At 42.0% G+C, this 114,346-nt stretch overlaps 3 protein-coding genes across 8 annotated transcripts; 2 read left to right on the top strand and 1 right to left on the bottom strand.

Moving 5' to 3' along the window:
• The first annotated feature begins 589 nt into the window (after positions 1 to 589).
• LOC115372394 (uncharacterized) lies at positions 590 to 87,905 on the top strand. 5 transcript variants are annotated; one of them, XM_030070271.1, is made up of 6 exons: positions 590 to 785; positions 966 to 1,088; positions 83,347 to 83,621; positions 85,989 to 86,255; positions 86,668 to 86,820; positions 86,928 to 87,905. In XM_030070271.1, the coding sequence occupies exons 3-6, from the start codon at positions 83,366 to 83,368 to the stop codon at positions 87,092 to 87,094; spliced, it is 843 nt and encodes a 280-aa protein (XP_029926131.1). In that variant the 5' UTR covers positions 590 to 785; positions 966 to 1,088; positions 83,347 to 83,365; the 3' UTR covers positions 87,095 to 87,905. The 5 variants fall into 5 exon arrangements, with proteins under 5 accessions (XP_029926131.1, XP_029926122.1, XP_029926139.1 ...); XM_030070262.1 differs by having other exon boundaries at positions 954 to 1,088; XM_030070279.1 differs by lacking the exons at positions 590 to 785; positions 966 to 1,088 and adding an exon at positions 59,633 to 59,746.
• Positions 87,906 to 89,299: 1,394 nt separating this feature from the next.
• On the top strand, positions 89,300 to 106,011 carry gart (phosphoribosylglycinamide formyltransferase). 2 transcript variants are annotated; one of them, XM_030070240.1, is made up of 23 exons: positions 89,300 to 89,438; positions 89,605 to 89,663; positions 91,834 to 91,987; positions 93,199 to 93,294; positions 93,420 to 93,594; positions 94,437 to 94,548; positions 96,990 to 97,058; positions 97,167 to 97,292; positions 97,853 to 97,940; positions 98,394 to 98,479; positions 98,621 to 98,789; positions 99,647 to 99,878; positions 100,341 to 100,435; positions 100,829 to 100,938; positions 101,026 to 101,224; positions 102,019 to 102,270; positions 102,985 to 103,137; positions 103,617 to 103,820; positions 103,924 to 104,079; positions 104,517 to 104,647; positions 104,761 to 104,902; positions 105,048 to 105,163; positions 105,357 to 106,011. In XM_030070240.1, exons 3-23 carry the CDS (start codon positions 91,843 to 91,845, stop codon positions 105,552 to 105,554), a joined length of 3,054 nt encoding a protein of 1,017 aa, XP_029926100.1. In that variant the 5' UTR covers positions 89,300 to 89,438; positions 89,605 to 89,663; positions 91,834 to 91,842; the 3' UTR covers positions 105,555 to 106,011. The 2 variants fall into 2 exon arrangements, with proteins under 2 accessions (XP_029926100.1, XP_029926091.1); XM_030070231.1 differs by having other exon boundaries at positions 89,605 to 89,669; positions 91,838 to 91,987.
• hemk2 (HemK methyltransferase 2, ETF1 glutamine and histone H4 lysine) lies at positions 105,189 to 107,875 on the bottom strand. Its single transcript, XM_030070302.1, has 7 exons — positions 107,515 to 107,875; positions 107,334 to 107,420; positions 106,983 to 107,073; positions 106,812 to 106,895; positions 106,555 to 106,696; positions 106,094 to 106,233; positions 105,189 to 105,550 (listed from the first exon to the last, which is right to left on the bottom strand). Exons 1-6 carry the CDS (start codon positions 107,649 to 107,651, stop codon positions 106,121 to 106,123), a joined length of 654 nt encoding a protein of 217 aa, XP_029926162.1. The 5' UTR covers positions 107,652 to 107,875; the 3' UTR covers positions 105,189 to 105,550; positions 106,094 to 106,120.
• Between the last annotated feature and the right edge of the window lie 6,471 nt (positions 107,876 to 114,346).

Raw genomic sequence — 114,346 nt, 5'->3', positions numbered from 1 at the left:
ACTTAGCATTTCTATGAAAGCCATTACATGCTCAAGTCTTCATTCATTTGGAACCGCAGCTGAAAGTGCCATAACATGACTTCTGCTGCATTCAGGTCTGTCAAACTCAATATAACCCCATTCTCCAGAGGGAAGTGGAGCTACCCGGCAGAGATTTTTTTTCCTCTAAAACATGCAGAGTTATGTATTATATATTCAGGAAGAGGTCATGTCACCCACTCAAGGTTTTTAAATTGGCTTTTGGAGAAGCTTGTACAAGAAACATTGTGCTCTAACAACAAGGAGCAGGGGAGCACCCATAAATTGTTCAGAAATACAAAGCAGCTGTGCTATGTTCCCCATTAAAAATAACTACACATCGGGCCAGACGCAGCAATCATTCTCTTAAATTTCTCCTATGTTTTCTCTTAGTTTTCTGTTAAGAGAAAAAAAATAAGAGAAGTCACGTCCAGGTGCACCAAATGCTGTTAACCATCCAGAGCTACTCTCACCCAGGTGTGCTGAATGATTAAACCCACCTGTTCACACACTGGACGTGGGTGTCTGAGTATTTGTTATTAGTGTAAAGCAACGCCCCCCTGAAGGCTGCGTAGGGCGCACTGCTGTGCCCCGTGCAAAATACTCTGGCACATGCCCAACAATTGTGCCTTGTTTGGTGGAGTTTCTACCAAACAAGGCTGCAGGAGGAAAAAGAAGAAGTCCAGCGGCTGAAATCAGAGCTGATTGTGATTGTGTGTTTTGGGAGTGCTGAGCCGAGTCGGAGTTCCCCTTTTCAGTCAATAAAGGTATGAACCGAACTGAACCAAGTTAAACAAAAAAAAAAAAAAAAAAAAAAGGAAAAAAAAGAAAGAATGAAAATGTCATTTTCCAGTGTCGGTGCTGGCATTACAGGAGAGACAAAAAGCCACAATGGCAAAAAAAAAACTGTGATGTTGTTAATGTTGTCTGGGCAGGGGGACGTGCAGTTGCTGAAATAAAAAGCAGATCAGCAAAACTCACTGGCCGAGCAGAGCACGCCATGGTGACGACTGCAGCAGGACAGGACAGTTTCTGAAGCCCCAAAACCAGCATAGTTGCAACCACCAGAGGTACTGGATATAAATTAATTCATGGAAAGAGCATATTTTTAATAACCATTGTAGACTTTAGGCTTTTTAGATATTTGTTTAATGCAGTTTTTCATGCTCTACAGTTTTAAAATGTGTTTCTGTACATGTTGGACAACTGATTTGCGGACAACAGTAAGACTGCTCTGGACCACTCGTAAAATCTTCTCTCACCTAAGAAAAAAAATCAAACATAAGAAAAGTTAAATCCCAGAAATCAGCGGGTGTAACAAAATAAGAAAAAATAGAGGGTATGAACAAAACTAAGAGGGAATTTGTTTATATATTGCTACCTGCATCTGGCCCATTAAGCTATAAAGTACTCTTCAAGCTGTCTCCTTCTTTGTCCTGGGTGAGCTTTGGAGGGAACTGAGGCACGATTGTACTTGACAAATGAGAGCTTTATGGCTGTTTGCACTGTGGGCTTAGTGTTCAAGGACACAGAGGATTCTCCATGGGAATAGGCCTGAATTACCTCAGTTTGTTACTCTCTCAAAGAGATGCAGCGCCTTTCAAAAAGGGAGAGCACACGAGGTCCGTCATGCTCAGGTGAGAACACCCTTTTGATATTCAATACAGTGGCAGATAAACACGCCGCCACAGGACAATGCAAGTCACTTCATTTCTGTGTGTGGTGATTCGGGACCGTTTCATTGTGAGCTATCATCAAACGCTTGGAGCTGAAGGGAACTTATAATTATGAATCTGTGCATGCACACTACAACTGAGCTGCAAAATGTCTTTGTTTCTGCTGGATGAAAGCACACATCCAAGTGCAGCAGATAAAGCCGTTTCAGTATTTCATTTGCGCACGGCGTTTTCTGTCCTCGGAATTAGATCACGCTCAGCTGATTTTATCCCAGCAAATACCCAATAAACTAATAAAGATAATTAGTTCATTGTAATAGCATTGCTCATTATTTGTATTGTTTTACACTTGAAAGCCTCTGTAATTAGGGTGCTTAAAGCAAACAATGCAATAGGTGAATTTCACTTTGAGCGATCTGGGCTGTCAGTGACCTCTGCTGCTTGCAGGTTTTGGTCAGTTATTTCAGGTAAGTGTTCAAAACTGGGGTTATGTAACTTTCAAAATAATGGTCTCATTGTCCAGCGTACTCAAATACCCTCTCAGGCATACAGGATTTCTTTCACTTAAGCCTGATCTACAGAGATTTTTTACCATCCCATTTTGACAATTATAGATACCTAACTCAACCTCAGCTGTAAATACAAGTATTTCTCTACAGGAGTTTGTTTTCTTCAGTGTGTTATATCATATAATTTACCTATTTTGTGTACCTACATTCCCTAAATCTGCCTTATCTAGTCAGTGATTTGCTTCCCAAAATGCCAGCCCACAAAGGAGGGACATGACCTTGCTTTCAGACAAAGGTGAGAGGTTGCTCGTATAAGTGGGGGTGTGTCTATGATCATGGCGGCGCTGTTTATTCAAAATACAGCATGCCTTCGAGGCTGCATTGCATTCTGGTCTATTGGGGCTGCTGTCGGTGGAGAAACTGGTGTCTCTGCCTATTCTACGACGGATCCTGTATGATTCTTGAATGTTGGTGCAAGATGGTAAGTTGAGAAAGAGGGACTGACACAAAAGATGTTTACCGCCTGATGTCTGAGGCGGCTAAAACATTTTCTGCGATCAAACCTCATTACACAACAGTTAAGAGTGCGGCGCCTATTGTATCAGCGGGATGAAAATGAAATCCAAGGGAAGCAGTTCACAGTCAGCTCTCAGACATCGGGATATTTTAAGGCTGGTGTATCAAGGACGGGGAGGACAAGGACTAGGTGTAGGGCAACTGTTATGGGGTAAGGCAACTTCATCAGCAAAAAGAAAGATGGTTTTGGAGCAAATACATCAGCAGGAGGAAGCAGGAAGAGGCACTAAGGTCATCTATCAGGAGAACACGGGGAGAGGATAAATTCTCAAAGTTTGGAGAGGAAGAAACTTGGAGGGCGAGAGGGAGTCGTGGTGTGTGGAGGCAAACCAAAACACTAATTAAAGGGGCAATCGATGATGTGCCGTCATCCCCCCAAAATCTCAGTCAGCGGGTGGGTGAGGACCTTTCCCGTCTCATTTGTTCATAGTTTAGAGTTTTCTTTATTTAAAAATGATCATGCACAATTCAAAATCTGCATTGCCCGGACAAAACAGGCAGTCATTATAATGCAGACAGTTAATAAAATATAAAGCAAGTCAATATACCAATTAGTAAAGTATGAGCATATACCAATCAATAACAAATGCAATTAATGGTAATGGCATGATTGCATTAATTATCTTAAGCCATCTTGTTGAATTAGAAAACACTTAAAGTTGTAGACAGTCCTATGTTTGGTTGTGGAGGTCAATTTAACAATCGCTTTAATAAAAGGGAAAAAAGGAAGCTGATTGGCCAGAGTCTGTCTTTCTGAATGATACCACAATGTCGCCTCTCACTGTGGCTCTGGACTCCCCGGCGTTGTCTCTGGAAAGAAAGAGAAAGCTTTTAGAAGCAAAAAGTGCCGGGCCGATTATACTTGAACACATAATTAACATAGAGACAAGTATCCAAAAAAGCATCAGTCAGCTGAGTATATTCCTTTTAAAATGGGGCAATGATAGTAATTCCTTTTCTATCTGGTACTTCCAGACTTTGTTTACATTGAATATATAGGCGTTTGGGGATTGTTACACCCCCCTGAGACCAAGCTGTAATTCCGCATGAGAAATGAGGAGCAAATCAGAGAAGCTAGATTATTCAAACAAAGTCCCACATTTCTGCAGACAGTTTTAACTTGGTTTTTGAAGGACAAGTCAAAGTCGGCCACAACATCAAGGTATTAAAAGTACTTTACGGCCTTCATCACCTCTTAATAACAGTGGCATCTGCATACATATGAATATTAATATCTTAGCACACCCGAGGCAGTCCATTTATACAGACATTGAATCTTTCATTCAAAAGAAAAGAATAAGAAATCACCTATGCCGAGAACATCGTGGCTCATGGTGTGAAAGAGAAACTGCATGAACCACACTACCTTTGGCACTAGTAACAAGTAACAATCGGCAAATTCAGTCGGTTTAGCTACTTGTAGACATAATTTGTCAGGATCAAAGGTCAGAAATAACCATGTTGGTACAGTTGGTGTGTTTTGTTAGGGGAGAGAGTTCAGGAGTGGAGATTTTCTGGGGCATTTGAAAGGAAAATGTTGTGGTGCACTGAACTGGCAGCAAAGGAGGACAGGTTGAAGCTGGCAACACAGACGTACGCCCCCTGGATGTTGGATGCTGAGAGGTGGATCCCAAAGTTCCAAAAAAAAAAACACTCCTGTCCTCTCCTACCTGCTACTTTCCTCCATGACACAGAAACTGATGTTGCCACCCTTACAGTGGCTGCTCTTTTCTAACTTGTAATGTTGTTCATTCATATAATCAGCTCCAGGTTAATGGGCACATATTTTTTGCCGGGCGTGCAGGTCACTTCATCAATGGGGCACGTTCATTTTTGATGATGGAGTAGAAATAGCCTGTGCCATATGGCCTCCACTTTCCCTCTCTCCCCCTCCACTCCAGTCCTCCCCCAACTTCCTCCGTGTTACTTCCTGTTAGGAGAGGTGTGGCTGGAGCGGGAGTGAAAAATTGTTGAGCTCCACCTCGGTTGAACTTGGCACTAGTGGACAGAGTTTAAAGCAGGTGGTGCACTTTCTATTTGGAGCCACAATGGCAGCCAGTGAGCCAGTGGCTCAAGAAAAGAAGGAATTATCCTGAGGTCACAAAAGTACAACTGTAGGTGCCCTGGAGAGCCGCTGTGAACTGTTTGCTTGAATGAAGAATACATGCTGCTGCCTTTTTTGTCAGCGATGTATTCAAAGGTACGTTCACGTTGTCTGGGGCTGATGTGGTTGCTTGTTAGTTCCTGGTAACACTGAATAATGGCGGTGTCACCGGCATTGTTGCAGTACAGTAGCTGTTCATTAGTAGCATCTTTTGTGGGATATTGATTGTTGTGTTGGCTTGTTAGTGTGTGCTTGTAAGTGCTTGCTGTTATCATGGTTTCTCTGATTTCTTTGTAGCACAGTTGCTCCGGTTGTTAGGATCTTGGTTGCGGGCATTTTTGTTCTTTAGATTGTTTATATGTCGATTTTATGATACAGTTCATGTTTGAACTAGCGATCCCTTTAGCCTTTTGTTAAGTGTAGATAGTGCTGTGATGCCAGAAATAGCTCCTGAACCCTCTCTGTTGGTGCCAAATTCAGTGAAGCATCTTGGATGGGAGTCGCCCATTTGATAACCCAAGTTGCAGACCCACACGCTCACACTCTAGCGGGTGGCATTCAGATTAGGCGGCTCATGAACGCCGCTGTCTGCAAATTTATGTACTCTGGATTTATGACAACACAGTGTAATGTCCTCTATAATTAACAATGTAGGTTAGTACATCACTCTTTTGACATCTGAATTTGGCCTCTGTATGAATGCTTATCTAGGATTATGGCAGAACAGATTGCAGCAATCAAATTCATTGGTTTGGTAGAAGGAGCTGCACTGGAACTATTTTGACATAACGTCACATTGTCTGCATTTTGTCATTTATACACAAAAATAGGAAAAATACAAGACACATTGCCCTGATCTGTTTTCATTAATGCAGAAGTGTTTTAGGGGCAATTTGTTCTTTAAAATACATGCAACATAGCAAAAGAAAGTGGTTAAAAAAACAGCAACCTGCAAATAATCACAAATGATAAAGGCGAGATGCAGTAAGTCAACTATATAAACACAGTGGCCACTTTATTAGGCCTACCTGTACACTATGGTCCAATTCAAATGTTCTGTCGTAAAGTTTCCTTTTCTGCTGCCTATAATGCTCAGGTTTTCTTTTTGTTCCTAAAAAGTAAGATTTATAGCAGAGCTTTTGCATTGAGCTTTGTTAGACTGTACAGGTGGACCTGATAAAGTGGCCACTGAATGTATATTCATATTAGTCCATTTTGACTCTAAGAGAAACAATGTTAAGTGCATTAAGTGCAATGTCAAATCATTTTAAGATCAAAGGTCAACACCAGATGAGTACTGTAAGTACTCCAACATAAGGCTAAACACATATTACACATAATAACATGAAACTCCACTGAGAATATGGAAACAATGTAAAGGTCAAACCTGTATAGTCCCCAGCAGGTGGATCTGCTTCAGCCCTGTTCTCCTAAAAAATATGTTCTCATACAGCTAAACTGCACTCAATAATATTTCAAGGGAAACATATTTTTGTTGTGGCTTATGTTTGTTTGTGGCCATGTCATAAATACGTTTATATTAGGCACCTGGTACAATAAGCAACAAAGTCCATGTTAAGACGGAGGCGGGGTGGTCAGTCAACATGACTTTCACTCAGTGTCCCAAGTTCAGTTCCTGTGTCAAGCGAGAACAGTGTTGATTTTTAGTAAAGGTTACATTATGTTATGTTGCAACGTTTCCTAATCTTACCCAAGTAAGGTTAGGAAGGCTAATGAAACTGGCTAAAATGCCACCCAACAGGATATCCAAGATATGTTGATTGGAAACGTCCTTAACAAATGGAATCCGCACCAAAATACGTTTCCCTCTTAATATGACTGAGAATGCCGTTTAGTTGCACGGGCACATATTTTTTAGGAGACAGGGCTGATCTGCTGACAGTGCCAATGTGTCTTGAAACATCTTAGATGGTATTCTGAAACTCAGAAAAGCAGTGTTATCTTACAGTGCTGGTGACTTCAGGCTATGATCATAACTGAAAGTAATTTAAAATACCATTCAGGTTTTCTGAAACACCCAACAGGCTTGTTAAAGCTTGTTTTTGTGTTTGCAAGTTGAGTTAGAAAAATCAATATGGGCCGAGGGTGTATACAGAATATGAGACTAGGGCAGCTCCACAGCAAGGCAGTTTTGGTAGTCAATGCACAGAATTACAACACAGGATCAGGAAAGTGGCGAATTGCATGCTGATGGACACAGGCTTAAGACATTAGTTGTTTAGCCACTCATGCAAAAAAAAAGCCATAAACCGGGGTTCAACTGACTTTAGAGAAGCTTTTACATCAGAAAGGTCTGATCAATATACACTTTATTGCATTCAGTGGAAAATAACTGAAAAAAATCATTTATTATCCCCTAGTATTGTGACCCATACCATTTTAAAGCTTTAATCAGAAAGCTAATTGCAATAATCTATGGGTGAGCTACACCAACATTAGAATTTGATGTAAGATTAGTGATAATCCAAGTTTAGTAAAACTGTGTTTAAGATTAGCAAGCCTGGATTTAAGTTTAATGTTAATTTAAGCTATATTTAAATGATCTAAATCAAGTTCACAGTGATACAAAAGAGAGACACAAACATGGGACAAAAACTGGCAATATAACAAGAAACAGTTTTCAAGGCTGTTAAATTTTAATCTAACAAATAGTTTATTGTTTGAGCTCCTAGATGAACATTATTGTTGAACCTCTCCACTGCGCTGGCCCAATATTTAGGCTTGTAAACCAACAGCTTTGCCCAAAGTTGTCCTGGATCAGCAGATAAAAAATCAAATCTGTCTTTTGAGAAAAATCTCACGGTGGACTTGAGGGAACATTTTCAGTCCAGTTTGAAGGACAAGGAAGCAGACGGCACATCATCAGGAGGAAAGTGCAGTGTTTCAGCTGGTGGAGGGCAGAGGAGGGAGGATCCCACCACACACACACACACACACAAAATGACAACACAATATGATCATTAAACCCAACCGGGCTGGTGTCTGCCACTTTGCTCCCTCATTTCATTTCCATTCACTTGACAAACAAGCTTGAAAGTTAAACCACATAAGTTTCAAGCAGTTTTAAAGTTGACCTATATTGCAATTTTGGAGTTACAGGATTAAAGTTCTACATTTAAAATAAAAAAACAAACAAACTGAGATTTAAAAGAACATTTGAAATGAATCTTGCTTGGTTTTAAACTAGTTTTTATAGTTTGGGAGCAACAGCGTTTACTGATGAAACCACAATTTAATCCAATTTAAAAGCCAATCTTTGTCGGTGCAACCACTTTATATGAAAAACACAAAACGATTCCCCATAATGTCCCCGGTTTTCCCGTGTTGTCACATATCGGTAGCCAAGTCTCTCCCTCATATTCAGACCTAATGCAGCCACCGGTCCAGTTAACTCAGAGCAAGGCTTTAACAAACTACCAGGGACTGTCGGGTTGTAAAAGCAGAGCTGCTGCAGGGCATTTAAATCAGCAGCCTCTCGCATATAAGGCGAGTCCTCCATCCAATTGTGTACATTTACATTTTACATTTTATAATTTAGCTGATGGTGCTACCCGGGGTGACAATGAGTGAAAAGGGCTGCGGTGTTTCAACTGAAGAACCCTCCCACGCAGCTGATAATGAGGCTTCATCACGCGCTTCCAGTTATGATACAATCTCCCACCATCCATCCTGCCAATCGCACACACACTGACCACGTAAAGCAACAGTGAAACATATGTTACAGTGCCCTTTTAAAGCCTATATAGATGATTACCATTTGCAGGAAGCGGCATGTATAACTGAACAGAGCCAAAGGATACATTTCTCACCCAATAATTGAGTGCATGGCGGGCTAAATGTCAAACTATTTGCAAGCCATTCATGAGCTGTGGTATTCTTCTCTATTAGCCCAATGTGCCAGAGTTACTCCTCTCGGCTTTGTGCAAATTCATATTGGATTTTTATTAAAACTCAAACCAACAGTAATAGATGTGCCTCAGGGGTAGCTTTAAAAATCAATTTGCTAAACAGCACAAAATTACCCCCATAATTGTCTCCTTGGACCACATTACCCATCGAAGGTGATTCTCATTCGACTGTGAGTAAACTTTGCCTTATCGACCAAGACATTCCCTCACTTTTGACTCCAGAGCCATGTGTTCCCTCATTACTGTAACAACCCAAACAGACAAACGGGGATCCTGTGTGTGTGTGTGTGTGTGCGCGCGCGCCGCTGACAGGAAACTCAAAACACAGATCCTGCATGTCAAACGGCCCTCCGGCGATTCCTCCCGCTAATGAAGTGAAATATTCTGGCATCTGAATCCAAAATAGAGCTGTATATTTGGACACATGAATATGAATACAATCAGCTAGACTTGGCTCATTAATGAGGCAGGGAGAGCAACCAGCAGACAGGATTAATTAATTACAGAGTGACATTTATGGATAATAACCTTCTGGTGGATATCGAGGCTAATGAATATGCATAAGACTATCATAAAGGAAGCATCCAGCCTGGGTGAAATATCTAAATTCAGATCCATGATGGGCTAGCTGCCGTGTTGTCGGAATCGGCTGCATGTTTTGGTTTCCGAGTGTGTGATGTTTTAAATGATTTCCATCTGATGAGACGTACCTGCCTCCGCCGTGGAGTGCACTGCTAAAACCCTGACTGCTAGGGCGAGAGGAATACCTCACCGACAAAAACAGGGATTCTCTTATTATTCTGTATTATTATTCTTAAGACCGTCTTCATCATCCAACAAAATTCAAAAGTTCCTAAAAGTCAATAACTGCAGTAAAATGGTTTTATGGTTTTATGGGCTGCATTTTCCACAGTAATACATTCCAGAAGGGCAGGGTGGGCTTTAGTTCCCCTTCTAGAGAAACAATATTGTCTCGACTCGGGTAAAACCAACCGGCTGTGCAGCAAAGTGAAAATATCCTGTTATATCCTGTTATTCTTACTGGTGCTGCGACGAGATGCGGGGTAATGTTTTCATCGCTGACCTAGCTCTCTTGCTAAAAACTCCCACTTTGGAAGCTTGCAGCAGTGGAGCTGATATGAGGATGTTCACTATTGGCTCCCTAATGCCCGCTGAAGCTCCAGGCTGGTGGAGGTGTTTGTTGAGCCTATCGGGGACAACATAGGTGTCCTGCAGATTTTTAGTTTCAGCTCTACTCTTTCACACCTGATCCATTTAAGGGCTTCATGCTGATTGGTTGAAACAGATCCACCTAATCAGGGTGTGCATGAAGGTGTGTTAATCGGGTCAGGTGTGCTAGAGGAGAGCAGGAACAAAAACTAGCAGCACAGGAGGGGCTTTAGGACTGGGTTGGCACTGCAATGGACCACCTAAAACACATTTTGTCACCCACCATGAAGCTGAAGAAGAAGAAGAGTCTGTCGTCTGAGCTGCAGCCACACAGCTGGTGCGGTCTGTGATGCAGGTAGCAGTTTCCATCACAGCTGAAATATCTGACACTCATTAACAGTAACACGCTGAAGTGGATAGAAAAAGCACAAAAAAAGGAAAAAAAATGCTAAAGTAACTGATTGATTTCAGCAGCCTGCAGCAGGTGATGATGAGGACAATGATGAAGAGATGGCAGAGAGGAGTGAGCAGGTGCTGTGTCATGCTTACACGCTGTGTGCTGGGAACTCGGGAAATGAACTAAGGAACAAAATGTTTAACCTGGTTAACCTTGACCATTTCCAAGGTTTGACTCGTCAGGCTCAGTGCATAAACGTTAAGAGAAAATTAATTTAAAGGTAACCTAAATTTCTGTTTAAAAAAAAAAAAAAAAAGTTAATCAACTTCAAATGTAAATTGGTAAAATAAATATAAATGTGATCATTTTCCTCTTTATTACTCATTAGTTCTTTTTCACAAGATCGCATTTATGGCATATAATATTTGATCGCCTGCCCAGCAGCAAAAAGGATTTGTTGAATATTTGCTCTATAATCTAAAAAAACAGGTGAACATGGCTGTGAGTGTGAACACGAGAGGAGACGGATGGAGGAGGAGGAGGAGGAGGAGGAGGGAGCAGCACGCAGCCAATCAGAGGTACGTGCACTGGTGAATGTTGTTGTGTGACTGTGAAGTAAATTAAGGCACGATACATTATTCATATGATCAGGCTGGGATAGTTCATTCAACTTGGTTATTGCTGCTATTACAAGGATTAGAACAGCATGATGCATAACACAGCACATATGTATTTGTCTATGTCAAGGTTGGACTATATATCATGAATTTTATGAACAGTATTTGATTCTCTCTTCAGACTGTCTGTTTTATCCATTTTTAAACAACAGATGAGCCTGAGTTAGACGAAAATTTTCAGGAAGTCTTTGCAGGGATTATAATTTAATTTAATTAAAAAAAAAAAAAAAACTCATAATAAAAGCATGCTATCTGGTCAGATTAGCTGTCAAATTAATATAAATGTGTCAAAACAATACAAAATTAACAGACTTTGTTTTTTCTTTAATGATTCTTTGATCAACGAACATGTTGTGCCAGTTCAAATTTGGTGTATCAAATTAGGGCTGCTTGACGGCAATTTCCCGGGCTGCTTTTTGTCAGCAGTCCTCACTATCAAACATCAATCAAACGGGGGCGGGAGAAAAGAAAACCTCTGTGTTCTGATTGGATCGCTCCACTCTTACATGTATTGCATTGAAAGGACTTCAGATTCTCAGGTTCATTTGCTTTCTACACCCAGTGATACCAGGAAAACACTTTACTGAGAACACATTTTAGCATACTCTCTAAGCTAAACCCGTGTGTATGTATCAGCTTCGGCGTTTTTGAACACACTGTTGTTTATGCACATCAAGAAAAAGTCGTAAAATGATGCTGCCAAGCATTATTCTGAAGACGCTTGATGGAAAGAGCTACACTCAATTTAAGTGCGTTTAATCAATTTCACAAGATTAAAGGGTTCCTAGAAAAGGGCATTAAGTGCGGCACAGTTCAATGTATGGATCACAGAGTAACTCTTCCACTAATGCATTTCTGTCGATGTACCGCTCATAATAAACCATTCATGGGGAAGCAAGCCCTTGTCAGTGCAGCACACACGAGATGGAAGCATGGCACTGTATGTGGGTTAAGAGCAAGCCACTGTGGTTTTATAGAAAGAGATTTTTTTATGGCAATTTTCTTAACTCACTTCCTTGGCCAAGCATCCATTTGATTACCCATCAGTCACTGCCTCTTTATTTTTATTTAAGTTATTTAATTATTTATTTATTCATTTATTTGCGGTTTTGCACTGTAGGTCAAACTAATTAAATAGTCATAATCAAGAGGATTTTTATGAGTGTGTTTAAAAAAAAAAACAACTCAAGCATTCTTACGAGATGCCTATATTACAGTTATGACCATTCTGAAGGTCAGCTTAATTAATGTGCAGAGCTAATCACTGCAGGATCTCTTGCTGCGAGTCTCCCATTGTGACTGAACATGGGACAGAAAGCTGAACTGTTTCAGTTTTAGTGTCCATACCAATGACCTTCTGTAAATGATGATTGATACTGCTCCCCTTATCTCATTGTCTCCCTCCTCGGCCGAATCAATCACCTACAAGAAACGCTATGAGAAATGTTCATTGCTCTTTGAGTCAGTTAGAGGTTAAGCAGAGGAATATGCATCAAACTGTCCAAAAGCCAAAACATATTTCTTTTATTCCTGTGATGAAACTTGGTAGGTGCTGGAAAAGATTTGACAGTATATCCATGTCACTTAGCTGATAGTTGTCTGACAGTGCTCACTGGGCCAGAGCATTGTATATTTTTTATTATATAAAAAATGCTTATGTGTCTATATATATAAATATGCACTGAGGTAGAGGGAGAGAGACTGCACTTGAGTTTATTGCAAGCTCACAAATAAACCGCTCATGATGCAAAAGTCAAATAACTGATGGCATCACTGCTGGCATCCTGAGTAGCACTTCCTCAAAGCTTCATAAAGTTTGACAGTGGGGGAAAAAATTCTTCTGTGCAGCTGGCTGGAATGTGCAGGCACTTAGGCAAAATAACAAAAACACAACTAATTGCACATGTATATATGAACGTCAAGCACCTAGGAAAGGAGCAGGGCCAGGCTTTGCCGTCAGCGCAGCTCCATTTCTTCCTGTTAAGCTGTCACACAAATCCTGAGCTGTGCGTTGAAGGACACCGGCCTTTTTCTTCAACAAGAGAAAAGCCTCCAGTCCTCTGGGCGATGATGGAGCTCTAAATCTACTTTCTGCGGCACTCTTGAACTTCACATAAAGGGTTCAGTGATGTTTGGACATGCTGGTGCAGGAGGATGCGAGAGGCGTTCCACAAAATCGAAGTCTCCATACCAGCACTCTTGAATTTGCTTCGTAGTGTGGACGGGGGCACTATCACCGCCGAATGGCGAACATAAACATCTCGAGGGAACAGCGTTTGCATCCGAGCGTTTGGACCTGTTAAGTGGCCTTCTCATACCATGACAGATACACCTGTACGTTTTGAGAGCAACATACATCGAGCACCAAAGTGATTTGGAGCCTCTGGTTCCATTGCCTTGCCTGAAGAATGAGAAAACACCTTCAAAATGACTGCATCAAACTCAGTCAATGAAGCCGATGCTGACTGCTTTGCTGAAAGTTTTCATTTGTTGACATGGTAACGAACACGTTTTAAGCTGCAATGAAAAAGCTCCCAAAATCACTTTCTAGTTTACAGATTACAGCAGTTGATAATGACAATTACATCTCGGCATGTGGTCCAAGTCCTCGTTTGGTAGCAAATATATATATTGGAATATAAAAAAGCCCATTACGCTTGTCATCTGTCTAATGTTACAGTTTAACATGCCAGCCAGGAAACCCACACATCATTCCTTTCTCTGTGCAGATGCATTGCAATGTAAAAGTTCACACTGAAGATATTATCCTGCTCTTATCTTCTCAGTTTAACATATTTTAACGACAGTATTATTGGCAAATGGGAAGCAGGAATCCTATTCATCTTTTTCTACAGACAAACTAACTAAATAAGAATGAATGAAACCAATGCGCCCTGGAAGCCTTGATTGCCTTGGTGCTCTCGAGATAAAGATTGTTTTCCTTTTTTGTCCTCCTTTTTCAAAACGTAAAACCATGAGCATGTAGATAAAAAGCATCACAGACCACTCTTCAGACAATATCAGATTCCATCGCTTCTAGTTTGTGCTGGAGTCACATCACATCGTATCGATTAAATGATCAATCAGTCGATTAAAAAAATAATTGACCGAGTAAACAATGAAAATAACTGGTAGATGCAGTGCTACTGTTGCAACAAGCCTGTTCAGTGTAGGTCAGTCCATGTTGGCCAGGTATGATTTTGTAATTTCTGCTCTCTTTACCGATGCGGTTTAGAATGTGCTGTCATATTTGCATTAAATAATTTAGCATTTTCTTTTTTTCGTGTGTGTGTGATGGAACTGCAGTTTGGGCACCGAGCGTTTGGCCTCTTTGCGGCTCAGTTAGCTGCCTCACGTTGCTTTGAAAACTGACACATAAAAGTAGCGACTGTCAGTGCCCCTTGTAAAGCGGTTACATACTGTTGGCATTCAACTTAATACGACTGCGCTGTGTAGCTGCTCTGGTAATTGTGATGTAGTTACTTCAAAGTTAAAGTCCTTTTTCATCTGCTGTTTCCATTATTGTGCTCATCCCCTCGCCCGCTGCCGCTGGATTTACATGCACATAGGCAGAGGACCTGCCCACTGTGGGAGTGTGGGAGTTATTGGCTTTAGGAGGCAGTTGAGGGTATAGAAAAGAGCAAGGTGTTTTCTTTTTATGCCCGTTGGTTTTCCTTTCATGCCTAGGAAAAAAAAAGTACAAAGCAAAAGCACAGACTCTTACATGTTTTTCTCTTACATTTTCATACAAGCGTGCTCTCATTCACAAATCGTGCCCACATGCTGGACCCGGACCTGTTATTGCTATTAGTGCAATCCTTTTATCCCATTACCATAACAATTTCACAAAAGATATCTAATTATACAGTCTGCATCTGAATATTAAGCCGTGCAGCCACGAGATTTATTACAAATCATTAACATATCTGTTCATTTCGGGGTCTGTCACTCAGAGGAGCGAGCCACTTCATTGGTTTGCGCCGCATATCGGTGCATTCGGGTGTCCATCGGCCACAGCCAACCTGTCCCCTGCAAGAGGGATGAAGCCTGTCACCTTTTAGCGTGCGCCGAAGGTGAAATGACATTTAAGCGGCGTGCCAAATGAGAGTGCAGACTCCACTCATGCGCTGCTGTCAGGAGTGATCACCGTTATTTCAGCCGCCTGTCCAAAGAGGGGCTGCGATGGCTCACCCCGCTGCAGCATTAAGGTGGTCGACATAGGAGGCCTGCTTTTGTCCCCGTTCACCAAATCTGATTAGGGGGGCTGTAATCGCGGGCCCTGCGGGAGAAGGCACTATAGTGTATGAGTAGAGGACAGAGCGCACACACCAGCCATCTCTTTGTCTCAGTTACTCTCTCTCTCCCTCCCCATCCCTTCCCTTCCTGCTCTCTCGCTGAAACAACATGAAAGTATATTATAGAGTATTGCGCTGTCACCTTGGGATGTGATGGGAAATAGAATGGACTACTCAACAGACCGCTAAATTAACTTAGTTTCATTTTGTAACCCACACAGGCAGATAGGTACACACATACACACACACACACACGCGCACACGCTAGTTAATATTTTATATGGATTCAGCTTTAAATTGAGATGTCCACCATTTGAGAAAGTGACAGATACGCTTTCAGAATGACTGTTGATGCTCTGGTTTGCGTGACATAAATAGAAACGGCATATGTCTCCAGATACACATGAATCATCCAAGTGCAGCTAACTCACCAGCGATACTGCCAGGCTCCCTTTATGCCGCGCAGGATTACAAACTTACTTATTCTTGCCATTTTACAGTTCATTGGCAGGCGAGACAGCTAAATATGAAAGAATCACCATAGCTGACTTCCTGACAGGCGAAGAAAAGTGCACAATACTGTAAATGTTTAGATTTGATTTGGATCGCTTAGATAGGAATCTACAAGCGGACAAACTGATTGTATTTTTTTTTTCTTGAGCAGCCTCATATCGTATAGTGTTCAGATCAGTGCTACTTGTATTATCTCCGGTCATGAATATGTACTATATGAGCTTATTGCTTAGTATAAATAACTTCCTATATGTTTCCATTGTTAGGGCCTTTTCTCAGCTTCATCTTTACACATTAACTCAATTCAATAACATGCAAATGAAGAGCGTTTGAAACAGATCGATGATAATTTTTTAGATTTGGAGAATTTAAGAAGTTGCATAGCAGCTTGTTATACAATGACAACAATGCACAAGGCTATTGAAATCATGTAAACATGCCATCCCCCTTAAATGATGCAAGCACCTCTTGCAGAGTGCATTTCATGTCATGAAATGATGTAGGAGTTAGCAACTTTCAAAGTTCCACATTTTCTCTTTTAGTTAGAGCACTTCCATCAAGGCAATTACTGTAATTTTTCTAAGTGCAAGAAAATGAAGCCAAATCTATCATCCCCCCCAATTTTTGTCAAAAATGTCAAGTCGTTATGTCCGACGTCTCATGTTTGACAGACAGGTGGACAGGCGCAGCGGAAGCTTGAGAAGGGCTACCCAAGCCCAGATGATGCCAAAGATGCAAAGTGCCCACCGATGACTGACAGTTAAGGCTCTGGAAAGTGATCACATGGCTCCGAGACCAAAGGAGCCAAAACATTTGAACTGAACCGGCTCCCATTTGATGAGAATATTACAGAGGAACAGCTGTGCGTGCCCTTTTGAGTGGCTGTAATGTATGTGGGGAACATCTGCCGTGCTGGTGTTTGAAACAGGCCTTGAGCGCATGCCTTCCCAGGCACGCGGCAGTGATGCTAAGTCTGATATAAAGTTGTGGTATGACCTGCAGACTTAGTGGGACTCATTGGTGTGATATTGATTGAACCCAAAGGATGATTTTGGACAGTTGTACCTCCTTGATTATGAAAATGCTCACATGCATCTGCCCTGTTAAAGAGCAGAGAGCGGAGAGAGAAGATCAGAGCGCTCTAATGGTGAAAAGTAGAGTGCTTTGTCTTTGCTGGCCGGTGATGTCGCCGCCCATGGTGTACAACATCTGGTGACATCACCTGTCACCAAACACCAGGCACCCTGCTTCCTGTTCATCAAGAGAAATACAGTGTGCAGATTCGACTTTCTTTGTTGTACCTGGTGGTCTTGCACCTGTGAAGTTTGTTTTTGCATATGCGTACAATACACGTAGCCTCTCTCCCAGAGCAAATTTGAAAAAGAAAAATGCTTGTGTATCCTCTTTGCTGTTCGCATTAGCCGTTTCAATCCAATTTTTTGCATATTTTAAGTGCATTTGTGAAAATTCGGCAAAAGAAAATGCAAATCGCCGCACGTTTCCATCAACTGCGGATTGTTTTGAAAGTGTGTGTGACTGTAGGCTGTTATGTAATCACAGGTCTAGCAAGCAGACGGCTCGTGAGCTGGAGGGATTTGATGCCTCTTTGCTTTTGAGGAGTAGCTCTCACTCAGTTGTATGGCTTCATCAAAACTGCAACCACACGCGACATGTTCTCGTCTGCCGGCATGTTTGCAGAGATACGTGCCAGAAGTCCCTGTTGTATCACGTTTCTTTGGATAAAAAACAATTCGAAAATACAAATTCACATAAAACTAGATGAATGGAAATAAAACTAATGGTTACAAAACAAAAAATTTGCCCCATATGTGGAAAAAATCCGAACCAGACCACTTTCTGCCTCAGTATGAATTCTCCTCGATCTTCTCACTTCCACTCCCTCGGTCTCTCACTCCATCTTCCTGCCTGTTTTCTCGCTCTGTCCACTTCCTGTCCTCTCACACCCTCTGCCTCTCCCTCTCTCCTCTCAGCGCGGGGCCGCCCCTGGGGCTTGGACCTTCATCTTCACTTTCATCACGGGGAACATTTTTCAAGCTTCAGTTCCTCTTCCTATAAATAATCTAAACCAGTTTAGCTGACATGTTCCATCATGCCATCTGTCCGTCCCGGCCTCTGTCTTGGGTTATCATGTTGACTTGGCCAAGCCTTCCTTCCTTCTGCCATCCAGTTAGCAGACTATGCAGATGTTAGTATCCAGAAATCTTTAAAATAATTAATCTTATTCTCTTTGTGCTGAGTGAAAGGACTGATCGTTGACACCCGGTGTGGACAGAAACCCGTTCGATCAGCATTGGCTCAGATCTCCTGATAAAGGAAACGATTTGAAACACCCTGTTATCCATTTTTCAGCTCTAATCACATCACTTTCCAGCTGATTCTTTTCCCCTGGCACGTTGTCTATCCACAGTTCATGTTTTGGATTTACATATTTCGGATACATATAGAGCTGTCGTCCTGAATTTGCAACGCTGAACCAGAGCTCCCCTTAAAGGAATGATCTTCGCTGCCGTTTCTCTAGGGCTCCCATCCTGCATCTCCACGTCCTCTGCCTTCCATCTTGAAAATTTCTCTGATTGATTTAAGGCTTTGGATGGGAAAGTTTGGCACCGACTCTCAGATCCCCCGAAGATCTATCTTGGATTAGGCTGAGTATTAACTGCTTGGCGAATGATCTTTTGCACTAATACCTGGTTGTATATTAAACTTTTTCTTAATTCAGGAGTTGATCATGTTACCCTAGGTTTAGGTTTTGCTCACTGGCTTCATTTGCAGCACAAATTAATTACCAAATCATATTCATCATTCTGTGTGGACGTGGTGTACCCTATAATTTACCTTAAACTCCCACCATAACAGCCATTGCCTTTGCTTTTCTTTCTTCCCCCGCTGAGCTTCTTACGACTGAAGGACCCTGCGGACTTGTTTTATCTTTGCTCCACATCTCTCACTCTCTCATATCCTCACTTTGTGCATGCAAGTGATCACACACACACACGCTCACGTACGCTCTTTTATCTGTTGTGCCCTTTGTTGCTGTGTAAAGCACCTCGTGACAAAAATCCCTCTGTATCTGAACTGACTTCACATCAAGGCTGTAACTGTTTTACAAAGCAGTGCAGCATGCACATAATACTGAGGGATTATAATCCTAACAGCAACAATTTTACACCCACACAACTTTATCAGCGCTGACAGCGCCACAAGGACAGGTACGCATCTCAAGACAGACTTTAGAACATTTTTGCATTGAAGATTATAAACAATTCTTACTTCTAAATACCACATTTTTTAAAATCAAGTCTGATCGGGGCACCTTTTTATAAATAACCCTCCTGGAGCATCTGTGTTACAGAATCAACATAAAGCATCTGTCTCAGTTGGCTGCAGGCCAGGCCGGGCTGAGGCGAGGCTGCCTGAGCTTCCCTCCCTTTCTTGTAGTCCAGCGGCGTCCTGTCGGTGACGGCGCCCTCTCCGGCTCATTTCCCCCTCGATCCCCCGACCAAGCTGCCTCTCAGGCCCCTCGGTAAGCAGCAGCCTGCCAAGCCACCCTGGGGTCACAGACGGTCACGGCTAATGTGACAGAGCCAGCTGCTCATCATTGCCCAACCAGCCACTCACCAGCTGTGATTGGATGTAAGGGGTCGCCCAGCTTGGCCCACACAGACCCTCGGGTGGATCAGCCAGTGCAGACATGTCCTCTACACAGATAAGTGAGCTGAACTGTGTTCCTAACTTTGAAGCTGCCGCTTACTCAAACTACTGATTGGGACTTGATTTTATTATAAGGGTATACAGCGAAGTTGATCCGTGTGATCCTTCTCTGTCACATGAAAGTAGATCAGAGGCGAGATGAGATATGATAAGCAGGGGAAACTGAAAGGAAAGGTCAGCGCTTCACCAGCAGAAGGAAAAAAAGATAAAATGAAAGAACGATAAAATCAAAGTGTGCAGTGGTCCAAAAGACCTGACAAGGCTGCTCTGCTTCCACACTCTTAGCCTATTATTCATTATTATTTGGATTTTTTTTTTTTTTTTTTTTTTTTTTAAATATTCTTCCTCCTCTGCAACCGGAGTATGCGCCCCGACCTACTTGACCTTTTTCAGCATTTAATTACCACACAGGATTTTATGTCTACATTTCGCTTTTCTCTCTGTTAATGTTCTCTTCATTTTTGAAGTGTGGAGCAGTTTCTGTTTTAATATCCATGTGATTTTATTTTATTTTCAAAATTAATACAAGATCCTCCTTTGGCAAATAAACAAATTATAGTTTAGGGAAAAGAGCGTAGCAGTTTCATACCGTATTTGTGCTTTCACACTGCAAAATTTCCAGTTTTAATTAGCGTTTAGTGACAATTAAAGTGTTGATTGGAGAGTTGTTTGTCCACTCGTAGAGCTGATAGGGCAATCGGGTGGCTGTTCAAAACTATAAAAGTGTTAAAGTAACTCTGACTGGTGTGGACCTAAATTAACACTTGCAAATCATTGATTCCCACCCTCTCAATTTTTAAAAATTAATTTAGTTATTTAGGTTCTTTGCACAATGCCAAGTTGGTAATGTTCATTGCTGAAAATTTCATTGCACTGCGATTTTAATTAGGAGCTCTAATACACAGAATAACGATGAAAGCAGTGAAAACTCTCCCCCACTAAACCCGCACAAATGCGACAAAAAGAAACCGTGTAATTTAAAAAGGGTGAAATGCACCCCTAGCACTGCCAAGCCAATAGTGTCATGGTGCGCCTTCGCTATTTGCATGTATTTAAATTGGGCAATATGCATACATTTGGCGCAAAATTGGTTCCTTTCTTTGCAAATGAGCCTCATTGCAAAAACAGTCCAATTCGCCAAGACCAGCATTAACAGCCACACACAGTTAAATGAGTTGGTGGTAACTGAAGCGCATTTACAAGGGGAGGCACGCCCAGACTTTCCAACGATCATGGCAGCAACATTTTTAGCCAGGTGAAGGCATCGTCGGAGATTCTCAAGAGCAGATATTTCAAATGAGAATATCTCTTTTTGACTTAACTGAGACTGGAAGTATTGGCAGATACAGGTTGCCAGGTTGGACAACTTTCGCTATACATGATGACATCAAGGATGACGTGGAGCCTACCTCCGGTGCACAAGGGCAACATTTATACTTTGTTGCATGGGCGTGTTTGCACTGCAATATCATAACCACTATGTATTATGTGAATTCATATGGTGGTATCAGCAGCCGCAATCCATTCTTTGTGAAATCGCACCTAAGTGACCATAAAATGCATTGTTCCCTGTCAGGCTTGCACTCTAACATGTTTCTTATTCAGTAACATGTCATTTCTGAAATGCTATACTCCCAGCATCATTGTTAGTTCAAAATACAGTAATACTGACATTTAGTGTAATAGCAGCTTTCACATAGCATGTATCATTCACTCACATTTCTGGCTTGCTTTTTTTTGCTGTCGGTGTCCTTGTGCCGCCGCCTACCACGCTGCACTAATTGAATCAACAAAGTTTCCTCTTCATCAGTGTATTTGCGACAGTGTACACCGTGGAGAAAGGAACAGCAGGAGAATGCATATTGTGCGCTATTCAGATGAGTCACATGTACAGAAGCATATGCAAGACGCTTCAGCACAAACATCACGTTCACTTCTGTCCTCATGTTGTGTGAGTCAGACATCAGCAGCGTGTGAACCATGTGAATCATATGAGATGCTAGATAAAAACTCCAGTTTGTCCTCTGTGAAAGTGGCGAGAGTTAGAAATTGTATTTGTAAAGATTCCCTTTGGGCGCTGACAATCAATACGGAAGACAATACTAAGACAAACAGCCCCAGCTGCCTAGGATGCCACTCTCAAAACAATCAACCACAACAAAAGCAAGAGAAAGCCCCCCTTCACCAGCACTAATTGTTAATAAGAGGGTTTGGCATAATTGATTTTTCTTTCATTCAGTTCCCAATTTGCTCCTGTTGCGATGGTGTTTGCATCCCACGGGTCTAATCCAATCTAATGTTTCTGTTTCAAACCGCAAATGCTTTTGCAACAAACAACCCTTAGGAGGATGCCAAGCTCTAACTTGCTTGTGAACCTTAGCAAACCAGATGTATTTCATATGGAAATGACAGCATGCCTCTGAGGCTTTGGTGATGGCAGAAATGGAAATGTCTCCGGTGAAGTCAGTGAACTCCAGTTATCTTCAGCGCCTGGATTCCTCTGTCATTCTCAAAATGCAACACTTGGTAATTTGGTTCCCAACATCACATTTAAGCCTTCTACAGGTAGTTAATTAATACAAATGAGATTGGGGGTTCGTTAGTTATTGGTTATCAGGCACTTTGGGTTGTTGCTACACAGATTAGAGATAATTTGCTGGGGATAGTGCTCAAAAGGTCATAATATGCAAAAGAAAATCTGCCTCTCATTTCAATTTTTTCATCTTAAAAAGTAACCAAACACCAGATGTCAGGCTTTACACAGATTTGGGTTCAGTGCAAAGTTAGTTTTTAATGGGCTGCAGCATAAACTGAAGTTGGACGGCAATTAGCACTCAAATACACAGAGGTCCATTGCAGGCTGAACGGTGTGCTTTGGAATAATTTGGAACAAGTGAACATTTATGATCCAGTTATGTAAAGGATAATCCACAACATCATTAAAAACTTTTTTTTCTTTTTATTGTTGGTAACTTGCCAACAATAACAACAACAAAACAGGGAGAGATGATTAGTTTAGGGGAGCAGTATACTCTGAAAAATAAGTTACTCAACTTGGGCCACGCCGTTGTCTGCATGTGGCAAAATGGATTAAATACAGCACATCTACAGTAAGCTAGCTCAGTATTGGAATTGTATGCAAGTGTTAATAGACCTTTATTTTACAGTGGCAGGGTAAATACAGGTACTAATGATATTAATTAAGCTTCTGCTCCATTTAACAGAGCCTGTGTTGTGGTGTTGTGCCTGTTGGTTCACTGGAAGGGGAAAAGCCATTGGTCTGAAGGTCCAATGTTCCAAAACCCCAATAGTCTGAAAAATGTCCCATTGGTCCACAAGCCCATTAATCTGACCGCCTGTGATCCCGAAAACAAACACCCATTATTCCGAAACCCCAGTAGTCCGAAAAATAGCCACTCCATAAATGTGTTTCAAATTAGGCAGGGCTTTCCTCAGGTTAAGGTTAGGGTAAACAGGGGCGGATGCATTTCTCGGCAGGCATGCAAAACATGACACTAAACTCTAACAGCTCCAGAGTGTGTATTTTCAGAGCAATTGTCATTTGTTTTCGGTATAACGGACCGTCGGGCTAATGGGCTTTTGGCCCAATGGGACATTTTTCGGACTACTGGGATTATGGCAAAATGGGCCATCGGGCCAGTGGCATTGCACCCATTGGAAAGGCTCTGCTACACTTACATGGTACAGAACCTTAATTAATGTCATTAGTAACATGTGTTTACCCGCTATTTCGTGTCAAAACAGCTGCTGTGAAAATGGTCTATTGCTGGAAAATAATCACAACAGGTTTGGAGCAATCAGAATTGTAAAAATGGCTGAGGTCCAGTTAGTTATCAAGTAAACACTGACATTTCAGTTTGTTGCTATGCTTACCTAGTGGGAACCTTTGTGGCCACCTTATGACTTAAGAATAGTGATTATTTGAGCCGGATTACATGTGCGTCACACGATTTGAGCATGAACCCTCTAGCCAGTCAAAAACGAGGATTCATCCCGACTCCATAAAAGGATTAAACTGTCAGCCATGTTGAGAATGAAGACATCTCCAAGAAGCAAAACTTCCACAAAGCACAAATCTTTAACGTGTTGTGTGGGTCAAAGAGTTCCACAGACATTACATACTAACTTCATTAGCCTTAGATGAAAGGGTCCACGTCCTCTGAAATTTATGACGATTTACTCCACACCAAATTTGAAACTGCTCATCTTCAAATGAGATATAAAGCGGTTAATGTTAATTAGACGAGCGGCTCACTAGATTCACTAGTTCACAAGTTCTGTTTTTTTGTCTTTGATTTTGATAAAAGCGCATATGTCTTCTTATTTTATGCTCTCTCCTTCTGTGGGGGGAAAAAAACGACGCAAGCAGGCAGGCAGAGATGGTTTTCCTAAGGGGCTGAGTATAACGGGGAACCAGATGCTTTCTTAAATCTGTGTTGAATTGTGCTTGAATTCTTTGATAGTGCAACGGAAGATAAGGCCGTGCAACTTATCTAGAAGCTGCCACACATAAACAAGCACAGCTATACATATGCATTGATAAGCAACCCGGTCTTCAGTGCTATCTAAACTGCTTAGGTTTATCTCAGTATCACATGAGTGGGTTCCTTTAAGAATCTATCTGATACTGGATATTTTGCTCATATGACTTCAGAAGGTGAATGTTATTTTCCCCTCATAGTCCCTGTTTCTCACATCTACCATCTATTAATTAAGCTTTACATCATAAGGCACATGTTGTGTGTGTGTGTGTGTGTGTGTGTGAGAGAGAGAGGGAGAGACAGGAAAAGCGGGAGAGAGAATGAGATTTAGTTTGATGCGATGTGGGTGTATATGAAAGTACGCCAACACACACTTTTCTCTTCCCTGCAGGAGGTCATTGCCGGGCAGAGTGATTTTCTCTCTGTTGAGCTTCTCTGTCGATTAAGGTTAAGAGGTTGGGAGAAACCACTTAATTCATGTTGCCTGCTGGAAACCGAGTACCATGGTTAAGAGCAGATTGGAGCATCGAATGAGGCTTGAAAATGCCGTATTAACCCATAGATAGGTTTGACTTGTGAGGCCATCTGTGCTGCACCTGGATAGCCCAGATCATTTAGCAAATTATCCATCTGAATCGTGCTCTGTAATTTCGCTGAACAATAATTACTATTTCAATTATAATACTAAGCAGATAATTCAATTGGATCCATGCACTGAATCCGGTGAGTGTTTAAACTGCTGTAGCGCTTTTGATCCGTTCAGCAGTGATAATGTGATGTGATTTTATTTATCTGCATGAGAAAATCAGATCAGAGTGCAGCTTTAGCTACAGAATAGCAGTCCATAGCTGGTAGGGATCAGCAGGATATTTGCATGGTGCTCTGCCTACTCACTATTGAACCCTCTGGGTGAAGGTGAAGAGGCGAGTGGGCATGTGGCAGAGATACAGAGAAGCCTGCACTTAAAAAGGCAACCACAGATGAGCTTATCATTAGTTTTGTGTGCATGCCCAATCCACAATAATGCTTTTCATGTGTGTATGCGAAGCTCACTTTTGTTTTCTTTTCCAGCGAGACAAGCAAAGTGTTGCCTGAGTGACAGTGATTGAGTTGAAAGGCAGGCAGTCATGGCCCTGGTTATGGAGTCCTGGTTATTTCCTTTTTAAAGGTTGCATTGAAAGTTGCCAAACAAAGTTGGCCTGATCCAAAGTGCCAGCCCAGATGTGAAGCCTTTGCTTTCTCTGTATCCCAAAATCCATTTTGCACAGTCATTTTGGAAAGCTACAGCGGCGGCACATGAAAGGGAAAATGAAGGCTACTTACAAATATAATACAAATGTCAGCGCACATATGAAATAAATGCAAAACTAAACAATGAAACTGTACGCTGATGCCATAATTTTTAGCCAAAGCTGACAAGCAAAGCTAAAACTTAAACAAAGTAGAGAGGTTGCAGCTGTTTTTTTTTTTTTTTTTTTTAATTCCAAATGTACTTTTGTTGTGTAGGACTACTTATCGACTAACAAGGCACAGCTGCTTCAGTCTCATAGGTCCATACTGGGGAGAAATCCCTGTGATATGGGAAATTTCAGCCACCCTGATTAGCAACCTTTAAATATAGGAGGTAGTCAGCAGTCTCTCAGGAGGGGGACACTGACTTGGGACACAGCTTATTCAATCTGTCCTGTTTTGGCAAGTAAACTTAAAAGACCCACCCGTCCTCTGTCTTAGGCTTTTCTTTGTAATGGACTTGTTCCTCTCAAATGGATGGGAGACTCAAGAACCTCAAACACCTTATTGTCATCTTAGGCGTAATAACAAAGATTCAGAATGTCCCACAGCACAAACTGACCACAAAATGGAGTGACTGCAGAGGTTTGATTTTTTTGTTTTTTTTTATCACCACCAATGACTCAGCAACATTTCTGGATTTCAAAGGTCACGTTCTGGCTTGTTCTGTTAGTTTTGGTACCATCCTGAACTCAGTCACCGCCAAGAAAGAAAAGCCTTTTAAATAAAGCCTTTGGCTGCCCTGCAAGGTCAGCGGACAAAGGTGTTTGCCTTGAACGCTGGGCTCCAATCTGCCTCCCAAATTTTGTAATGCGTCATCTCTTTTCATAATCCATATTTGCTTCCCCCCCCCAATCCGCTCCACAGTATCTAAAGCCACAGAAAAGCTATATAAATAACATTTTTAAAAAGTCATTTGTTTCTCCATTTTGGCAAAAATGAGTAAGTGCAGTCTGCATGCAGTGATGAAATTTTTAGTACTGCTCCACCGAGCACAGGGGAACACAAAATGTTTGCAATAATGAATGTATTTTGGGCAAATCAAAGACAGGTCAAAGTGCAACTGATTTCTCTTTTAAGGCAAGCACAGATTCAAATTAATGAGTAACCAAAACAAAAGGTGCAGAATCCACCCCCGTTCCTGCCTCTAAAGATAAAAGACAAACATTAAACAGATGTATTTTCAGGTGCTGTTCTCCAGGGAGCTTGTTACTCAGTCTCACCCTATAAGATGGAGGTCAACAACCAGTTTTGGAAAACAGAGCACCCCGTGGCGAGCTCATTTTGCCAGAGCTCATATCACGATTCCCTCTCTCCCCGCTTGCCTTTCTCTACCAGCCACTTCTAATAAACAAAAAAAAAGAGAAAAGTCTCACTGGATGAAAGCGCAACCCGTTACCAGTCAGTTCCCAAGTCTTTGCTTAGTAATTTGCATTTAATTAGATGATTAATTCATAGGATTCAACCAAAAAGCACATAATTAACTGAAGAAAAACTGACACACAGTCTGATTCATTTATCACAGGGAACTATTGAGGCAAAGTGAGACAGTCAGTGTATAAATGAGTAAGACTTTCTTTGAGTCCAGAACAACCCATGGGAGATCTCCTGTTTTTCATTGTACAAGACACCTTGATATCCGAGTGCGTACATTATCCAGACAGGGTGCCAGTCTGGTGTAGAGCCTTACTGCTGAACCACTTATTGCTGCTGACTGCCAAGAGGGAAGGCCTAAAAGTAGCTACACGGCCTTTTGATTTGATTCGGTCATGGATCAAGGCATTAACGCCAAAACCTGCCTTTGCGTTGCACGTTTTATTCGATTGTGGACCAAAAGCTCAACTAACTTCCTCAAACTTCTATTATGGAGCACTCCAAATATGACATTTTTCTGTCAAGCCAAATGCCGTCCTCAGATACTCTTACCCTCTTACATATCTGTGATGTCAAATGCAGTTCGATGACTTTTGACAAGTATAAGCCTCAGCTGGCTTACACTTGTCAAAAGGTGGAGAGAGTGATCGCCATAGTGGAGCTCAACACTTGAGAATAGTTGAGAGTTGCACCTCTCACTTAAAACATAGCCTGGCTTGTGGATGTATTGCTTTATGACCCACTGTTGTTGAAGAAACTGTGATCTTGGATTCTTCTGTGGTGAATTTCCTCGTGTCATTGTTGTTTATCACATTCCCAAACCTGACATGTGCACTGGCAAAAAAAATCTGCCAATGGGATGAGATAATCTCACTTGTTTCCAACGCTAATCAGCTTGTTTCCAGAATTTTCTTGAATCAAGCGTCATTTTCTTGATCCTAATGGGCCGATCTGTGTTAGGTTGCCTTGTGTCAAAAAATCTCTGAAACAAGGGAAACTGCATTGGAAATGCTGGCAGATTTTTTTCATGATTTTAAAACCAAGTGTGAGGCTAAATAACTTTTTTCAGATAGATATTTTGTGCAGTGTGATATTTTTAGTTGTATTTTCCTATTAAATTCCACTGCAGCAGCACTGGAAATACTTCAACTTGACAGCATGTCAGCTATGCCTGGCCCATTGTCCATGGAAACAAAAAAGTACACAACCAAACAACAAAATGGCCCCGAAAATACAAGGAACATTGCCAGTAGTGGACCTTTGTTTTTTGGTTTTACCTTATCAACTAAGTTTCTGTTTGGGCATGACTTTCTCTTTTCTGCACAAGTATGGAGGCCCATCATGCCACGATAAAGCCATAATTGAAACAACTACGGGCAAACAGGGGATTCTTCAAAGGTGTGTTGGACGCACAAAAGAAACGCCCTTACGCTGCCTCCCCCAACAGCTTGGAGTTCTCCATTCTCTCCACAGGTAGCACCACTAATCACGGCCCCCTCAAAGACCTGGCCTTGCTCACAGACAAACACACACTGGGGCTTCACTTTCAAAGACTTTCCCTCCTCTTTCCCTCCTCTTTCAAAGGGCTTGCTTGTGTTACCAACAGTGTGCAGCCTGTGTTTGTTACCGCTCCTCGGGCACTGGGCACGTCCACTCTCCCGTCTCTCCCATCAAACACCTTTAACTGCCGGAAACATTGGCACTCTTTGTATGTGATTTTTAAAGCGGGTGCATTTCCTTTGCCTCCCATTGTTTGCGATAATGGGAACGGAATGGATTGGATAGGCCCTCTGTGGCAGTCATCTTTGTAGTTTTTCTGCATCCAGCTCAGGTCTCATTACTATCCCAAGACCGTATCACTGTAGTGGCACTAAACTTGGACTGTCTGAGCATTCATTAAGATGAAATTCAAATGTTCTTTCAGAAATTGTCAGAGCAGATGGTTTCCATTCCAGGCCTGGGGATACGGAACAGACGACGGTGTTTATCTCCTTTGCTAACTGATTTGCCGAATGTAAATCATGTGAAGTTTGTTTGCTTTTTTCCCAGCCACATTCATTTTGCATGTTTCGTCCTCCAGTGACGCCCCGGGAAGCTCTGGGAATTTGACTCTCGCCTCCCCACCTAACTTCATTGCACCTCGTTTGAGGAATGAAAAGCAGTTGCTATGGCAACTCAGTGGATGGTGACACTTTGGCCGAAGTCAGTTTAACCTTGAGTAGCCTCTCTAAAGATCAGGGAAGACCGAAGGAGATGAGGAGCCGAGCGATCACATTCTCATAAACGGTGTATTCTTTTCGCTCGTGTGGGCCACACTTACACAGGATGATTCAATCGATAAATCTTTCCAAATGAAATTGCTTCTCAGAAACTTTTGCCCCACTGAAACAAAACAACAACTATTGACAATACTAAATTCAGTGCCTTTGAAGGTTGTTGTTTTTTTTTCTGAGACATACTCAGGGGAGCAACTGTGAAAAAACAAGAGTGTTTTTACTTGCTCAAGATGGAAATGTAATGCCACCAGAGACCAAATTAAGAGTATTGCCTCTCATTGGTGCAGCAGACCTACAACCGTGGCATTATCAACATAATGAATGTGTAACTTCTTTAATCTTTTTGTTTTTGTGAATAATAACAACTTGACAATAAAGTCAACAGTATTTATTCTCAATATGTCAGCCTTACTCTTACAATGTCTGAACGTTAATCAATAAAAATTAGGAAACATTCATAGCCGTTTCAGTCATTAGGAGTAAGTGTGGTCGTGTCACACATTTCAACACAGACACTCCATTTTCTCGGAGTGTGTATCGGTTTGCAAATGAGCCAATTAAACAACATGAAACACACGATGCTGTTGTACAAACAAATCCAGCCAAAGCCTTCCCTATTGCAGTCTATTCACTTCTCATTATGACTCAGTGGGGATTTTTGTGGCTTGGAAGCGCTGCTCCATTTCACAGTGCAGAGCAACGCCTGTGTATCTTTGCTCATGTCTAAAGGCAGCTGAGCCTCCTTTCCTGGGAGCAAGGAGATGGAATTACACCGTGATTTTTTTTTTTTTTTCTTTCTCTCCCTCCCTTTTCTGTTGCATTGGTGGTGATCTGGGGTGAGAGTGAGACCCAAGCCACGGCTTAGCCTTTCTGTGTTCTATTAGAGAAAATAGACGATCCTATTACATCGCTGGTAATCTCTCCAGGGCCAGACGGGATGCGGGGGATATCCCATCCACCCCTTGGCCTCCCATGGCCAGTAGCAGAAGCATTGCCCAGTGACCTTCTGGAGTCCATTTCCCAAAAGCAGATCCTCTCCAGTAATCATTTCCTTGAGCTGTGGTGCACTGTGCACAACGCACAGCAAATATGATAAGAAACGCTGACACTCGGAGTTCATGTGATGCGCTATGAATAAAAGATTGCAGACGGGCTCTGTTGTGATTTGACACATAAATAGAACATGATGCTGTGAACTGTGGGCAGTGATAGTCTCATTGTTAATTTGCCTACTCGGAGAGTTTCACGTCTTAATTCTCTCTGGTGGATAAAGCCAAAATAGCATATTTGAAACATGAAGGCGGGCCAAGTGATTCCCCAGATCATCCTCCTTACCGTACCAGATGGCATGCTAAATTGCATATGAAACAGAAAAATTGAATGTGATGTTAATGATATCAAATTTGGCAGCTTCAGGACACGAGTTGAGCTATAGGATTTGATCAGGCTTAAATTAAAAATGCTCTATGTCGGATGTGGTAATTAATATCATGCTGTGGCGAAAAAATAGCTGCGATGACACTGAAGTGCAAGCAGGATAACAAAGATCCCTTTTTATAATCACAACCTCTAATAATGTACGCTGCGCTTTGATTTGATTCATTTTGGAAGATCTCGCGCTCTGTTTCAGGAAACATCCTTTCTTGTTGACAACTTTATTGTCCTCACCAAGAGGAAAACTGTCTTTAGCGCACATGGCATTGCCACAAAGTACAACAAACCACAAAGTAGGCAGAAGCATGCAAAGAAAAACAAAATAGTCTTAAAAAAAAAACACACATCAGTGCATTACTTAAAATTTAAAATCATAATTAGATGATGGATGGATGCACTAGATAATCAATGGTATTAGTTTTAAACATTGTTTCTTAAAGGGGAAATGGGCCTTGCTTATGCAGCTTCAACTTTCTGAGGCACTTGTAAATAATAGAAGATGCTTTGGACTCATGATTTAATAACTGGTGTCTTAATAATTCTGGTCACGTGTGATAATTGTTTACCAAACCTGGAAGAACAGTTGGTAATTACAATAAGCTCTTCAGTTTGCATTTCTTATCATTGCTTATTGCTTAAGTAATTCCTAATCGCCTTATTAGACGAAACCGGACTTTATTTATAATTGATAGCACATTTTGTACACCTAAATTCAATGCAAAGTGAATTACAATTTAACAAAATAGAACAGAGACAGTTAAAGGTGCACTACGCAAAAATTGAAAGCTGATTGAAATGAGGACTGTTTAGACCCAGATGACTAAAAATCATCATCTCTTGTAATCTGGGAAAACATTTTTATTCAAAATGCAAATCATACCTGAAATTGTCAACACTCATACACACCCATACACACACATGGACACACATGCACTAATTGAACACCAATCAGCTTTAGCACTAAAATAGACTTCTTCTGCAATTCATAGGACTTGATTCAACTGTATATATTTTTCTCTGAAACCTTGGTATTTTTGTGTTCAGTGACACTGAGCGTATTTACTGTACTGGATACTGAACTTAAAACAGATGTACAAAATACTAAAGCCAGCAATGTTTTGTATTAAGTGCATCAGTGTGTTGTCGCTGCTTTGAAAGAGTAATTCAAAATGCTGCATGTGTGTATCGTTTTGTTGTGAATATGCCATTTGGTCAAAGGATTTTTACGTTTTGATTGCAGTGAGATGTTTGTCTCCAGCTGTTGTGTGTTGTGTTATTTGGCTTGTGTGTACAGTTTGGAGACAATGAGCCAAATTCTGCAAGAAGTGTGTAAGCAGTCTACTTCACCTTACTGGACAAATGACTTTCTGCCTAAACGGCTCAACACTCTTGCCGTAGAGCATATTTCAGTATAGAAACAAACCTGAAACACATAACCAGATAAACAACATCAAAGAATTAAAAATAATAATAATAAAAATCAGGCTGTCAGACCCCGCTAGTTCATTTCCTTTAGATTTCTCCCATAATTAATATTGCTTGTATTCCACGAGCGTCTCTCTTTCTTCCATGTGGGGGCTGGACTGTGCGCCTTGTCTTTCAACTCGCTCTGTAATTATACTGTGTGTGTGTGTGTGTGTGTGTGTGTGTGTGTGTGTGTGTGTGTGTGTGTGTGTGCGTGTGTGCGTGCGTGCATGTCAGGGCACAATATTGAGCAACCCAATTTTAAAACCCCAAATCAGCATAGTATTCAGACTGAATGCTGCAGATGGCCAGAGCCTCGCAGTGCAATTGAGATTTTGAATCCCTGCATTTAAACCGAACCCATAATTTTCGTCTGTCATGACCAAATGGACACGCTAACGATCCTTTCAGCGCAAAACACACGGGCGCGCGGGGGCACAATTGTCCGATGGCGTGGTCGTCTTTTATTTGTTTTAGTTGGGTTTGTCGCTCGAACTGCCAGAAAAGAAAAGTGTGGCTTGTCCTGCCGCGTAATCTCTGATGTCACGCCAATGTGTGGAAGGACTCCGTGGGGAATCAATTAGAAAAGCTGGAGAGGAAGACTTTGATGCTAAGTAGGATGATGTTCTCGGAATATGAGAACGTCTCCTGGCTCAGAAACGGTAGCGCGGCGTGGATATGAAAGCTGCAGCCATAAGCCCACAAATCTACTGACTGTCGGCGGAGCGTCATCGTCACATTGGGCCGTACGACATCACAGAATTTAGTCTTTCTGGCGTCTGGTGTTCTGGCGAGGCTCCTCCGCGTTTTGAAATGTTAATCGAATGATCAGAGAACATGGCTGTGTTTTGAATCAATCGTTAGATCGGGTGCCATATCTTCTGCGTTCGTTTCTGTTCATCTACAGCACGGCACCTGCTAATCCACACTGCAAAAACACCCGCAGTAACAAGTAATGTCATTCAATATTGAGTCTTCAAAACGTAACTTTCCTAAAACAAGTGGAAAATCTGTCAGTGGGATGAAATAAAACGACTGGCTTCAAAAATTTTCTTGACTCTCCCGGAAAAAGTCCTGAAACAACTGAAACTGGATTGGAAACAAAGTTTTTTTTAGAATATTGGCCTTTAATAAACTAAATAACTTGTGCGGGTGGATATTTTTTGCAATGGAATCCCTTCTTCTCTTTGAACTCAGTCCCACTTGCTCTTGTAAAATACAAATTTAGTTCTGCAAACACTACCTATCCCAATTCTGCAATGAGAAGAAATGACAGTGGCTGACAACACGCACTGTGAAATTGATAGCGACGGAAAACCTAACCAGCATCCAATAGTTTGGCCTCTCTCATGTAAGTCATATTATTAGCCAGTTCAATGGACTGGTTAATGACATAGTGGTCTATTACACTCATGTCTGTAAACAGAGGCACATGTTGCCAGTGCCAGGAATCTGCCCATCACACGTCTCCCTTTGTGGCTGGAGCCTCCTTAAAGAGCAGCGCGCTTGTTTCCAGATTGGAAGGAAATTTAAAAAAAAAAAAAAAAAATCTTGGATCACTTCCATCATGTACCCACAAATGTTTTATACCTTGTACCTGCACTGTGAAACATGTGTTTGCATTCCAAGTTTCTGGGGGAAAAAAAAAAAACAAAAAAAAAACTGAAGTAAACCAAAAAGGTTTTCTGTCACCAGGATGTTCCAATACTGAGTCTAAACTGAGTACTGGTATTGGAGATTTTACCCAAAACTAATATCTGCCCTCATTAACATGTCAGAAATTAAATGTCTTGATTTTTTTTCTGTATTTCTGGCACACAGAAGCCTCTATTTCCAAGTGACCAGTGACCACAAAATACTAATCCAAGCCACATTGTTCACAAAGTAATGGACCAGACTGACACTCCATGTTGGCAGATAATTAAAGTTTTGTACTGTGTGTCAGTATCTGTGCATCTCTAACTGGTATATGAACAACATGGGCCTGCATACAAATATACATGCTCTGCTCCTACAGAAGGTATAGACGTGTGAAATTCTAAACGCAGACCATTAGGATGAGACTGATAATGATTTGCATATTTATTGTGCTGATTAATGGCTTTTTATTGCATATTGAATATCATACCTGCACTTAAATTTTCCTAAATTTTCACTGTTTTTTCATTTAATTATTCAGTAATGATCGGCTATATCCCAGAGTTTCCACTAGCACTGGATTCATGCAGTGGAGAGTTTTAGTCACAGCCATTATGCATATTGGTTTGGACAAAATGATGCACATTCCAGAAAGAAAGAAAAAAAAAAAAAACCTTGAATCTCTGTGAGAAAATAAATAGTAAAGTAGCTTGTGCATTCTTTGAAGCACTTAAACAAGTCGCATTCTATAGCTCCTGTTGCTTTGAATGCACATCAACACACAGCCAATGAAATAACAGTTTAACAGGTTTTTTTTTTTTCATCCTACCACCTTTCTGCCACTGGTTCAGTTCATTTTGAACACCAAAGTTTGCTGAGCAGGCGGTGTTTGGTGCCAATTCTCGAACATGTACGACTACCCAGGCCGCTTGTTTCCACCCTCAAATACAACCGACAGAAACGAATTGTAATAAAACCCAAAAGACTGTTTCCTGACCGAGTTAACATTTGAACATTCGAACTCGTGTCTGCTAAATGAAAGTCGTGTTGATTGGCCCCTCCGCCACCCAACCTACCTCACTTAACTTTCCAATGTAACTATATGTCTTAATACGCTGCTGTGCAAATCATCTATGGGGTAACAAGGGAGTCAGGCCATATTAAACAAATGCTCCTTTATTTCCTCTTGCAGGAAATAAAGGAGTCAGTTGTGAGGAAGGTGGCAGAACATATTATCAATACTAATCACCTTAAACCAAGGAAATGCTAGAATATGAAATAATTTTTCAAAGTAATGCATCCAGTCAATCAGCGTCATAACAAGATGTTGAGGGAAGCAGCAGAGAGAAGCCGCAGCAACAAAACCTCAAACTCAGACAGGACACTGCAGCACTTGTGGCTCCCCTGTCGCCTTTGTTATCATATATTTTGTATATGCAGCTGTCAGTCCTGTGTCTGATGAAAATCTTCCATCAAATTAGAATGACAAAAGCGGAGACACAATAACGCAATCAGTCCTGCCGCAAGCATGGCCTTGTGCACGTAAGTGGTGACACAGCCTGACATTGGATGGTGTGAAATGGGGAGTAAGTCATGAATACAGAGGCAAACGGCAGCAAAACAGTATGCAACACTGCCATCTAAAGTGTCGGTGCAGTGCGCAATAAAAATATGCATGACTGGCTCATCAGTCTGTGCAGTTTTTAGCTTGAGTTATATCGGAAAAAAGGCTTTGATATACATTCCACGAGGCTAACTTTAAAAATACAGCTCATACATTAAAAGTTAATGGCCGTTGTATATTAAACAATTTTTAATTTTGATCAATTTTAAGGCTTTAATAAAAATATAATGATGTATTTGGTGTTTCTTGCAGGTAATAAGGTCGCCGGTCAAATCATCCCAATGCCTGCCAAGTTATCAGATTATTTGTCATGTGGCTTAATTTGTTTTTGAGGTTAGACAATGACAAAAACACGATTAGAAATTGGGTTCAGGCAGGTTCAGGCTATCTGGGTTTTTCAGTGAAACGCCAAGATAGAGTTTCTAAAGAGGCATTTGGTGACACTGATCACCTGAGCAGCTATAATGCCATGAGCTAAAAGGGCCAGATAACCCTTATGAAGGTCAGTCATACAGCCGTGTTTCCTCTATATGTCGGCTATTCAGACGCCGCTCGCATAGCTCCCCTCAATAGCTTACAGTGATCGTAGTCGGCATTTAAGTCCACTTGAATGCTTCCATCCTCTCAATAAAAACATAATACACTCATCTCTTTCTCTTATCCAATCTGTGCACAGAAAAAAAAAATACCTGGAGCAGAAAAAATGCCAAAGTGGTGAGAGACGACTTATTGCACTGAGAAACAAAAATTAGAGCCTGCAAATGTGATTTTTAAACCTTCGCAGTTTGTATTCAACTCATCTAATTTAGCTGTGTGATTAGTTTTGGTGGTAATATGGACCAAATTTCTTAAACTAACACGCACTAATGATATGATTCTCAAAGTGCCTCTTCACTTTCAGCAGCCTTACGCCGTTTTACCAGGAATTCTTAGGGGCAAAGGCTCGAGCACAGATTCTTGTTGATAGAGAAGCGCAACGTGTGGTTCAAAGTGGGAAATTTAATTACCGAACACCAACATCAGCAATTTGGTATGAACCAAGTAATTTAATCTGGAAATATTAGTACTGGTTGAGTGCTTTCTTATCTTTTTATGGAACCACAAATTTTGGAAATGGAAACTGTCTTGCTTAACAAATTATTTGATATTTCAAAGTTGATCAATTTCATGTTACACATGTAATGTTTTTGATTGGATTACATATTAATCTTGAGGAGAGGTCAGGAATGCAAATATATTGCATTATCTGCCTTGAAAAGATGTGCACATGCTGCTATGCAAATCTTACCAGAAATGAGTTTTTAAAAGCAGATTTTCAAAAATGTCTCCCCGGGGGAGCCTCGTGCCCCCGGAGGCCCCTAGCATTTCTGTGTAAATGCCTTTTTAAAGATGATTTTCACGGCATTTCTGCTTTATTAGACAGTTCAAAAAAGACAGAAAAGGGAGTCAACAAAGGTTCCAGGCTGATTTCAAACCCAGGAAGTTGCTTTTGCGGCGACATGAACGTGCTTTAGCCAGCCGAGCCCGGGCCAGGCCAGAGGCTGACCTTTTAGAGAAATTTGCCTCAGTCACTTTGAGAGCCTGAGCACGTCTCTGGGTCAGTGTTACTCTGAGAAACTCTTCATCTTAACAAGCCATTTAGTCTCATACTGAGTCTTAAAATCTACTTGTTCTTCAAACAAGTGGAAAAATCTGCCAGTGGGATGAGATAATCCCACTTGTTTCTGATGTATTTGCACTTTTTCTGGCAAGTATAAAGATATTTAAAAAAAAAAAAAAAAAAAAAAAAAAAGGGCAGATCAGCCCTCCAGTATCATGACAATGACACCTGATGCAAGAAAATTGTGGAAACATGTTAATTAGTATTGGAATCACAAGTAAAGTAAGATTTTACCACTGAACATGAGACTCTAACTTTGTAAGGTGCATATTTTTTGCAGTGCAGATGCACATCTCTTTAAAGTCAGACAGTAATATCTACATGCAATGCGCCATAAACCTGTCAAATTAAAAAACTGTCATTCATAAAACGTCTAAAGTCCAACTTAACAGTTCATCTCTTTCTGCTGCTCTCCAATTACAGTATGTTTTAGTGCAGTTTGCTTGCCATTTACAGTGTGAGGGGCCATTTTAAAAATTGCATCCACCACAATGGAGGTGCTATATCACCTTTGGCTCATTTTTAATCCCGGGCGACTGAAACATCTGTCAGAATGACTGAACGTCGATAGAGCGCTACTGACAGGGAGAGAGGAAGTGGATGGAAAGGGGAGAGATGCAGATCGAGCCAGGAGTGATGACTCGCAGACAACAAGACTCTCTCAGTCAGATATGATGAGTATCACTCAGCAGCGAGCTCATGCGCTGTTTGGGTGAGATATGACTGGGCTCCAGCAGCAACGTAATATAATACATAAATACAGTACGTCTATAAGCCGTTTGTTGGATGCTTTTATTAAAGCACCTTATAAAAGCACGGATGCATGCATTTCTAGTACGGCTGGCCCCAATAAACCTTTAACCCTGCTACTGATCGTGCCATTGTCTATCCACTGATGTACACCAAAGGTATGTGGCACCAACAGATGGTCTGCTGGGAAATGTGCACTGCAGAGCAACAGTCGCCCGTGGTGTGTTTGAGGACAGCTGTACAACAGACGCTCAGGAAACTCTGCCTTTTTCCATCTTGAACAGACAAGGTTATCAGATATTCATGGTGGCTAATTAAACAAGTTCAGCCGCCGTTGAGTCCCACAGCTCCGTCTCGCCGATGATGACACACAGACCCAATTAATTATACAGTTACGTTAGGCTAACGCTAAAGGAGAAGTCCCCCTTACACGGCACACGGTTCGATTTCATCAGTCTGTTAGGAGGAATTGTTTCGATATAGTTTGGTTTACCCACTTTCCTCCAACCTGCTTCATCTACTTCTATTCATTTGGTGATTTCTTACATCTCCCAGAATTGCTTTGAAAACACCGACAGAACAAGCACGCAGTGGGCGCGTCCCAGGGGTTGGAAGTAACTAATAACATAAGACTTTTTGAGCATTTTTAAAAGTTAGTCGTTTTATTTTATCTTAAATATATTTTGGCCAAAGTATTTTACTGCATTAAAAAAAACTCCTCTACAGGGTACAAATTCTACATACTCTCTGTAAGCATCAGAAATTAACCCTTCATAAACTGACAGATTGTGCGGCGTTTCTCTGTAAAAGGTCAGTGAGCAAAGATTAGAAGAGTAATTTTTTGATATTTCCAACATTCCCCTGTAAAAGAATCTAGTCCTTTGAGAGGTTCATTGGTCAACACTGCGTCTAACAAAGTTATTGTTATTGTCTAAAAAGAACATTTCAAATGAAGTACGTTTTGCTTTTACTTGAGCAGATTTTTACTTCTAAGTAAAATATCATCACAGTAAGAACACTTTCTCTTTGCATCACTGGTGGGCTGTTAGTGTAGGTGGAGTGGGTGATAATGAAAGTGTAGTAAGAGCAAGAGGGCGGGTATTTCCAGTAAACAAAACGACAGAGCAGCGGTTCTTTATGGAAATACACCAGTGGCGTCATATGTTCTACATTTTGCTGATGAGAAAAAAGTACCAGCGAATATTAAAGTGGGCCCAGAAATGCCAGGTGCACTGACATTAGCTGATTTTATTAATGTAAGCTACTATATATGGTGTTGGTCAAGTTTGAGTTTATGTATCCAATCAAAATTTCAAATGAAAACCTGCCCAAACCTGACTGACTAACAAAATAGTGTTGGTGTTTTTGCCAAGGTAGACACATTTGAAATTGAGGAGATATGAAGCTCCTCTCCACTTGGGCACAAACTGCACCGTCAGCTTTGTCTCCACTTAATGCCCATGTGCTCGGCTCTGGCACATCTGACTCTCCCTTCTTTATAGTCTCCCTGGGCCAAAGCGGCCACTGTAAATGTCATCAAAGCAATTTTGTTTTAAGTTCGGAAACCCAAAAAAAAAGTTATCGAGTGGAATCTAAAACGCTAAAGTTCAGTTTTTACAGACAGTGCCAGAAACACTCTCCTTCACCGTCACTCCTCTCGCCTGCAAAAACACTTGGTAATAATAACAGCTGATGCACACTGGTTCATAATAATATAAGGGTCCTTAATTAGTGATCAGAGGGTTATCAGCAGTTTCTTACACTCAGCAGTCTGTTGATAAAAAGCCACCAGGTCTTTAGCAGTTCACCTCTAATTATACTTTTCATTATGATAAATGGCGTACTCATTTTAAATGGGATTCTGCAGTTGATTATTTTTCTTTAGTTATGCCACCAAGCCCCGAGTGCAAAGTTTAGTTTAGGTTATAGATTTTCATTCAAGCAAATCATAAAAGCGTTTTCCACAAAGAAGAGAAAAAAAAAATCATGTCCAACACTGGAAAAAAAATAACATCAAAACTCAGCAGAGAAGAAAATTATTTTGTCTTGTTCAGTTCGTGATCATAAACCATTAAAGGTTACTACTTTTTGGAATAAAGTGGGGTAAAAAAAAAAAAATAGCACAAAAAAACTGTAAAATATGTTTACATCTCTAATATAAAAAAGGCTTTCTAGCAATAATTTATGTCTAAAAAAATAAACATGGAAAGCTGGTCGCCTGTTTTGTAGTATAATATCTGTCATAATGTTTTATATTTCAGTTTTTTAAAGGCTGCATGCATGAGATAAATCAGATTTTCACGGAGTTTCCAGGCAGACTTAGGCGCGGTTTGGATGCATCTACAGAAAGCGGTGCTTTTGGAGGTCCTCGCATTGTGCTTAAGCCACATGTTAAAGTCTCCTGGGTGTCAGCGTTCGCCGAGCCTTATTAGCAACCCAAACGGTGTCCTCGCCGGCCCATGCAGCTCATAAAAGTTGCTTGAACCCCAGTAAAGGTGAGAGGAAATGCTCCCCGGTTGCGTGAGTGGCTGCCTTGGATTGCCACCTGCATACATCTCTGTCTTCTTTTGCTTAATTAAGATACAGATGTCTGCTAATGAGAGCGGACGCCGGTAATGAATGATGCTAAATCCAGTGGGTCACAGTTGGCAGTGCCACATGTGCTGCTTCTGATCAGACTGGCCCATGTCTGTCCTCCTCTTAAATTATACTGAAATTATACAGAGCAGTGGCTGTTTTTTTTTTTTTCTTTTTTTTTTTTTAGCCCTATACCTCTTTTGTTTGTTTTTGTTTCATATTCTTTCCTTTCATGGCTCTTTCTTTCATGCAGCTATAAACGGCAGATACTTTGGCTCACAATGAATTAGCCCCTCCCCTGTCTACTGCCTACAGTGTGGGAAAAAAAAAAACTGTAACAGGCCAGGGGTTTCTGGCAGTTTGAGGGTTTAAATTGCAGCAATTTGCTATATTCAGAGTTGAGGAGTTTAGCAGCATCTGAATTCATGAGCTGAATTTTCTTTTTTTTTTTTTTTTTTTTTTGTAACCAAAAATCCCCATCCCACCCAACCACAGCAGACTAGCCTCATTTGACAAGATTGAAAAACTCATTCCGCCTTTCACAGACAACATTGGCATTAAATGACATTTCCCTTCAGAGCAAAGCAGTTTTTTTTTTTTCCACGGCAATAGTTGCCGGATTTCTACCGTAACATTTTTCTGGAAGAAGGTAAAGTTGATGTAAGTATTACTGTAAATTGCCTGTAAATATACGTGTGAATGCACACAGCCAGGAGCCGAGCGGAGTGTAAGGTGGATGAATGAGGAATGCATTTTATAGCAGCAGAGAGTGGGGATTTGAGCCTGTGTTTGCACACGCTCTGCACCCCCCCACCACTTCCACACAAAGCCAGTGTGAGATGGCATCACGATTTACGCCCAGGCCTGTGAAGCACGCACTCAACTCCCACTATGGCGGAAAGTTCTGACTAATCCAAGACCTTCATAAAGCATGTGTTGGGCCTTAGCGACACATCTGTCATTGTGACGTCCGCTAGTCTGGACTGGCGGTTTCTAATCCATCTGTGCTCTGCAGAGACAGTACGCTGCCAACTGGATCTTTGCTAAGCCTTTGGAGAAGCCGATTGAACTGCAGCTCCTGCCAACTTGCTGAAAGTTTTATTTATATCTCACCGTTTATTTGACCATCTTTTTTTTTTTTTTTTTTTCAAACACTTGCCCGGTTAAGTGAGAATGTTGACGAATGTTTTCTCTGATGAATCAGATGCCTGTGCTATTTGCTTTGATGTTGCCGGGCGATCAGCGCTCCGTGGAGAGAGGGTAACTTTAATCCCAAGCACCAAAGGCAGAATAAGGCCTATGACTTTGATCTCCCTCATGCAAAAACCCAGTAATTTTCCACTGCAATGCCACTGCGGTGGTAATATTGGATTAAAAAATCCCCCTTTTCTTCTGCTGTCCACTCATGTATGGCCTAAGGTGTGGATGAGGTCTGTCAGGGACGCTTCGCCACACTGCACAATAGCGATAGAGAAGGCGAGAGAGAAAGAGAGAGAGAGAGAAAGAGAGAGGTAAACAGTTTTGCCATATCTCCTTCGGTGCCACGGTGAGGCAAATCAGCACGGCAAAGCGACATTTCCATGAGGTTGAAAGAGCTCCTATGGGCACGGTTTGATGATGGAGAACCTATTGGTGATATTGCATCTCTTTGAGGCTCCACCATGTTTACATGTGTTCATGGATTAAACATTGTAATAGCAATTGAGATGTGAGGATGCGCTCGGGGCGGCGAGATGAACTCCGCTCGTTTTCTAAAGGGCAGCGGCCGCCATTCGCCCGAGCCATCTGAGGTCAGCGAGCTCGTTCGCAGCCTCTCGCATCGGAGAAAGAGCACAGACAATCCCAGGTAAGGCAGAGGGCCAGTGTGCTGTGAAGTTCAGCAAATGAGTCATTACCAGAAATTAACAGCCGTGGTGATGGGCCATCTAAAAGCAGATGATGGTTCGGTAATGGGTTTCCAACAAGTCGACGTATTGTCATAACCCCTGTCATTACAAAAAATATATTTCCTGCACCGCTCCGTCACTTAACTGGCCTTCCAGTCACTTTACAAGACAAAAGACACAGTTTTGCTGCACTTTACTGGTTACAAAGCGCGGGTGCAAACTCCAGGATGGAGGAACAGCAGCGACAGACGGAGAGCAAACGTCTCGTCTTGAGGTCGATTTGGTTTTCAGAAAGCTGCTAGCAGACAAAAAGCGTGGCGGATATTAAAAAGTAAGGCGTACTATAGCCTTTTTTTTTTTTTCATTGAGTCCAAAGTGATTTATTTGTTCCTAAGACTGATATAAAACTGTCAAAACATGACATGATAGCTGATGAACATTAATGAATATTCATGATTGCTGTCATTAACTGTCATTTGGTCAAATGAGACCTTAATGAGACGACGCACAAATGGGTTAGAAAGAGTGCACTCAAGTTAAAGGGCTGTTACTTTGTGGATAATTTGGAGTATTCCAGTAAAAATATACCTTGGTAAAACTAAAAGGTAGCTCTGTTAAAATGTACTCGGTTAACATGAGTGAGTTACATTTTAGAAACAGTAACTTTGTTTGATGTGATCACTGTGGGTGAACACTGATGAATATTTATGACTGTTGTCATTTAGTGTTATAATGGCAGTCAGTCAATTATGTCACTTTCCCTGCAAAGCTGACCGAATAATGTCACTATGAGACATAACTGACCAAATGACACTTCATGACAACACTCATAAATATTCATCAGAGGCGGAAATAGTACAAGAAATCACAAACTATTACTGCTATTTGCTGATATTTTACTCAGGTAGAAGTACTTGTTTAAAAATCTACATAAATTAAAAAGTAACTTATTGTAAATGTATCAAAATGTTACTTTTTAGAAACAATGAATTCCGTTCGATGTGATCTTTTCCATGTGATTCTAAAAGGATTTCTAAGAGGGGAAAGTTCAAATTACATTCTGCTGATTAGATTTGCAAAATTTGGAAATTACAAAAGAGCACAACATCAAAATAAACCATTCCCTTTTCCTAACCGTAACCATCAGGTCATCCAACTTGAACAACCGGAGAGTAAAACCTGTTTTCTCCTCTTTATATTGTTGGCAAGCAGGATAATCATCTCTATAGCTGTGTGTTAAATGATTTTAAGTCAGTTCTTTGTGGTTCTCTGCCTCCACGACTTGCCTTAAAGCCAATTTACGCACATCTACTTGTTGACCATCCCTTACTTGACGATGAGAATAGATGATAGCAGCCCTCCGACCCATGAGAAGGTGCACCTGAGGGAGTTATTACCACTGATAATGTCCATTCAGTGGTGTGATAACAGTCCAACAACTTCAAACACCGTGCCACCTTGATACACTCACAAATTCTCTTTCAGCAGTGTTAGATCTGCATTAGTGTATATTAGGTGTGGCTACTTTTGAACATGGAACATCCCCCGCTGTTACGTTTTTTTTTTTTTTTTTTTACATATGACTTCAAAGACACACGACCTTCCTCACCGTTCCACTTATCACTTCAGTGCGGCTTCTCGTGCTTTTATGCCAGGACTTGTGAAGTGACAGGTTGGGGGTGACAAAAATCAGACATTGCTCGGATCAGATCTTCAAACTTAGATATGTAAGATGTCACACTCGCATAGCATTCGAAGTTCTACATCGTGTAGGTGCAATCCATCTGCATAGTCCAGGCAAGTGATGTAAAAAGACGAGAGGAAAAAAATACAGCCATGGAAAAGGCAAACTGGCTAACTGTTTTCAGGTTAAGTGTGGGCATTTTTTTGCGATCTCGTTAACTCCAATCTTTAAAAATGAATTTCAACGATCACGTTGAAATGTCAAGTGCAACCACAGCCAAGGGTTTGACGGAATCTCACATCAGATCGCTTTGCTCCATCAGTCCTCTTCAGAGCTCCACACAGAAAATGACAGATATTGAGGGTGAGAGAAGAAGAGACTGAGAGGCTTAACCTCCGGCACGGTGGAGGTTACAGAGGGCTTAGCAATCTGTACTCAGCATGAGTGGCTTTCCTTGTTTAGGGCTGAATGAGAGATTGTGGAGGTCAGAGCAATGTGAGCTTGAGGGAGAAGAAAAAGGAGTTTGAAGAGATGGAGAGAAAGGGAGGAAATTGGAGTGGCAGAGATGCAGGGGAGGAGGTGGGAGAGATGCGAAACGGAGGGCAGCAGAGGCACAGAGGTCATATTTCATCACTGTATGGACAGCGGAGGAGGGGCGAGGCGTCCGGAGGCCACAGGAGAGCATCGCTGCCGGGCTCGAGAAGGATTGTCAACCCTTGCTTTGCGAGGCCGCTGTGGCTTGTTGACCTGTTGACAAAGAACACAAGAGCGAGGCCTCGTCAAACAAACAGATGAGTCTCCTCATACCTGCATGAGGAGGCCCCGGGAATCCCCAGACACCTTCAGAGTGTGTGTTGGTGCGCATTTGTTTGTGTGTGTGTGTGTGTGTTGCTTCTTGATCAGGACAGCATTTAGAGCAGAGGTTCTCTACGGGTGGGTCGTGACCCAAAAGTGGACCACAGGTCGATTCTGAGTGGATCGTGTGGCTCCTCTTCATCATTAACACATCATAAAAAGTTTGTTGTTGCTGTTTGAATTATTGTGCAGCATGTAAGCAAGACTACACTGCAAAAAATCCTCATCTTAACAAGTTTAGTCTGTAATGAGATGCAATAATCCCTCTTTTCTCCGATGTTAATCAACTTGTTTCCAGAATTTTCTTGATACAAGTGTCGTTTTCTTGATCCCAGTGGGCTGATCTGCCTGATTCTGCCTTGTTTCAACATTTTCCCTAGAAAACGTCCTGAAACAAGTGAACATACACTGGAAATTATCTAATCCCACTGGCAGATTTTTTTCACTTGTTTTAAGAAATAATATTTGTGACTAAATGACTTGTTGAGAGTTCTTTTTTTTTTTTTTGCAGTGTAGGTAGAGCCACAGCAAGGCCAAACACAATTGTGTGACACCGGCTATACTGAACTTAATTTTTTTCTTATATTAATGAGAACACAGTGAACCATGGCCAGTCTGTAGCTAAAGAAATCATCTCCTCTTTGTCTCCTTTTCAACGAAGCAACAAAATATTTTATTGTCCTGGAGCTGATAGTTTAAGGCCTATTACGATATTACTGCTGCCTGAGAAAAAAAAAAAAACGCCTGAATTAACCTCTTGTTGCTATGCCATCGCTTTTATTTCATTAGGTTTTAAGCCTCCATTGCACCGTCTTGTTTATTTTGTGTTTTAATAGTGCATGAAGGCAGTCTGGATAGCACTTTTCATTTTGCGAGAATAAAACTGAACGGCACTTTAGTTAGCTTATGTGTGAATCGCAGCTTAATGACTGAGGACAAATGGAGACCCTGAAGCTGGAGCAGCTGAGAGCCACCGATGCAGAACAATGTGAATCAGAATGTGTTCATGATGTTTCTGTGGTCATAGCTCATTATTTATAAGAAGACACAAATGTCGTTTAGTGCTAAAGGAGTGTGAATGGTGATCTACCAGTCGCAAGAATATTTGCAGTTAAGGTTTTTTCAACAACTTGATCAGACATTCAGCGACGGTCTTTGGTCAAATTGTTGGTTTTCAACATAAATATCAGAAAACATCACTTTATTCGAGTGATATGGACTAACCATCATAATATTATATTTTCTGTGTATGAGGTTCTTTTACATTTTTTATTTCTTTTGTCATTGCACCTGTGTTGTAGCACTGTATTTTGTAACCTTGTAACTCTGGTTTTGAAAGGTACAATAGAAATAACCTCATTATTAGTATTAATATGAATATGGATCATTTTTATATAAGCTTACATACACATTGTCAATCACCTAGACAATCACCACTACAACCTCACTTTTTCCTTTGATTCATTATTCATTTACCTTAATTTCTGTATTTTGCTTCAATCCATTTTTCCTCCATTTCTTTTAGCCTCATTGAGGTTTTTTTGTTTTGTTTTGGGTTTTTTTTTTTTTTTGTTTGTTTTTTGTATATTCAGTTGAGCTGCATGTCGCTTTGTCATCTTGATTTTCTTCTTTGTTTCGAGGTGAAAAGCTTTCATAAGCCCCACAGGGTTTTAATCTTTCCTGCACCATCTGTTAGCTTTCGCTTTCGCTCTGTCAGTGTTTCATCGCTGCAGATAAACTCTGGATTACCATCACCGTGACACCAACTTAATGCACCTTAATTCCTAAATCGGTAGTATTAGAAACCAGCAGAATTCAACTTTAGCAATTAGACTTTATTCTGCTAATTTATGCACAAATGAAAATGATGTTTTTGGACCGCACACAACTGCTACCAAACGTTCTCAGAAGTCTTCTCTTTTTTCTGTGGACGCTCAATTTAAAGACTCAGAGATAGATCAGGCCTGCACAGACAGGCTCTGAATTTATAGCCGCCTGATTGTGTAGCAGCCAATTTCTCTGTTGTCCGGCGGTCCTGAGTGTTTCTGATCCCCTCCAACGGCGTATCTGCCCCCATCCATCAAAGCGGGTGGTTTGGTCCAGATCTGGCTCTCAAGATGGATGAATTCACTTTGCCGGGTCCCTTGTGAGATATGGTATGGTCCAAACCACATGAAGGAACCAGATGGATGAGCTGCACATGCACACACACACACACACACATACATACATATACACGCACTTTCTCCCCAGCCCCCTCATGTGATACATCTGTATGAATCACCCGCCCTCTGGAAAAAAAAAAAAAAAAAAAAAGATAAAAACAAAGAGCACAAACAGCAGCGAGTGTTTTGAGCAGGCCGCGTCTTGATGTTCCGACTCGGCTGCCAGTCTTCTTCTTCGGTGGAGCCCGGATTGGCAAGGACGAGAGGCAATTTGTTGGGGAGCAGCAGGTGGTTGGGTTAATTGCCCACGGTGGTGGTTGGAGAGAAAATGTCTTGCTGAGTGTGGAGTGCCTTGTGCACTGGCGGCGCTCGAGTCCGGATAAAGAACAGCAGTAAGCATATTGTCATCCCCCCACCTCGCCACCCTAATCAGTACTGCTATGCACTCCCATTGTTCAAGTGAACTGGCTCACTTCCCGGAGGAATGCTCACACTCTCTCTCTCTCTCTCTTTCTCATTCGCTCTCCCGCCCTTTATCTTTCCCTCTCGATACCACCCACCACCCCCATTCTCCTCTTTCCATTTCGCTTTCATCTAGAAATTCTCTTCCTTTTCCCTCTCTCTTGCTAATGCTGCTCAATCTCTCATCCTCCCCCGTCTTTCGGCATTGAACTCCCATTTCTCTGGATCAGTCGCCCCCCATCTCCCTCTCTGCTTGTTGCCTCTCTCCCCCCACACCTCATCCTCTCCCTCAACCCACCTCTCTCACGTTCCCCTTTGTGTCGACCCCATATCCCCACCACCACCACCACTTTCTCACCCTATCTTTTCCCGTCCTCTCCATCTTCCCAGAGGAGAGGGATATTGATGTAAACACACAGAGCGCTGAGTGGTTCTCGGGCCGCTCCGAGCGATCCGCAGGCCTCCCCGCATTGTCCAAGCGGCTGCAGGAAAGGCGTTGATTTCCAATAGGCTTACCGCACCAGTCCTCCCAGTGGCACGTCCATATAAGATGGCGAGGGGCTCGATAAGATAACAGCGGAGCGTGGCCCGATCGGGCAGGCCCGGCTGTGGTGGTCTCACCGTGACGGAGGATCAAAGGGCGCCAGGTGCCGAGCGAGACGCGGAGCTCTAAATAATCATCTGAGAGCACGCCGTAAAAAATACAGAGGAGAAGCGGAACAAAAAGGATGGTTACCGGGAGCGGAACAAATGCGCCACTAACACATTAATTTCACTTGATCGGACGCTAAACAAACTGTCAGGCTGTCAGTTCGTTCCTGTTCAGCTGGGCTTTTTCACGCTGATTTCTTTTATTCTCTGTCCTTTACTGCATTTTGTTGCTGATCACTTTCATCAAGGCCATTACTCTGCTGAATTACAGTCAGTTTTATAGATATATAGGGTTAGATTTTATTGTGTTTTCTCTTTCTCTTTCATGTTCTATTTTTGTTTAACTATAAAGCACATTGTATTGTTTGATTGTGCATAATATAAATAATACGGTTATTAAGAATTTGGTCAGGCCAAGGTTAATGTCAGTCCACTCTTTGGCAGATCTCAGTGTGCTGCACAGACGACTCGGGTACATGTGTCTGAAGTGTTCTGAGTGCAGATTTAGAAAAGCCCTGATAACAAATGAAGTAATGAATATGTAACGATCGCCTCGCTTGTAGTTTCCTCCTCTGTCCTCGCCTCTTCGCAGCTCTATCCATCAGTGTTTTCCAAACAGGGCCATCTCCACTGCAGCCACAAAATAGCAGTCGGTTAATGCACGGCGATTGATCCACAGTAAATTGATTTCTAACTCTGCAGCTAATGTGCACATCGTGTCATATTTGTCATTTGGCAGAGCACAGACCAGCCGCTTTGTGAAACAGATCCTAAAGTGAAACTGAAAATTTTCAACTTTCTTTTAAACAGTAGCTTGATACTTAACTAATGTTGCCTGGATTAGATGTGAAAAAAGAACATTGCTCCTATTTAATGCCTTACTACTACTCAGTGTTTATAACTTGTTTCTAATATATATTTTTCTACTTTATTGTACTGTATGTTATTTTTATTTTTGCTGCATGCAGTTATGCAACACTGCATAATTTGAAAGAATCACACAAGAAGTAATTTATGTGTTTTGGAATTCATGTGCATAAATTTGACTTGATCTTTTGTCCATAAATATTATATTGAGTAGGATATTTGTCCAATGCATACAATATAGCACAGGATTAGATGGGTCTGTGAAACTGGATTTGCATTGAAATGGTGGTCAGAAACGCTGTTAGTGTTATTATAACGTACGCATAATTTTCCACTGCTTCCACGGCCGTTTTGAAATTGCTCGTGTTGTTGACACAAGTGGGGTGGGGTGGGTTAGGTGTAAGGGTTAGGTTTGTCACCCACCCCAGAATTCCTATTGCCGGCCCTGTGCACGCTCTTTTTACATCCTAATCATGTGAAAAGTTTGTCTAACAGTTCCTTTCGGCTGGAGTAAAACAGTGTGGAGTTCAGTGACAGCTCTAGTGTGACTGGAGTTGTTGCTCATTTTCTTTTGCTCATTACTGTGGATTGTTTTTCAGTGTTTTTATCACATTATGAGATATTGGAAACACATTTCTCTCACTTTTCATACACGGCGTACATTATTTACAGTCCATTTAAGGCACTGTGCTCATTTCCCAAAACTTGGTGAGACCAAGCTAATATTTTTGACTACATTTTCTTATGTGCATCTGTGTGTGTGGGTGTGTGTTTGCAAATTACCAACAGGTTGCTGCATTCACCTCTTAACTATGTCTTTGAAGGATACTTTTTTATCAAGGGGCGATGTTGTGCCACCTTCTGTCCTCACTGTCGTTCCTGGCTGGGAGTGTAATTCACGGCGTGTCTGCACAGTGACATTTCTTTTCACTGTAGATGGGGTCTGGGTTGGTACTGATGTCGCTGATGTTGTTTTTACACCTTCTACTTTATCTCTGCGTTTCTCTCCACAACCTTTCTCTTCAAAGTGCCATAAAAGGCCTCCGTCATGCCTGATGATCAAAGAGCAACAACCAAGGCACTGGGTCTCTGTTGAGCCGCCGTCGTTTTCGCTGCTTTAGACAACAGAGACCTTCAAAACTCCTGGCCGGTCTTGATGAACATGGAACAGCTTCACACAGTCGACTTGAGAAAGCCTTTAGTCTTGTTTTTTTTTTGATACAAACAATGTTTGAGTCGATGTAATTGATCCTGTAATAAAGACCGCAATCATTCAAGATCACGGAGTGCACTAATACTCTGTGGACCTTTGCGGATTTTCTGCAAGATGTAATATTAACCACACACACACACACACACACACACATACACACAAAAAGAAAAAACACGGCTTTCACATGTCCCGATAGTCAGCTTGTCTTTCAGCAAACAAAACTGGAGAAAGAAATGGAGGAAAATGTAAATGTGTGAGGACGACTTAACATAGACTATGTCAGCGTGTTAGTAAAATTTACAGTGGACTTAACGTTGATCTGGAGCTGCGTTGGAAACACAGCGGAGTCTGTTTTCAGCTGATAGCCGCTGAGTGTGGTGACAAAAACCAGAATTTGTATGCAATAATCATTAATTGCAGAAGATTAGAGGCCTGTTTGGGTTTGAGAAATTAGCTTATTGTAATAATGAAATGCTGTAACTCCGTTCTCAAACAGCAGCTTGTTTGGCGTGACTACATTCTGGTTTTAATTTCACTTTGTGGAGGAGCTGCCGTGCAGAGAGCGACATTAGTTTTATTCTTTAAAATTTTATTACCTGGGTGTATTTTTGTTCATGGGAAATGCAAACACAGTTACTGCTTTCCAGATCGGCGTCAGTTAATGTGATTTTTTTTTTTTTTTTCTGATGATGATGGAGGTAATTACCCTGAAGTCCTGAGTTGATTATGCTGGGCCCTAGTGATTGCGACGGAGATGTTATGCTCATGGTTACCTGTCATCTGATGGGGTGAGTGGGTTTGTGTGAGCGCAGAGTAGCAAAAGTTACAACTTGTGATTTGTTTAGTTCCCCAAAACACTGCACACCCACCTGTACTGCTCTTTTTATGTTTTTTGCAGCCTGGAAAAAGCTGAACTCGATGTCCATCCCCTTGTCAAATTCAGCCACGTACAGCACACCAGCCAAATAACAGCCTTTCACTTCCTATTTTTTAGGTAGAGTTGTTTGCGAACTCTGGAAACTTGACACAGGAAACTGTATCTTGTCTTTAGGTCTTGACCTTTTGGTGCACACCTCGACGCCTCAATACTACAAGTTGTAGTTTGAAAACTGCCCGCAGTTAACCTCAACAAGCAAGTTTTTTGGCATTACAAGCCAGCGGGATGTAGCAGAGCAAAAAATGTTAGTGTCAAGATGCAACTACTACCTGCACCTCACGGTAGTTTTTTCTGGAGACACTGGCAATGATTGGAACATTACCTCGAAAACTGTGAAAAACATTACAATATACAGGATCTTATCTAATCATCCATGCTAATGATCTAAAACATAAACAATATTTCATTAGATACATTGTTATCTGGTTAATTTGCTAGCAAGCCACCAGCTGATGGTCTATACACAACAACATTGAGCAGATGTATTAGTGATGAAATGATTGGTTCCAAGAAAAAATTACCACCGAAATTAACATCTGTTCACATCTGCACAGAGAACATGCATCATAGCGACACTCACCACTATACGTAAACCCATTCACAAGCAGACCAGTCCTGTGGTGATCAGTCCAACAAGGTGAAATGGATTTCTGCATTCAAGTCAAACCGAAAGCTGATAGTTTTGACAAGCTTGTTTGTGAAGGTCCCTTAACAAACAAGGAATCGATATGACTCGTCTTGATGTGACAGTTTTTGGGTGTACCAGTGAAGCGGGAGGTTGTGAAAACGCTGCTCTCTTGCCTTGGTCCCCACGCTCCCCGTGTTGTTTGACTGACATTCTCTTGACCCCTTTGGAAAATAATGTGTGTTGCAATATCTCAGTTCACCGTTCACATGGCAAGAAGAAGTGCAATCTAGAACACAGCATAATGACACTGTCCTTTTGATTACAGAATTTGAGCTTCCCACCCTGCCCTCGCATCATATGGAACGGAAGGTAGAGGCATCCATGGATAAAGTGTAATTCATCTGCAGTTGTTCACATCGTATAATGAGCAATCTCAGTTTATGGGGTATTTCCTAATTTCATTGTCCTACTTGTTCTAATGCAAATGCATGTCGGCGAAGGTGAGCTCAACTTCCTTGTTCAATTTTCACTGAACAAGTTGGATAATGGAACAAGCTGATTCTTCACACGCCGTGTTGCATTGCACGTCTTCATGCAGTGAAACTGTAACACAGGCAAAGTGTTAACAGCATTTAGGCAGCATCGACTATCGAAGAACAAGCTCACGTGTCACCGTACATTTGCATTAGCACAGGTATGACAGTGAAATTAGGAAACACCCCGTAATCTGGTGTTCATGATACAGGGGCAACAGCAGATGAATTATACTTCCATATACACTCCTGATCAAACTTTTAAGACCAGTTGAGAAATTGCAAGAATTTTGCACTGTTGGATCTTAAGAAGGTTCTAAGTAGAGCTTCAAAATGCAAAAAGAAGAAATGGGAGTGAGACAAAAAAAAAAAAAAAAAAATTGAGGAGGTCATGACAGTGTGGATACCTGACAGAAAATGACACTGAATCCGCATTTTTGTGAAGATTTGGGCTTTTAAAGGCTGTGGTCTTAAACTTTTGATCAGCTGATGAACAGCCTATTTCAGTTTAATGGGTGTTTGCAAAAAAATGCTTACTCATTTTTTTTTTTTTTTTTTTTTTTGTCTCACTCCCATTTCTTCTTTTTGCATTTTGAAGCTCTACTTAGAACCTTCTTAAGATCCAACAGTGCAAAACGTAAATTCTTGCAATTTTTCAACTGGTGTACTTCCAGTGCATGAACTGTGGAGGTGAGAAAGATGAAGATCAGTGCAACTTGGAAGTGTTCACCTCAGTTGGACAGTTCTTCATGTCTATATTGAAAGGTAACACTGTTAAACGGTTAATTTAACAAAAAATAGCTTCAGTTTAATGACACGCAGAGTTTGTGCTTAAATAAAGCATGCATGATTAAACTAACATTAAATAATTATTTACCTTTTATAATGGGGTGAACTGAGATTCAAATGCTATTTCAAAGTGATTCCATGTTCCATAGCTCCTTGTTGGACATATCAAAGCTTTCAGAAAAATATGAGATTCCTGTTTGTGAGGGACTGATGTTGACGTGAGCGCTGTGTAAAGGTTGTTAGACTGAACCTCCAATGACGTGTGCACATGGTGACTTGAGTTTCCAGCATGTGAAGCAATATCGTGAACGTATGTGCTCATGTTGAACATATTCCAGGTCATATTTGAATGTCAGTTAGTGACTTTTATATCATCACACTACAAATGGAATCAAATAGAAATGCCGACATCATGTAAGTGGAGAAGCACGGAGTCTTGACATTCGGGTAATTATGATTTAGTCGTCAGGCCGATTTGGTAACTCTGTAATGTAATTCATAGCTTGCCATGTCAGTCAGTGAGGCTGTCAGTAGTCACTGTCAGTGTCAAAGAGGATGTGGATTTTTGCAGCGGTGAACATGTATCGTCCATACAGCCAGCACCCAGACTGACGGAGACGCATCAGAAAGGGATTGTGTAGCCCTGACGGGGACATAGAGGATAGAGACATGCTTGAAAGGTTGAGGTATTGAATTTTACTTCCTGACAGCTGAGTGACCTTTCAGCTCTCAAGGGGGACGAGACAGAGATGGATTTCGCAGTCATCCGCCCTGCTCTCCGCTGCTCCTCCCACAGGGTTAAGAATTAATGCTCCTCTCTACCTCTCTGCTGAGCAAGGAGACTCGAGCCGAACTGCATCACCAGGCACCCGAGTGTAGTGTGGCAACTCACGACGAAAACAGCCCTGCCAGGCGTCGGCGCCGGGATGCGAGAGCAGACACAGGGATTATTCTCGTGTCAACTCGAGCAATTAAAGGAAAACAATTTGAAATACCGCAACATAATAGCAAGTCATCCTGTTCATTTGCATGGCAACAATGGCTAAGGAGGGGAGCTTGGCGCACCATTGAACCCAGTAACATCAGGGCAGTTCGAGAGAGAGGGCGGATCACCCACACACCAAATTGTACCCTGTTCTCACCAGTGCCCTGTTTCCCTCTTCACACCTCAGAAGAACTGTTATTCATAAATATATGCAGTATGACTGAGCCAGGTCCCATGCTAATGTGCAGAATACCAATGAGAATCGTCTTCACTCTCAGGCTGTGAGGCAATTCTATTCTTGTTGGCGCCGCTGGCAGGAATTTACAATCTCCCATCCCCTCTCTGGCTGTGAGGTGAAAGTTACAAATCACAGTTTCATCTGACGGCCTCTCTAACTCTCCACAGCATCACTCAGTGTCTTCAGACGCTACAAGATAAGAATACACCTCAGTGGGCTGACTTGTTTTATCTTGAATGCGATGCATCTCTCTTTAAACCCAGAGAGCCGGCTCTGTGTGTTTTTCACCACTGAAGTTTGCCGACTCCTGCCTCCGCTAGTCTTTGCTCACTTTGCTTGTAGGGCTTGGAGCTGCCGAGGCGGTGTAGTCACGTACAGCTAGTCCTCCCGGCAAAGTGACCAAATGCTGGCAATGATGGAGTAGAAATGACAGCAAGTGATTTCATTCTCCATCTATCTGCCAGTGCGTCGCCCGTAGCAGCCAGTGGTGTGGCACCTGTCTATGCTCCATTACTCCAGCCAGCCAATGAGCCGTCTGCATGTAAAAGTCTCATTGATTCGTCTGCAGTCATGCTTTGCGAAAATATACAGAGCCTGGCACAGTTAAGTACTGATACATCAAGAGGTGGCTCATTGGACAAAGACAAAATCCAGCTACCGGAACACCGGAAAAGAGTCTCCAGTCTTTTTTTTTTTTTTTTTTCATTGGCTTAATGTGTATCAGCAGGTGGGGTTCTCTTCATTGCTTCTCTCATGCAGGGAGGTCAGAGGTCAGGCTGCTTCAACAAGATGGGTACTTGGGAAAACGCAAGGTTGAACCCAAATCCTCAAATTAAAAGGGTCAAAGTCACCTCTCACAGCACCTCACTACTGACAGTGTTCATGCTATTCACCATGAATTTTTTACTATATCGAAACATTTTCCTGAAAATGCTTCTATAATATATAACTTATTTATTTGAAAATGAATTCACACTTTATCTATGGTCGTTTTCACAAGATGAGTGTTTTGTTAATATTCAACTTACTATCAACTCAAACCCTGTTGCCATCAGTAGCGGATCCCAGTCGTCCACTGAGTTGAATATTTACTTTGGACATGTTGATATGAAGTTCAACATTGATAGTTTCAGTTGTGAAACTCGGCTCATACAAAGTTGACACTAAGTTGAAGACTAACACTGGACAGCCCAAATAACATTACTCGCTTTCCTCAAGTCGCACCGTTTGTGTTACCGTGCATGTAACTTATCATTTTGATTTTTATTGCCTTGGACTGTGCCACTATCAATGGATTCCCTGTGGTGTTTGCCACCTGCGTTGACACACTTGTGCAATTTGTGACACCAAGTGGAAGATATTGGAGCCCGCAAAAAAAAAATGTCCTCCTTGTAATTACTAGTAGGAAGCTGACGTGAGTGCTTTTTCCCAGTTGGCAGCCTGTATTTGTGGTAAATCTGACTTGACGTGACCGCAGCATAACTCTTTAGCATTGCTCTGTCTGCCTGTTAGTATTGGAAAGTGATTAATTCTTACATTTTTGCGGTGTGTTGTCAGCAGGGATACCTACATCTGTTAAAGCTGACACGTCTAGCATCATGACAGGTTCACATAAATACAAGATAGATGTATAGAAATGGTATACTGACAGAAACACATGGCTTAGATGGGAATTTACACTTACTTGACTAGTGTACGCCCCAGTAGCCTGCAGCATTTTTTTTTTCACACTTTACCCCATCACTCCATCTGAATCTACACCCTTAATCTCTGTGTGGCAATGTCAATCCAAGCGTGAAATAATGAGAATGCCAGTATACCAGGAATGTGACAGCTGGAGGCAGGGCATATTCACACTATCACTGGTGTGTCGTAGAACACCACCTCAAAACTGCTGTCATGCCCTCAAAATAACCTGGCAACCCCTCAGCGACCTGTTCCTCCTCACAGCTTTGACAGCCACTTTGCCAGAGCCATGAAACGCGTCCGATGAAAGGTTAAAAAGAGAGGGCATTGAGATTGACAGATCGTCTCCGCGTAAGGGAGCGAGGAGGAAGTGAGAATGTTCCGGTTTCTCATCTTGAGTGCATTTTGCAGCGGCCACTGGCCTGGAGGGGACGCGACGAGGGCCCCCGATTCCCACAGGTTCACCGATTCAAAGCCACTACCCTGTCGTTCTTCTCTCGCTCGCTCATTCTCAATCTCTGCCTTTGCTGCGTCTACCTCTGGTTCACAGCCCAGAGATGTCATTTCACTTCATTTCACCTTGACACTACCTTCCTCTCCACTTCCAGTACACACGAGCCTGACTTTAGTCAACAGCATGTGATTTTATGGTCGATTACACACTAGTTGTGCTGTTTAGGAAGATTAGAAGCAGCCTTTTTACTCGTATATAGGAATGGATGCATGATGTATTTAACAGATTTTTATATTCATGCTATTTGCACAGGACACCACTTCCACAGCACCTGCATTGCATGTGAAAAGTAAATTCAGTTCAGAGGGAAATGTGTCTCATTTACAAGGAAGCGTCCTATCACCTTGGAACACCTAGTTAGGACTGTTTCCCTATTATTTTGTCCAAAATGTTACATGAAATGAAGCCGCCTGGCTAGGAGGCATCATGTGACAAGCACAGAATACAACGCAGCATGGCGCTGCTGTTTCCATGGTAACCTAATTAAGTCTGACAAGCAACAGGTGAAGCCGAGCAAGAGACTAAAAGGCACTGCAAAATGATATTGGACATAGAGATGCATGCTGTAGATTTATCTCTAAGTATAATCACAGGTATTTCCATGTGTTTCATTTCATGTATTTATTCATTAAAATTTACCATTCATTCACTGTGAAGGAGCCACTTGATGTTCCTCAAATCAAGGAACTAGGATGTGCCTCCTACTGTAATAAGGTCATATTTCTTTAAAAATGCCTCCTAACCAGGAAACGTTTTATAGTGAGAAAGACCCATTAGGGGCAAATATAATCAGCATAATCAACATTATCTACCCATTATGTGGCATTCCATTTGAGAGTGATTAATTTTTTTTTTTTTTCCAAATAATGATAATACTCATAAAACCATAGTTATTTCCAACCCCATGATTTGATTGGCTGGCACTTGGACCATATTTCTGTAACTGTGTCACTCCGCCTTGCTCACCTTCTACACCTGTAACTGAGCTAATACGAAGTGGCAGCCGAGCTAAAGCATCTGATGCACAGTAAGAGCTGTGCGGGCGATTTTTTCTTTTGTTGAATCATTTTCTCAGCAGCTTATCATAAAAAAAAAATCAGTGATGAATTAATAATGAAACAGTGGTGTAATCTCAATAATACACAAGAGGGAGCGCTACGCTTTGCGATATTGGCACGCAGCACACCATTACTTAATTATGGCACTTATCTAAAAGCAATTTACAAAGTGCTATGCAAAAAGGCATAAAATAAGGAATATTAACCACACAAGATTAAAACAGGGGTAAAATCAAAATAAGACTTCACGTTTGAATAAAAGAGGTAATTTAAAGTATGATATTGAATGAGATAGCCTAACAACTGAATGTGCTAAAGCATCACAGAACCATAAAGTGAGTCTTTAAAATGGTCACTAGACTAGATTATCAGATTATTTCCAACTATCAGCACCAACTGTAGCAAAAAAAAAAAAAAAAAAAAAAAATCACCAGTTACTTTACTTACTCCGTTTGATTATATAATTTTTTGCAGTGTAGTTTTCCAGACTGTGGCCAGCTTTAGGCAAGGCTAATGGATGTTTCTTTTTTTTTTCATAAATGGATACAAAAATACAACTCCAAAGCAAGCACAACAACAAAAAAGTCAAGGATATTACATAAGTGCACTCAAGGTAATTTTAAAATAGTACTCAGGTGTGTGGTGGCTGAGACACAAACATGCGGTTAATGTAAAAACTCTTGATTTCATTTTTCCTGACCATTGTCTCACATGACGAATGATGCTGTCTTATTTTCTTGAACCCTCCTTTGTGACAAGGTTTTCTTTTTTCCTCCCAAGCCCTGAAACATCCATAATTACATTTCCCCATCTGTCTCCTCACACAATTCCCCATATATCACCATCACAACAATTCCATTAACTTCCCCTGCGTTAAATAATAATAATAAAAAAAAAAGTGGTGCTGCATTCATAAACAGATAGAGAGATGGTGCCTTTCAGTTGCCTGGATAAAAATGATGAGGTTAATCCCACAAAGCTATTTGTTTGGAAATGTTTAGAGAGAGATATTATCATGGAAAGGAATCCGAGAGCCGCATTTCAACCTCTCCTCCTTTCTTCTTCTTCGTTTTTGTGTCTTTGCCTTCAGCACGAGGAAAGATGGCCAAGTGTAAAGCAACAACCATATGAGAAGTAATTACCACCAGCTTAAAGCAATGGGAGCTGATTGAATAATAGTCATTAATGACCAAATTGTTTCAGAAACTAATGTGAATCGCTTGACAGAATTGGGGTCTGCAAGCATGCAGACAAACACACACTCTCTCTTAATAGCAACACACTCATGATGCTGCACACATGCAAATGAATGCACACACATGCAAACACATCCTATTGTTGTTACTCTTGGGAAGGCACATCCATTTCCATTCATTACCTATCCCTCATCTTACTATTTAAAGCTGAGCCAGGCCAGATTTTATGTAAAAATACACTCATCTTATCAGCCTAAATCACAAAATGGGGCTGTAATAGAGAAGAATATCCAGCCTCCACTGATTGGGGCCATATGGTGGCTTCCTATTTACCCAAATGAGATTCTGGTGTCGGGCATTGATGCTTCCCTGTCTACAGGAGGTGACAAATTGAAACTTTAGAGTGAAACGCAAACTGTCTTGTAAACAGCGGTGAGTGAGCGCTCGGAAAGCTCTCTTGTGTATAAGGCATCCTCGTCCATCTGGGCTGATAAACGTACATGTTGAGCTAAACATCAGACAGCTACCTCGATCTTGCTGCCATTTTGGAGCTGCAGAGTTTCTCAGCACTGCTTTAATTCTCATCTCGTACTAAATATCCTTCATTCACCGTGTCCACTGGGACTATTGGAATCTGATTAGCTGGAATCTGATTGTTAAAACTTCATATCAGGACACCTCGAAGTTACTGTGCAGTTTCAGAGGTAAGCCCAGGGAGCAGAGGAGCTGGCTCTGTCAAGTCTACATCATGTATTATTTCTTACTTAATTATCCCGTTATCCAATAAGAATGTGTATACACTGCTTCGTATTCCTTACATACCTTGAAGTGGTGCAGTGATGAGGTCCACAGGAATAATTGGGGCTAAAGTGCCTTACTCAAGGGTACTTCAGCAGTTGTTATTGCGGACATTAAAAATCAGTCATCACTGCACTCGCACTCAACAAAAACAGTCATCAGTAGAGGATTGCTGTATTCCCGCTGGACCAAAAATGTTTTCAGCCTTCTGGCCTTCATCAGCGCCATCACAGTCACTGATGAAGGCCAGCGTTTTGTCTGCAGTGGGAATAAAGGGAGCACATTATGCATTCAGTTTCCAGACGCAGACTTGCCGCGCCAGCCCAGGGATTTGAACTGACAACCGCCCTGTCCCAGAGGTTGAAAAGTATCCCAGCACGACTTTACTTGACTGACAAGGGGCACGGCATTGACAGGTAACACTGGGTACAAAGAAACTCAAGCAACACCTGCAATACTGAGAACAAAGATTTCAGACTCTAGGGTGTTTTATGTGTTTATATGTGCTTTCACATTAATTGTCTCACAGCCATCCAGTCTGAAGCATCTTTAATCTTCTGATTACTGCTGCCCTAGAATCCTAAAATAAACCCTAATAACTGTAACCCTGGAGATGAACCATTTCCTAAATAAAACACTGGGAAACAACTTTTATAGGTGTTCATAAGACTGTAAAAACACAGGTTAAAAATGTACAATACACCCAAAGAGACACACTGAGGCGCACAAAGACGGGGTTGGAGACAGATAGTTGGCTTAATATACTGTGGTTTGGACGAGGAGGGGTGGGGCACAAATTGGAGACGGATGTACAGTCTGAGCCAAAATCAATAATAAAGACTTTCATTTCCAAACAAGATGAGGCGCCTGGAGTTGATGTATAGATGTGGGGTTGATGTACGGATCTGGCTGCTGCACGTCCATCAGAGAGACGGGAAACCTAAACTGCCACCAGCAGATATGACAAATGGCTGACAAAGCCTATCTTGCATTAATTTTATATTGGTAATCAGATCAGAGTCAAGGGAGACGGCAGAGTAAACAAAAGCGCTTCAGGAGACTAATTCAACTTGCTCTGTAATGCCGAGTGTCTGTGACTGTCATTCAGGCCAACAACCACGGGGTTTATTTAGCTTTGCTAGATTATAATGGCATTCTTATGACGGGCTATGCACACAGAGGCTCTTCACACTTATTTGTCATAAGCGTCAGCTGCAGTGACTAACGAGGCATTTACACGGCGAGAAAACAGAGCAACAATTCACTGGAAGTCCATTTATTTCCAACAGAGCCGAGCAATCAGGGAAACTCAGCCAGTGTGTGGACAGTCCACAAGCGTCTTGGCCAAGAAACGCTGGCCACAGCTGAGTCCGTTGTCAACAACCAAGTAGATGTCTGTGCTTCTTTGTTTCTCTACCAATGCGATGTTGTTTCATGAGCAACAATTCTGCCTGGCAGGTGCAGAAGTTGCTTACAGCCATTCAAAGCATCACAGTTTGATGCCACTTTTACATGCATAAACATCTCTAATACAATGGGAGAGCAGTTACTTCCACTGTCACGGGTCAATTTTGAAGTATCTTTTTATTAATTTTCTGCTTATTTTGAATTAATTCCAACAAATTAGTGTCTGCTTGCCAGCTATTTACTCATCAGAAGGATGAAATACAAAACTAAAGCAACAAAACATGCATGATTTTTTTTTTTAAGAATGTGCCACTTCATACCTGTATGAGACATTATATAGAGGCGTTCAGAGCCTCCAGCACCATCAGTCAGATCAGCCGGTGTTGAAATCGTCCAGAAATGCAGTAACTAGGCTAGCTTCACTTTCAACTTAGGTCCATGGGACTTGTGAAGTTAGGCTATTTACTGCATTTCTGGAGAATTTCAACACCATCAAAAGCCATTTGAAGAACACCAAAAATGAGCATCTGAGCATATACCAAAACTACACTTACAACACAACTCATTAGCCCTACCCTACATGTAAGCCCATTACTCATAGTTAGATGAAGGGAACTTGTTCACATATTTTCTGTAAGATGCACAATGTGTTCTCTAAGATGTTTTGTTTTGTTGCTAGATGAGGTGTAGTTTGTAGCATGTAGAAAGACAGAGAGAGAGAGAGAAAGCAGAGTTAGGGGAAATTTCCTGACTCGCAGCCTCCCACCTGGAAGATTTCCAGTCTTTCCTCCTCCTCTCTCATCCCCCCATGAGTCTCTGATTCTAGCTCCACACTGTTTCCGCAGGTTACTATAAACCGCAACTATGTTTAAACACCAACTCACTTGACCACAGAGCGTAGACAGTGGAGGACTGGGAGCACTGGGTGAGCGGAGCTGCACTGGCATGCTCACTCACCCCCACACAACTGCAGCAGACACTTTAAAAAAAAGTTGTTGATCCCCTGTTATCCATACAGTTAGATAGCTCTGATTTAATTTTTTGAATATGAAATAATTTCCAAGGTCTGGACCTCAGTGTCCTCATAACTGGCTACGACCATGTTCCCTCAGTTTTATGTTCCCTCAGCTCCATGTTCCCTTAGTTTGATGTTCCCTCAGTTTGATGTTCCCTCAGTTTTATGTTCCCTCAGCTCCATGTTCCCTCAGTTCCATGTTCCCTTAGTTTGATGTTCCCTCAGTTTTATGTTCCCTCAGCTCCGTGTTCCCTTAGTTTGATGTTCCCTCAGTTTTATGTTCCCTCAGCTCCATGTTCCCTTAGTTTGATGTTCCCTCAGTTTTATGTTCCCCCAGCTCCATGTTCCCTTAGTTTGATGTTCCCTCAGTTCCATGTTCCCTTAGTTTGATGTTCCCTCGGTTTTATGTTCCCTCAGCTCCATGTTCCCTTAGTTTGATGTTCCCTCAGCTCCATGTTCCCTCAGTTTTATGTTCCCTCAGCTCCAAGTTCCCTCAGTATTCTGTTCCTTCTGCCTTCTGTTCCCTAAGCTCATTCTAAATGGTCTAAACAAACCCAAACCCTGCACCCCGACCCAAACACAGGATTGAGGGTATACATAGGGCCTAATTTAGATGGAATGCCATTTCTTAGGGCCTGAGAGAACATTGGGCTTCAGATTAAGAGTGTTTCAAGTTTGGACAGAATCCTGTGCTTCCAACAAATCTTCAATAGTCGCATAACAGCAGATGCAGTCATTACTGGCACTCTGTGATGTAAAGTGACTCATCGTGCTGAATCATGACCATCATACGACAGATCACACACTGCGCTCTGTGAGTGTTTGGACAGCAACACACTGTTTGCTGTTATGCTTTCATACTTGCTTATTTCCCTGAATATGAAATGACACTGTGACAATGAGGTCAGCATGTAGACTGTCAGTTTGACGGTATCCTTACTGTTGGTGGAAGACTAATTAAAGAACTAAAGCCTGTTTTTTGTGGCGAACTCATTTCAGGCTTCTAAATGTAGTTGGAAAAATTAATAAAGTCATTTGCTGCATGCAGTGGCAAATTAATATACAATATAATGACCTCCCTGCAACCCCTAAACTACACATGGCGCCATTAACAGCTTATTTTCAGACACTTGCCATTTTGTACATTTAATGATAATTAGGTAGTGGGAATGCAATCTGTGAGCAAACATGCATTCCCACATTATCAAACGGAACAACCTGCATTAGGATTTTATAATTTAATTTTCTCATGTCTAGTTATTGTCGGTATGTTTATACTTTTTTGTTCTACTGTTGATCTATTTTCATTCTCCTGTTCTTCTTTGCATTGATCTTAGCATGCCATGGTTTCAAATCAAGGTGCAGTGTTCATTTATTTATCCATGTAAACAGTCTTGATGAGTGTACGGTGTCTGCATATTTAGTGCAGATGTATTTATATCCTCATCAGAATGTCAACATTTAAATAGCACTGAGCTCAGTAACAGCAACTGCAGTGTAGTTTTTATGTGTTTCATAAGCAGTTTAATATTCAGTGACATTTTTCAGTTTACTGAGGTAACAATATACTGAAGACCCACTTTGTATTTTATTAGTATTTCGACCATTTCATTGCACCAGGGCTGTAGTCAACCAAAGAAAATCTTGGTTGACTGAAATTTGACCTACTCTTGAACCACTCGATTTGTCGATGAAAAAAAAACAAGATGTCTGCGTGCTATAACGTGCACCGTGGCCAATTTATGCTTCATTCAAGATAACTTGCAATCGGAAAAAACAAGCTACAATTTTTTGAAAATTCATTGAACAACGTCAAACTCGGAAATTACAGATCAGAAATTGAGGTGTCATTTCAGAGCTCGGATTGATCTGACTTGACATCAGTGACACCATCAAACATCACGGCCTTCATTGTTAATGTTAAGAATGTATTTGTCGATGTTTTAATGTATAATTTGATGTGTACTTATGCAGTCTGTGCAATACGTATATATATTTCAGTCCGATTATAACAGCTATTTTACCGTCTCTCTTTTTACGAGGTTTTTTACAAGCTGGGACTAATGCAGATTTTTAACATTACCGACCTGCAGCATGAATGCAGTGATGCTGGAAGTTGGAAATCTCTGTGTTGGAGTTTGTTTAAGTACAGCAGCAGTGACAGGCAGACCATGCAGTTTCACATGGGAAGGCACACCACTGTGTTTACTAATGAAAAGGATGAGGAAGGATAAAACCCCTCAGGTTCATGCCCAGACTAACAACCCATAGAATTTATGTATCATTTATATATGCCTGTCTTGAATCTGATGTTTTGATGTCAAATGAACTGAAATGCTCTCATATTTTGGATGATCATGGGGTGAAAGAGTTATTTTCTTTCAGTTATTTTCTTTTGAGGCCTGACATCATTCTTCACCACATTGTAGCGAGGTGGGGCGCCCTCCCCTTTGAAACTGCACAGTCTGCCTTTAATCCAGAGTAAGTAATAGACTGCTCATCTGGTAGTCTAAATGAATTATAAATGAACATAAAAAGAAAGTTGTAGCGTATTGAATCATTTTTAACCTAATTAGTTTATGCTGACATGATGGTCAATGGCTTCGGTGACGCTCCCCTCGCTCAGGTCGTAAGTCATTGTCACTGTCTGCAGAGCAACTTTAGAAACTTTTAAAGCCCAATTTAATGCATGTATGTATGTATAATTTTTCAAAGTATAATACATAAGAATGAAAACTAGGAGAAGAACAGAAATATTATTAACCAAAGAGCTGGTTAGTTATCTTTCCTCAGCAACCAGTGTCATCAGTGTTCATCAGTGTCCAACAATATTTTTCTCTTCTTCTTCTTTCAAATTGATAACTCTTGAATAACAGTTAACAAATAAAATTGGGCTGGTGTTATTTTATGTATTATTTAATAGGTGATCAGGATCCTCTGTGTTTCAGTGTTACTAAATGATGGACTTGATGATTTAATTTTCAAAGGGGATACATTGCTTTATAGGAAATGGACTTGTCAAATGTGAATTTTTCGGTTGGTTTTCCCCTTTAAGAGAAGCTCATCTTTCTTTGACGCAAGGAGTGTGATAAAAATCCAAAGGTAGAAATTACAACGACCGTGCGGTGAGGTGGGGGTGGAGATGGGGGGGGGGGGGGGGGGGGGGGGTGATGGAAAAGTGATTAAACTGTGACTATTAAGTAGTTTCTTTTTATTATCCACTGCACTCAGAGTGAAATGGGGGCCCCTCTCAGCCCTGTGCAGTGTGAAGGAGATGTTCCACTGTTTGAGCTAAATTGAATGATCGTCCCATTTGCTAGCTGTTTGCATTTGGTAATCCGCTCTTGACGAAAACACGCTGAGCAGAACAAAAGCATGAGGACTAAAAGCATATGAGGGTTCTGTGTGTGTCTGTGTGTGTGCGCAACCCTCTCCCAGCCCTCTCCCACCCCCCAGATACTTGATATGCTCATATATAGACAGTGTATCACTTCCCTGATGCTCCCTATCACGTTAAGCCTCTCATCCCCATTCAAACCCAACACCCTCTTGCTCCCTTCCCATTTCAATCTGCACTCACTGTAATAGAGTTCACTATCACCCTCTCCCAATGGGGGAATTCATTGGACTTTGCCTCCCATCCAATCTCTTTAGCTGTATGTTTTCATACTGTCCCCGGGTGTGAGTCATGGGTCAACAATGAAGCTGTGAGCGCACGCCCCCCCCACCCCCACTCCCCTCACCGTTCGCTCCATCTCTGTCGGCGCACCGAGACCCCGGTGCCTCACAGAGCGTGGGCTGCCCCGTGTAGAATCGCCGGAGCGCTGCGGTGTCAACAACCTCTCCATGCTTTGTGCAGGGGTGAATGACTTGGGGCGCCCCGGCTGAGATGTCTATTACCTCCCACTGCACTGTGGAGCTCTGCCCGTGCGTTTCCTCCAGCGATAACGATGACGTCGCTGCAAACAAAAAAACAGAAAACACCTCAAATGCGTATATCTTCACACAGAGATAAAAAAATGAGTCTTAGGTTTATTAGGCTTGTTAGGTTTCTTTTTTAATTGGTGACATATTTAGCACTACCCGCTCAGTGCTGTGATCTTTCTGCGCTGCACTCTGTGGAGGTCACCTGTCAATCAAACGGTGTGTCTAGCACCGTGGCATCTTCCTCCTGCAGCAAACACAGCAAAGCATGTGGCAGTGGACCCAATAACAGTTGCAAGCTAATATTAGCGGCACCGTGTGTGACATTAGTTTGTTAAGATTTGACACTGTCACTTATTCCCAACTGTGAACATTTTGGTAAGACTTGAAGGTCTGCATTGAGAAACAAAGTAGAAAATTAGTTCAAGTTTGCTATTTTGACAGTAAAATCCAGTTTCACATGAGCTGCACAAACACCAGTCTTCAACCATTTTTTTTTTCAGTATCTATTCACTTTGAGCTTTTGGAAACAGAAACAGAAAATATCTCCACTAATACAGCGAGTTCCTGCCATTTTTCCATTATCACCACTAAAAACGCATCTTAAAACCACGTGCATTGAACCCTCCGGCTTGCCGTACTCGTCTGCTTTATCTGTTGTGCGGCTTTCCAGTCTGTCGATAGCTATGATGTATTTGTGTCAGGAAGCAGGCAAAGAGGCCGCTATCTTCTTATTGTATGTTTGTGTCTTCTACTATCACCAGTCACAGTAATGAGACACATCAAGCTGCAGATGTGTGCACCACAGTTTTATCCCAGCAGTTTCAAGCAGAGCTGAAAATGGCTCTGAAGCTGACAAATAACTAAAACAGGCCCATATTCTTACCCCTAACCTTATCCTGAGCGAACCCACACCTAAACTTTAATGTTAATCTTTAATGTTCACTTTGTACAGAAATAAGTTTCTCTTTGAAGTTGCTGGCCAGGCTCACATTAACCAGCCTGCAGCTCTGTGATGGTCATGCCAACTATCCACTTTTTTTCTATTTATTCCAAGAAAACCACCGTTACTTCTGCTGGAAATGTAAAACATCACTTCCTGTACGACAAAGGATTTTTTTTCCCAACAAAGATCTCTCTGACATCAGGTCGGTAGAGGAGCAAATGTAAAAAGTTTGAAAATAGTCTTTAAAAACTGTACATGCGTTTTAAAAAGGTGTTGCATGCCAGTTTTAGGGTAAGTTTCAAAGGAGTATTACTTGACTGAAATTTGTGCGTCATTTCTCAAGGACAGTCAGAACCATTTCTGATCCCCTGTGATTGGTGCAACCCACCAATCACAGATTGTCAGCTTGTACCAATCCTCGCTTTCTAATCATGCAAAAGTGATTGGAGGCTTTCCAAAGGGCGTGTCGGCACAAACGCAACAAACCAGGCTGATTGAAGAGATTTATTGTTGTTTCAGGTGCACAGCTGAACTAAACCAAAGGCCATGCCATGGTGTGGGAATTAAAACCCATACGCCGAAGGCCCTTTTGCCAGTGTAAGGGAAATGAGTTGGTCTGTTAAATGTGTAAAACCGACAAATCCATCAGTTTAAATCTGTTCCCTCTCTGACACTGTCCTCATTAAGCACTTTGATCAAAAATCTCTTATCATTATAAGGACATCTGAGTCTCTTCCTTACTCTTCCCTTTGAAGAGTCGATCAGGCTTAGTTTTGCTGGCAGCCTGTTCTTGTCCAACAAAAGCTCTCCATGAAGGATTCCCACAGGTCACGGAATCTCTGGAAAGTCATGGAATTTCTGGAAAGTCATGGAATTTCTGCAAAGTCTATTCCAGATGAGGAGAATCAGGGAATTTTCATTAAATTCTTGGATTCAGTCATGGCATAGGACAGCCACAATCAATCAATCATTAATGTAGTATTCATCAGGCAAAATATTCATTTTCCATTGTGCTGATGTTATTTTCAATTTCCCCCTGCAGAATAAAACAGAATAATAACCTTAAAAATACGACCTCTCAATTTGAGATGTGAAAATTTTGCTTAAAGAGAAAAAACTCATACATTGATATAGGTCATGGATATTTAGCGTTATGAAAAGTCATGGAAAAGTCAATGGATTTTGTATTCGACATGAAGTGGGAACCCTGTCCATACTGTGGAAGTGTATGTTTTAAAATCTTAACCATGTGTGTGTATACAGCAAATTTATTTAACAAGCCAAAAAGAAGAGGTGCACCACATTTAGGTTCTAGTTTTTGAAGCATAAGTCACATAAATATCTTAAAAGAATTAATGCCTGGCCTGAAATTTTCTCATTTCTTGTAGTTATGTGCAGTGGAGTTCATCAGTTCAAACAAATGATAAGGCACCGAGTTTCACAGAGAATAATGAAAAAAAAAAATCAGTTTCATTCTAAATTAAGATAAAAAACCTTTCATGAAAGTTGAACTCATTTTGGGAAGGCGGAAAAAAACATGAAACTCATTAGCTATTTAAGAACTTTGCCTTCCATATGCCAACATTTTTAAAGATTGAATCATGTATTTTGTGGTGGTTAAGGAATTAATTTCAAGCAACTTTTTTTTTTCTAGAGAGTGGCGCATTGTGTGTTTGGAATAAAATCCTTCAAATATCCGCCTCAATGTTTCCTCCCTTCAGTGCTCGTGGAGAATAAGCCTCATTGTTCTCTGTCTCAGGAAGCCTTTTGCACGTAGAAAGCACAGTGCAGTCTCTTGGCAACCAGCACATTATTCTATTCTATTAGAGGCTTCAGGATTAATAATTATGGTGTTTAATCTGAGGCATGGCTAGTGTCCAGCCCGGTTCCCACTGCGCCATTGTGCTGCAATACATTTACTTCTCCTATTCGCTGGGCCCCTGGGTGCTGCGGAGCGGGAGAAGGAGCGGCCGGGTCTCCGACGTCGCGTCCTTTTATATAATGTCAACAACTGGAAAAGCTATGAGGAGAGACGAGGTTGCTGCTGAGACTCCAAATAAAACAATTTACGCACAACTGGAGACCTGTGCTCGAAATCCTCCTGAGCTGGGAGCTAATTAAAAATGTGACCTCGCACAAAGGGGGATCATAAACAATTTTTATCCCCTTCGCTCGGCTCCGTCGCCGTTTCTCTCTGTCTATCAGCCTGTCTCTCTCTCCCTCCCTCTCTCTCTCCCTAACACAAGTGTCTGCAAGTGTCTCAGGGGATACGGACTCAGAAAAATGAATTACTGATTTCATTCAGTCAACTTGGCTAAGTAGCTTACAGTAGCACGAGCTAAACACTCTTTAGACCGTGGCTCAAGGGTTTCACACTCTCCTTCTGTTAATGCTCGGCACAAGGCTGCATCTCCTTCACCGCCGATTTGTGCATCACAATTTAACATGTCACACCCTCCGAATTTAGGGTGCCACCCTCTCACCAAATGTATGATCTCTCTTGTGTGCATCTTGCACGGCCGCTTTCAAATCTACTGGCATTTGCGCATGCGTTTCCATCACCTCTAAGTGCTAAATGCCTCTGATCAAACTAGTTGAAAATCATATTGTGGCACATTTGCATTCCTAAGGGTTGGGTCTCTAAAGTTATTTTTCACTGTAGTTCCCTCGCTCAGAAAATGAATTAATCACCATGCCAGCCAAATGAAAGTGGGTCATTTGGTACGGTGTCAACCAATAGCTTTAGGAGAAGCATCGGAATTTGTCTCCCCACATTACGCAGACAGGGAGGGATCACACTTTGAAAAGGAAACTGACTTCTGATGAATAATTGGATCAGACAAGTAGATGACGCTGTATTCTGGTGTCTGCAACCCTGATTTGACACGTCTAACGGAGCCCGGTGTTCACACGCACATGTGTTGTGCAAGATCAGCGTTTGCTGACGCCATAACGCCTTGTTGAATGGGAATCCTGAAGATCTGTGAAATCAACAAATAAAAGAATAATAATACACGGATGGAAGCCAAGGATTAGGTAACCCACCACAGGTATCAAGCCGATTTATGTAATAGTGTTAAGTGAGAACACTGCGAAAGGAACCCAGCAAAAAAATATCCAAACAAGTCATTTAGTCTCATATTCAGTGTTCAAATCTGGTCTTTCTTCAAACAAATGAAAAACATCTGCAATCAGGGTGAGATAATCAAAATCTGCCTTGTCTCAACATGGGAAAAGCCCTCTAAAAGTGAAACTGCATTGGAAACAAGTGGGATTATTTCATTCCACTGGAAGATTTTTTTTTTACACTAAATTACTTGTCAAGTAGATTTTTTTTCTATTGCTACAGTGTTATTCACTGTTTTTTGATCTAAGACACCAGTCGTCTTATTCAGAGTGGCGCTGAAAAGCAGGAAGCGGTTCAGTGTCTTGCTCAAGGACATTTCGAGACGATAAATGACTTTTGATGGATGCACATTGATTGTTGGCTGAGATAGAACTTGTGACCTTTCCAATAATGAAAGGTCTCTCTTACCCCAGTAGGCCATCCTTCCCTCTCCATTTCTATTTCATAGACAGACACCAAGGTCATGTGTGTCTGTTACATTTACAGTAGATGCACATGCCAAATGGAGGTTATCATTTAGAAACTGATTCTGGCAATGATCTGTGCTCAAACTTTGACAGGAGGGATGCCAAAAGTTAAAGATGCAGTTATTATGTAATATTTACTGCCCCATAGCACAAGATGACCATAATGTACACACACTGAAATTTGCGGACATTTTCTCCCATGGAGCGTCCTGGTGGCTCACATACTCACTCGCTCCCTGGCCCATAATCCTCAAGGGCTGGGTTTTTCACTCACTCGCCCATCTTTCCTGTCACTCCCCACTCTCAACTACCAAATAAAGCACATTTACAACTGCTGAGTGATGGAGGCTTTTGCAGCTCAGGATATTTCAGCGACAAAGGCTAAACACCACTCTTACTGTCAGGCAGCTGGATTCCTTCACTGCAAAAATCTCCACCTTAACAAGTCGATCAGTCTCATAATCAGCGTTAAAATCAAGGTTTTCTTCACACAAGTGAATAAATCTGCCGGTGGGATGAGATAATCCCACTTGTTCCCAGTCCCTAATAAACTTGTTTCCAGATTTTTCTTAAGTCAAGTGTCATTTTCTTGATCCTCGCGGGCTGATCGGCCTGATTCTGCTTTTTTAATTCAGCCGAAACAAGTGAAACTGAATTGGAAATAAATGGGATTATCTCATGGCTCGTTATGTTGGATTTTTCTTTACAGCACGGTGAAATATCATAGATTCTGTCAGATCTCTTTTCTAATTGGCTATCTTATTTGTCCTTATTGTGAAAATGTGACTTTATTGTTTTGTTGCACTTCCTTTGTAGTTAATGATTAAAATATAAAGTGTAGATTATTGCTGGTCTTTCTACATACAGTGAAACACCAGGGGTTTTGAATTGGCTGTAGGAGGGTATTCCAGCTGAAACCCCCTCCACCTGTCCCTGCATGGCGGTAATGAGAAGCCTAGTGAGTAAAAAGGCAGGCAACAGAGGCGAGAGGCAGCGGAGCAATCTTCCGCCGAGCCAAAGATCTCAGCTGCACCCCGAGAGGCTTCGCTCTTCTGACGCTTATTAATCCCGAGAATGAAACGAGGTTAACAGCGCTGAGTGGTTCAGAAACAGCCATCAGCAGGCTGGTTGTGATTTTGATCTGCGGATAGAAGACACCCTTGAGTTCTTGAAACACTGAGAGGCAAAAACAAATGAAGAGTTTGGCTTCACAAAATGAGATATCCACCTTTTGGGGGGGGGGAAAAACGAACATACTCTTATACGATGACTGACAGCGGCAGATTAAAACAAATTTATGGTGCTTTTTAAAGGATAGTGGGAAACCAGACTTCTGCTGAGAAAACACTTTTACAGCCTGGATCTTCTGATTTTAAGAGATATTAAATGACAAATTGGGCTTTTTTCCCTCCTGAAAGTCGATGTGTTGATGTACAGCATTTTGAAAAGGTGCAAACCTACAGTGCTGTGTTTTTCGTACAGTAATTATTTGCATTATATCTATTTATTGACTCATTTGTGTTTGTTTGATTTGGAGCGCAATAGCAGAATAAGCCTTAATTTCTAGATCTTCAGCATTGCAGGTGATAATTGCAAAGGAAGCCAAAGATCATGTCTGTCGCTCCAAATTGATCACACAAGACAAAAAAAGAAAGATAAATGAAATCAGCATGAGGAAAAACAAGTGTGAGAGAGAAATTAAATCAGAGCTGACGAAAGAAAGGTGGAAGTCAGAAGAACCTGGAACCCACCTGCTGTTGCTAAAGTTTAACACTTAACTCCAACACTGAACTTTAGTTTATAATTGCATATATTTGACACATGAAAGGAGGTGTTTTCATGGCATTCCAGTGAAATACTGTGTTAATTTATCAAGCAAGAAGTTCAAAATGCAAATTGGCATGGCAATTATCTATTCTGATTGAAAATAACACCTTAGGAGTACTATTTTGAAAATGGGCTTCCTGTTTTATGCAGTGGCACCCCCTCACATTACCCCCTCCATGTGCTCCTCATCCTCCTCTTTGTAATTGTGCTGTTACAGGCTTTTAATCCAATCTACTTGTCATGGTCTAAGTCAGATCCCTGTGTATAAAATTCATCTCCAAAGTGTCAAAGTATGTTTCATGCTTTATTTTTATGTTTTTAATGTGTTTTGTTTGGCTGGTTTATGTTTCTTAATGCATAATATTAAATAGGATATTGTTCAGCCAGGCGTGCCACTGCCGCTGCACAAATTATTGCTTTAAGAATTTGCATATTATCAAGCTTTGATTTTTATCTCTGAGAAAGGAAATGAAGCCCCTATAATGTCATGATTTATATGTACTGTATCACTTCGAGGATTAATCTGATTGTGGGGATTACTTTAGAGTGGAAATCCACAAAAATGTGCATTTGCTGAAAAAGTAGCTCTGTCTTTGGTGCAAAGCGGTCATCACTGTGCTGCGCCTGGTGTTGTGGCATCTTTTTCCCAGGATTTAGCGTTGAGAACGTTTGAGTTCCTGTAGGTGGCGCTCTCCTCCCATGATGGCAACCGCTACTCATTTGACTACCCAGCTCTGACAGACCTGTGGAGTATGGTCGACATTTTTTCAGTTTAAGTTTCTTTTTATTTCGAGTTCCAGCAACGTGCATTCATGTATAACTGTACATTTTTATTTTTCCTCAGCAAAATAATATAAAATATCTGGTTATTATCTGGTTGTTTTTGATTCTGTGGGATGAAACTGTTAGTCATTTGAAAGGACTGAGGCTCGGCTTGCAGATACAAAAGTTATGCCAGAAAAAAGGAATGACGCAGTTCATATTTGTGTATTAATCATGCACAGGACATGTGTTGATCCACAGAAAGACCATGGCACTTTGGGTCAAAAGCATTCAATAAATATAGGCCCTGTCTGGCCCTCAGATTGGTTGTAATTTTTTTTTTAATGGCCCTTCAGTGATTGGGTTTGACACCTCTAATTTGCAGGGGTCAGAAGAATAGGAATAGAAATAGAATAGAGCCTTTATTGTTATTGTATTGCAAAACAATGCATGTATTACACAAAAACACAGTACAACATAGCCTTACACAACACAAGTCCTAATATGATTATTGCACAATGTGAAATTTACAAGAAAGATAATATATAATTTTTTGATGGTGAAGGTAACTGCGTACATAAGCGAGCCCATAGACATTAATGGTGAACAGCAATGGCCACTTTTTTTTTTTTTTTTTTTTAAAAGCTGCTTCAAAACTGATCAAAATCCATCTCCATCTCAGTTAATCTACAGATGAATAAGAAAGCAATCATCAAAAGCAACTCCATTCATCTTGTCCATGCACTGGACTGGAAACTAGATGGAATCCATTATTTGGGCATAAAATTTGCATCAGCCCTTACAGGCCTATTATCTGTAGCCCAAACACACTGCTGCTGCTGCTGCTGCTGCCTCAAACTCCAGATGCATCACTTCCTTCACACCAGAGGATTTTTCTGACCCGCTTGCAGGTGTTTAGGTTGAATCATTAATGTGTAATATCAATTAGCATTATAAAGCAGCAAAATATACATTATTGATCTGAAAATGTAGTGGATTATTATTTTAAAATTGGCCTTTCTTTCAGGAGAGCTTCAAGAATTGCAGTAAAAAAAAACAAAAAAAAAACACTGGAGCTGTGGATGGAAGTTATTAAACATTAATTATGGATCCTGCCATCTACATGAACATAGAGGTAGTTCAGCAGTCCGGAATAGAATATGTTTCATGCTGGAAAATGTTCAAGGGCCACTCAGAAGTCTTTCATGGGCTGCAAGTGGCCCTGAGCGGGACTTTGAGTACCACTGATCTATCATGTGTCAGGCAGACCATCTGAGCACGTAATTAACTGGAGGAGCTGGCTCCTCTAGTCGCTGTGATGGCAAGGCTACAAAACTTTTCTTGTATGCATGTTGGCACAGTGATAAGGAATGCGTTATTGAAGGTGTGATATGGCCTTTCCCACAGAGGATGGACGTAGCCTCCACTTAAATCAGAATCACACATAACAAATGCAGGGCAGCGCGTTGCTGGTGCTGCAAGCGAGATTGCTTACACTCCCTTCAGTGTCTGAGCTCATCCAGGAACACATAAGTGAAATAGGGGTCATCACACATCCCTGTAGACACACACAGTCCCCTCTGAGTGTGTGTGGGAGAGTGAGCCTGTGTGTGTGTGTGTGTGTAATGAGAGGGAGAGAGAATGGAAATGTGAGGCAACAAATATCTGAGCAAATGTCTGTTCAGATATTCTTTTGGAAATCCCACTGTCCTCTCCAACTCGTAGACATGGTTCAACTTTGTCTTTGCATAAAATAGTGCAGCATCGATGAGCCAGATCGACCGCTACTATGGGGAAGATGCCAGCTAAAGCCCCCGTAATATATTGATAATGTATTCTGTCGGTGGTTGCAATCCTGAACAAAATACTGCATCATATTTCTTGAAATGATTGAAGGATGTGTGCATAAAGTTGACTCAGAGCTATAAAGCTCAGCTTCACCAGCGCAAGCAACAGAATTTGGATCTTGGCGATTGTCCGTTTCATGAGGCAAGGCATCATGGGACTTGTAGTTTTTTTAGCTCCAAACAGTTTTATGTGCACAATCTTGTACCTTTGATGTTTTTTTTTTTTTTTTTTTTTTTTTTTTTTCAATGAACCTTGTTTTCTTATTCATTTGTACTGAGGATTCAGTCAGGTTTCATGTCCATCCAGGGGCTGGAAAGGGCTCAAGTGGGTTGTCACAGCCCATTTGTGACACTGAAACTGGGGAAATGAATGGGATTTTCAATTCTGAGGCTGGCTGCCCAAAATGACCCTGCCCACTTCACACCTCTATAGACCTTATAAAGTGATGTTAGCATCTGTCATTTTACAGAAATGCCTATTGAGAAAGGCCATTTATAATGAATATAGTCCCACCTAATATATGTATAATGTATCATCCTTTTTGATTATTTCCTTTGTATCTTGTTTTTAGCTTTTTGTAACATCTCTATATTGATATTGATATTTATATATGTGCTCCAGTCTTCTATGAATGAGTGTATTTACAGTAATGGGCTACATTTACCCATCTGAATACTGAGCACCCTATCTCCATTGAGCTGACTGTCCTAAGTGACCACTGACCCACTGAGTGAAACGCAGGAGACTCTATTCACATTTGAATTTTGTTTGATAATTTCACTATTGATAATTGAAGTGTTCCAAAAAATCTCTCTATTTGTGAACTCTAACGGTTGGCACGCATGTGGATATGTCAGGATTTAAGGTCAAGGTCAAGTTCAAATTCATTTTTATTATCCCTGACAGGCAATTTGTTGCACAGCCAGCTGTAAATACACACAGCAGTCTGCTCTAAATGATTTGCCCAAAAAAACATAGAGTTAAATGGATCTAATATTAATCAAAAGGCCAAAAGCAGCGGGGACGATGCGTCACTTTACGAGGTCTGTGGCGCACGTGGCTTTTCTGCAGCGTCCCTCGTAGCACTTGATGAAAGGTGCTGCCCAGCTGCTGCTCAGAGACATCGCAGCACGAGTATATGTTACCTGGATGATCCTTCAGGGCTTCCATATCGCCGCAGAGACATATGAGAGCTCAAGTTTCTGCCCGATTGGCTGAGAGGAACATTTCCCCCGAGTCCCGCGATTAGTTTTGCCGCCTTCCCCCCACCCGTGAGCTGTGATTCTCCCCTGCAGCTGTTTGTCATGCCTGCGTAAAGTATTGCCCTCGAGTTGGCGTGCCGCTGTACCGAAATGCATCACACAGAGAGTTTGTCAGTTCAGAAAATATGGGCATATGCGGCGCTTTATGCGTTGGCCCGCTGACACCTGAAGCCAACGCTGCCTGCCCACACCTAACAATGCCAGCCCCTTCCAAAACAGGTTGTATCATTTGCATAGAAATTGGTTCTAGATCTGGAGATGGGCCCCTCCAAACACAGAAACGCTCCCTCTCTCTCTCTCTCTCTCCCTCGCTCGCTCTCTCCCTCTGACTGACACACACACATTCGCGCAGACACAAATAAACACCACGTCGTATATTGAGTCTGTTCCTTTAAGGCACAATCACTTCGGAACAATAAGCACTCCTCAAGGAAGTCAGAGGGAGGACATGATGAGAAATAGATCTAAGATGATGCTTCATGTTTACCAAAGAGCGGGTGGCAGCGAGAGAGGATTTAACACGCAGAAATTCTCTATACTGCATTCTCTTTCAAGATATCTGCAATTTACATGCCTTTGGTCCTCCAAATTCCATTCCCGGTTGTTTCATATTCATGTGTTGATTATATAAGAGAGTCCTTGGAGTTAACCGCGCATTAGCAGCAAATATCCTTGTTATTTTGGCTTTATTAGGGAGTAAGCCGTGGAGAAAGTGACAGGACAGGAGGGAGAGAGAGCGGGAAGGAGATGTCTGAGATGATGCCAAGTTGCTTGTGCAGGGTTTTTAATGTTTGAGTGTTTGCGCGGCCCCCTGGCTCGGCATACAGCGCAGAATTTTTCATCACAACCTTCTATCACTGCCCCTATGTGAAGTTCTCATTACCAAAGCCTCGCATCCAAGACGGATAAAACAGGAGACGGGTGTATCAACGTCCATAAACCTCTTTTTGAAGCGGCCATGAACTTTTACCGCCTCCTCCTATACAGTGGAAGGATGCCTGGGGGAGCCGGGGTAGGGAGAGAGCTGGTAAATGTCAGAGGTTGACAGCTAAATTGGCACTGCGGACCCAGCAGCAGGGGTCTGGAGAAACGTAGCGGAGAAAATGGCATTCTGATGTGGAGACACTCAGCTGTGGTGACAGATACCACAGCGGGCATCATGAGTTAATGCCAGGCTGCCTGGTGCAGGTGTGTGAGGCGGCCGTGAACCGAGCAGAGCACCTTTCAGTCACATCTGCCGGATCAACGCGTGAGGGCGTGACTGTGATGTCAGCTCGGCCGTGTCAGAGTTGAGGCGGGGTGCAAGTTAACAGATGGAAAGTTTTCCTCTCGCCGCTTGAATGTCATATGCGTGATTGGGGATGTCAGTGCGATTATTTTAGGCTGCCATCAGAGAAGCACTCGTCACCTTTACCTTGTGATGTATGGGCTGGGAGCCGAAATTGTCCCAGTGTCAGAGAAATTTGACAAATGCCTCCTAGAGAGGAAAATCAGCCAGCTCAAGCAACTTTATGGGACATTATCTGTCAAGGACAGTTTGTTTTTGCGGTTAGGTGATGATATATAGTGTATCATAGGAAGCTGGGGGGGTTGCTTGTTTCACCATCAGACAAACAGCAAGGTGGAGGCTGCATCTGATCCTGGCTGGACGTGATAATGGGCAATAAAGCATTTTTGCAACATTACACACAAACCGCTGAACAACAGCCTCATATCGGCTGCGGCAGGCGTTCATAAATACTGATTTAATACCCATCTCACTTTTCATTAGGTTTTCATGTCACAGTTGTGTCATTTGTGGCGTAAAAAGTGGAACAATGGGTAAATTTATTGAGAGGAATTTTCAAATAAATTTCCTCTTGGCAATTCCCATTTTTCACTGAGGAGCACATCTTGGCTTTTTGAATTCCCACATGGAAATCTAATATATGAACATACAGTAGGCTATGCCAGATGTAAAATGTATTTCATATGAGTATTTAATGGAAATCCCCTATATATACATACATTTTCATAGAGGTTGGCACACTATTATGCTGTTTTGTTGTATTGTATTTGTGGAGGTCCCATGCGACTGTACAAATTTTATCTGTTTGGTTTTGAGCGTCACACTCTGAATCCGTTTTGCGATGAAGTAAAATCACAACAAGTGAAGGTTTTTGAGCTTCATCTGAAACAACACCAAACTAAATCTTTGTGGATAGCAAACTGAGTGGTTGAGTGTTTCCTGGAGGATTTTGAGAGCGATGAAATGCTCTTGTAAACACACACTGCAAAATTACCCTCAACTTCTTGCACTTGCATGTTAACTAGAAAAGCATTAAATGTGTAGGGCAATATTTTAGTTTATATTTACATGTCACTGAATAGAGACTGTACTTGCTGATGCACTGCTAAAATGTTTTGTCCACTCAATCTCAGCAACACAGCAAAATGGATTGCTTAAAATATGTATGTATATATCTAGAGATATAGATATATAATAAAAGAAAAGCCTTGTATTTGCCCTTTGTAGAAGAACAAATCCCCTCTGAGCAATTTTCACCCAATAGCACAGAGCTTTGATATGATTTTATTCAAACCACTGAAAAAAATTATTCATTTGGCAATTAAGTCTGAGTTATGTCTGATCCAAATTCGTCTCCCTCTATATTCTTATTTATGTAACGTCAACCCTGAGCAGAGCCCCTACCACTGCCACTAAAAAGGCTCCTAGAGCATAAAGTCTGCATTATGTGTGTGACAAAAGGCCAGTATTCTGTCCTCCCGCGGACCAAATGTTCTGCTTTATTAAATTGCTAATTATTTGCGTGCATGCCTTTTGTAATCCCGAGAACTTTTTAATTGTAGAACACAGGGGGTGCATGCTGTACAAAGTTTTAATGGGCTATTTAAAGGTAAGTTAAAGGCGAGAAATGCATAACAGTAAATTGGAATGAACGGTGGACGGTGAGTGCAGATCACAAAGGCCTCACAGCTTTGCACAGTGCCCTTAAATTTTACGGCGTATGCAGCAAAGTCCGCCGTGGATGGAGTTCATAATGGGGAGTTTGGTTCAGGGGAATTGCATGGCTAAAATGGATGGATGGCTTCCAGCATGCCGGAGCAAGTCATCTCCAGTTCCTCTGCAAACGAGCCAGGATGTTAACACTATTGACATTACCGACGTAGGCGGGAAGGGGACAGCCGAGTGTGCGCTCAAGTCCCTCAGGCGGTATTCAGCGTTTGTCTCCGTGACCCAGAACCACCCACTGACAAAAGTGCTACCTCATTTCAATACTAATGCGCCGTTATGGGCATTTTTAAAGCGGTGCTCCTATTTATTATGAATCAGCTTACCTGAGAGGCAGCGGCTAATCCTGTAGATCCCTGCAGAGCTGCTGTGCACCAAGAGGTCATGGCAGTGGAGTTTAAATAGACTCCGCTTCCCTTATTATTCTATGGGAATAACCTCGGCCTCCACCACTGACAGATTCTCTGTTTTCTGCTTTTCTTAATTTCTCCACATGTGTGGTAAGGGGGGACTTAGGCGAGGATCAAGCGCTTAACCGAGCCACTGTTTGTTTCTGACTAACAAGGTCCTTCTCATGATTGTTGTTTCTCCGTCTCCTCGCCAGTACCAGCATCCCAGAGTAAGCCGATTCTGAACCTCCACGCTCCTCATTCCCTCTCGCCTCAGATTTCACAAACCCATTAAGTCGTAGGCGAAATCAGCGGCGAATGCTTTCTGAATATTCAAAACAATAAGTGAGCATTTGATTTACCTTAAAGGAAACAATTCATCCAGAATAGCAGCCTCGGTGCTGTCCAGATGTGCGATTTGGTGAAGTCTGCAGTCTGTCTTACTGCCCCCCTGTAAACCGAGGCTGGATGGGTATTCATTTGTGGAGCTCAAACTGTCAAAAACTTTACATTTGAAAAACTCTTTCCAAAATTACAGTGCACATACCCGCCATTATCCATAAGTTTCGTTGGGAACTATTTCCAAAAGTGAAAAATTACTGACAAACTGTTCGGATCCGCCTCAGCTTAATGTGTGTTGGGGGCAGATAGATGCACTTGGCAGATATCTGGGAACTTTGCCAAATCACACAGAAAATATCTGGACAGATAGCTTGCACCAATGGTAAGTTAGAGAATATGTATATTTCTGTATTTTGGGTGAATTGTTCCTTTGAACTTGCATGTAAAGTTTAAAGAGTCTGCCAAAATGATTCAAGCACACAGGAATTTGAGTAACCCTTCATATTGATTCATATCCCGATGCAGAATAATGTTTTCCTGCATATCTGTCATCAAGTACACCTAAAAGCCAATCCCAATCATCTTTCCAGTGAGAATAATTCACCATGAGACTCAGCTTCTTGTCTGCAAACGGGAGAAAGGTGACGGTGATGACGAGGACTTTCTGAAAGACGGCCAGCAAGTGAAGGGTTCATGTCCGCCGCCGAGAGACAGCCTCTTCCTGTCTCTCTGTGTTTCATCACAGAGGGGAAGGTTTTGCTCAGCTGCCTCATCTCCTCGCTTGACATGCTTCGTATCGAACTTTGGATCACACTCAGAGAGCTAAGTCTGTTTTAATCACACTCCCCCCCTCCAGCTCTTCAGAGGCCATCACTGTAACTTTTGGAAAAGCCATGTAGCCAGGAGGACGCGGGGCTGAGGCGCATACTAACCAGGCCCCAAGTTCAAGATTACAGCATCACCGCTCTCATTGTGATATGATACATGTCGTTTCCTGAAACTACTATGAAAACTAGGTGTTAACCCCTCAAACTCTCTTACATTTCTGCTTAAGCTTCAAAGTTAGAAAAAAGATATCTTTCTATATTGTATGACAATTTCACATCCATATTCTGAATATACTGGTTTCAATGCCTCACTGAAGCCACATCACATTTATATTGAGTTAAATGTTCAAACAAGAGATGCCACTGTTTTATGGCTGCAGGGTTATATCAAATAGAAAGTATCTGCATGTTTTTTGTATCATTTTATACACGTTTCCATGTGATTCAATAGGACATGTTTGGTATCTTTGGAAACCTTGGGACCGCCACAAGAATGTAAAATAAAATTCCGTGTGTTTGAATAAAACTCAGCCTTGCAGCTTGCATTTGGAATAATGACACCACCAACGGGACCGGCAGGGTTGACGTTGTCATGAACTGATGAAAACTGATCTAAAATTATTTGGCCTGCTCGTATAACCAACTATACGAGTAAAATATTCAAGAAATCTTTTACTTTTATGTCTTTTACTGTGCATATGCAGGCTAAAACCATGAATAAATGTTAATTTGAGAACTGCGAACCCTTTTTTACTAAATGCAAACCAAACCACTAGGTGGCGCTGTCCTGTTTAGCTCCTGCTCCATTTGCTCCAGTTTATGGCTAAATCAAATGGTCTGAATTAAGTCTGCTGATGAATTTCATTTTTACAACACGACACGAAGTCGTTGAAACATTAATGTAATTTTTTAAAAAGCGTCTCTTATTTATTCTTGTATTATTGCAAAGGTAGACCAAATACCGACTTTAAATTTCTTTCATTATCCCTTTAAAAATGACCACTTCTGCCAAACGTACAGTGTCAACCAAGTAGAACTAGACTAAAATTTCAATAAACATGCCAAGTTTCATTTTAAAAATACCTAAATACAGGCCTTTGGAGACGCAGACAGAGTTCAGACTCAGTAGCAGCGACGCTCTCGGTGCATCTCAGTGTTACTCCTCCATTGTGTGCAACACTGGTACCTGTGTGCACGACACACACAGAGGGAGGAGGCTGTCAGCGACAGACTGCACGCTTCAGGCTATTTCACCATACATCAACCATACTGACACTGCATATCTATTGATGCACAGCTGCTGTACCGTGCTGCTGCCCCCCCAGCCACAGTCAAATGTAGCAACACTGACATCTCTTGGCTTGGTGGAATACCATCACACACAGAAAACTGCTGGCTGTGTCTTGGATCAGTCACTCTGCATGAAAAGTGCCAGCTAAAGTGCATTAAGTGCCAAAACCCTAAATGTATAGATTTGGTGTATGATCAGACTTTTTAATACGAAGGCCGACCTCCATAATAATCAGTCCTGCACATTACACTGGTACTTAGTCTCAGATTCTCAGCTGCTCTGCATTTTAAGTTGTGTGCTGTGCTGTTTAATTAGTGGTTAATCTTGTTTAGCCTTGAGCGCACACATGAATTCAGATAATCAGGGGTGGCAGCGCCGAAAGGGAGAGAGGATACCACTTGCTTTCAGCTTCGTTGCACTTTAGGGGTGGTTTGGACTTTATTAGTGAACATTCACAGCTGTCTTTAGCCAGAAACAAGTGAACAGCGTTTACTTTGACCCAAACCTCTGACCACTCTGATATATCATATCCCTGGTTATACTTTAAACCTGTGAGGAACCATATATCATACAGTATATATTTGTGTCTCAGAAGAGATTTGGTCATTCATTGTATTGTCCTTAGAAAAAACTCATTATGTACTGTAATATAGACAATGGATGGACTCTTAAATTGTCTGCTTCCCTTTTTCATACATTTTTAAAATATTATTTAACCTGTATTTGGGTGTGTTCACACGTAGCACGACAACCCTTCACGTGTGCAAGGGCAATAAGGTTTTTAGTCATGTCATGCCGCATTAGTGGATCTTCTCTGTAATAAAGGCAGCCAGCCGGTAGGGGCGCTAGTCGCTGCTTTCCCTCTCTGCTCGGCTGGTAAATCAAACGCCGAAGAAATCGCCGCCTGTAAACAGCGCATGCGCAGAGCTGATTGCTGGAGTGTGCTGCTGTTTGTTTCTGTCTGTCAACTTTGGGGAGCTGTCAGGCAGTGGTGAGAGCTATAAGTCTGTTTTAACAATAAGTACTCGTGGTATTCTTTGTATTTAGTGCTTTAATCAACCCTTAACACCGAGGACTTAAGATACTGAGGCTGAAAATGGCTAGCAGTGGTGTTTCTGAGCTGTAGTAACAGTAGCTGTGGCTCTTCTCACTGTTTCCTCTCAGCTATAATTATTTAAAGACTACGGTTTAAGTTATTCACTTAAAACCTAACATTCAGTCTCTCCTCTGGCAATAGCTGCCAAAGTGTGTGTACCATGTGTATACAGAGCAGGTTAATCCTGTATACTGTGTTTCCGTTGCTTTGCTGTGATGCACAAGTTTAATGGGAACAGTCACTTTTCTATCAAAATTTCCATTTTTACCTGAAAAAACAGTTAAAAGGATGATGTGATGTCTGCTGGGGTCTGTGCCAAGCAAACATGTTTCTTATGTATGGAGAATATAATATGTATAGCACCACAGTTACATTTATAATGCTGTTTTGTCACACATTTTTATCAACCTAGTGATTTGTATCCTGCTCTTGGCCATACTGCGGTTTCACTTATGTTTTGGTTCGTTGTTCAGCCCCAGGTGACGATGTCAGATGGAAGCTGCAGGGGCCGATGCTGATGCAGATGTGGGGCCAGGAGCCGGGGCCATGCTGTGGTCCATCCAGGAGGCACTGGATAGGCAGACCCTGCAGATCGGAGCGTCTGCCTGCGGGGCCACGGCGGTGGTGGACGTGCTGAAGGCCCTCGGTCAACCTGTGGCCCCGGAGGAGGCCGACCACTGTGTCCAGACGCGCCTGAGGAGGAATGAGTCCCCGCTGCCGGACTACCTGCTCTCCCGGAGCGAGGCAGGTAAGTGTCTGCACCCAGGGCCACAGCCTGAACCGAGACTGAGGCATGTTAGGCCTCAGATACACATCCTCCTGTCGTGTTGAACAGGTTGAATTAATGCATTTGATGTAGCCCTAAGTTTCCCTCATGCAATTAAACTGCAGTATGAAGCAGGCGAGGTGTTGTGGGTGGGGCTAAGGGGCACTTGTACAACTGGCCCATCCTAGATGACTGGGAGGACATATTTTCTTACCTTTTATTTTTTATTTAGTATATAAATAAATATTATATCATATTAATCACTTAAATTGAGGAGTGATGGTTTAAATCTGTAATTCTGGAAACATAATTGCAGACTGCAGTCTTAATTGGCAGAAAATATTAATCAACTTCAACTGGTTTTGGCACTATTTTGCAGTGTCCTGATTGGTGGAAAAAGTTGTCCCCATGCTTGCATGAAGACATGGCACAGATAAATTGGCTTGTGCAAAATCATATACACACAGTGAAATTGGATATTAAGGGCACTTAGTATGAAATAGTAAAGATACAATAATAATGTCATGGTAAGTCCCTCTTTCATGTTATTCTTCGCCACTTTTCCATCAGCCTACAGCCACAAAGTGTTTACACATGGTGAGAGGTATGAGTGGAGGTACGCACGTTCTCACCACACCTTCTTTTTTATAAATACCAGTCTCTGTGTAGAGAATGAAGTCTGCATGTTTTTGTGCATACACATCGTTGATGCATCCGGCCCCAGCAGGTTGTGTGGCTGCTCAACAGTTTTTTTTAGTGTTGCTTCAATATAGGAAGGAAAAAATGCCAGGTACTGTAAATAGCTGAATGCATTTTCAGAATTCTTTAATATTCTGCAGGCCGGATGGGAAGTTTTGGGGTCACTGGTCTACACAAACCACAGCAAACAGTGTCATCATCAATCAGACACAGTAGTCGCTTTCCACAGCAGGATATCAGTCATTTCTATTTTAGCGAGCCTACCAGTTGGAAACCATCAAAGGAAGGCAAACAGTATTAACTTGTGCAATTAAAAGGCCCAGCCAAAATTGAAATCCTGGCGCCATGCCTGGTACGAAGAAATTTATGAAACTTATGAAACGTGAATGTTAAAGCGGTCGATGTGCAGGAAAAATGAGTGAAACCCAGGAATCATCACAGAAAGAGCGATAGGGAGGGAAGGGGGGATTATCGAGGAAAAATACAAAGGAGGAGGCATCAGTGTCCAAAATGAGCTTTTTGGCTCATGTGATAAGAGCTCAGAAATTAAAACAATGTTGTCCCACTTTTTACTGGCATAAATAATTGGCTTACCATTTTACCCGTTCTCGTTAATAATTTGTGTTTCTTGCTCACATATTCAGTGATGATCAAGCTTGCAGTTGCTCGGCAGCCCTCGCCAATTTTGCATAGTGCAACAGAATTCAAACAGGCAGCCAATCAGGAGCCTGATACAGAGCCTGTATTTTACCTGTATTGGATTTGCTCACTGTCAGAGTGTGTATGGTGGCCAGGAGGGACAAAGTATGAGAGCAGGCAAAGTGCAAAGACTGTATATGACTGAGGTATTCAAATGCTTTGGACTCCAGAAATGCAGCAGGTGACTCGAAGTTTTTCATCCACCGAACACAAATTTTACACGCATTTGGTGCTCGGCAGGTTCCACCCATTGTATCCACCCACGCTAAAAGTGTGTCTATTCATCCTACTGCAGTGTACTTTAGATAACAGCATCCTTCAAGTGGCATCATTATGTACAAAGACTGTGTGTGGTGTGACGCTGCACACAAAGGTGCTCCTGCAGGAAACTGAGATAATGAAACCACATAAATGACGGTTTTGTGTAAGTGCATATTTCAGCTCAGTTGCACCGGCAGCAATATTTCAGATGTCAGGGATGCTAGCAGGGAGACTATAACTTTCCCTCCGCATGAGTCTCTGTAAAGTCTTGAACCCAAAAGTGCAGCGCCTGCCAGCATGACAGCTGGCTGCACTGCCAAGCAAGCAAATTCAAAAGTACCCTCTTGAATTAGACAAAAGAGTTTGATGTCTCTCAGAGGAGGGAACTTAATTGACTTTCTCAGCTCTGTTACACATTTCACATTTACATTTGAGGCTTTTAGCTCTCACTCTTATCCAGCGCATGCAGAGCCGAGTGCAACAGTTGAACAAACTTAAATCCAGCAGTCTCAAACACTACAAGGAACCAGCAGGCGGAAGTGTCAAAGCCACATTTCTCTGACTACAGATCGAATAAACACCATGCTGCTGAATTCCTAGATCCCACACTGATTATATGATTGTGTGTCAAAAAAAAGAAAAGACATGAAATAGGAGCCAGAGGAGCTAAGTGGTGTATTTTCCTTCCAGGTGCAACTCACGCTCAGCTCATCGCAGGAGCAGAGCTGGCCAGTGAGGGGAAGGTGGCGGGGCGTTTCTTCCACCTCCACCCTCGCAGGCGGATCAAACTGGTGCCCTGGCTGGCTGGCTGGATCCGCAAGGGCGCCGTGCCCGTCGCCACCATGAACATGCAGCTGGCGGTGCCCGAGGGAGAGGAGGTGCCGGACGCCTGGCACCACCAGCTAATATTCGGGGTGGCGCCCAATGCTGTTTTTATGACCAACCCTTTAGATGTAGGTGAGTTGGGCCTGGGGAATAATTCAGCGGCAGTGTGGAATCGTACTGCGATGAAATAATAATGTAGAGTTGTTGTGATGCACGATTATGTCATCTGAATTAATGATGAATACTAAAATATTTAAGATCTCACACAGACGGAGACATGAATCAGTGATTTTTTTTTATTAGAGTTTTATCATACAATATATCATTTAGCATGTGATTTTGTGGGATTTCTGTGGGATTCTTTCTCCTTTGACTTTCTGTTGATTGTGTTTGAGTTTCTGTAGGTGGCCACTCTTTTCTTTGGCTTCTCAGCCATGCTGGCTGCCACCAGCAAAATATCACATATTACAGTTTAATGTATTAAAAAACTCAATTTTTTTATACATGTGTATTGTTTCTGTTGATTTTCCTGTGCTTTTCTCAGAGAGTGAGGGAGACGTGCACCAGCGGCTCTGCAGTGAATCAGTGCTGCTGATTCGCCGTGAGGACGTCCTGCAGAGGCTGACACCTGACTGCTGTCTGTCCAGCCTGGCAGAGGGAGAGGCCGGTCCACGCTGGAAGGCCCTGGATGTTGAGGGTATAAAAGTATCTATCTGTTTATCAATCTGTCTATCGATTGATTGATGAGATAGATCAAACATTTCTCTCATATACCAACATAGACATGTTTTTCCTCATGACCAGGTCAGGTGAGGCAGATGGCCCTGGAGGAGGAGCAGCAGCAGGATCAGCCCAAGCTGGCACACATCGTGATCCCTGCAGCGTACAGTTCAGGCGTCACACTCTTCGCCTTACGAGACTCAGACTTGGGACGGGAGCTCCTCAGCGCTCCTGAGCTCCCTCTGTTGTGACTCGAGCTCCAAGACTTATTCATTGCGATAAGACGATCTCAGTCATCAGGCAGCACTGATAATGAGATGCTTTATTGATTTTTAGCAGTTACAGAGACCGTTCTACTGGATCTGTTGTCTCAGCAAGCATCCGCCCTGCTGAAGTGTCTTTGAGCAAGACACCGAACTCCTGGCTCCAGTGCTGCTACTCTGCAGCTGACCTCTGACCTCCCTGGAAGTGCAAGCAAAAAGAGCGCAAAGATCGACAAAGTACCATGATATCATATCGCTGTACATACTGTAACTGTCTCACATTGAAGACAGATGAACCACCTCAACACTCACACTGTGAATACACACGAATGTCTCTGCTATTTAAATGTCATTTCCTGTAAGCAGTCATGGCTTGGAAATGGAAATTTCTGTTCAATTCACTTTGTCAGTTTTATGCACATGCACTGGTATTATCAAATCATGTTGCAAGGCATAACTGAGGCCCTTGATGTGTGTTCACATTGTCTCTGAAGTGATTACATTTTCATGTTCCTCAGGTCTGAAATACACATTTGTGCAAGTGAAATAAACATGGGGCATATAAAACATGCCTTAAAGTAAACTTAAAACCCAACGGAGAAAATCACTTCTCTATATGCATGCAGTAGCTTTATATTCTAGTCTCAGGTGTTGGATGAACACCCTTCCAAATGTAGAGAGAAAGCAGCAGCAGCACCTTTTTGCTCCGTTGCACCCCTCGCCGTCAGCGCCTGGATTCAGAGCTTCATTTGTAGGCTGCTCCACCACCCGCAAACAACTGAAAAAAAAAAAAAAATAGCAGAAACTCACGGCAACATCACGTCTTGACAAATCAATAATTTGCCAGAGGACCTTTATTTGTCAAGGCAACACAGCAGTCCAAAAAGCAGAGTTGATGTAACATTATACTAAGACTGATGCGTGGTGTTTGTTGCCATGCTGTATTGACTTGATTTAATCTCAGTCAGTCATTTGAATAAAGTACTCGATTCAAAGACCATATGATAATGATAAGAACAGTACAACAGTTCATGTGTTCTGCTAGGATTGCATTTTGCCTGGAGATCGACACCACCAGGGGCCTCCGGGAGCCTCTGGTTTGCATGCAGATCAATTTGCAAATTGTAAATTTACTCTCCCAGACATATTTGTGTATTTTCTCAGCCATTTTCAGGCGTTGTACACTGCTTAAGTTTAATATCTAATGCCCAACCGGGCTGATGGAGTGGACACAGGTGTCTGCTGGAAAGGGCAGACCCACAGTGTGTAGAATCATTTGCACAGTCTTGCTTCGATCAATTAAGAAATATCTAGAAAAATTACATCATTTCTTTTCACTGCTTACTTGGGAAAAAATAACATGTTTTTATCTCATATCCCACTGACAGCTGTAATGTCCCGGCAAGCTTTATGACATCTGCAACTCGCTGCAGCCAGGCTTTAAAAAACAAATCATAAGAGTCCCATTTTAGCCACTTAACACCAGCGTCCACTTTAAATTTAGTATTGACTTTAAGTTCCTATTGATTGTAGTCAAAGCGAAGAATGGCCTGGCCCCAGCTTATATTTCAGAGCTGTTATCTCCTCATGTGCAGAGGCTCTTTAGATCAGCAGACAAAATAATTTTGCCTGTTCCAAAGGCTGAACTGAAGACTGAAGGTAATCAAGCCACTGCAGCCAGGGAACAATTTCCTGAAGAAACACCTTCATTTTCGCCCTGTCTGCTTTTAAGAGCCGGCTAAAGACTCACTTTTATAGACTTGCACTCACCTATACTTTGTTTTGTGTTATGACCATTTTGTTTCATTTTACATCCAAATGAGACATGATGTCTTCTGTCCATATCTGCACATTATTTTACCCTGTTTATATATAGGCCATTTCCTTTTATTATTTTAACTGCTAAGTGAGGAAGAAATGTATAAGGTGCAGGGTTGAATGGTATTAAGCTTCTGGGGGTATATTTGCACAATGCACCATGAAAATATCGTTGGAAAAACGACAAACAAACGACAAGTAGAGTAATTTATTGGCTCAAAACACCCTGGTTAAATGATTTTTATTTTTTTATTTATTTATTTATTTTTTTCAAATGGAATGGAAATGGTGTTTAGGTTCAAGCTTTACCTCGTAGTACGTGATATACAAAATAATACACATTAAAAAGTACTAATTGTCTTCTTCGGCGTGAAACAGGAGGAAACGCGCAATCAAACCTCGGCGCAGGGTGACCAATAAACTACAACTCCCATGATGCTCTGGTTTGCTACACGCGCCGAGGAAGTTGAAGCATCTACATACTAGCCAAAAGTAGTTTGTGCAAGAGGAAAAGGTAAGAATAAACGTAGGTTACAGTACAATAACATCATACAGGGACATATTTGTGTCTTGTTGGTGTTGCGTAGCTCTTGTTAGCGCTGTTTCAGACTCGGTTTATCCTGTTGAGGTGAGTTATTGGATCCACGTGGTTTGAGCTGATAGCAGCTTTGCATCCGCAGGCAGGACAGCTCCCATCTGACCGCCACACCGAGCTCTGGCTGCTTCCAGCTTCACACACACACAGGTGAGTCCCACACGAACACACCTCCTGAATGCCTTCCACCTCGGCTCTGAACTCTTAAAATCACTTTGAACACTGTTTCGGTCCTCTGCTAACGTGGCTAAGTTTAAAAACTTTAAAAACTGAGATGTGCTCTGGGGAAAGCATCAGGAGAGCCCCTCAGGTTGAATTAACCTCAAACTCGCTGGTTTAACTTCAAGTATGTGAGAAGAGATCCGTTTTATACTTATACTTAATACTGATAATGCTGTTTTTATATAGAGAGGATGCAGGAAGTGATTCGACAAAATGCATGCTGCGTGGTGGATGAATACACTAAACGCCTCATTAAACTGCAGCATTAATTTATTATTTCTATCCATGTGCCGCCACATGGTTGACACGTGAAGTCACTGAATTAACTTATTTTCAGGTCCATATGAAAGTCATTTTTAAGATTGTTTTGTATATAAATCTGTGATGCTTTGGGGAATGGGATGAGGCAAAAATACCACAATGTACATTAAACGCATTTTAAAGTCAATCTGGACTACAACAGGCATAAAATGGCCTAAAGCAATGTTATATTGATTTGTCTTATAGGAAAATGTTGTAAAACCTGTGAATTGTTTGAACTGGGGTCCTGACATGTGACTCACATGAGTTGAGTGATTCCAATCAAAGCCAGTGAGGAAACTAATTGCAGAACACGCGCACTGTGCAACACTCGTCCCTTTGTATCTTTCAGTGGAGATATGCACAGTGAACCTCTGGTAATCTGTTTAGTTGTGAAATCTTCAGTTTTGCAGCAGTGGGTCTTCAGGTCACTGCAGGAGGTTACGGCTGGACCTCTGACCCCGGTTTGTTTGAGCTGCTGGGGCTTCAGTGCGGTCCCGACTCCTATCAGGATCGGATAGCAGAGTCCTGGCTAAAAAGATTTGTGCTCAAGGAGCTGTTAAGATTGGAGTAAAGTCTTTGGTCATTGTTGGTTAGACTGCAGTGCTGAGAATATTAGTCAGTTAATCATTTCATGGATCAACAGAAAATAAATGTATAATCATCCTGTAAACAGTAATAATATTGTTTTAGTCAGTAAAAATGCCACACATGTGCTTCCATTTTGCATTTCCAGTTTCACCCAGATGTTGAGATTGCCTACTTTGCTCCATACATATCATTGTAAATTAATAATTTGTCTGTGATATAATTTTGTTTTATTTTATTCTGTCTTATGTTATTTATTTATTAATTTGGGCTGCTGGTCAGATTAGAGTCAAAAGACATCACTGGGCTCTTCTGATTTCCTGTAAGAATTTTTCATTATTTTTTTACGCTTCACTGACTAGATGACTAATTTATTAATAAAAAAAAATATTAATTGGTTGCAGCTTTATGGAACAATTTCAAGTGAAATTGGCTTAGCAAGTTTTTTTGAGTCTCTGATGTCTTACCGAGACAGTCTTATTTCAAATGCATTTCAAGGTTTGTGTGTAATTTTTGTAATTTGTGCATTAAAAACACCTTACAGTGTTATTTTAAAAAACAAAAAACAAAAAAAAAAACAGGAAGTTTTTTGCCATAGATGCCTCAGTATGTCTGCTAATATCAGCAAAAGCCAGCTTTTATATTTGGGCTTCTCATGAGTAGTACAAGAGCTTTATTTCGCCATTGTAAATAAATGGAAGTGTTAAGAAAACTCAAAGAAAACACAGCTTTGCTTCAGGGATGAAATCTCGACCGGGTCATTGTCTTTGGGAGGCGAAATAAAGCGCAGCAAGCCAGATTGCAGAGACAATTGCCCTGCCAGGCCGAGGCTGTGGCAGGTAGTTTATATCAACCTGATAATGGCTTTGTTGTTCCATGCAAATGAGAGCCTGTTTTTAGGTGCCGGTGATTTGGCCATGCCCGGTGACCAAGCCAATTAATTGCTGACCAGTGTTTTTGTTCCACTTGATTGCCACCTTGTTAGTGCGGTGTTACAAAATAATTGAAGACCCCCGGCCTCAGAAAAGGTCAACAGTTCTTCACAAGCAAGCAAATTCCTTTTGTCATAGGTCAACTTTTACATGCAATTAAATGGCTACTTTATGAATGGGTAAAGGCAGATGAAAGCATTGCCTATTAAGTCTGTGTAATGGCCACGGAGCTCTGAACGGGATTGGCTGTCTAATCGGCCTATCACTTGACTACAGTTGCCATGGCGGAGCGGGTGCTGGTGATCGGCAGTGGTGGGCGGGAACACGCGCTGGCCTGGAAGCTGGCCCAGTCACCGCAAATACAGCAGGTCCTGGTGGCGCCGGGTAATGCAGGCACGGCAAACTGCGGCAAGATCAGCAACTCTGGTAAATGCACACAGACAAATACACACCCAGTAAGGCTCTTCTGTACATTTGAGTTTGAGTAAAACCAAAATCACATGAAGAAGAAGTTGTGTGAATTGTTCAAACTGCCTTTATTTCAAAACTTACTCCCTGGACTTACTCATTATAATCAGGTTTTTTTTTTTTTTTTTGTCAGGCCCTATAATATCTTTAAAATGGCTTTAATTCAGTTATACAAATATTAATTTATTAGGTCTTATTTCAACATTTACATTTTTTGTTAAAATTACTCAAACGTGAGATAGAGCATTTATAATATCACAAACCCCAAAATCACCCTATCGTAATCGTTGCACTTATGTTTCAGAATATGTGTGTAAATCTTAACTTTGCACTGGACCAAATATATAGTTCTTCCTTTTATATTGACCTGAAAAGCGTATCTGAATAAGAAAACAATGATTTGGCCAAAAATCAGTCTTGTGTGTTTTTTAATTGTTGTTAAAACGTCCTAAAAAATCTGACCTTTCATCACCTCCCTTCTATTGTCATGACCTTGAATAATTGGTAATACTGAAAAAGAAGTTTGTGACAGTTTATTTTCTCAGAGTCTAAAGAAATGTTGATGACAACGTTCATGTTGCCTGCAGCAGCAGTTCTCAACCTGAGGTCCTTGAGGGGGTTTCCAGGGGGTCCCAAGAAAAACAGGGAACATTTTAATTTCACTGTTTGGTTCACTGACTAGAGGTTAGCCCACTGAGAGAGTGTATAAGAATGACTGCTCTATTCATAGGTTTCACACTCTTCACTGCTAATCTGCCAGCCTACAGTATAGACAGTGATGGAACATCTAAATCTTATAAGATGTTGATCATAGCCTGATGTGTATCAATTTGGGGGTCCTTGACACCAAAAAAGTTGAGATCCACCGGCCTAGAGGATGAAGTGTGTTAATTTTGGTGACCTCATGACCTTCTGTCTAGCGCCACAAGCTGGTGAAATATAATCTCGCACATTAATGTCTCAAAAACTATTTTAACTTTGCCATGAAATTTGGTTTCAGCATTAATCTTGGCTAGATGATGATACATGTCTACTCTGGTGACCTCATGACCTTCCCTCTAGTGTCACCAGCAAGCCCAGCGGGGCGTCTGCATTAGAAATGATTCACTCGTGATTCAAGTAGATGCTGAACTCTCATGCTCTGTGTCCGTCTCCCTCTCTTCACCCAGAGGTGTCGGTGAGTAACCACAGCATCTTGGCTCAGTTCTGTAAGGATCATAATGTTGGGCTGGTTGTGGTCGGGCCTGAAGTACCGCTGGCGGCAGGTGAGTGACTTCTTTGCTCCTCAGTGTTTCAGGCAGGTTTTGTAATGTCAAATGATTGGCAGTTCTTGTTTTGCTTCCTTCACATTTTTGGGTGTCTGTCCTTTTCCCTTCTTGCTCTTTCCCAGGCATTGTGGATGACCTGACAGCAGCAGGGGTGCCGTGTTTCGGTCCTACCGCCAAGGCGGCTCAGCTGGAGGCCAGCAAGAGTTTCTCCAAGGCCTTCATGGAGCGCCACGGCATCCCCACGGCCCGCTGGGGCTCCTTCACCGACCCACAGGAGGCCTGCAGCTACATCCGCACGTCAGTAAAGGAGTGTAGCTTTGAAGAGTGTTGGGTTACAGTTTTTTGTGCATTAGCGCCAAGAATTTTCATGATTGATGATCTGAAACAAGACATGCAAGGAAAGTTTAATCCAGTCGCACAGTTTTCAGATTATGTTGTCAACTGAAAAAATCTGATCTACTGGAGAATGCAATTTAATCTTTCCATGTAGACTGTAACTAATAAAAAAACTGCATATACAGTGCATGTAAAGCTGAGGAGGGAACAGTTGCTTGACTTCAGGGTTCTCACTAGCCATGGAAGTCACGAAAGTCCCAAAAATTTGATTCCAGGTGCAACAAGTCATGAAATTAAGTTTTCTGAACCATTAAATATAAGGGAGTTTGTAACTTGTTTTCCAACAGAGCATGAAATCGTCACTATGCTTACTTCTCAGGTGGTTTCAGAAAATGTATGTAGATGTCTTATATATTTTGACACTGTTAATAAAATGGTAAGTGAAAACATAAATGTGATCGAAAGCTCTAAGCTGATGTAAATAATCTCATATGTTCAGTTTAAGTCAGTGTATTTGTTCATGTAAACTCACTTTGGGAGCAGATTAGTTGCTCTGTTGTGACAGACTTTATCCATATGGGTCCTAAGCTTGTTCCCAGATAATGGTGCGCTACACAAATGTTAAATGATCCACAAATAAACACATTTCATGCATTATGGCCTTGGCCGTCCACCAACCTCAGAATTCTCAGCAACGTGGCATCTGCCGCAGACGTGTTCTCACAGAAAAGCAGAATAATGTGGACTCACACTGAATATCTATGAGGGACTGACCTTTGCCATCCGTCGTCGTGTGTCTCCAGGGCCGAGTTTCCAGCGCTGGTGGTGAAGGCCAGCGGCCTGGCGGCAGGGAAGGGAGTGATTGTGGCCCGAGACCAGGATGAGGCCTGTCAGGCAGTGATGGACATCATGAAGGTACTGGACCATCAGACACTTGGGACGCTTGATACTCGATGCTGCACGACATTAACAGGACAGGAAAGAGTCTGTTTTGAACATCATCATAGAAGAGCTAGTCTGAGGGGAGAGATTCTAGCTTAGAGTTAGATATTTTGTCAAAAGAAACCGAGGGTTACGTTTTTAAGGTTAATGATTTTCGAGTACTAAATGTTTTTGGCTGTGGGGATGGTGCGTTTATAATTTACTATCATGCCAGACGAGACAAGACCTCAAGTTTGTCGTTACACCAGTTACGTTTGAATCTCCGACACAGATATCATTGTTAAACTATGGAGTTGAGCGTTTATGCCTGTTTTTTATAATTACTCGTGATGCCGTATCTACTGCCTTACAGAGCGCAGAATTTCCTCTGTCCATCAAGCCGTTTCCTCCTCTTTATGTTGTTGGCAAATGATCATGGTGTAAGTGGGATAATGAGTCGGGATTATCCCTTAGCACATTACATGATGAACGTTAATAGCATTAATGTACACAAATTACATCAATATACATTAATACATGAAAAAAACACAATACACAAAATATCCATGTATGGGTGATGTTTTAAAAAAAAAAAGAAAAGGGAGTTATGCAAATTATATGAAGCAGAAGACAAATATTGAAACCGAGCAGTGTTACACCTCCTGCTGTTCAGTGGTCATGTGTGTGCCAGTAGACGCCTCTGCATATTCGTTTTGAAGGATGATTTATTTTTTTTAAGTGTTTATTTATTGCTCAAAAAATTAGCAATTACCACATTTTCAATCCTTTTCATATTCATCATCATATCTTTTTCAATATCCTTCTGCATGAAAACACTCCCACCCAAAATGCAACATAGGTTAACTGTTAGCATCTTCAAATCTGTAGATGCAGCACAAAAAAAGTGTGTGTGTCCTGAATTGGAATGGGTGTCTTGTTTTGTTTTTGAAGCCCATTCCCACCACATGGGAAAAAAGGCACTGCTTTTCTCACAATTATGGCTCAGAATTATTATTATTTTTATTTTTTTGTATTCCAGCAGTACATTTACATCTCAGAATCCTGACCCTCAGTCTCACGGCTGTTACTTCATAAAGCAGAACTCAATTGTATTTTTGTAACTGTTGTGACTTTAGTGCATATCTCAGAGTTCTGTTTTCCTCCCAGTTGTGACTTAATGAGGCAGAATTGTGAGTTTATTCCTTGGAGTTGTGACACTGCTTTCACAATTGTTTTTCTGTAACAGTTATGACTTAGTGAATTATTCATAAACCACAATTATGAGAAGAAAACTCACAACTCTGAGTTATTAAGTCATAATTGTAGAGGAGGAAAACTCTTTTGTGGTATTCCCCCTCCCCCCAAGAAACAGCTACCCAGTTAAAGTGATGAAGGTGCATATAATTTAACTTCCGCCCTCGGCCATGAGGAACATCCATCATGTGCTGATGTCTTCACTTAAACTTTTTGGGAAGATTAATTCAAATGCTGCATAATATCTTGATTTTTGGTGCAAGTACTGTTGCATAATTGCACAGGATTTAAAAAAAAAAAAATGAAACTATAACTTATTCAGTGAATACCTCAGATCTAAGTCCTTGCTGTACAAATAATCAGTCCAGTCAAAGCTTATTTAAAGAGAAAAATCACACCAGAAACAAAACAATGACAGATCCAAAAGGAGACTTGACTCAACTTACTCAATAAAATGTAATGAATATGACATGTTGCAGCGTTAAGATTAAGATGAATTATTGCACAATGAAATTATACATTTGGCGTCTGGAAACAGTGATATTGGGCTCTAAATAAACCTGAACTTGAACTTGGAACTTGCTGACCAAGCAGTTCCACTGGAACATTAAGGGTATAAATGCCTTGCTCAAGGGCACTTTCCCCAATGTTGTTTAGCAAGAGAGAACATTTGTGACTCATTTCCACAACAAACTTTTTCCCATCCAATTCCATGCATTCAGATCAGTGACATTTTAACCACTCCGCTCTTCCACAAATGTCATTATTTGTTGGCAGGGGTATAAGGATGGATAACTTAAATTAAATTCTGAGAAGTTTTATTTCCTAGCCAGCATTTTTTTTAATGGTGGTGTGCAATTTTTAAATTGCGGGGTCTCATTTTGAAGTGAAACACTTTTTCCAGAAAATAAATAATACCCTGCAAAACGACCTTCAAATAGTGTCTGTCCCTCTTCTTGCTTAGATTGGCTGCTTTTAGAGACTGCAGCCTCCAGCAGCCAGACCCTCTGCTTTTCAAACCTGGTTGAGGCCCAGAAGCTGCTTTTTACAAGAAAATACATCTTGCCACGAGTGTGACTATGCAGGGAATTTTAGGGAGATAATTTAGCCTTCTGCTGTGCAGCAAGTTGTTGAGCGCCTGTTTGAAGGTTAACCTGTATTTTGAACACACTCTGTCGCAGGACAAAGCCTTTGGAAGTGCAGGCGAGACGGTCGTGGTTGAGGAGCTGCTTGAAGGAGAAGAAGTGTCTGTGAGTGCATCACGTTCACCAAATCCTAGCATCACACCAGTCCCATACTCTCACGACTCGCCCAAGCACCATCCAGGTGGAGCTGATGACATGTTTGTCCTCCTGTAGTGTCTGTGTTTCAGCGACGGCTCCTCTGTGTCGCCGATGCCGCCGGCGCAGGATCACAAACGGCTGCAGGACGGCGACGTGGGGCCCAACACGGGCGGTATGGGAGCATACTGCCCCACACCTCAGGTGGGTTTGTCACTGATGCACAATCAAGCTTTGTTCAAGCACACTGAAATGTATTTTAAATTCTAGTGAAGATCCCAGGCTTTCCAGAGACACCAAATATGTCTTGCTGCATTACAGGGAAATGTGTGTAAAATGATGCACAAGACATGTAGATACTGTCTGTTTGATTTAATACTGCAGCTCTAAAACAATGGCTTCTGGGGTTTGAATATTTCACTCAGTGTAAGTGTGATGTAGCGTCAGTGAAGCGCGGCAACCAGCAGATCCAGAATATGCATGTGCTGTTGTTGCACAAACACAATTTTGAAGGAACTTAAGGGGAAAATCAGACTTGAACCACGTTGGTGCTACGAGCAAATGAGATGGTATTAAAGGTGGTGTTGAAGTTAGAGCACACATGCTTTCAGCTAGAAACTCAGATCCACTTGTCATATGCCAAGGTGTTTTTGTGGAACTGCAGATAGAGGTACATCAGGGACATCATGCATGATTTCTGAGCCTCTGCTGGCCAGTATTTAGGTGAAACTTGGAGCTCACGGTCACTGTTACTGTGTCTCCAGGTGAGTCAGGAGCTGCTGCAGCAGATCCGAGAGTCGGTCCTGCAGAAGACCGTGGACGGCATGAAGGCAGAGGGAGCCCCCTATGTCGGCAAGTTCACTCGTTTAAAGCTTTACGTTCGGCTGCACCCTCAGAATACCCTAATGAGACCTTTTTAGCTCCGGTCCATCCGTGCAGTGAGTTTTTACAATAATGTCAAATGTAACTCCCTGACTTTTCCATGAAAGGGTTCAAAAAAATTTGAATTTCTATGACCTCTACAACATATCAGGACTTTTTTTTTTTTTTTTTACCCTGTAACACAATTTTAAACACAGTTCAGGTTCACAGATTCTATTTAAATTTATTATCCTGTTTTATTCTGTTGGGAATATAAACATAACCTGAAGACAGCAGGAAATAAATATAACATTACATTTCAATATTTTATTTTATTTTTATTTATTTATTTGGCTAACAAAATTCGTATCCCATGAGGGCAGCTGTAGACAAATGAAATGCAGCCTGTCTCTTGTCTCTTACTTTATTTCTCCTCTTTTCCAGGCGTGCTGTATGCAGGACTCATGTTGACCAAGCAGGGGCCAAAGGTCCTCGAATTCAACTGTCGCTTTGGAGACCCAGAGTGTCAGGTGTGTGTGCCGTGCCCGTGAATAAGCACAGGCATATTCGGGAGTTCATAATACACCTAATTTGCATTTCCTCAGCCAGTGCCTGTCGCAAACAAACAAAACCGCAGTCCTCCCCTCTGATTCGGTGCTGCTTCCTCTCAGGTGCTGCTGCCCCTGCTCAAGAGCGACCTGCATGAAGTGCTGTTGAACACCCTGAACGGGACGCTGGCCTCCAACCCCCCCGTGTGGCACCAGGACAGCTCTGCAGTCACGGTGGTCATGGCCAGCGCCGGCTACCCCGGCTCCTACCAGAAAGGAGTGCCGATCACAGGTCAGCCCGTCTGCCCAGATGTGATGTGCTGAAACACAGAGAGAGTAGGCGGGAAAGTGATTCCAGTTTTTGCAGACAAGATCGAACAAACACCTCTCCAAACACACATCAAGCTGTTAAACCTTGACTCGAGGACAGTCACGGCTCTTGTCTGAGTGGAGCTGTAAAATTGTTGAAACATAAGTTTGTCGGTGCTCGCCCACTGTTCCTGGTGACTGGAGATGTTTAACACACATTATTCTACATGGACAGGAACCAGTGGCTTCTTCTAGATAATTGCTTTTTTGGCTGTAAATAAGCAAGATAGGATAATTCTCAGCCAATTTTGAAACCAGTAGGAGCAAGTCCAAGATTTGGTCATCTTTTTCTGAACATTACAAACCCTGATTTTTAATATTAATTCATGCCAATTTACATAATAAAGTGCCTCCATAACCATGCAGAGATTTGGAAAATGGGAATGAAACGAGCTTTATAGCCCTATTCACAAGGGATTTCTAATAATTGTGAAGTTCATCTGTGATTTTAATCCCATGCGAATCCGCCATGTCTAATTTCCAAATTGAAAATTCCAGTGCAAATAATGTCCCCTAATTTTGGTGAAGACATAATGTTAATCCTGTGCCAATCAAACTCATGGTAATTTCGGTGGTAATTTGTTTTTGGGAGATAACGTCTTTTTCTTGTCTTTTCTTTTTTTTGGTTTTAAATTATAAAGTGACAAAGTGAGTATTTTTAGGTTGTTTTTTTTTTTTTTTCAGTCATGTATGATTGCTTTGGACAGCACAGAGGTTGTGGAGGTGATGCATTAAAGGCACAATAGCTGATTTGGACTCTGTCTCTCTGCTGCTCCTCAGCTTTGCCCCAGGTGCAGGAGATGAACCTGCAGGTGTTCCATGCCGGGACAGCCCTGAAGGACGGGGCCGTGGTGTCCAGCGGCGGGCGGGTCCTCACCGTCACTGCGGTCAGGCCGTCCTTCGAGGCGGCCCTGCAGGCGGCCAATCAGGGCGTGGCGGCCGTCGGCTTCCCGGGAGCTGTGTACCGCCGCGACATCGGCCATCGGGCCATCGCCCACCTGAACCAACGCAGGTGTGTGTGAACATGGGACAGGGGTGATCACACACCCAAAATGACACACTTACACATTCCTTACATTTTTGTAGTTTGTTCTGTTAAGGTTAAAACTCTCATGCAGCTGTGTAATAATGGCACTTGAAACATAAAGGCAATGACCAACTGTGTGTGCTGTATTGCTGTAGTTTTGTTTGCCATGTAGAATTTTCTAAATAAACACGACTTGGATATACCTGTGACTTAATATTTGTTTTTATTCCTAATTTAACTGGAAAATACATTCAAGTGTATAGATGAGTGGTGGAGAATTCATATTTTTGTTGATGAAACTTACTTTATATTACAACCATCCCCAGTACTTAAACCTTTCTTGAGACATAAACTGAAGTTGGACATTAAAACCTCCCAGGAATAATGGTGTCAGCCGTTCAGTAAAGAGTGGCACTGACAACCCTGTGTGCACTGTGTCTCTGGCAGAGGTCTGACCTATAAGGACAGTGGAGTGGACATTGCTGCCGGTAACAAGCTGGTCGACATGATCAAGCCTCTGGCCAAGGCAACTTCCCGCGCCGGTAACTTCACTTTCTCACACACACAGAACAACGGCTGTGCAACAGCGTCAAATAATAATATTCAGTGAAGTCCGAGATATTACCTGATGACTGCTTTACAAATGCTTAAATGCTTTAAGTGCAAGAAAATGTTGTAATATGTAGGATTTGCCCAGTTGTAAGAGTCTCCAGTGACTTGAAGGCCAGAATTTGAAGCTGTGTAAAACCTTTTGTCAGCAGGAAACAAATTGCAGTCTCTTACAATTTGGCAACTGGAGTCGTACCTGTTGAGATCTGGGTTTATTTTTCTTTGAGATAAATGTAGCAGCGAAAGAAAGAAAGAAAGAAAAAGCAGTCAAACTCAGATGAATGGGTAAAGCAGTGCCATTACTGTAATTGGTGTTTTCTCTCCAGGGTGTAATGCAGAGCTGGGGGGTTTTGCTGGGCTCTTTGACCTGAAGGCGGCAGGCTTCAGCGACCCCGTCCTGGTGTCCGGGACAGACGGAGTTGGGACCAAGCTCAAGGTCAGCTCTCATCCACGCTTGAGGCAGGAAAATATGCGGGATACGCTCGATGTTTATCACTGTTTTACCGAGTCCCTTGTCCCGCAGATCGCCCAGGCATGCGGGCAGCACGGCGGCCTGGGTCAGGACCTGGTGGCCATGTGTGTGAACGACGTGCTGGCCCAGGGGGCCGAGCCGCTCTTCTTCCTCGACTACTTCTCCTGCGGCAGCCTGGACGTGGATGTGGCCGCGTCGGTGGTCGGCGGCATTGCCAAGGCCTGTCAGATGGCCGGCTGTGCTCTACTGGGTGAGACAGCTTCTGTTCCAAAGTGGCATCTATCCATTTATGTCAGAAGTTATGACCTAATGTCCATCATTCACTAGCTCTAAACTATGTAATTTTTAGAAATTTGGCACCCAAGGACTTAAATTGCTCACTGAGCTTCACAAAGTACCATCAGTTGATTCAATTTTGTGCTACTAAGTGCTAATTTTGTAAGTGTCCCATTTGTCAAATAATGGTTGTTTCATTTTGGAATCAAACTCTACTTTTGTTCCTTCTATTTTCTGACCATTTTGACTTGAGCCTGTGCTCTCCTCACCACTAATAGCTTGTAATGATGGCAGTCCAGTAATTTCAGCTTTTTCCACTTACGCCCTCATTGTAAATCACTCAGGATAAGAGTGTCAGCTAAATGCCTAAAATGTAAATATCTATGCATGTACACAGACAGGTGACAAGTTAAAGGTAAAACCTGAAAACAAAAAAGAGTGGAGAACCACAGTGGAGAGGTCTCTTCCAGGATGACGCCCCTCATCCACAGGGCATGAGAGCTCACTGAATGGTTTGATGGGGATGAAAAGGATGTAAATCATAACACTGTGGCCTTCACACTCACCATCACAAGCCAGCTGAACACCAGTGGAAGATTTTGGAAACACCAAATGCAGGAATATCTTTTGGATGAAGGGTGCTTCATCCTTCCAGAGAGTTCCAGAGACTTGGATCAGCACCAAAGGAGCACTGAAGCTCTTCTGGAGGATCGTGGTTGCCCAGCACCTCACTAGACACTTGTTACTGTTGGTTCTGTCTGTGTGCAGGCGGTGAGACGGCCGAGATGCCAGGCGTCTACGCTCCCGGGGAGTACGACCTGGCCGGGTTCTGCGTCGGGGCCGTGGAACGAGGAGCCCTGCTGCCCAGGCTGCACGACATCGCCGAGGGGGACCTGCTGATAGGGGTGGCCTCCTCCGGGGTCCACAGCAACGGCTTCAGTCTGGTCCGCAAAGTCCTGGAGCGGGCCGGCCTCACCTACAGCTCCCCCGCTCCCTTTGGCAGCTCAGGACAGACCGTCGGTAAGCAGCGAGCGCTCCTTCGTCTCTAAACGGCATCAAGAAAGTGAGATAGATACATTTCAAGAGACGATAGTGGACCAAGGATGGTCTGATTTTCAAAATAGTTTATTTATAAGAATATTCTTGGCAATATTTGTTGTTCTCACTGTATTGTTTAAGCTATGTACATTTCGCATTTTCAGCAAAACATCATTCAACTTAATATCATTGTCAAATTAATTTTGCCACCCTGGTATAATTACCCTAAACTAAGATCAGTGGCAGCCTCTGTCTCAGGCCAGAGGTTGTTGTCAGATTTCCCTTTAACCTTGTCACTTCCTGTCACAAAGAGCATCTTGAAAAGGTTTTCTTTTTGGCTTTGAGGAGGATAAACCTTTTGGAAAGTGATTTTTTTTCACTCTATTTTTCACTCCTCTTCTGTCTGTCAAGCTTTAACCATTTGTACTAGAACAGCAGCGCCCCCTTTCTTCCTTGTGTTGTAAAACAAGACAGATTGTCCACAGAATCCCAAAGCCCTGTGATGGTGATCATTGCTCTGTCAGAATGTATGGAGTAATGATTTACTGACGCTGAAAGGCCACACACATACAGGGTCTCACTGCAGACCCACCACTATATTCACCTGAACACCATCGATTTTCCAGTAAATCTGTTCCAAGGTAGAACTTGTTTCACTGTTTCACACACGCCGTTTGACTGTGTCTCTGCTTTCAGGGGAGCTTCTGCTCACTCCGACTAAGATCTACAGTCGTTTGCTGCTGCCAATCCTGCGCAGCGGAGCTGTCAAAGCCTACGCTCACATCACAGGAGGCGGGCTTTTGGAGAACATCCCTCGGGTGCTGCCCCAGGAGCTGGCAGTAGATTTAGGTGAGAGGAAAACACACACACACACACTTGATCTTCATCTGCTGCAAAAACCAGTGAAAATGTTTTGCAACAACCTAGAAAAATGTTACGCATGTAAAACAAGGCTTGAATTTGCATTTTGGAAATTAATAGCTTGTTTGTGATGAGTTCCCTGGTGTGAGCAGAATTGAAAAATGAGTCGCTGCCCGAGGAAGAGTGTATCTGCTCAAAAATATGAATTCCACATGCTTTGTGAAGCCATGTTTACCACTCTGCGACCTTTGTGCACATTTAAATCTGGCTCTTAGCTTGAATAAATAGTTTGCTTTTTGCATTCAAGGTTGCGGCCCTCTTATTTTTCTAGTCTTTTCTCTGCCTTTGGGCGACTTTGCCTTCCTCCATGTTGCTTTTGACAGAGAAGACTGATGTCCTGTGTGCTTATAATTCAGCTGTGTGTTTCTCTCCTGTTAATATGTACACTTGGTGTCTGCACGTGCCAGATGCCTCCCGCTGGAGCATCCCCCCTGTGTTTTCCTGGCTGCAGAAGGAGGGGGGGCTAAGTGAGGAGGAGATGGCCCGCACCTTCAACTGTGGTCTGGGGGCGGTGCTGGTGGTCGCCCCCCCCGACGCTCAGAGGGTGCTGCGCCAACTCCAGGCCGACGAACAAGCTTGGGTCGTGGGTTCCCTGGCCCACAAGCAGCCTGGTAACTTCCCAAACTGCTCATCTCGGACATTTTGCAAACATGGGATTAATTAAGAACTGATGAAGGGAGAAGATTTGTTCAATGTCTGTGTGTGTTAATGCAGGGGCAGAGCCTGTGGCGGTCCGCAACCTGAAGCACAGCCTGTGTGCCGGCTCCACCCCAGGTACAGAGACGGGGGTCCAGCAGAACGGTGGTTGCCATGGTGACAGCAGCACGCCGCGCAGGAGGACCAAAGTAGCTGTTCTCATCTCTGGAACAGGTCTGCTTTCCATTTAGCTTTTAGCGGCGTTTAAAAGCAGTGTGTCATTTCACTGACAACACTTCATATTAGGGCTGAAAGGATTAGTTACTTAATCACTGAGTTTTAGTTGGATTTACAGAAAAATTATAAGTTTGATAATTGTCTTAGTCTTAATCAAGTAAAAATGCCAAACATTTGTTGACTGTAGCATCACTAAGATGTTAAGATTTGCTTACTTTTCTCTGTTCATATCCTTTAGTATGTAGTACATTAGATAAAGGGATGTTTTTGTTCTGTGTTTTGTTCTTAGTCTATGGCATTAAAAAAAAAAACTTTCATTGAAAACTTCAACTTTTTCAGCTACAGCAGATTTGATATTTGTGACCAGGAGAAATTTGCAGTTCAAATGTTTGTACTTATGCAGTCTGTTTTTTGTTTTTTTCCTCGTGTCCCAGGCACCAACCTGCAGGCTCTGATAGAGCAGGCCAAGCGCCCGTCCAGCTCAGCCGAAATTGTGGTGGTCATCTCCAACCGGCCGGGGGTGCAGGGCCTGAAAAGAGCCTCTCTGGCTGGCATTCAGACACGGGTACAGTGAGAAAACACACCACCATTCATAACCGTCAAGTCTCTTTGGATAAGAACCTAAATGCCAACAACACAACGCTAACACAACTTCTGTTTATGTCCCATCACAAACAGGTGGTGGACCACAAACTATACGGCAGCAGAGCGGAGTTCGATGGGACGATTGACCGGGTGCTGGAGGAATTTGGGGTGGAGCTGGTGTGTCTGGCCGGGTTCATGAGGATCCTCACGGGAACGTTTGTCAAGAAATGGAGCGGTATGGCAGCACTGCACACTTTGCTCGCGCTCACTTTTTGCTGTATACATTCCACATAAAATACTTTGCCTGAAAGCATCTGTGGCAATTTCAGTGTAATCCTTTCTTTGAGATGTTTCAAAAGATGTTTGTGTCTTTGCCACAGGGAAGCTGCTGAACATCCACCCATCCCTGCTGCCCTCCTTCAAAGGGGTGAACGCCCAGAAGCAGGCTCTGCAGGCGGGGGCCCGGGTCAGCGGCTGCACCGTCCACTTTGTGGCTGTGAGTACTCAGAGAGGAGCAGGGATCAAAGCAACCCTCTGGCTTTCCAATTCCATTTCACTTTTTTTTTTATTAAAAAGGTACACTTAGAGCTAACTCCCTCTACATGCTGATGTTTTAGCATTTCCAACCACATCTGCAAATCAGTTTGTCATTTCCTCTGAACTCAGTTGCTTGTTTGCTGCATGTTCAGGAGGAGGTTGATGCCGGGGCCATCATCGTGCAGGAGGCGGTGCCCGTGCTCGTCAGCGACACGGAGGAGAGCCTGTGCGACCGGATCCGCCAGGCCGAGCACCGCGCCTTCCCAGCAGCCCTGGAGCTGGTGGCCAGCGGCGCCGTTAAGCTCGGCGAGGACGGCCGCATCACGTGGAAGGCCGACACACAGAGCTAAAAAACAAGAAACAAAACATTTCTTCTCTGCATCACTGCCCTTTAAACTCTTTGTACTGGTGACACAATGTAAAAAATACGCTTACTATTCTCACAGGGATTGATATTGACCTTTTCTAGTTCCACTGCCTGAAACTGAACTTTTCCAATCCAGTTGAGTCATGTAATTCTTAATGTCTTCACTGTAGAACCATAACCATATCAAGTTATCAATCAAGTTATCATCGTATCAATCGAGCTTGTGTTTTCCTTGACTGTGAGTCCTGCATTCCATTTATATCTGCACTGGAATTAACCTTTATGTTGGAAAAAAAAAGGCATGACCTGTGTGATGTCTATTTTGAAATGCTGCACTAGACTGAGTACGTCTTATTAGAGTAACTATGAATTTTCTGTAATGTTTGCATAACTGAAATTAATGTGTGTTTCATTATTAAACCTGCCTCCTTGAATGGAAATACTAGTTTTGTAGCATTTTTGCGTCATTAGTCAAGATAAGACATTGAAGAAGACCAAAAAAAAAAAAAAAAAGTGTCCCACCTGAGCTTAATCCTGTTGGCTGTCCATCTAATTCTGCGTCCTGTGGAAACGCAGGACGGAGAGGCGCTCGTTCCCCGCTCTCCTGGACAAGCATGAGACTCCCTTCAGGCCAAAGTCCGCCAGGAGACTGATGATCTCCTCTGGGAAGATGGAAGAAAAAAGTCAAACTTGTTACAAACCTGACTCAGATAACATTTGGTCATCAGATATGGCGTTCTGCTACATTAACACAGTACCAGCCAAAAGTTTGAACATCATATGGATTAGTACAATAACTGAACAGGGTGATTCAGTGTATTTAACTGTGTCCCAACCCTACCTATGCACAACTGATGCTCTCAAACACATGAAGTGAAAACCATTCCAGGCAACTACCTCACTGTGTAAAGCGGTCATCAAAGCAAAAGGTGGCTGCTTTGAAATATCTAAAATATCAAGCATTCTGGAGAGAGGAAGCCCACCTGGGTCGTTCTCGGCGATGGTGATGAGGTAGAACAGGCCTCCGGTGGACAGCAGCTGTGAGACGACAGGGAGGAAGCGGTCCGTCACCTCGCGGCCTCGCCTCCCACCTGCCCACGCTGCCTCGATGCCTCTGCTGCCGACCTGAGAGAGAGGTGAAGAGTGACTGAGCGAACCCTCACCGTGGCCTTTTATCACCCCGCTGGAAAAAAAAAAAAAAAAAAAAAAAAACACACACTGAAGCTGAGTGTCAAGTCACCTCTTCTGAGGGTGTGACGACGTAGGGAGGGTTGAAGAGAAGAACGTCGACTTTTCCACACAAGCGGGGCAGGAGACACTCCACCTGCAGAGAGGAACATCCAGCCAATCAGTTCACTTCTAGTCATCACATGCACGTTTGAATGTCAAATATCAGGTGCACCAGTCTCACCAGGTCTGTGATGACGGGTTGCAAGGAAACACTGTTGCAGGAGGCCGTCTGAGCTGTGCACCGTGCGGCTGCAGGATTCACATCAGTGCACCTGAAGGAAACCAGTACATCACAAAAATTAAAAATCTTAAACACCACACCAAATGCATTTCTCTTGTAAAATGTTACAACTACTGACAAATGCCTATCATAAGCTCCCTAACCCTATTAATGGATTTTCTGTCAGCAACTCAGCAATAATCGACTATTTCAGTTCAAGTTACAAAGGAAAGCTGGTGTGCTGCGTTCAGGGTCTGCTCTGTGTGCCCTCACTGCCACTTCCTCACCAGCTGACGACAATGTGGCACTCACAGGTGAAAAGCCGAGCGGCCAATCAGTGATGCCAGGAAGGCCGACACCACTCCCGAGCCGCTGCCCACCTCCACGCACACTGCCGGCCTGGAAAAAGACACAACACGCCCCAAATTCACCAACATGCTCCTCCATGCCCTGATTTACACATGCAGGAGAATGCAGGGTGCATGAATCTCACCGGAGCTGCTGCAGCCTGTCGGCGTCCTGCTCCAGAGCATCGATTAAGAGGAACGAGTCCTCCGCGGGCTCGTACACGTCCTGGAAGTCGCCCCGTCCGGCGTGGGAGTAGATCGGCGTGGGATGCCCCGCAGACATCCCGCACGTGTTCCCGGCTCCGCTTTCCCTCAGCCACGGCACTGCAGTCAGCTTCCCCCCCTGAAATTAAACATTTACGCTTTCGACAGCCTAGTCGCTGGATTATTTTATAAATACTTGATGTATTTTATGAATAAACGCTGCAAATCAACTCGCAGGAGCACGCCGACCTGCCTCACTGCACTCTAGCATGGCTTACTTCCGTGTATACGTTCGCGTCATGCTGACGTCATGTAACTCTTTCAGTCATTGGATAGAAAACTATCTTTTCTACTACTTTTTTGTAGGAATTTTCATATTTATCAATGTAAATGGTCGAAAGAAAACCCCAACGTGGTATTGCAATTGCATTTGTGTTTTAATTTACTGCAGAGTTTTAGAAATAAAAAAAATAAAAATAAAAAAATAAGAAGAAAAACTTGAAAGGAAGGCTGGTTTACTGTTTGTTTTTCTTGGGGGCACCTTGGACACAATTAAATATATATTTTTGTTTGTTGGTTTGTTTGTGCAAATTTTTATATTTGTAAACTGAAACAGTCTAAGGAAATCCCCAGTGTTGTATTGCACTTGCATAACTATTGTAAATCAACACAGAATGTTAGAAATGGAAAGACTTTTATATTGTTTTCGTTTGTTTTGTAAAAAAGCAATGGGCATCTCCTTAGTTCAGATAATCAAATACATCTGCTGCCCCTGCTGTCGTCCTCTGCCACAGAGCTGAAATCAGTCCAGTGATCAGGCTGGGACAGGTTGACTGTAGCTCACTGAGATGGACAGGTGTCTCATAAATCTAAGGTTGCTGGTTCAGGCCCCAATACTGTGCAGGTTTTCTGTTACTGTTACTGTGAACTGATGTAAAAATTAAAATTAGATCATGAGTTAATGCCATCCAGACTGAGGAATAGCTCAGCTTGTGTGTGAGGTTCCTTGTTCAAGTCTCAGGTGGAGCAAAGCTTCCTTTGTTATTGTTGTTGGCAGCAGTGTGAAGCCATGGAGAAATAAGATAGTGAAGAGCTGTATGTCCTGACTGAGGAGTAGCTCACAGAGATAAACACCTGTCACATAAAGCTGTGGGACCCTGACAGCCTGGGTTTGAAACCCTGATGGACTGGAAGTGTTACTGCTACAAAATCAGCATGCAATGTCTTTAACTAGCCTGGTAGACACACAGGAGCCTGCAGGAAATTACACACGAAAAGAAATAAAACAGAGTATGCATTTACATGAAATGCATCAGACTGGCTACTACAAGCAGATGCAAAGATGCCCAAGATGGATTGCAATCAATCAATCAATCAATCAATCAATCAACCAACCAACCAACCAATCAACCAATCACATGGAGGCAAACATAGTTGGCCCAACACTGTAAAGAGTTGGGTGTGAGAAGTCTTCAGTAGTCTACCACTACTTCTGTTATTAATGGAAGTAATGTGGCTACTATTCATGTTAGTGTATTAGCAACTATTAGTGCTATTATATGTGGTTAATATAGTTACTAAACTACTGTAATATATGCGACTAATATAACTAACCAAACTAACTTACTTCCAACATTTTTAAAACTTGACACAACTTCACTCTTCAGTAAAACCTCAGATGGATGGGACGTTCTCCTTCATAACCCCCTGCTTCCAAGGCTCCCGAGAGGCGGGGGGGGACACGGCCCCCCCCCTTACCCACCGCAGCGGGTTCAGTTTTTGTTTGCTCCAGTTACTGACGGTGGAGAGGGGATTCGAACCAGCCGCTGGATCGTCCACTGACGTCGTTGGGGGGAACGACCCCATCACACCACCAGGTCCCCTTCGCACTCGGAGCACTTCTCTGGGTGCTTTTCAACCTCTCTTTGGAGAGTCTCTTGTCAAAAGGCACTGACTTTGACTCGGGCTCAAACCCACAACCCCTAAAACACCAGGAGAGCTGCTTATCTCTCTGAGCTACCAAGTCAGAGGAACTCTGCTGGCCTCTCAGAGCTTTTCAACTTTCACTTCAACTGCTGGCTTTGAAAAATTTGTGCATTAAATGAGTCTTGAACCCACGACCTCTAAACCTCCAAATAGTGGCCTAACATGCTGAGCCACTGTGTCTGTGAGCAGCAAGCTGCTTCTGAGAGCTTTTCAGTCTTCATTTGGTAAACTAACATTAAATTTAACACTTGACTGAGGCTTGAACCAACAACCTCCCATCACCTGAACACCCAGCAAACACTGTGAGCCACTGGACTGGACAACTTGATGACGTTTCAGAGAACTTTTCACTCTTCATTTGGATTGTTGGCTTTAAAAAATGAGCTTTGGTCAGGCTTGACCCCGCACAGCCTAAATCTCCATGCAGCTGCTCTATACTACACGCCACCAGGTCTGTCAGTGTAGGGGCTCTTCTCCTCAGAGGGTTTCAATCTTTACTTGATATTTTGGCTTTCAAAAATCACAGGGTTCATCAGGCTTGAACCAACAACCTGAAAAGCTTGATGCTCTCATCTAACACTGTGAGCCACTTGGTGAGATGGAGTGTGGACACTTTCCACAGGTTTTCAGTCTTCACGTGCTATACTGGGATTCAAAACTACCTCTTGCACTGAGGCTTGAACCCACAACCTCCAAACATCTGAAGGGGGCACCTAACACTGTGAGCCACTGGATCAGTGAGCCTGAACCTGCTGCTGAGAACTGTTCACTCTTCACTTGGATTGTTGGCTTTTAAAAAAAAAAAAGAAAGAAAGAAAGCTTCACTCAGGCTTGAACCCACAACCGTCAAATTACCATGTGGTTGCTCAGTACTACATACCACTGGGTCTTTCTGTTTTGGGATGCTTCTTCTTAGAAGTTTTCAATCAGGCCTTCCTGGAACAGGGCACCTTTGGTTGCCAAACGAGAGAAAACATTCACAAACAGTTAAAACAGTTAAAAAAGAGGCACTGTGTTTGCTTTGCATTAATGTCAAAATACTGGACATCCAGAAAATAGGTAATAAACAGGAGAAAATTGGTTCCAAAATATTACCATGCAGTATTTTTTTTCGGTTACACCTCCAGTCCCAATTTGGCCCATTTTACAACAGTCAGAAATCTCACCTGACCCTTCGTATGTTCCACAGCTCGCTGCACTCAGACGTCTGGAGGCGTTGGACACAGGTCTCCTCGGTACTGTGCAGTGGAACGGCTGCTTCATGCACAGGGGGCACATTTGCCTCCAGTTTGAATGTCTTGACACGAGTCTTGGAGATTTCATGGCACTGAGAAATCTGCAGCCTGTTGGTGAAAGAGCTGCTTCCCATCCTCCATCAGCTCTGTTGTATTTTCTTCTTGGTTGTTCTCTTGCCCTGAGATTGATGCAAATGTAGCCGCTGTAGACCTGTGGACCACCGCTTTCTCCGGCTTCCTGAACATGAAAATGAATATTATATTATGAGCATAGCTGAACTTCTTATAACAATAGTGTGTGTTTGTAGCTGGCTACGGCACACCAAACTCTAAAATATATTAATAGAATAAAATGAAATACAATAATAACAATAATAATATGGTACAATATGATCAGGTTGTTCAGCAGCCATAACTCATCCTCTCTTTTTGTCTTTTTTTTGTCACATTTGAATCCACAACCTCAAAATATTTATAAAGCCACTCCGCATGTTGTGCCAGGGGATCGTGTAAGTTTTGCCTCTTACAACTTTTCAATCTAACTTGGGCTGCGTGCTTCAAAAGTTCATTGCAACCTCAAACTTTCATGTAGTTGTGCAGCTCTTTGAGCTACTGGGCCGTACAACTTCAGAGTTTTCTTTTCCTCTGAGCTCTGTGGGCTTCGCTTTGTAGGTTGGCTTTCAAATTTACTTATGACCCAGGAGTGAAACGTGGGTCCAATCCACTGAAGCCAGAGCATCATGTACAGATTAAGAGCTGTCTGGTAAGGAGCCAGCAGGTAAGGCTGACTCAGAGTTTGTTCTTCCTTATGATCAAACCTGCGGAGGGTCTATGATTTGGCTCCGGCCCGCTTACTCGTCTGTCCATCTTTCACAAAATATTTTGGACACCACTGATCAGATTTTGATGAAACTTCAAGGAATGATTGCTGCTTTAAGGCATAAATACATTAGCATTATCAGTTTGATAATGACCTGAGGTTGCAAAAATGCAAAATTTGTTTACTTATTTACATCGCCACATGCAGTTGGTTAATCTAAGGGGGCGATTCGAATTTATTATTTAGGGGCGCAGCAGGTGAATATGTTAATGATGTCCATCTGAATTCACTGTGCAAATGGACAACCACTTCAGTTTTACCAAAGCTCAGATTTTGCCTATAATTAACTGTAAGTGTTGATGGCAAGCAAGCCCAGATGTTTGTTTTCAACTCAAAATGAATAACGCTGCAAGATAAAACATTATTGATCAGTCTGGCACAGCCGTCCAGAATCCATTTGACAGCATTGTGTGTGTATCTGTGAAGTGGGAAAAAAATCCCAACTGACTGACCCACAAATTCTCCAAAATTAAATTTATATCCTACATTTCGGGTAATATATATTTTTTTCCCACTTTTTTATTTCATTTATGACCTTTTTTTCCAACCCCTCAAATGACTTTTTTCTGTTTTGGAGGCCAACTCCTCAGCTGTATAGTGTTTTGACAAAGTTATAAAGTACTGCGAAATACAAGAAACAAAACAAATTGAGAAACAATCAGCTACAATAAAAAGAGCCATTTCTCTTCTGGCTCCATTAAGGCCGGATCAACAGTGCGCATAGACCAGAAGACCAATAATGGCAACACAAATATAAATAAGATAAAATAACACAGTGGGCCACTTGGCAGATCAGTAACTACACCATCAAACTGAAACTGAAGTACAACTAATTTTTCTGGCTCATTAATACCCATCCGGCAATATTAATTAGTCATACTGGACCCCGGGCAAATTAACAAAACTGCTGCAGTATAGCAAGAACAATAAGCAGTTGCCAATTAAATGGCAGTTAATGAAATGTATTTTTATTTATGCCTCAATAGAACAGTTCATAAGTGAGGCTGCGGCTTTAATTAGCTGAAACGTACTCTGAGTGTGAGCATCAAGTCATGTGCAGGAGGTTTCATACAGTGGCTAAATCAGTGCTGAAATACCAAAAATAAATCAAATTGTAATCAAATCATCAAAAAAAAAACTCTCTACAAATAAAGGCTATATAAGTAAAAAATAAATAAATAAATAAAATGAAAAAAAAAAAAAAAAAAATAGTACAGTAACCCGTATGAAAACTGTATAGGGGAGAGTGGGGTAATTTGTGCCAAGGGGCAAGTAGTGCCACCCCTGTTATCTAGAAAACCATAGAAGAAGTTGGTCATGTGACCACATATTTTTGAAGAGGCATCCATTTCACTCCTGCAAAGAAGGGAGACACATGGCTTGAGAGGTAAGCACATTTCAGTTCAAAAAAACTTTTTTTGCCCTCCAAAGTAAAATTTCTATGATCAAGGTTTTTTGATTGCTGTGTTTGAACAATTATAGAAAACTTTGAAAACAGTTCACACAGGTTTTAGTACTTTAGCAAGCTACACCATGAGTCTATACAGTTAGCATGATGTTAGCTCAAAACAGCTGGGGGATGCATTTTTTTCAAAATGGTGGGCTTGGGGTAATTTGTGCCAAAGGGCCTGGGGTAATTTGTGCCAGTGGCACAACTTGTGATTACATACTATATATTACTTTATTGTATTTTATTGTTATTGTACATTGTCTTCTTACCTTTGATCACTAAAACTATTCAGATTCAGATGAAGATGATTTGCAGGTGCTCATTTTGGAATTTTTATTTTGTTCTGGGTATGTGTTCATGTGGCGCTAGGCCTTGTTATAGAAAAGTGGTCTGTGATCTTGTTAAAATAAGAAATAAATGTTAAATAAATAATTTTGTATTGAATTTGTTTTGCTTTTATATAGAATTATCATTTGTGAGATTAAAATGATCTGTTTTACTTCAATTATCAATGGCACAATTTACCCCAGTGTATTCTCTCTACTGGCACAATTTACCCCGCACCGGGGGCAAGTTGTGCCACAAAACCACTTTTTTTTCGAAAGCTATATTTCTCAAACAGTTTATATAAGATCCAAAGTGATTGTTCCCAGGGATGCACAACATCCTAAACTATATGTGCATATTTTAGTTGGAGGCATTACTGTAATCCCCTCGCTTTAAAGGCACTTTAAGTAAAAATTGGCACTACTTACCCCACTCTCCCCTACTGCCTTCTGGTGAACAGACCGCATTTGATGCTTTTTTTTTTTTTTTTTACTGTTATGGTGGCATTCAGCTCATGTTAGCAAGTTTTCAATATTCCTTGTTGGAGTATTTCAACAAGGTATGACAATGTTGCAACCAGCAACCCCTGAAATAACAGCCAACCCTCCGAACCAACCACCTGTCACACTTCTGGAGGCTTTATTGTATCAAAACCCGCTTATACACATCCATCATTACAGGATCAAACACAGGCACTCAAAGTTTAGTTCAATATTTAGTTGGTGATATAAATGAATTCTACTTTTTGCCGTCTTGGCCACTGACACAACACTTTGCCTTCCTCTGCAGCTCCCACAATAACACGAGTCGAAGCAAACACATGAGGTCATGGAGGCCAATAATGAATGTAATACCCATGAATGCTTGCAAGCAGACAAACACATGCAATCATGCAC

This window comes from Myripristis murdjan, chromosome 2, assembly GCF_902150065.1.
Source record: "Myripristis murdjan chromosome 2, fMyrMur1.1, whole genome shotgun sequence".
Taxonomy (NCBI): Eukaryota; Metazoa; Chordata; class Actinopteri; order Holocentriformes; family Holocentridae; genus Myripristis; species Myripristis murdjan.
This window is presented reverse-complemented; position numbering and strand designations above follow the sequence as displayed.

Bases quoted from the DNA above. Each gene is read 5' to 3' on its own strand.
- gart (XM_030070240.1), top strand. From the start codon at position 91,843: ATGGCGGAGCGGGTGCTGGTGATCGGCAGTGGTGGGCGGGAACACGCG. The intron at 91,988-93,198 runs GTAAATGCACAC...CTCTTCACCCAG, and splicing joins CGGCAAGATCAGCAACTCTG to AGGTGTCGGTGAGTAACCAC. The intron at 103,821-103,923 runs GTAACTTCCCAA...GTGTTAATGCAG, and splicing joins CCTGGCCCACAAGCAGCCTG to GGGCAGAGCCTGTGGCGGTC.
- LOC115372394 (XM_030070271.1), top strand. From the start codon at position 83,366: ATGGAAGCTGCAGGGGCCGATGCTGATGCAGATGTGGGGCCAGGAGCC. The intron at 86,256-86,667 runs GTGAGTTGGGCC...TGCTTTTCTCAG, and splicing joins GACCAACCCTTTAGATGTAG to AGAGTGAGGGAGACGTGCAC. The intron at 86,821-86,927 runs GTATAAAAGTAT...CCTCATGACCAG, and splicing joins GAAGGCCCTGGATGTTGAGG to GTCAGGTGAGGCAGATGGCC.
- hemk2 (XM_030070302.1), bottom strand. From the start codon at position 107,651: ATGTCTGCGGGGCATCCCACGCCGATCTACTCCCACGCCGGACGGGGC. The intron at 107,074-107,333 runs GTGAGTGCCACA...GGTTTCCTTCAG, and splicing joins GGCCGCTCGGCTTTTCACCT to GTGCACTGATGTGAATCCTG. The intron at 106,234-106,554 runs GTGGGCTTCCTC...CCATCTTCCCAG, and splicing joins CATCGCCGAGAACGACCCAG to AGGAGATCATCAGTCTCCTG.